General features: G+C 35.4%; 1 protein-coding gene and 1 pseudogene across 2 annotated transcripts; one reads left to right on the top strand and one right to left on the bottom strand.

Annotated features, from left to right (window-relative positions):
• Positions 1-36,233: 36,233 nt before the first annotated feature.
• Positions 36,234-118,527, bottom strand: CHD1 (chromodomain helicase DNA binding protein 1). Of its 2 annotated transcripts, XM_045847810.1 has the most exons (37): positions 116,527-118,527; positions 114,290-114,487; positions 94,442-94,643; positions 93,366-93,488; positions 91,476-91,537; positions 89,234-89,383; positions 88,825-89,093; positions 87,006-87,231; positions 85,207-85,307; positions 84,837-85,015; positions 83,611-83,738; positions 82,638-82,854; positions 81,873-81,962; positions 80,420-80,610; positions 79,619-79,807; positions 75,508-75,670; positions 74,189-74,341; positions 71,735-71,806; positions 71,245-71,394; positions 68,987-69,135; positions 68,523-68,619; positions 68,276-68,371; positions 66,069-66,245; positions 62,660-62,820; positions 61,283-61,324; positions 60,065-60,195; positions 58,970-59,108; positions 58,613-58,763; positions 57,550-57,672; positions 56,410-56,535; positions 55,645-55,917; positions 55,143-55,283; positions 49,160-49,338; positions 42,025-42,121; positions 41,085-41,136; positions 40,333-40,543; positions 36,234-39,027 (listed from the first exon to the last, which is right to left on the bottom strand). In XM_045847810.1, exons 2-37 carry the CDS (start codon positions 114,340-114,342, stop codon positions 38,682-38,684), a joined length of 5,409 nt encoding a protein of 1,802 aa, XP_045703766.1. In that variant the 5' UTR covers positions 114,343-114,487; positions 116,527-118,527; the 3' UTR covers positions 36,234-38,681. The 2 variants fall into 2 exon arrangements, with proteins under 2 accessions (XP_045703766.1, XP_045703767.1); XM_045847811.1 differs by lacking the exon at positions 55,645-55,917 and having other exon boundaries at positions 116,527-118,522.
• LOC123825052 lies at positions 95,812-95,938 on the top strand (annotated as a pseudogene).
• Positions 118,528-138,166: the final 19,639 nt, after the last annotated feature.

The following is a 138,166-nucleotide window of genomic DNA, read 5'->3' as shown; positions in this document are numbered from 1 at the left end:
CAACCATGTACCTGAGATGGAGGGCTCCGTGCTCACTTGGGGGAACTAGCGAGCCCGTGAGCACTTCTGAGAACTACATTTGCATTTATGCCCCTGTGTACATTCTCAAATTTAGGGCCGGGTCAAAGTTCTGTAGCCACCTGACTTTAAACATATCCAGGAGGGATGAACACTCTGTCATGGCTCCTTGGAGAACGGGTAAGACCACATGCAAAGTTGCATAACAGGGGCCTCCTGCCAGTCTCCTCACTGCAGCCACCCCAGGAATCTCAGTGTAAACTCCTTAACATCCCTACAAAGAGAGTAACCCTGACTTGTGAGCAACCATTGCACCAGACAGAACTTCATGGATTAAGGGTGGGTTGAGGACAGGAAGAACTCTGAAGAAAAGCTGCTACCAGTGAAATTATCATTGGAGTGTTCTGGTCGTGTATTATACACCTCAGCAAAGAGGAAAGAGATCCAGCTTTGGGAAAGGACACTCTGAAATGCTTATATAGATTGGGTCGCGTGTAAAAAAGGTTTGGAAACAGGGCCTCTAGTGCTCACATTATAATCTTAACTCTTATCCAGAGATCCCCTGCTTGTTCACAGTAGGCCATTATAACATTCCTAGCGTGTCGGAATTGCTTACAGCAGAAGATGGAGAAAGAGAGCCTACCATGGTGACCGACAGGCTCGGATTTGCTCAACTAAGCAAAATCATCCCTCTGTGATCTTGGGATTTTTCCAGTGTAAGAAGAGAGAGGAGACGAGTTGTGAGAAATTGTCACCGACACACAATAAAAACAGTAAAATGGAATGAAAATTAGTGTACAGAAAGATTTTGAAAAAAACTAAAAAGATAGCAGAAACGGGAAAGAGAAAGAGAAGTAAAAGGTGAAGGAGAAATGTCTGAAGAAAGTTGTATACACCTAATAAACACATGGAATAGAGACATAAAAATGCAGGCAGTGCTTGAGGTATTTATGGAGACAAGCAGTGGCATGGAGGAATCAGATTATTCTTTGGTTCTCCACAGAAACGGAACCAACAGAAGAATATAGATATAACCACACACACACACACACACACACACACACACACACATTGTGGTCACAAGTCAGTTTACAGTTGTTTATATGAAAAAATACAAATTGATAAATAATACAAGAATAAACTGTTTCACATACTCACAACTGTAAACCCACTTTTGCCAACCTGTGTGCATGTTATTTTTTTTTCACGCTCCATAAACCTGAGACTGAACAAAAGTGAGCCAAAGCCTGTAACAAAACTTGTCAGAGGCCACTGGTCTAGGTTCCAAAGACTGGAGGTCCAAGAAGCAGGAGCTATGTGAGGACAGAAGATAGATGTCCTTCCTCATTTTTGTTCTGTTCAAGCCCCCAGGGGAATCGATACTAATCTGTTCCAGAAAGACTCACCTAGAAATAGCATTTACCAGCTATCCAGGCATCTCTTAGCCCAGTCAACTTGACACCTAACTTAACCATCACATTCTCCTTTTATATATTTTCTTTTAAAAAAGTTATTATACATCCCTCAGGCATTGAAGGGGCAATAATTGGTTAGGACTTTTTGGTCACATCAAATCCAATTTCATCAAATCAACTACCTCAACAAAAAGCAGGAAAGGGGAGACTGACTGGAAAGTCACAGAGGTATCTCATAGAACCAAAGGGCAGAAGTGGAGCTGGGCCCACAAGGCTAGAAACAGAGTCTGGCAAATTGATAGAGTCTCACCCTGCTTCTACCTGTGCAAGCACTCTCTTCTCTCTCACTTTGCAGGCTGATTTCTCTATCTCACAAGTACTCTAGCTGGATTATGATCACCTCACACATTCACCTACAGCAAGTTCACATTTCTGGTGGGGCTGGGAGGATTTCTTTGGCCAAGTTTAGGCCAGATAAGGGATCACACAAAATGGGCAGTAGGTGTCTTTCTCACTTCCCCACAGGCTTTAGTGAAGCTTTGGCTCTTTGGAGCTCTTGCATATTAATTGCTCTCTGAGAGGCCCAGCATTACCATCCTACCTGACCCCCCTCACTTTCTACTCCCAAATCCTGCTTTATTTGTTTCTTCACTATCTTACATTTCATGTTTATGTGTTTATTGTCTGTCTCCCTTCCTGGGATGCAAACTCCATAAGAACAGAGACTTACTATTTACTGTTTTGTCCCAGAGAAGACAATGGTGCCACTATGTATCAGTAGAATATTTGAGGAAGGAAGGAAGGAGGGGGGGAGGGGGGAGGGGAGGGAGGGGGGTTGAAGTTAGGGATGTCTAAGTAGTTGAACAAGGATTAGAAGAAATAAAGACATAAATGACCCCGAATAGCTGCTGCAATTTTGAGAAACAAGAGTAAAGTAGGAAGGATCACAATACCCAACACTAAACTATACTACAAGGCCACTGTAATCAAAACAGCCTGGTACTGGCATAAAAACAGGCACATAGACCAATGGAACAGAACAGAGAGCCCAGAAATAAACCCAAGTACCTATGGTCAATTAATATTTGACAAAGGAGGCAGCAACATAAAATGGAGTAAAAATAGCCTCTTCAACAAATGGTGTTGGGAGAACTGGACAGCCACGTGCAAAAAAATGAAACTTGAGCACCAACTTACACCATATACAAAAATAAATTCAAGGTGGATAAAAGACTTAAATATAAAACGTGACACCATTGAAGTCCTAGAGGAGAACGTAGGTAGGAAAATCTCAGATATTTCACGAAGAAACTTTTTTACTGACTTGTCCCCTAGAGCAAGGGACATAAAGGAAAGAATAAACAAATGGGAACTCATCAAAATTAAAAGCTTCTGCACAGCTAAAGAAAACAGTATCAAAATTAAAAGAGAACCAACTGTATGGGAAAACATATTTGCCAATGATACCTCAGACAAGGGTTTAATCTCCAAAATATATAAAGAACTTACACAACTGCATTCTAAGAAGACAAGGAATCCAATTAAAAAATGGGCAAAGGACTTGAACTGACACTTCTCCAAGGAGGACATACAGAAAATCCAAAGACACATGAAATGATGCTCAGTATTGCTAGCTATCAGAGAGATGCAAATTAAAACCACAATGAGATACCACTTCACACCAGTCAGAATGGCCATCATAAACGAAGCAACAAACAACAAGTGGTGGAGAGGTTGTGGAGAAAAGGGGGGACCCTAGTGCACTGTTGGTGGGACTGCAGACTGGTACAACCACTATGGAAAGCAGTATGGAACTTCCTCAGAAAACTAAAAATGGATCTGCCTTTTGACCCTGCAGTTCCACTGCTGGGACTATCCTAAGAACACTAAAACACCAATCCAAAAGAACCTATGCATCCCAATGTTCATAGCAGCACAATTTACAATAGCTAGATGCTGGAAGCAACCTAGATGCCCATCAGTAAATGAATGGATCAAAAAACTATGGTACATTTGCACAATGGAATTTTATGCAGCAGAAAGAAAGAAGGAGCTCCTACCCTTTGCAACAGCGTGGATGGAGCTGGAAAACATTATGCTAAGCGAAACAAGCCAAACAGTGAAAGACAAATACCATATGATCTCACCTTTAACAGGAACCTAAACAACAAAACAAAAAAACAAGCAAAATATAACCAAAGACACTGAAATAGAGGACTGGCTGACAGTGACCACAGGGGAGAGTAGAGGGAATTTCAGGGGACATTGGGAAGGGTTCACGTGTACAAACTTAAAGGACACATGGACAAAAACTAGGGGGAGGGTGGTAATGCTAGGGAAGTGGGGAGGATTGGGAGGGGGGGCTGGATTGGGAGTAAAAGGGAGAAAACTGTATTTGAACAATGATTAAAATAAAATTAAAAAAATAATAATAAAAAAAGAAAGAAAGAATGAGGGAGTCAAGAATTAGCTGACAGGTGTGATTATTAGAATCAGGAAGACTTTCAGCTTAGGATAAAATCTCTTTTCTGACACATCTATTAACACTATCAAGATAGATGCTGTGTGAAAGGGAACCTATTAATTCTAGAACTAGACTGATTTGTGTCCAACTGAGTGGAAGCAAAGGGATCTAATATTTGTTGATCTTCTACCATGTCCTAGACATAATGCAAGCACCTTGCAAACTCTATGAGATTTGAGGAAACTGAGCAGAGAGATCGAGTAATTAGACTATGATCACCAAGCAGTGAGGGTTGGAGCTTACATACAGGGGTGTCCAACATTTTGGTGTCTCTGGACCACACTGGAAGAAGAGTTGTCTTGGCCACACATTAAATACATTGTGACACATAATCACAAAAAAACAATCTCATAAAGTTTTCAGTACATTTATGATTTTGTGTTGGGCCACATTCATGGCCACCCTGAGCCTTATGAGGCCTGCAGGCTGCAGGCTGGACATTCCTGTGAGTTAAAAATCTAGACTCACTGGGGCTGTAAATCCATGCGTGCCATGTGAAATCATGCTCAAGCTCAGCAAGGTTTTACTATTGCTATACGATTTCTATTAAATTATAGTAACTCCTTAAAAGAAAATGCTAAGAAAGTCTGGATAAAGAGCCCTATTAAATACTTTCTTTTATGAATAAGTAAATACTACAAGTTACCATTTTACTTGTTTACTAACAGGCCTTTAAAATATTTGAGACTATTATCTTAAGAAGATAAACAGCACATCTATAATCTTACCTATCAAATTTTTATATCTAAACTCAGTTTAGATATAAAAATAAACTTCATTATCCTTCTCTGAGTCAATGGGGTAAAAAATTAATGAGTATTTAGTCTGTTATATGTGTAAATACCTATATAAACACACATGTGTATATATGACAATAAAACCTTATGTAAGTTTTAACATAACTAATCACCTGCCAAATACATGTTGACATTTGTCAGCTTATTGGAACCACATTCTTGTGCAATCATAGGATAAAATTATGAACTCAATTTATAAAATAACTCATTGTGATTGAACAGGGATTTCCATGAGTAGGAAAATTGGACTGAGTGTAATGTGAAAGGGAAGAGGTATTCATTTAACAACCATTTACTGAGCACCTACTAAGAATAAAACACTGTTGAATGTCAGAGTTTCAAAGCTGAATAGTCATATTTCCTTACCTAGAGGAATTTATAGTCTAGCAATAAGGAATGTTATGTTTAACCCTCAGAGCTCAACTTGGAAAGGAAATGCTTTTAAATAGTTTAATATGGGTTTCATGTATCAAGCATAATTCATTTCTTTAATGTCTATCCACAATTTCCATAAGGCAAAGTACTTTCCCTCTCATGGTTCTGTGGATTGGTAGTGCTTAGCTGGAAGTTTCCTCCTTGGGATCTCTCATGCAGTGGTGGTTGGAGGTCATCTGGGAATGCAGTGATCTGAAGGTTTCATTGGGCTGGACATCTAAGATGGCTCACTCAAATGGCTGACAGTCAATGGCAACTGCTGGGAGGCCAGCTACGGCTGTGAACCAGAGCATCAGCATGTGGCTGTGCATGTGACCCTGACTTGGACTTCTCCTGCTTGGAACAACCGCTCAGAGGGGAGGCGTATCAAAAGTAAGCATAGTGCAAAAGCAGTTTCTTAATATCTAGGGTAGATAATTAATCAAACTCAATTAAGGGCTGCACCAGTAACTAGCACAGCATCACTCTGACTGCTTTTATAGTCAAAGCAGCCACGGGGTTCATTCAAATATAAGAAAATAGAGAAACTCTATCTCTTGTTGAGCGAGTATCAAGTGTGGAGGGACTCCACCCCACCCCCCACCAGGTTGAGAATACGTCTACCAAGACATGATCTGCTTGGGTGGGAAAGGTGGCCTATCTCTCATAGGAGAAGGACAAGGAACCTGTTCTTCCATGGGTTTTTAGGGTTTTTATTGGGTTTATTTGCATAGGAATACAGGGTGTATAAGTATAAAGCTCAGCAATCATTGTCAGGCAGTAATGATCAAACAATAGATAACATTCAAAGAACTATGAAGGCTTATTTAGAGTCAGGGTCAGATAGCTAAAGGGACATAAAACTTTGGGGAACAAACTAATTTCATGCTTGGACCCTTATATTTAAATTGAGGGTATTAGCAAAGCAAGTTTCACCAGATTTTATACATTCTTTCTTAGATCTGATTGCCCCAGGGAACCCACCCAACACAGGGCCACACCCACCTCCAGCATTGTTTCAAGCTTAAGTCAGGCAGGTGAAGTAAGGCAGCCAGGAGATTAGGAGACTTCTTGCAGACAGAATGAGGACTCAGGCTATGTCAAAGCCAAGGGGTCAGGGTCTACCCCCTTTTTCTGTAGCCCCCCAAGTCCTTCCCTGAGGGCCCCTTTGTGACCATGCCTGTCTTAGGTCATCCCTCCTTTGAAGAATCTTACCCGTCATTGGCTAACTGGTCAGGCTCATGGCCAAGCAGGATGAAGTAAAGGGGGTAGAGGCAGTGCCCCTGCCAAGGAAATAGGCTTTGTCTCCTTAGTGGCTTATGATCCCAAGGTCTCTCACTCAGCCTTAGCCCTGGGGGGTTATAGCTTCTGAAACCAGGCAGGGCAGTTCCCAAGAGTCAGGATCACATTGCAGAAGATTGTAGGGAGCTGTTTCATGTGGTATGGAAATGTAGCTCAGCTCCCATATGGAAAACCAGTGGGAAGCAAGTTGGCACACAGGACCATGTCCACAGAGAGGTTTTCCTGTGGGGAATCAGGCCTGCATTGTACCTAGGCTTCTATGAGACTTGCTTTTGCTAAAACTCCCTCACCCTGAATTGAGGCAGCAAGTGCTTACTGTAGCTTCCTAAAGTCTGTGCTAAACCTCCCAGGTATGAAGTGTGACCAGTTCAGCCACTTTTCCCCTTGGTCTGAAACATCCTTCTCTTTGAAGTTTTTAGCAACATTCTTTCCTTCATTATCTATAAAAGGTAATCACCTGCAGCAAACCTGTGCATAGTAAATGAGGACCATCCTCAATGTAATGTACCCAAAAAAGCAATAAAAGTCTGTCCAGGCAGGGGCCAGGGCTGTTTCTCTCTAGTGTCCATGCTGTCCCTTTTTCTCCACAGAACGTCTGTTGTCCATGTGTATTTGTTCACTAACAACCACAACACATGGATCCTGCAGGCCAGGATCTTCATCAGAAGATAATGTGGAATTACAGTTATCTTTAGATATCTTTGAAAAACACCATCTGTCACAGATAGAAAAGTCATTGTTTTGAGCAATGTTTCATTTCAAATTATTTTAACCTACTACTAAATGCAGTAAATCATCACCTGTCTTGCAAACAAGGTTATCCTATCTATACTTTCCTAAGGGAAAGGAGGAAATACCTTAGTTGAGGAAAGAACTGCCCTCAGATGGTTAGTCAGGTACTAGTTCAGGTCCAACAGGTACACCACACACCCACATCCCACATAGCACAGAAACAAGGTTTCAATACCCAGGACAAGATAATAAATTCAAACACAGTCTTCAGTGATAATTAATCTAAATGCTTATCTTAGAGTACATTATCCTTTCAGCTCTCCATCAGTTCAACAGAAATTAATTTATTGAAATCATCTATTTGATATTGTTAAGTGTACAAAAGCTCATAATTCAGAAATGTCTTCCTAAAATTTACAACTGATGCCAAAGGGCAGAAAATATTGTCTCTTCTTCAAGATTAGCTTCAGTAGTATTTGATGATGTGTCCCCTGTTATTGAGTGAGCTGGTTTTTGGGCTTTTTTTCCCCAAATGGCAACCAAAATAAATTGCTCAAAATAAGAATTAACTTTGAGTAGGCTGTCTTTTAATCTGCATTAATTCTTTTTTTATTGATTGATTTTAGAGAGAGAGAACATGGGAAAGAGAGAGAGAAACATCAATTTGTTGTTTCATTATTCACACATTCGTTGGTTGTTTCTTGTATGTGCCCTGACTAGAGATTGAACCCACAAGTGGGCCAGGGCTAATCTGCTCTAATTCAGAAATAGGTTCATGCATCTCTTGTTTGCCCTGCCATAGAGAAGATCATTGTAAACATTTCATCATTTTCCCCTAGTGCTCCACAAAAAAGAGCATTATTAAGTAGGCTTGGAAACATCAAAATATTCCTCGATGCTTAAAACTCTCTGGTTCTCTGTATATTTTAGTCTTCTTAAAAAGACAATTTAGTTAAGTGGGGTTTAGGAAATTCCAGGTGGTAAATATATAAGTTCTGGCATGTCAGGAAGAGAGAAAAGTATATAAGAAGGATGCATTTTTTTCCCAACAAGAACTTCTTCCTGCCTCACCTTTTGGTACAATGGAGAGCAGGGCTCTCTTCAGCTCACGTTGTGCATGAGCAAAGACTCAGTCCCCTTTCCCAGCTCCTACCCTCAGTGTCAGTCTGGCTAAGTTCATCAGGAGGGACAGTCCTGATGGCTCCCAAGCTTTCTCAGTGATGAGATTAAAAAGGAAGGTGCAGGAGGCAGGCTTGCTGGAGGGCACTCTGAATCGATTGTGAACAGGGGTCGTGTGTGTTGGTCGATAAATTCTGCAAGTAGGCTCAGGTGGCTCAAGGAAGAAGGTTACTTTCTTTGGGCTACCTTTGACCTCAATTTAAGTGATTTATTTAAAGTGGGAATAATGTAGTTTTAACATGACCTTACTGTAAATTGAACAAGCCAATTGTCAATGCCATAATCACCAACTATGAAGCACATATTTTACAGGAAAGAGATGCATTTAGATTTCATAAAATAATTTGATAAAGATCAAGGTGGTGGATATGTGGGAATAAATTTCAGAAACAAAGATAAATGATTTGTTTTTAAAGGAATAAATGGATTAGTGTTCCAAACACTTTGTTTCATTAATCAAGTTGGCAGCAGCATCAACAAGCTCAATTGTTAGCAGCTGATTATCTGATTAAAATGGAACACTATGCCCAAATAGGTAGAGAGTGTGGACTCTCTAAATTTTGTAAATTTTATAAAATTTAAAAATACTCTCAATGCATTCTTTGCTATGTCATTCTGGGTCACACTAATTTTTTTGTGAGAAAAAGGCTCAAGGATTTACTTCTTCTTTACAGACTATACATCTCTTATTCTCTTGAAACACTTCATCTCTGAAGTTTACTGAACTGTAATGGTCAATTTAAAAAACCAAATGACCTTGTTCATGCTGCTAAACATGAACTCCTTACATTCATATGGTGTTATATTGTCCATGCATTTTGTTGTGGCATTTCCAAATATCTCTAGGTAGCTAAAAATGTTCAGGATAAACAGTGAAATCACTGAGTGAAAATTGGATTCAACATGGCCAAATTTCAGAGGAGAAAGGAGTGTTCTTTTCACTCCACCCACGGAATGTGAAAATGATAGAGTGTCATTGACTAACCATCCAACTATTTCTCCAAGGACAGGCAGGTAATGTTTCAGGTGGGTGCAGATGGGTATCTAGGACATTCAAGCTCCAAGCCCTGGGTCTCCAACCCCTCTTGGCAATACACTTGCGTGACTCAAGGGTGTGGCAGTCTGGTTTATCTAGTCCCCAATCACCAGGAGCTCTCGCTCACCTTATCTGTAATGCATATAACAAAGTGACTTCCCCATCAACACTTCTGCCATCTCTTTCTCATGAAATAGTTTGTAAGAAATTCTCCTGCTGACACCTTACTCAGCACGGCACTGTATCCTGTGTAGATTAATATCAAGTTTGTCCCAAGATTATTCATCTGGCAAATTCAACTATCTAAAAACAGAGCCAAGAGTAAATAGTAAGATAAAAAGTCATCTGAGCCACTGAAGGAAACTTACAGAAGAATAAGTGCACAAAAACTCATGCATTTTACTAATAGGAGAATCTCTCTGGCCATAACTCGAGGCTTATTTACTCCTATTTTTGATCAATTATTACATGCTAATTAACCTTTTTTAATTCAACCAACAACTATACAGAGGGAAGAAAGAAGACTGATAGAAGCAGGCCTGCTGGCAATAATAAAAAATAAACCTGAAAACTGCTGTGGATGCAGGAGCGAGAACTTTGAAACATACATAGAATAAAAGATGCAGCATTCTACATTAGAGTCGGGAGCAAGCGGGCTGAGGCATCTTGGGCTCTGGCTAGGCCACCACTGATGTTCATTACAGTGGAACCGAGTCCCCAAGAATAAGGCTAAATTATATTTTGAATCCACCAAACAAAACCTCAGAGTATGTATTGGCCATTATATTAGTTTTCCAATAAAAACAGCTGAAATAAAGGATTTCATTCATTCTTTTATTAATAGACATGGAGTGTTTACCATATGCTAAGCTCTACTCCTATTCCCTGTCTTTTGTTTTTAATTTCAAGTAACTGAGGCCTGGAAGGTAAGCTATTTACTCATTCTGAATAACAGTCTCAGAGTTATTCCTAGATTAGGCCTGGCCATAAAGATGGCGTGTAACCGACCAGTGTCCTGCCCTCTGCAGGTTTGCTGCAGCCCCAGATTACTCTCATGAAGTATCTGACTGAAGGGGATGATGAGTCACCGCCCTGTAAAGCCTGTTGCCTCATTAACCAGGAGAAATATGGTGGCAATAATAGACAGTAGAACCTGGGGATGTGTTTCTCTTTGTTCTTAATACAAGGAGTAATACCGTCTCTTGTTTAAGTTCAGTGCCCTGTGAATCATATAGTTTATCACCATTCCTATCCTGCCTTGGTACCAGAAAGTTCAAAGCTAAGATTGTGTGATCCACTTCTCATAAGTTAGGGCATAAATAGATCACTAAATACTAAGACGCTGAGAGATTAGTTATCATGTGTTTTCCTTTCCCATCATGTGAACCCAAGCCGCACCCACGCCATCACATGATCTCACAGATCTCGAGAGAGTGAGCTTGTGTAGGGGGCTTTCCTCTCTCAAGGGCAGTGTTCTTCATGTGTATCTTTTAATCTACAAAAAGTTTTTTTGGAAAACAAGAAAATATATAGCAATCCATAAATAATTAATAAAATTAACTAGAAAATTCACTTCTATGTATATCCTTAGTTCCTAGTAGGGTCAAATATACCAGACATAGACATAGATACAACTATAGATTGAGGTACATAAAGATAGGTATAGGTGTAAACATAGAGATATGAACTAAAATTCAAGTGATTTTTAAAGTGGCTATTGGATTCTTGAAGACATTAAGTCATTCTGTGGTGCAAGGGCAGGAAATCACTGCAAGATGCAAGGGCAGGAAATCACTGCAGCGGCTTCAAGCTTCCAGGTGACTTCCTTCCTCTTGCCTTCTGAGGGTGGGTCCCACCTCCTGATGGAGCAGTCTGAGGTGCCTACACATGTTGGGGCAGCAGTGATCATACAGCCTTCACCCTGTGTCACCTAATAAGAATTAACTACCATTTGGTGAATGGCCTTAGTTGTCCATTTTATTTGGTTAATAGCACAGTCAGCTGCATGAGAATAAATAATCCAAAGCTCCAAAAATCCTAAGAACTCAGGAATTGCTTTTCCACAACTGTTTCAATGAAGCATGCTGTGAATAGTTTCTTGAATTATTGAAAATCATGGGATTTCTGGCTTAACTGGCTGAGTAAACTTAAATGAGTCCTATACTTGCAAAGCATGGTACTCCTCTCTTCCTGGTCTGATATTATACCCCTGAGTTTGGCTCTGAACAATTCAGAAGGTGGAGGAGGCATTATCAGCTCAGACAATACTAATCCCACTACCAGGCACAAATGGCAAAGGAAATACCTTTTAACCCCTTATTCATTTTTAAATAAGCCCAAAAATGAGAACAGAAATAAAACAAAAAATCAGATTTTGATGACTCCAAAATAAATCTGTATTCCCTAAAACCCATGTAAATCAGACATGAGTAGGGGAATGGTCATCAGACTGAAGAAACATGCAATGCAGGTAATGGTGAAGGGAGATATGGTGGGAAGCAAGTCAGTCTGCCCTGTGGTACTTTTGAAAGGCTCAGAAATGGGAGAATCTGGTGCCAAGAAAGGTCTGGGAAATTCTGGCAAGTGAACACAGGAAATTGTATGTGAAGCAGTAAGATCCCACATCTCCACTCAAAAACCAGGCCAAAGGAAAACTGAAAGATACTAACATTGGGTGAGACCAATAACAAAAAAAGACAACTGAACACTCTACTACTCTACAGTGAAGCTGTTTACTCAGTCAGTAAAACCCACTATGCACAGAGAGAGAGAAAGAAAGAGATAGCAAATGGGGACAATTCAGGAAGGATATCCTCAGATGTACATCCACAGTCAAGGAATTGGATTCCATTTTTTTAAATTGTAAGAACAAATAAGGAGCTCTGGGCAATTTTTAAAAAGCAGGATTAAAGACATCACTTGGAAAATTGGAAAATAAGTCTAGGAAATGTCCAAGAAGGTACATTAGAAAAACAATGTGATGGACAATGAAAAAGAAAAGTTTCGATGTGTTTTGAGCATCCATCCTGTATGTAAATATTGACCCTTAGGAAGTCCAGAAAACTTGAAATGAAAACAAACAAAAAAAACCCCACCCATTTGGAAAAAAAGAGATTTTAAGAATGCCAAACAAATGAAAAAATGAGACAATGAATTCCTGTGGGAGTAGGGCAGGAAGGTTGTACAAGAGAAGTCAGTGTGCTCTACTTGGTCCAATGAAGAGAAATGTTTGAATATACTAGCGGAAATATATAAATTTAACTAAGTCTTGTGATCATACCATACTGGAAAAAAGAGGTGGAGGAAGGATGTAAGAGAGCACAGATCATCTGCTATTATAAAAATTTAATAAAAAATGCTTACAATTGGTGAATTAAGAGAAAGTAATAAATATATAGATGTGTAGAAGGAAATAACACAGGAACAAAAGCTAAATGTTTAAAGTGGGTGCTTTCCAGAGTAAGATTTGGGTGTGAGAGGGTCATGGGAACTGTGTGTGGACTTTTTTCCCCTAAACCTTTTGGTAATTAAAAAAAAACTTAAACCCGGAGCAAGATTACTGTCAAAAATTAAAAATATGATTCAAACATCTGCACAAACATCTGAGCTCACAAAAATAATTAAAATGTTTGTTGGTCACTTATAGATATAGGTACGATGGGGAACTCAAGAGTTTAAAATTTGAGCTTCAGTTATAGTAAAAGGCTTAGTGGTTAATGCATGTAGAAAGCTGCTGTTCTAGGAACTCTAATGCATGACCTGACCTGACCTGACCTGACTCCAGGAGGACTGCAAGAAATCAAGATAGTATCTGGGCTATTGCACTCTATGAGAGAACATCTGGATGCACATAAAGAATAGCTAGTCAGCAGATGAAGGAATGCTAGGAAGATCACCAGACTGCAACTTTTATCTGATTAATCTCTTCCTCTGAGCTCTAAACCCTCTCCCTACCCCTTCTCCTCCTTACAAAAGGTTAGCATGAGATGAGATGTTAAGGTGGTTTTTAGGGTACATAACCTACCATCGTCTCAGATCACCAGCCATCTGAATAAAGCACCAACAAAGATTCACTCCTTGTCTCCACTTACTGGTTCTAGTAGTGACAGGGAACACAAATGCTTACATTTCCAGTTTCAAATAGTCTGATAAAACAGCCTAGGGGATTTCTGGGGTGACAGTGAAATTTAAAGTAACACATGTCAAAATCTAGATTTGGCTACAAGTGGGTTAGTAAAACTCTTCCACCAACTTTTATGTTTTCAGGTTGTTAAAAGGTCTACTTCTCTGAAACACAGCACAAAACTTTTAAATGCTGAAGTAAATGCTTCGGGACAATGTTTTTCAAACTGTTTTCCTCAAACCCTGGGTGGCTCCTGAGTCTGTTTGGCAATTAAAACATTCTTAAAGCTTACAACTATTTGCATATAGTTAATAAATTTGAAATGTAAGAGTAATGACAATTTTTGCTAAAATCTCATTATGGAGACTTCTAGTCAAGATGGTGGCATAGGCAGACACGACTCACCTCATTGCACAACCACATCAAAATTGCAACTCGAATATAGAACAACCATCACTCAGAACTGTCAGAAATTGAGTTAAGTGAAAGTCTGGCAACTACAAAGTTAAAGAAACCACATCCATCCAGACTGGTAGGAGGGGTGTATATGCAAAATGGGATGGTCCCTCACCCATGTGAGGAGGATTGAAATTTGGGAGGGATATCTCATGAGCAAGGAGTCTCAGCCCCACACCAGGGCCCCTAGCCCAAGTTTCCAGTGCCAGAAAGATAAGTCCCCACAAGTTCTAGCTGCAAAAAAGCAGGGATTGAGTCAGTGGAAGAAACTTCTGGAGCCCCAAGCAGTTCCTCTTAAAGAACCCAAACATAGACTCACCTACTCACTTGCTCCCTCTGAGCTCCAGCACTGGGGTAGCAGCTTGAGAGGCACCAGTGGCATAAAGGGAAGAAATGAAGTGTCTGGCATTAAGGAGAGCAGAAGCTATTGTCCCTTTTCTAAAGCCTCCTTCCAAAGAGCTGGTAAGCTGGTGCCATATCTGAGACTATCATCAACATGGCTAAAACTGTATGACCTGTCTTGGAGATCCCCAGAGACTCTGCCCCACCCAACTATGGACCCACCCAAGATGCTTTTCCATATTAATGGCTGGTCTTGGCTCATGCTTTACAACTTCCTAAATCCTCTCAAACAAGGAACAGCTGGCCTCAGTGAGCCACAGACTAGGCCCTAGCAGCAGCCAGCCTAGAGTTATAGCTTGGCTTCGCCTAAGAATCTCTAAGCCCAGCACAAGTAGCAGCCATCTCAGATTGCTTTTATACCCCAGGCAGTGTGGCCCCAGGGAAAACACAGATGAGGGCTGACCTTGGCCTGTACCACCTGGGAAACCCCAGGGCCAGCTCACCCAGTGAACAGCTACAGACCATGTCCGACCACCACCACCCTGCCCTCGCACAGCTGATCCTCTGTAGATATCAGAGGTTAGTGGTAAGTGCTCACAGTCAATCCTTGCAGCTGACGGCCCTGAGCAAACCCCTTCCACTGATCTGCCAACAGCAACCAAGTCTCAACTACAAGAGGAGAGTGTACTCAGTCCACACAAAGGGTGAACCTTGAGTACCCAGCTTGGGTGACAGGGGAGGCTATGCCACTGGAACCTATAGGACACCTACTACATTAGGGCATACCACCAAGACATGGAGTCAAAGCAGCCCTATCTAATACATAGAAACAAACAGGGAGACTGCCAAAATGATAGACAATGAAATGTGATCCAAATGAAAGAACAGATTAAAACTCAAGAAAAAGAGCTAAATGAAATGGAGATAAACATCTATCAGATGCAGAGTTCAAAACACTGTTTATAAGGATGCTCAAGGAACTTAGTGAGGACCTCAGCAGTATAAAAATGATTCAGTCAGAAATGAAGGATACACTAATTGAGATAAAAAACAATTTATAGGGAAACAATAGTAGAGTGGTGAAGCTGGGAATCCAATCAATGATTTGGAACATAAAGAAGCAAAAAAAAAAAAACACAAAACAAAACAAAAAAAAAACCCCAACACCCCCCCCAAAAAAAAACAACCAATCAGAACAACAAGAATTAAAAATAATCAAAAGAATGAGGATAGTATAAACAGCCTCTGGGACTACTTCAAGAGGCCCAACATTAGTATCATAGGGCTGCCAGAGGGAGGAGAGAAAGAGCAAGAAATAGGAAATCCATTTGAAAATATAATGAAAGAAAACTTCCCTTATTTGGTGAAGGAAATAGATATGCAAGTCCAGGAAGCACAAAGAGTCCCAAACAAGATGGATACAAAGAGGCTCAGTCCAAGACACATCATAATTAAAATCCCAAAGTTTAAAATAAAGAGTGAATATTAAAAACAGCAAGAAAAAAGAAGTTAGTTACCTACAAGGCCATTTCCATAAGACTGTCATATGATTTCTCAAAAGAAACTTCGCAGGCTAGAAGGCATTGGCAAGAAATACTCAAAGTCATGACAAGCAGGAAACTATAGCCAAGAATGCTCTACCCAGCAAAGCTATCATTTAGATCAAAGGGCAGATAAGGAGCTCCCCAGACAAGAACAAACTTAAGGAGTTTATCATCACAAAACCATTATTATATGAAATGTTAAAAGGACTTAAGAAAAAGAAGATCAAAACTATGAATAAAATGGCAAAAAATATATATCTGTCAACAATTGAGTTTTAAAAAGAAACTAAGCCAACAAGAACAGAGAGAGAATCATGGATACAAAGAGTATTTTGATGGTTGCCAAATAGGAGGTGTTTTAGGGAATGGGTGAAGCGGTGAGGTATTTAAGATGTACAAATATGTAGTTACACAATAATACAGTATAGAAAATGGAGGAGACAAAGAACTTTTATGTATGACCTATGGAAATGAACAATGGTGGGAGGATTGCCTGAGGGAATGGGGGATGCTGAGTGGAGGGAGGCCAAGGGGGAAAATCAAGACAACTGTAATAGCATAATGAATAAAATATAATTTTCTAAAAATCTCATTATGTTCTAAATATTTCTAAGCTTTTAGAAATTTTTGGACTCTATTGATCAGAAACTCTTGCTTAACATTCAACTCACCTCAAGCATTACCTCTTTGCTCATAGTGTTTTCATTAGTTAATATTACCATTTAATTTGGTAAATTTTCATTTTTCATTGTTAACATTCTAATAAAAAATCCATAGCTTATGATTCATTAAAGACTAAAAGAAGTGATGAAAATAATAATGGAAATATTGTGACTCAGAATAAAAGAGGAAATATAAATAGGGAGCAGGACTCCAATATGAACATAGAAAAGCTGGAGCAAGGAAATCTAAACCTGTAATGATTTTGCACATACAGCCAATAAAGACAAGTGTGATTAAGTACAATGATGGAAATAAGATAAATGAACTTTATTGGAAAATTGATCCCCTGCCACAAGTCCCAGAGTATCATCTGTTAAAAGACTCATGGGTTTTATGGCAGCATAGAACCTTACACGATTTCATGCATAGTGACTGTTCTTATAAAAATCAATCAACTTTATAAAATTATGCAAAATAATGCTATTTGCTTACTTTTTCCTGCAAGCAGATAAATAACTACAGACTGATATTTATTCATATGTATATACTTGCTACCCTTTATAGATGTGAAATCTTTAAAACATAAAAAGGTCAATGATATACAATATATGGGAGAGGAAGGTATCCAAATTGGAAAGGAGGAAGTAAAGCTGTCATTATTTGCAGATAACTTGATAGTGTACATAAAAAACCTTATGGACTCCACTAAAAAATTACTCAACCTAATAGGGGAATTTGGTAAAGCAGTGGGATACAAAGTCAGTATTCAGAAATCAAAGGCATTTTTGTACAGCAACAATGAAATATCAGAAAAATAAATCAGGAAAAAAATCCCATTTGCTATAGCAACAAGAAAAATAAAGTACTTAGGAATAAACCTAACCAAGGAGGTAAAAGACCTGTACTCAGAAAACTACAGAACTCCCAAGAAAGAAATTAAGGAAGACACAAATAAATGAAAGCATATACCATGTTCATGGATTGGAAAAATTAACATCATCAAAATGTCCATACTACCCAAAGCAATTTATAAATTCAATGCAATCCCTATTAAAATAACAATGACATATTTCATAGATATAGAACAAACATTTCAAAAATTTATATGGAACCATAACCCCAAATAGCTGTAGAAATTTTGAGAAAGAAGAACAAAGTAGGAGGGATCACCATACCTGACATCAAACTATATTACAAGGCCACTGTAATCAAAACAGTCTGGTACTGGCATAAGAACAGACACATAGATCAATGGAACAGGACACAGAGTCCAGAAATAAACCCAAGACTCTATGATCAATTAATATGTGACAGAGGGGCAGAAGCATAAAATGGAGTAAAAATAGCCTCTTCAACAAGTGGTGTTGGGAAATCTGGACAGCCACATTAAAAAAAATGAAACTTAACCACCAACTTACACCGTATACAAAAATAAATTCAAAATGAACAAAAGACTTAAACATAAGTTGTGATTCCATAAAAGTTCTGGAGAACATAGGCAGGGAAATCTCAGATATTCCATGGAGTAATATTTTCACCAATATGTCCCCTAGAGCAGGGGAGCATAAAAGAAAGAATAAACAAATGGAACTTCATCAAAATAAAAAGTCCAGCTTCTGCACTGCTAAAGAAATTTATTCATCAAAATTAAAAGGGAGCCAACCACACGGGAAAATATATTTGCCAATAATATGTTGGACAGGGGTTTGATATCCAAAATATATAAAGAACTGACACGACTCCACTCTAGGAAGACAAACAACCCAACTGTAAAATGGGCAAAGGATCTGAACACACACCTTCCCGAGGAAGACAAACAGAGGGCCCAGAGACATATTGAAAGATGCTCAGCATCACTAGCCATCAGAGAGATGCAAATTAAAAACACAGTGAGATACCACTTCACACCACTGATTATGGCCATTATTAACAAATCAACAAACAAGTGTTGGAGAGGTTGTGGAGAAAAGGGAAACCCAGTGCACTGTTGGTGGAAATGCAGACTGGTGCGGCCACTGTGGAAAACAGTATGGAATTTCCTCAGAAAACTAAAAATTCAACTGTCTTTTGATGTGGCAATTCCACTGCTGGTACTATATCCTAAGAACACTGTAACCCCAATCAATAAGAACCCATGCATGCCAATGTTCATAGCAACACAATTAATTTACAATAGCCAAGTGCTGGAAGCAACCTAAGTGCCCATTAGTAAATGAGTGGGTCAAACAACTATGGTACATTTACAAAATGGAATACTATGCAGCAGAAAGAAAGAAGGAGCTCCTACCCTTTGTGACAGCATGGAAGGGCCTGGACAACATGATGCTAAGTGATAACCTGGAGAGGATGTATGGAAAGGTGGTGGATGAGGCATCAAGTGGTCCCACATTTGTGTGTGGATAACCAGGAGGAACAACTGGGGAGAGAGATAGGCCATGCAACCCAGGGTTCCATGGCAGGATATAAAGCCTCAAAACCTCTGGAGGTAAAAACCTGTGGGGTTGTGGGGCAGAAGAAACTCCCAGCCTCACAGAAGAATTTGTTAGAGAGACCCACAGGGTCCTAAAATGTATACAAGTGCACACACCTGGGATTCGGAACCAGAAGGGCCCAATTTGCTTGTGAGTAGCAGGGGAAGTGACTAAAAGCTGGGTGAGAGATGAGCAAGTGGCATTATTCCCTCTCTGACCTCTCCCCAAAAGACAGCGCTACAACGCAATGATGTGGATTGCCCCGCCCTGGTGTATACCTAAGGCTCCACTCCTTACAACATAACATACGTGCAGAGACATAAAATATGGCCCTAATGAAAGAACAGATCAAAGCTCCAAAAATAGAACTAAGTGTGAAGAGATAGCCAACCTATCAGATGCAGAGTTCAAAACACTGGTAATCAGGATGCTCACAGAAATGGCTGAGTATGGTCACATAATAGAGGAAAAAGTGAAGCTATGAAAAGTGACATAAAGGAAAATGTACAGGGAACCAACAGTGAAAGGAAGGAAACTGGGACTCAAATCAATAGTTTGGACCAGAAGGAAGAAATACACATTCAGCCAGAACAGAATGAGAAAAAAAGAATTCAAAAAAGTGAAGGGAGGCTTAAGAACCTCTGGGACAACTTTCATCGTTCCAACACTCAAATCATAGGGGTGCCAGAAGAGGAGGAAGAGAAATAAATGAAAAATTTATTTGAAAACATAATGGAGAACTTCCCCAGTCTGGCAAAGGAAATAGACTTCTAGGAAGTTCAGGAAGCACAGAGAGTCCCAAAGAAGTTGGATCCAGGGAAGCATACACTAAGGCACATCATAATTACATTAGCCAAGATTAAATAAAGATAAGGAGAGGATTTTAAAAGCAGCAAGAGAAAAAAAGACAGTTACCTACAAAGGAGTTCCCATAAGACTATCAGTTGATTTCTTAAAAGAAGCATTACAGGCAAGAAAGGGATGGACAGAAATTTTCAGTCATCAAAAGCAAGGACCTATAACCTAGATTACTTATCCAGCCAAGCTATCATTTAGGGCAGATAAAGTGCTTCTCAGATAAGGTCATGTTAAAGGAATTCATTATCACCAAGTCCTTATTATTTATGAAGTGTTAAAGGCACTCAACTAAGAAGAAGATGATGATCAAAACTATGAACAGTAAAATGACAACAAACTCACAACTATCAACAACCAACCCCTCCAAAACAAAACAAAACAAAACCCAAAACAAACAAACAAACAAAACGAACTAAGCGAACAAGTAGGACAGGAACAGAATCACAGAAATGGAGATCACATGGAGGGTTGTCAGGGGGTTGGGGGAATGAGGTGAATGGGGGAAAAGATACAGGGAGTAAGAAGCATAAATGGTAGGTACAAAATAGACAGGGGGAGGTTAAGAATAGTATGGGAAATGGAGAAGCCAAAGAACTTAAATGTATGATCCATGGACATGAACTAAGGAGGGGGGGCGGGTATGTGGGTGGCAGGGTGGGTTCAGGGCAGAGAGGAAAAAAGGGGGGGAAATGAGACAACTCTAATAGCATAATCAATAACATACACTTTTAAAATATTTGCAGAACTTGTCAAAAAGTAATGGCTTTTCTGTATTTTATTTAATGGATAGATTTATACTGCCCTCTGGTGGTTATAATGATTGAAACATATCCCATGCAGATTTTGACATGTGGTATCTTGGAAACACAGGAATTCCTATTTCTTTTTGTCACACCGAATAAAAAGCAACATGTTATAGAGATGACTACATCTCACATATTTTCATGAGTTTTATGAAATAATTTTCAAAATTAGGATTTTACAATGGTCCAAAAAATCAGCTTGATCAACTTTTAATAATTACTATTTGGCATTGACCAAGCAAAAAGCTTTTGCTTTTCAGAGACATCTAGACAGTACTAAAGAATCGAGAAAAATAACTGGAAGCTTTGTCAGTGGAATGCAAAGTGGGCCTGTAGGTGTTGTCAGAGCAATGGTGAAGGCGTCCCTTTGTATGTCTCACCATAGTGTCCTCTCTCCTTTCCCATCTCTGCCCACAGTGAGGCCATGCCCTGATGCTGTCCATAACTAGGTGATGCAGACACCAGCCCGCAGTGTCTGCATCATTATGGATGAAATGAGGCATTCACACAGATTACTGAGTCCAGTGGAGGAAAAGGGACAGCATGGCTTTTCTCTCAAGGGTAGCAAAAGCCTTGGCCCTTGCTATGACCGGCCTTTATTGGGTTTCTCAGCACATTACATGATGGTCCTCATTTACTATGCACAGGTTCACTTTAGGTGGTTATCTTTTACAGAAAACAAAGGAGCCAATGCTGCTAATCACATCACAGAAGAGGGATATTTGCAAAAAGCAAAAGTGGTTGAACCGGTTAACCACTCATCCTTGGATGGTTTAGCATGAATTTTAGGAAGTTACTTTGCAGTAATTGTCCTCGATTCAGGGCAAAGGAGTTTTTTATCAAGAGCAAGACTCAAAGTGGCTTAGGCACATTGCAGGCCTGATTCCCCAAGGGAGAACCTATTCGTGGGCGTGGGTCCTATGCATCTCTGAGTGGGAGCTGAGTCCATGCCATGCAGAATGGTCTCCTACAACTAGGATGTTTATTATGTGGAAAGCATAACATAGTAGAAAGAGCAAAGGATAATGCAATTTGAAAGAACTATATCTGAATCTTATCCCTACCCATCACTAGCTGTGATCCTGGGAGAATTAACTTCTCGTGTTTAGTTTTGACAACAGTAAAATGGTGAAAACAATGGCCTCACAGGTGCCATGTAAAACTGTAAAAACACATAGGCAAGGTGCTCAGTAATAGCAATCACCTGTGATTCTATTTTCTAGAGTTGAAAGCTAAGCAGGTTTGTTCACTCCGAGGATACAGAAGATAGTCACAGGGAATCACTTGTTGGAGTATCTTGCTCATTTTTATTTATTTAATCACAACAATACCATCACATGTATCTTCCAAAATGCTTTTTCCCATTCTCTGAAACATTTCCCTTTTTCATCTTTTTAAAACTTACCCTCTCTTCTCCCACAATCACATGAGCCAATGACTTAAAATCTATGTATGTGTGTATTCTCTCTATACACATATGTTATATATAATATATTCTCTACGTACAATGTTTCTCTGGAAAACCCTAATTCAATCACAAAGAACAAGCTTGGCCATAGAAGTCTACCCTGTGATGAGAGCAGGTTTAATCGAGAAGATAAGGGCAGTGGCTCAGACTTATTCTGCAGATGATTACCAGAGAACCTCCTTTCATGTTGCTGTTCACCATCAGTATGTATTCCTTGGAAAACTATTTTATTAAGGTCCTCTCCCACTTTTTTTTGGTCAGATTTTTGTTGTTTTTGAGTTCATTTATTTTGGATATTCACCCTTTATTGAAGAATCACTTGTAAATATCTTCTCCCATTTAGTTGGTTGCCTTTTTAATTTTGTTGGTTTTCTTTTGCTGTGGAGAAGCTTTTTAGTTTGATGTTCCTTTTCCTTTTGGGATCAAGTTTACAAAAAAAAAAATCCTCTGAGATCAAGGACTGTAAGTTCAGGGCCTATGGTTTCATGTATGTATTTTATTGTTTCAGGTCTTATATTCAAGTCTTTAAGCCTTTTAGTGTTAAATTTTGTATATGGTGTTGGACAGCAGTCTAGTCTTACTCTTTGCAGAGACCCTCAAACTTACTTACAGCCAGCTGTGTCTGCTGGAGTAGAGATTTGCCAACAAGACTAAAACATTTGCTTCTATCTATTACTATTTATTATGTCATCAATCCAAATAAATACAATTAATATTAACTACATTAAATTAAAATACCAATCTCTTATTTTTTCTATTAATATTGACATTTTATAGCTTCAGTGGCTAGAATTAGAATAGTAAAAATATTGTGTTGGCCAGTAAATCTATAGACACATTTTTCATTTTCATCAATAACTTTATTATTTGGATATTTTGAATATGCTGGCGATCTCCTGCATTGGTTACATTGATTGTTCTCAGTTAATATCTCCATTTGATCGCTATCAACTTCAACTGGTCTACCTGTGGAGCATCATCCAGTGAGAATCTCCAGCCTGAAACTCTACAAACCACTTTTGACACATTTGCTCATTCACTGCATTACAACAGGTTGCTAAAAACTAAACAGTTTGAGGTGACAACCAGATGAAAATGTCCAATGAGCCTCTAAAAACAGCACTCTGGAGTTTTTGGAGTCTTTTTATTTTTTTAATTTTTAGTGTTCAAGTACAGTTGTCTGCATTTACCGCCCACTTCTCTCCCCCTACCCCAGCCATCCCCACCTCCTGATTCCACCCTCCCCTTGGTTTTGTCCATGTGTTCTTTATAGTAGTTCCTGAAAACCCTTCCCCCTTCCCCTCCATTACTCCATCCCACCTCCCCTCTAGTTACTGTCAGATTGTTCTTAATTTCAGTGTCTCTGGTTCTATTTTGCTTGTTTGTTTTGTTGATTAGGTTCCATTTAAGGGTGAGACCATATGGTGTTTGTCTCTCACTGCCTGGCTTATTTCACTTAGCACAGTGCTCTCCAGATCCATCCAAAGGGTACGAGCTCCTTCCTTCTTTCTGCTGCATAGAATTCCATTGTGGAAATGTATCATAGTTTTTTCATTCATTCATTTACTAATGGGCACTTAGGTTACTTTCAGCACTTGGCTATTATAAATTGTGCTGCTATAAACATTGGGGTGCGTAGGTTCTTTTGGATTGGCGTTTCAGGGCTCTTAGGATATAATCCCAGCAGTGGAATTGCCAGGTCTTGACAATGGAACCACCTCCTGAAACATAAAGCCTAAAGCTGCGAAAGTCAATGGGATTACAAAGGGAGACTATGTGAAAAGAAAAAGAACTTGATGCATTTTTTAAGGATTTCAAACAGAGAAAGAGGTCTAATATAAGGCAGGTAAAACATCCACTATGTGGCAGACACTACTGTTTGCCTCTCAGTGGCATTTTTCCTCTTTCACTCCTGCTTTCTAAGTCCCAGTTTAGTCCACTGTGCATCACTTCACTCAGGAAACGGTGAGCTACTACTGCAGCTCTAGGGCAAACCCTCATTGACCTACCCCAGTCACTGTGCCATAAACTGGTTCAGCCACAGGCACATACACATGCGTATATACAAATACACAATTCTAGCCAATAAATTATGGGGGGAAATAATGCCGTGGAGGCTTTTGGGAAAGGTGTCTTTCCCAAAAACATACCTTCTTGCTGCTAGAGAAAAACACATGAAAAGACAAGCTCCCAGCCTTCTGCTCTCATTCTTCACACTGCAGCAGCCACCCTGCAGCGATGAAGGGAAACTTGTTCACAGATGGCAGAGGTGGAAGCAGAAGGAATCAAGTTCTTGATTATGTCATTGAATTGTTGATTAACTACCTTAGAGACAAAGTACTTCAGGACTATGGGAGATAAGTTCTCTGAGGTGTTTAAATAAGTTGAGTAAGGTTTTCTGTTACTCCACTTGCAACCAGAAGTGCAAATTAATGCATAAAACACCACCAGCAGCTTAATGTCAAGGAGAGCGAGAATCAACAGTGTCAAATTTCCTGATAATTCAAGAAAAAGTCATGGTCTAAAACCAAACTAAAAGTGAAAAAAAAAGCTTTAATTTTGTTTAGCATGCACATGCTATATTTGATGCATGCAGCTTAAAAGAGTATTTAATCATACTGGTATGAGTGAGAAATATTGTATTGCAATATTAGTCAGGGTTAAATCATAGAACTAAGAGATAAATAGATGACGGATGGATGGATGGATGGATGGATGGACAGATGACAGGCAAACAAAGTAAAGGGTTTTGACCATATTGATTGTGGAAGTTGGTTAAATAGTCTCTGAAAAACTTCACATCTGCTACGGAAGCGTGAAATCCATGTGGCGGACAGTTGGGAAAGGAAGATGGATGTTATATGAGGAAGAGCAAGAACAATCCCAAACTCACAAGAACAGACTGACAAATGTGTACATTCTTATTACCTCTCACCTCAACGTAATGAGTGTCCTAGAGGATCTGGGACCCTTCGTCCTGCCCAGGTGTCAGAGATGCTGACTCCAGGGGAAACAGGGATGGTGTGGGCTGGGCCACTACCTCACACCAGAAGGTGAGCCAGGAAATGAGCGACAAGATGGATATTGCACAAATGGCTGCTTTTTCACTTCTGCCCTCCGAATCCCCCACAGATGTCTCCCCTGTGGCTCACCCTAACTGGCAACATAGTAGAAAATGAATTCTGCAGAATGTAATACAGCATAGCCAAGTTGACACATTACAAAGTCACCATAGCTTTCATGTCTCTTATGAAAGAAATTAAGTCTCTATTATATATACTTTTTTGTAATCTAATAGGTCTTTGGAGAGAACAAATAAATACATGCATCCTTACAAAGCCTTTTAATAACATGTTTTGTAAAATACATGCACCTGCTCAGACATCCTACTATTTCAATCAGAAGTTATAAATACGAGAACTTATAAATAAGATGTTATAAGAGTACAATGCACCGCACTGTACCCTTACATTGATGAAGACGTAGACAGTGAGAAATGCACATTCTGAAAGCAGTTGCTTTTACAGGCTTATACTTCTTGTTATGATGATAAGAGACTTCTACCAAAAGGTCATCCTCTAGTCTCAATTTTGCCCAAATTTACTGAGGATTATTGTTCCCACACAAACGATTTATGCTCATAATTGAGAGGCATGAAGGAACAAAATTATGTGAAAAGAATTTTTAACATCTGAAAAACCTATTTTGCCAAATGTCTTCCTATGTTATAACTGAATCAAAGACTCACCAGGAAAAAAAATCATAGATACATTCAAAGCTATATATATAATAAAGCCAAAATTAAGGAACATGTGCTTACTACTGACTTCACCAAAAATTAACCTCTATCCACTTGGGCAGGTCAATTTAATTCTTTATGCCTCGATTTTCTTATCTACTAAGTGAAATAAATGAAGCAAATTCTAAGGTTAATTTCTGACCCTGATTCTATATAATACAACCCCTAAATATGTCCATGTATTTAGCTCCAAAATACTTAAGGAATATAGAATAAACCAATTTAAAATGTAAAAATACTTCTGCTAATTGCTTTGACACTGGCATAAACACACTGTAAACATCATTACAACAGAGGCATTAACTATTTTATACTGATTTGCATAAACCAAAAACTTAAATCCAGACAGAGAAATTCTGCATCAAATATATCACACATTTCTCCTTATACATTTTTAATTTGTACAAATTAGAAGTCTTAAGGCCCAAATAGACAGTGTACAAAGAAAAAAAAATTCACCTAAATATACATAAATGTTCATATCAGCTTTGAGAACAGCAAAGAGGGTAGATTTGCCCCACTGCATAGCAAGACTCTTATGATATAGTAATAAAGGGGTCAGACTAGTGGACAACTGAAATCAAATAGCACAAATTTAGATGCAAATACATAAGTATAGACAGGAATTTGATACATGTCAAGCCTATATTCTTACCTAAAACAGTAAACAAAATAGCTTCCAAATGAATCAACAACTTAAATGTGAAATCTAAAATTGTAAAAAAAAATTGAATAGAAGATAATGTGATTAAGGTGCAGATAAAGGACTTACCCAGAATCCAAAAGTGCAAAACCATAAGGCAAGGAAAAGAATGGATTTGTCATTAAGAATTTTTGTTCAATAAAAGGTACCATAAAAGAGTTAATTATAGATAATAAATAGGAAGGGTATACTTATATTTTAAACCAAGGTAATAATTTTCCAGCATCCCAAAGAAACAATTAATAATCTACAAGAAAAAGGGAAAAACAATAGAAAAATGGACAAACTATATGAATAGGCAGTTCACAGAAAAACAACTCAGACGAATAGGAGATACATGAAGAGATGCTTGAACTCATCACTGATACAGAGAAATGCAAATAAAAATGAGAATTTTAAAAATAACATATGCAAAGATGCTCAATATTATGTCATTAGGGAATTGCAAGTTAAAATAACAGTGAGATACCACTGCACACCTGCTAGAATAACCAAAATTCAAACACTGACACCGCCAAATGCTGGAGAGGATACAGAGCAACAGAAACTCTCGTTCATTGTTGGTGGGAGTGGTGCAGCTACTTTGGAAGATAGTTTGACAGTTTCTTACAAAACTGAACATACTATTACCATACAATCTCTTTATCCCAATGAGTTGAAAACTTATGAAAACAAAAACCTGCACATTAATTTTGTATAAATGTTTCATTCATAACTACCCAAACTTGGAAGCAACAAGGATGTCCTTTGTTTGGTACATGAAGAGGCAAGTAAACTGTTACATTTGATCAATGGGTTATTCTTCAGAGCTAAAAAGAAATTGGCTATCAAGCCATGAAAAGATATGGAGAAAACATAAATGCATAACTAAGTGAATGAAGGCTACATATTGTATGATTTCAATTGTATGGCACTTTGGAAACAGCAAAACTATGGAGACACTAAAAGGATTAGTGGTTTCCAGGGGCTGGGGTATGAGAGAGGAATGAATAGGCAGAGCATAGAGATATTTTAGGGCAATGAAACTATTCTGTATGATATTATAAAGGTGGATATGTGTCATTATACATTTGTCTAAGCCCGTAACATACATAATGCCAAGAGTGAACTCTAATGTAAGCTATGTACTTGGAGTGATAATGATGGGTCAATGTAGGTTCATTGATTATAATAAATGTAGCATTCTGGGGAGGAATTCTGGTAGTCCGGGAGGCTGTGGATATGTAGAAGTAGGAAGGATATCAGAAATATCTGAACCGTCTACTCAGTTTTGATTGAAACTAACAGTGCAATGCCTACACAAACTCTTTTAGAAAATAGAGGTAAGGGATGTACTTCTCAACTTATTTTATAAAGTCAGTACTATCCTTATAGTTAAACAGAAAAAGTTGCAAATAAAACAACAAAACTACAGGCTAATATTACCATGAACATAGATGCAAAATCCCAAAATCTTAGCAGATAGAATCCTTAACAGTATGTGTAGAGGGTAATACACCTTGATAAAATAGAGTTTATCCAAGGAAACCAAGGTTGGATTAGAATTTTAAAATCAATGTAATTCATATTAATTATAAACACAACATATCTCAAAAGATTTTTTATGATAAAATTCCTCCACAAACCAAGAACAGAAGGTAAATTACTAAGCGTGATAAGTCATTTATAAAAAAGTCTGTCCCTAAGATCACACTTAACAGAGAAAGATGCTTTGACCCTGAGATAATTTTAAGACAAGAATGTCCAGTCACCTCCTCCTTCATATCAATATTGTGCTGATAATCCTACCTAATGAAAGCAAGAACAAAAAGTATATAGATTAGAAAGATGGAATTTAAGCTGTTTTTATTTGCAAACATGATCATGTATACAGAAAAACTTAGAGAAATTAACCCCTGAAATCTATAATCGAGCTTAGCATGTTTGCAGGGTGCAAGGTCTACTCACAAAAATCAATAGTATATACACTAGGTTAAAATACATTAATAGACATAAACTATAATAGCATCTAAAGATATTAATTTTAACAAAATACATGGAAGTCCAACTCACTAAAAAGTTTGAAAATATTCAATACATAACTGGAGAGACAAACCATATTCATGGGTGAGAAGATTTAATATTTTTAAGATGCCAATCTGTCTCCAAATTTATCTACAGATACAAGACAATTTCAATATAAATCCTAAAAAGATTTTTGGGGGTAGAAATTTATAAGTGGACTCTAAATATGCAAAGGAATACAAAGGACCTAGAGTAGGCAAAACAATTTGGAAAATATACAAAGTTGGAGCACTTTCACTATCTGACTTCAAACATTACTATAAAGCTATAGTAATCAAGACCTTTTTATTTTGGCATAAAGATAGATGTATAAAATGACATCTATCAGAAATAGATGCAAACCTGATCAACTGATATTTTATAGAGGGGCCAGATAATTCAATGAGGATATCATCACTCTTCTCAATAAAGTATGCTGGAGACACTGGATATCCATAGAGGAAATAAACCCCAACTCTTACCTTATACCATAAGAAAAGTTAACTTGAAACAAGGAGCTAAACATGAGCCAAAACTGTAATTCTAGAAAAAAAAAAGGAAAATCTCTCAACTCCTCCCCCTTCCACTCTGGTTACTGTCAGTTTCTTCTTTATTTCAATGTTTCTGGTTATATTTTGCTTGCTTGTTTGTTTTGTTGATTAGGTTACACTTACAGGTGAGATCGTAAATGACACATGGACAAAGCCAAAGCGGGTAGGTTCTAGGGTGGGAGATGGGGATGGGTGGGGCAAAAATGGAGACAACTGTACTTGAACAACAATAAAATAAAACATAAAATAAAAAATATATAAAAAACAAAACTATTTTATTGTTTATGCTAAAAATAAAATAGGATAATCTTTGTGACTGTATGGCAGATGACGTTTTCTCAGATGGGATACAAAATGTATGAAATATTAAGGGGAGAAATTAGAAAATGGACTGCATAAAAATTTAACTTCTCTTTGAAAGTTACTGTTGAAAAATATAAGCCATTGGTTTGGATAAAATATTTATACATATTTGACAGAGGACTGGCATTTAGAACATATCAATGGAGGATAACAATAATGGAGGAAGCTGTGAATGTGTGGAGGCAAAGGGTTCATGGGAATCTCTGCAGCTTCTGAACCATTTTGTTGTAAAACTAAAACTGCTCTAAAAAATAAATTCCATTAAGAAATACAACAGAAAAATAACACTTCCAAATCCATAACAACAAACAATCCAGTTACAAAATGGGCAAAAGATTTGATAGCTACTTCACACAATACATATAAATGGCCAAGTTTATATTAAGTTAATAAAGTAAATCCATAATTAAACTGCAAATAATAGATGCAATGGAAATAAAACCATAATGTGACTGCATTACAACAATATAATAAAATTGCACTGGCAAGGATGCAAAACAACTGGAACTTTCATATATTTTAAAGTGGTATGGCTATTTTGTACACGAGTTTGGCAACTTCTTTAAAAGTTCAGTAGGTACTTACCATGTGACTGCAATTATTTTCCAAGGCATTTACCCAAGAAATAAAAACATATGCACAAAGAACTTGTAAAGGAATGTTCGCAGAGGTTTTATTCATATTAACTAAAAACTGGAAACCCAATGAGCAGTATATCCATACAGTGAAATAGCACACAGCAACAAAAAAAAAAAGAATGACATGAACTAATCTCAAAACACTATCTTGAGCAAAATAAGTCAGACAAAAAAGTGCATATTGTATGGTTTTATTAATTTACTTATAAACTCTAACTAGACCAGTTTAATCTGTAGTAATTTAAAGCAGATCAGTAAGTGGTTTCCTGGGAAGGGGCACAATGAAAACTTCTGGGATGTTGGAAACATTCTATACTATAATTATGTTGGTATATGCATTTCTCAAATCTCACCAAACTCTACACCAACAGTGCAATTTATTATATGTATATTACACCTTATTAAGTCCACTGAAAAAACCCCACCCATTTGAGAGTTTCCCTCTGAAGATGTAATTAACTGTAAAAGAACATCCCTCCTACCCTAACAAGAAAAAAGATGGTTAATCTAAATAATCATAATTTTTCTTGAAACTATTTAGAGAGCAGAGGTCATGGGGCAATCAAGTGAGCTGAATTCTGAAAAATGACAAAACTCTTCAAGAGAAGCTGATATACATGAACTAAATTCCATTATTTGACATAGTATGACAGGAAGAGAAAGTGCATAAAGCAGGTAAGAATAAATCAGTTAAATTTTAATAAATTCCTAAAGCTGAGTCTGGGCTGGTGCTGTAGTTTGCAAATGCAGTGAGAACACCAGGGTGCTACAAGAAATTTTACATTTTCAAGGCAAACATTTAATAATGTCCATTAGCCCAACACAACTTGACTACCAGCCTGAGATAGTTCAGTTTCATCATTAGATCCCACCATAGTCCAAACTGTTTTTTGATGGTTTCTTTGATTGAAAGAGAGAAAATCAATGTGGAGCAGGTAATGAGGGTGGCAGTCTCCAATCAGATTCTTTGATTTAAGAAGTTGTACAACAGGTGCGTGTATCCCATGAATAAGTACTCATGCTTATTTAAAGAATAAAAAGAAAATATGATTTTTCTTTCAGTTCTTAGAAAACTAATACTAAAAGGGAACTCCATTGATAAAAGGTCATCTACAAGAAAACCTACAGCTAATAACCAACCCAGTGGTGAAAGGCTGAATTCTTACCTCCCCTGACCAAAGACGGGAACAAAGCCAAGACGCCCACTCTTATCAACACACTAGAGGTCACAGAAGGTACATTACAGCAAGAAGACAAGGCGTAAAGGTTGTGAAGATATAAATAAAGCTTTTTTTTCTCAGAAGATATAATAATCTATGTAAAAAAACCCTCAAAGAATCTGGAACAAGCTATTAGTACTCTGAGTATGGCAAAGTCAAAAGAATAAAAATTAAATCTAAGTATCAGTGAACACTTAATAATTGAAATTAAAGTCATTTATAACATCAGAAAATATGAACTACTAAGGGGTAAATTTGACAGTAAATGTGCAAGATTTCTACATTAAAAAAACACAACACACTGATGAGAGAAATTAAAGACCTAAATAATGGAGATATATACTGTATACGTAAGTCAGAAGTCTCAATATTGTTAAATTGTCAATATTCTCCAAAAAGGTTATATATTCAATATAATTTCAATCAAAATCCCAGCAAACTTTTAGAAGAAATTGACAAGTTGATCCTAAAATGTACGAGGAAAAGCAAAGGAATTTAGGAGACCCAAACAATTTGGGAAAAAAACAAAATTTAGCCCTGGCCAATGTGGTTCACGTGATTGGAGCATTTATCTGATAGATGACATGTATCAACAATTCTATTTTATAAAATTGGAAAAAATTTGAACAGATACTTTACCAAAGATATAAGGATGGCAAATAAACATTAAAAATGTTGAATATTGTTAGTCAGTAGGAAAATGCAAATCAAGTTAATAATACACACCTATGCTCATATGGATACAGAGTAATAAGAACTTCCATCTGTAGTGGCTGGGAATGTAAAATGGTATATTTACTTTGAAAAATAGTTTGGTAGTCTTTATAAAGTAAAACACACTTTATCATACAACCCAGCAATCCTACTCCAAAGTACGCCAAAGAAAAATTTCAATGTCTACCCAGAGACCTGCACATAAATGTTTATAGCATCCTTATTCATAATAGCCCAAAGACAAAAAACTTAGTCGTTGAATGGAAAAACAAATTGTAGATATTCAATACAAAGAATACTACTCAGAAATAAAAAGAAGTGAACTACTGATAAATGCAAAAACATGGATGAATTTTAAAAACATTACACTAAGTAAAAAGCAGACTCAAAATCCTAAATTCTACACGATTCCATTCATATGACACTGCAAAAAAAGTAAAACACTAGGGTCAGATCAGTAGTTGCCCGGGCCTAGGCTGGAAATGTTTTACATCTTAAATAGGTTCGTATTTGCACCACAGAATGTAAAATTCATCATGCTGTATATCTAAAGATGAATTCACCTTATGTAAACATAACCTAAATTTCTTAAATGAGAAAAAATTACCAAGTACCAGTGAAAGGGGATTTTTTGCTGTTTCATTTAAAAACATTGGAAATGCAACATATTTCTCATGCATTATAATGTCTTTATAAGTTGGGTTCTTTACTTACAACTAGAAAAAGATTGTGTATCATGCTATTTAAAAATATATTCTCTTCCAAAGGATAAAAAAATAAAAGAACAAAAATGTTTTATATTTCCTATTATATAACATGCCTCTGAATTTTCAGACTCATCATAATTCCTAAGTAACCATAAATTACAGAAATCAATTTTTCATTTGTGTGTAAGTATAATGTATTACCTATAACAGTGGAATTGATCTATTATTCAAGTTTCAAATAAACATTATCTCTCAAATCATATTATTTGGGGCCTTTCTCTGCCAATTTTAATTCCTAGAAATGAGACTTAGGTGTTTCAACATTGCTCAAGTACCTCAGGTGATTCTTATTAGTCAAGTTTAAAAACTGGAAGACAGTAAACAAATTCTAGTAACAGATACTGATAAGGCATACAAAAGTTTTCAGTAATACTAACAAATCAGATATCAATGGCAAGACAAAAAAATCCAGTAATTAGACATAGCATTTCTGGGAAAGATACCAAAATAATGAAAACATACAGTTGGTATGAGGCCCTCAAGTTTTAGGTGCTAGGGATACAGGAAGTGAACAAAAAAAAAAGTTCTGCCCTAATGGAATTTACATTCTAGTAAGAATGCAGTCAGTGACAAATGGAAAAATAATAATAAAGATGTACTGATAAGTGTGCTAGAAGAAAAAACAAAGAATATAAAATAATAAGGGTGTGAATATTTCTAACCATTTCTGGTTTGGTGCTGCCCTTTTTAAACCAATTTTTACTCAAATAAACTCTTAAAGTTAATATGCCTCAGCTTATCTTTTAACAGTTCTGGTGTCAGAAGAGGAAACCAAAGATGACCTCCCACCATTGCCCCATGAGCAATTAGCGACCAAGCAAATGTACCTCCTGCTGGGTCACCTTGAGCTTGCTGTCTTTGGAAGTGGTTGGCAGGTAAGTCCCTCTCAAATCCAATACTCTAGCTTTGCGCTTTTACATTATGAGCTTTCAGACTTCATCTGAGCATTTCTTTTCCCCCCACAGGATCTGGAAACTGGCTGGGGTCAGACTGGGTCCAACTTAAGCTGAACTGCATCTTATGTGAGGCCCCCGTTGAAACAAAAATTTGTTTTAAAGCTAAACAAGTAGGTCAATTCTGTCCAAGATAATCTTTAATTACAGTGGCCATAGTAGGAGCCTTTTAACTTAGGTCTGTTAAGTAAGTAGGCCATTAAAATGAGGTGACTCCAATGCCATGGCTGCCTACATAAGCGAACCAAAATTTGAGCCTGTAAATGCTTCAAGGTTACACCTATGCACTAAGGACAAGCAGTCACAACAGCCACCTAGGCTTTAAGCTATTGGCAATCCATTTCCTTGCTTTGCTTCAGCCTTTCTCTATAATTATAAAGTTCCTCCTGGAGCTCCTGTTGGTGGAGCATGCCTAATCACTCTGATTTAGTGTTACCTAATTCAAATTGACTTTTGCCCATATAAACAAACAAAAAAAGGCACAAAGTTCTAATTTGGAGACCTGAGAAGGTATGAGCTGGAAGCATTCTTATAGAAGGAACGAAATGTAAAGATCCAGAAGCATTCCTTGGTGTATTCTAAGAGCAATGGGAGTAGCATGAAAGAGAACAGAAATTGCTAGGAGGGAAGTGCCATAGATGAGAGAGCGCTGAAATGTGAATACATTCATTTATCAAAGATTATGGGACACTGAAAAAAATTTTAAAGATCGGGTTGAGTCTGGTTTTACATGTTTTAGGATTAGATACCTATTAGATATCTAAATGGAGATGAATTCAGGGGACTGGTTGAAAACACTCCACAGGCATGGAAAAAGAAAAAACTACTAAAACTGTTGAGACAGAAGAAAGCAATTAAAAGTCACATGATAGCTATACCACAGAACTTCCAGAAATTAAAAATAGGTTAAGAGGCAAAATCTGTACAAGAAAGTAAAACCACACCTAGACTCACAAAGAACTACTACAGAACACCAAAGCAAAGATTTGAAGAGGGGGAAAAAAAAAAAGAGGGGGAAAAAAAAAAAGAGCAATGAAAGTTCAATTCCACAGCTCATTCTACACATGTGAAACCTAATAGCAGTAGCCTAAAACAATGAAATTACAATGCAACTCACATTTCTGTCAGATAAAACATGTATATCAACAATGCAACCAATATCCTTAGCTTTTAATAGAATCATGAGCTGGGTTTTTTTTTTGTTTCTGAGATGCTTACACCTCTTTAATATACAGTGGGACATAGAATTAAAAGAATCTCATTCATTTGGGAGTTTGAACAGCCAATCCTGTTTCAAATAAAGGTTTGGGTGTTTGTTTCTTTTTTAAACTAAAGGACAAGGTGATGGTCTTTTAGGACAGAAAGTAAGGTACAAGAAGCCTCACAGGACAATTTGCATAATACTTGGGAAAGTCTGGAAAGTTATTTTTTTTAGTTCTACTATACCAAGTGATCATTCTTTCATTCTCTAACATAGCTACTATTTCTTATCCCTGCATCTTTATATAGAATCCAAAGATTTTTCTGTAATAAAATCAAGCTAATTAGATTCTAAAAAAATCATATAAAGCACTCTACAAAGCCACTATAATCATTGTCTAAAAACATAATTCCAATTGAGTTTTAAGTATTTAAAATATGATGCCTTAAGAATTTTAACATAATTTTGACATTTTCTCAAGATATTTTTGTTGTATTATTGCCTAGTAAGCCTCCATTTAAGCATTCAATAGCTTTGTTTGTATTTTTAAATTGAGTCTTGAATTTAAGTAACCTGTTTGATACAGGTATCTATATTAATATGCTTAAATATATCAATTCAGAAATACTTTAAATTATATTTTGCATTATTTGCTAATTACTCAAAGTTTTAACAATTAAACCACACTGCCAGCTCATTTGTTTCAGATGAAATATAAAAAAAAAATCATAAAAAATTAGTTGCTTTTCCCTCTCCTCCACAAAACTGTCAGTTATAAAGCTAAAATATTTATGGACCAAAAGATCATTTCCTAATCAGAAATAGTCATGGTGCGGAGAACAGTTATGTCATTTAACCCTAGTACACATTCTTGATAAATCTTAAGAAAATGAAATGTATAAATCAGCATACAATCTACACAATATTTTCATTAACTACAAAAAAATTACAAAAGGAAAATTATATGTAACTTACTATATTGTATACAGCTGTAAAAGTTCTAATTTTACTAAGTCACTCACTCTGAAAATAATGAACAAAGCATTCACACTCCAATTTTCCACAACTTTACACTCTGAATATTATTTTCTAATTAACCTAAGCAAAAATATTTTCTTTATAAGCAAACAGGCCACTGCTTTTAGTAAGAATCATTTATTGTATATTATGAAAGTGATGGGTTAATTGGTACAGTACTGTGCATAATCTCTCATCCTTGAAAAATTAAACACAAGTGGATAAAAATGCAAAGCAGTATGAGCATGTCAAAGACAAAATTTAGGCATACTTTATAATGTTCCCTGTTATATCTATGTACTAATGTTCTTCTCCATTGTGTTTTAATAAATTTATGGCTTATTCTTTTTCAATGTAATTGCTGACTTCTTACAAGTTATGAACATATTTTCCATCAATTAATGTTACATACAGTTTTAGATTTCATTCAACTCCACTAATAGTTGACTGAAATACTCAACTTAATGTAGAATTAAGAAAGTTAGAGTCCATTCCACTGCCTCAAAAAATTTAATACTGTTCTTTTACGAAATCTGCACAATAGGATATAATGCAATGTCTTAGCTACAAAGTGATAAATTAAAAATGCCAACCCTGATTTGTTTTAATAAAAAGCATTACATTTATTTTTCTTCAGTGCTATCTTATGGAATAAAATCATTTATAGTAAATGTAGTAAAAAGTAAAAAGGTTAAAAAATGTGTACTGGCACTAAATTGTTTTATCACTTTTATATTTAATTATAAATAAGATATTTAAAAATTGAATTATTCCGGTTATCTGATATATCAAGAAAAAACTGATCATTATTCTTCAGGGTAACTATATAAAAGAGAAATCATTGCTAGAAAAAAGAAAAAAAAAAAAGAAAGCCCTGTTTTGTATCCATAGTGTAAATTTTAGACCCAAATGAATAAAAAAATATTAAAAAATACATCTATGAACAAACTTCTATAGTTTGCTCCCACAGCTAAATCAATAGGGACACATTTAAAAATATTAGAATATAGCAATATATTTGTCAAAGTTAAGATTCAAATTTGTTACATCACAGCACACATCCAAGAATGAACGTATGCTACGAGTCCAAAATTCCCACTGAATATAACAAAATAAAAATCTGCGAATAAATATAAGGCATTCTAAAATATCAGCAGAAAACCAGAGTCTAACAAAAATTTCAATGATCTAAACTTTACTCTATAGATTCATATAGTCTTCAAAATAGATTTAGTTGTAGTGCTACACATTAATTATATTCAACTGCTTATCAAAATATCCTTTTTTTTCTGGTAGCTAAATGTTACTACTTAAAAAAAAAAGTTAAGTGCTTGAGGGAATAAAAATGCAGCAGAAAATTACAGGAGCCCACATATCCTTTTTCTTAAATTTAATTTGTCATATATAAGGTTTTTATATACAATCAGTGTGCATTGTAACAGTTTATATTAAAAGTCAATCAAGTTTACCTAAAATGTTACCTGGCTGCATAGCACATTTGACATTATTGCCCACATGAAAAGGGAAAACAAATGGATTTACAATAACTTTTGGCCGTTTTGGATTCTGAAAGTGTTCATACACCTACCCTTTTAAACCAAATGCATCTGAAAATAATGTTTCCAGAGCATGCAGTTTAAATCTTACATTATTATCTCAGTATGTTCTTACTACAAATACAATATTGACCAAAAAACAAAAAGAAAAAGGAAAGAAATAACATGTATTTAATAAAATAGTCAATATAAAATGAGGACTAATGGAATTAAGTGGCCCCTTTCCCCATTTTTTACATTCTAAACAATGATTCCATCACGACAAATCATTAAAAAGTGTTATTACACTGATTTTTTTTAAACAATAAGAAGGCCTGAGTTGGTAGGGAAAGGAACAGTCAAAAAAAGCCTGAGAAAGGGAAGGAAGGAAAGCTCATTTAATCTATTTACAATAATTTACAGTCAATTCTTTTTGTGTATGTAAAAAGGCATAATAATAGATCACAAACAGGAAGTTCCTGGCTATTTTACAGATATAAGTACAGAATTTAAATATTCAAGCTTGTGATGAAAAGCGGCAAGGTGGTCGCAGTGTACAATGTAAACAAGTAGCTTTGGAAAGTGAACAAAATCCTTGAGTGTTTTTTCTTTATTAAGAAAAGAACTCTCTTTCATTCCTTCCTGAAACATGATCACAGGTCAGAGTAAAGTTCATATACAAACATAATTTAAATGGAGGTCAGTCTAAAATCACTGACTTAAAAACAGTTTTATCCAGCCTACATGGAAGGGCAGTGTTGAGGTCCCTGTAATAGTAAACATTTTCAATTTCTTTAAAAAAGAAAAAAAAAAGTACTACAATTATTTGTAGTACAGTGCAGCATAATCCTTAAATATAAAAATATTTTCTCTTCTGTTGGGATAATAGACCTTGCATCCTGGAAAGAAGTAACAATACTGCTACTGATAGAAGATCTGTTTATATCTTTCAAGTCATGTAAGGCAATTACTGTGTTGGTTTATGATATATGGCTAAAAGAAAAGTCCAGAAAGACAACACATCAGTTTTTGTTATGTTTTCCGATTACTCCAGGTATGCTCAGGTGTACTTTTGTGTTCAATTGAGTGTTCAAATGGAGATCTGGAGCCATAAGGAGACCTCTGATCTAGTGGTGATCTAGGCCCACTACTGGAAGGTCTGTGGTCCATTTGCCAATCTGAGTGATACCTATAATCCCTGGAAGATTTATGATGTGTATATTCAGAACTTGACCGATGATCTGAATGAGAGCGATGATCTGAATGAGAGCGATGATCTGAATGAGATCTATCTTTTAAACTTCCTTCCAAATTTGACCTGTGATCTCTACTCCTGTGATCATCCAGTTTTCTGTGTTTCTCTCTATCACTGTAATATCTAACAAAAGAGAAAATAAGAATTTTAAATTAATAATGCAAATTAAATGTCTCCAAATAAATCTTATTAAAAATAAAACAAAAATACTTTAAAGCATACTTTTAATTGTATACAAGATCAGTGTTTCATTATAGAACTTTATAAGTAAGCTTAAAAATCACTGGAAATACCTCTGCATGAATTTGATTCATAAAACAGCAGTGAACTATATAGACACCTCAGATAGCATCTAATTTTACATGCTCATTTTATATTGGTTGCTACTTTTTATGTTACGCATCATTTGTATTAATGCATCTTAATTATCTGGAAGCTGGAATTAAGATAACTTACAACTATCTAGAACAGACTTGAAATCAGAGCCTTGTTATGAGTCTCTAGCAGGACAAACTAGCTTTCTAAAAGGCAGTCTAGGATGCAGCAGTTTGCTAAAAAATAATTACAGCAGTTTAAGGAAAAGTCATCTTTAAAATGTTTCTCTTTTTCAAATAAAGTACATTGAAATATCTACTACTACAAATGTTTTTTTTTATTTTGTGCCCTTCTCTAATTTTAAGAGCAATGCCATATTTGATATATTTATAGTATGACAGTGCTTCTCACAGAGAAAATATTGTAGTGAGTACAATTAAAATACAAAGAAAATATTTCAATTTCTTTATTTCTCATCTTTACTTTTATTCATTTGTATTTTGCTTATGGTGACAATCATTAACTAGTGAAAATATTCCTTTATCAATAAATGAATAAATAGTGTTATACTGTATTAGATTCAGGTTGTTTAGTGTTTAAAAGCTTAAAAAACAAAACCCAATACAATAAACAAATAAAACATCCTGATTTCAGGACCATCCCAGATGCTGTGATTAAATTTAACTGCAATAAGATGTTTTCAGATAAATTTCCACCCCGCCCCCGTTTTTTTAATTGAATGGAATAAAGAATTTCCTCTATCAAATTTCATCCATATTCCATCAAGCTTTTATTTTATCCTATTTTATTTTGAAGAGTTTTTCAGTTAATCTTCTCCAAAAGTAACAATGAATCCCATGACATAGTTATAGAACTCCCTACACTTTCATCTCTTACTGTACTTTGACCTTAAATTTATAATTTAAAAAACAGTTCTTAATAAGAATGTACTAGAATTCATATTTTTCTTATTTATAAATAAACCTTATTCTCATACAAGGCTTGCTTGATTACTTTATGTTTGAAGAGGCCAAAACGGTCAAATATAGTAAATAAAATAAAAATGAGAAAGACATGAATAAACAAAATTTAAAAACTGATTGTCAAATTTACCTGCTGTCTTGCTTGTAGTGATCCCAGTCACGATGATCTTTGCCATTACTGAAAGAGGAATAGGGTCTTTTCCTGGAGTCACTCTTTTTGTAAGAATCTCCCTGATGTCGGTCTTTATGATGATCATGATACTGAGATAAGTGTCTATCAGAAGAATAACTGTCCCTGCTGCTATCATCATGATTTGTATTCTCTTTTAATCTTTCCACCTCTGTTAGATTAAAAAAAAAAATCCAGCTTTTGTTTATGACTTCCAAAAAGTACATGGTAAAAAAAAGTAACTTTGCAGCTAGATTACAAGGACTCATGTTTTAACTGCATCTAAAGAAAATCATTTCCTAAATATAGGTAGTTAAAGCATTTAGAAATAGCCTATTAAAGTAGTACCAAGACTTACAAAAGGGTTACTTTATTCTGAAATGTGAAAAATCACAACTGAAATATATGAGGTCTATTTCCTTCTCAGACAGACAATTTCTGTCTAGTTTTTGTGATTCTTATACAGAAAAAATACATTATTGCATTCTAAATTCATTTTTTAAATTTATCATCATTTTAACAATTTATCATTTCAACAATTATTTTGTAATTTTTAGAAATCGGTAAAAGGTGATTTATGGAAAGGTTAATAATAAGAAAAAAATTATTATTTAAGATAATAGACTCATCATGCAGGTATTATCTAAAACAAACACCCAAAAGGAAAACAATTTTTAAATTTACGTTCCAAAACAATAATAAGATTGACTTACCTTGATTTCTAATCACTTGAGCATTCAAGTTGCTGTTCTGGTCATTATTTTGCTAAAATACATGCAAATATGTAAGAATCTTGTAAATGGCGTCAAAACCATTACAAAACAGGAAAAAAAAACACCCTAAAAAAAATCTCAAGGCTGAAAGAAGTCCTTATATAAGATATTAGAACATATAAATGCAGCATTTGCAGATATCTTTTTTAAAACCTAAAGTATTTGTCTTATGACTTATTAAAATAATTTTAGATTTAACAGAAAAGCTGCAAACTAGTACCCAAGAGTTACCATATGCCTTTCTTCCAGTTTCTCCTAATGTTAGTATATTATATAACTATGGTGTAATGATCAAAACTGGTAAGTAGTTAACATTGGCACAACACTCTTAACTGAACAATACATTTCATTCAGATTTCACATTTTCCCACTAAGATTATTTTTCTGCTCTGGGATTCAATCTGGAACTCCATTTAACACTTAGTTTTCATATCTAACTTCCTTCAATGTGGGACAGCTCCTCAGTTTTTTCTTGTCTTCCATTACCTCAACATTTCTAGAGTACTAGACAGTTTTTGTATAGAATACCTCTCAACTGTTTGACATTTTCTTGTAATTTTCTTGAGATTATGCAACCCACACAACTCATGTACCTTTTCTGAGGACATTCTATCAGGTGGCTCATGATATTGATATTACACTGGTGATATTAACCAGTGTAATACTGATTGCTTATTTACAGTGGTGTAGGGGAGGTTCCTTTTCTAAGTTATGGTTTTTCTTTGTAATTAATAAACGTCTTGGAGTAGATAACTTTTAGACTGCTAATATCTTGTTTCTAATTCAGTAACTCTTTTACATTTATTCATTCAATTCTTTTCTAAGGAAAAATGTCTGTTTTAGTAACATAAATAAGAAAAAAAATGATGTGTTAATTTACCTGAGATTCCTGCCGTTTTTTAATAGCATGCTTATATAACTTATGCAATTTTCTTGCATCAAATTCAGTAAACTTAGATACGAAAATCCACAGGTTTCTAGACGAAGAAAAGGCAAATTAGTCTGGTGGGAAATATCTGCTTTTTTTGTAATTCCCTCTACAGAAACAAAAATATACACAAACTTTACCCTCTATAGAATAAAGTCTAAGAAGATTATTTCTAGTGTTTTTTTAAAAAACTTCATATATGGGTATAACTCTAAATGAAACTAAACATTAGGTTTTCCAAGTCCTTTCATTTTTATACTTTTTCGAGTGAAAAGTAGTAATCAACCCTAATTTGAAACCAGATATGTAAATTTACACATCAGGAAGGGACTCATAATATGATTCAGATTAGTTATAAAAGGAACAAGTTACATTAGTAGTCTGAATAAATATAGCATTAGTAATATAAGCTTGTGAAAAAAAGAGTCCTAAATAATACATTAAGAAACAATTGTCATTTTATAATTTTGATGTAATGGTCCTGAGAATAACATGAACAGACACTATGAACCATGGACATCATGGTATCTTTAGGCCTCTCTTCCCACCCCAAGGCAAGAATTAGTAACTGATCATAGTACTCTATCATGATAAACTCAGGTATGAGTGTTTCGCAACACACCTTCATCAGTGAGATGCCACTCAGGTGCCACTCATAATCAGCGACACCTGAGTTGAAGTTTATCCGTTACTACTGAAGTAGTAATGATTTCACATATTCACAATTTTTTCTCAAATGTTTTTCAGTCGGTATTTTAAAATATGATTTTGAATCTTGCTTATATAAATAGGGTAGAGAAATTACTAATTAACCAATGATGGAGTTTGGCATATTACCCAATATAAACATTTTTAATGAGTCAATTTTAAGAAATGAAAAAAGAAAAATCCTCTTTGTATGAATAACAGCTACCCAGAAAAAGCCATCCTTCAATGACATTGATGGAAGGGAGAAGGTCTGAGAAAGCAAAAACCCTTATCTGGAAAATTACATTCTATTTTATGGGAAGAGATTACATAAAAGCACTTACTTTAGAGACTTCTAAATAGCTGACACAGATTTCAAATATCAAGCACCTATTGCTTATGACTACAAAGCACACATTAAGTTATAAGTTAAAGCCTGGAATGAGATACTATTGATAATAGGTGCTTTATACAGTTTTTATATTTTCAAAGCTCTTTTCTATTTTTTTTTTAAAGATTTTATTTATTTATTTTTAGAGAGGGAAGGGAGGGAGATAGAGAGAGAGAGAAAAACATCAATGTGCGGTTGCTGGGGGTCATGGCCTGCAACCCAGGCATGTACCCTGACTGGGAATCGAACCTGGGACACTTTGGTTCCCAGCCCGTGCTCAATCCACTGAGCTACGCCAGCCAGGAGGGCTCTTTTCTATTTTTTAATCCACAAAAAACCTTCAGGTAGGCATAGTAAATATGGCACCCATTTTTAAAAATGAACAAGCAAATGAAGTAATGAGGCTAAATGACTTACCTAAATTCATATAGCTAAGTAAAGCTAGAACACAGGGCTTCTAATTCACTTTCCACTAAGATAAGTAATTCCCAACCTTTTGATTTTGACATCAACATGTAGGAATGGCTGCTGGCTAGTAAATTACTAAAAAATTGCTAGGTGTCAGTAAATTTTAAAATGTGTAAGCCTGTGAGTTATGTATTAACCACAAAATTATCCCAGCACATGTGCATATAGAGGTGAGTAATTATTCTAGAAGAATTCGTGTCAGTGTTCTTATGTCAGTTGTGGCTTTTTCAGTGTGTTCTCTGTTTCATTAATTATATAAATTATCATTAGTATAATAAACTTATTTTATGAAGGTTTACTTCAATGCAGCATATACTGATACTTATCCTTCATCAATATTTTTGTCTCTAATTTTATAAAAACAAGACTAAAATTGCATTGCAAATTAAAGAGCAGTCACCCATACGCTCATATTTAATGGACACATATATGCATAATACTCTCACAATTTCCTTCTATAGTGATACTTCATAGTCTGTGAAGTTGGAGTACTGATATAAATTACAGTACATTAGGCATAGAATCTAATATTATCAGGCTTTTTAAAACTAATGGAACACTTTAACAATACATACGCAGAGATTTTCTTAATTTTTTTCAGTATCATAAGTTTTCAAACATACATCAAAGATAAAAGAATTGTACAATGGTCACCCACATACCTACCACCTAGATTTTAGTATTAACATTTTAATATGTTAGCTTCATGACATATCATTTCATACATTCACCCCTCTGTCAATCCATTTGATTTCTGTTTGCATTTCAAAGAAAAATTCAGGTATTAGTATTTTTCCCTCTAAGTACTTTAGCATATGTATCATTAGTTGATACCTGTTTACTTTCTTTTAAAGACAAAATATACATAAAATAAAATGTACAATTTTTAAGTTTACACTTGCTGAGTTTTGCTAATTAATACACTGTATAGTCCCAAAACATACCAAGAAAGTTCTGTTTTGCTTTTTCACAGTCTAATAAGTTCTTTACTAATGGAGAGTTTTAACAGACAATGGATAATAAATGGCCCCCAAAATTGAGAAGCACTCTCTAGACTCCATTACCCCATATAATTCATTATCAATGAAGTCAGGGTAAATAAAAACTAAGGGGGGAAAAACAAAGACAAGTTGCCCAGCTGGATAAAAAGAAGGATCAAACCTTTGGAGGTAAAGGCGAACATGAAGAAATAAATCTCCCGGGTACTCATCTCTTTTGTTTTAGCGGTTTTCTCTCCTCACTCCCCTTCTAATAAACTAAATCCAAAATAGCATTATATTTGTACTAGTCACAATATAATTTCACCAAGATGTTTATTTCTTATCTTTCTACCTAAGTAAAATAGATTTTCTTTGTACAACTTCGAAAATATAAACTCTAAGTTCTAAAAAAGTGGTAGATAGTACACAATGAAATAGTTCCAGATAGAAACCAAGCTCTTTTAAACTAAAAATACAAAAGACATTTAATATAATCCTTAAATTAACTAAATTTAGCTTTAAAAATAATTCACTGCATTGCCTTTATTTTCCTAATTTTATCAAAGATAAGTGGCAATCAAGACATGTTTGGGAGCCACTGACAGAGAAAATTTCACTTTGGATTCTGAATATAAAAAGATTCTCATCAAAGCCTAATGCATACAAGGTCTGTCCAGAAGGTATCCAGCCATGTAATATGAAAAATAAAGACATTTATTGAAAAGATACAAGATACAAGAAACATAGTACACAGGACAAGGACACCTCAGTCTCCTTTAAAGTAGGTACCTTGGGACCTCACACAGTTCTCCCAATCATCATCAGCTGCTGTGTCATGTTTTCCTGAATCTCACCGATGGTCTGAAATCTCTTCCCTTTCAAAGATGATTTTACTTTTGGAAAAAGCCAGAAATCAAAGGGCACCAAATCTGAGCTGCAGAGGGGCTGAGTAACAGGGGTGATTTGATGTTCTGCCAAAAAACTGCACAACAGTGACACACGAGCAGGTGCATTGTCATAATAAAGCTGCCAATCACCAGCTGCCCATAGCTGCAGCCCTCTGAATCATCAAAATAGTTTTTGTGGGAGACTTCCGGCAAGATGGACGCACCGTACCTCCACGCACAACCAAGATTGGAACAACAACAATTTAGAGGCAGAATAACACTCAGAGCTGACAGAAAATTGATCTGAATGGAAGTCGGACAGCCAAGAAGTTGAAATAGACCTGTTTATCTAGACCGGTAGGAGGGGCGGAGACAAACAGCAGGGTATGGGTTGCGGAGCGGTGCAGAGAACAGGGAGAACTGGGCGCATAAGGCAACTGGGGGCACATAAGGCAACTGGGAGCGCATAAAGCATCTGGGGCGCGCGAGATTGCAGCAGGTGGACCCTGAGTGAGTACTCAAGCAGGAGCCGGCAGACCCAGTGAGGCAGTGATTGTGGAGCAGGGCAGGGTGCACAACCAAGGATCCCAGGAAAGGGACTGAGATCCCACGGAGAACAGAGCTACTGCCATCGTTCCCTTTCGACCCCGCCCTCACATACAACATCACAATCTAGCAACTGGGGTGCCCAGCCCTGGCGAACACCTAAGGCTCCGCCCCTCACCGTAGCAGGAGGAACCAGACCAAAAGAGAGAGAGAGAGAGAGAGAGGGAGGGAGAGGGAGAGGGAGGGAGAGGGAGGGAGAGAGGGCTCAAACAGAAAAACAAATCAGTGCCCCAGAACTCATCCTTTTGAGCGACCAAGAGATAGCTAACCTATCAGATGCACAGTTCAAAACACTGGTGATCAGGAAGCTCACAGAATTGGTTGATTTTGGTCATAAATTAGATGAACAAATGCAGGTTACCATAAAAGAAATGAGGGAAAATGCACAGGGAACCAATAGTGATGGGAAGGAAACTGGGACTCAAAACAGTAGAGTGGACCAGAAGGAAGAAAGAAACAACAAAACAGGAAAGAATGGAGAAGTAAGAATTCAAAAAAAATGAGGAGAAGCTTGGGAACCTCCAGGACATCTTTAAACGTTCCAACATCCGAATTATAAGGGTGCCAGAAGGGGAAGAGGTAGAGCAACAGATTGAAAATGTATTTGAACAAATAATAAAGGAGAACTTCCCCATTTTGACAAAGGAAATAGACTTCCAGGAGGAAGGACCCTTCCTCCTTCCGGGAGGCTCAGAGAGTCCCAGAGGAGTTGGACCCAGGAAGAAACACACCAAGGCACATCATCATTACATTAGCCAAGGTAAGAATGAAGGAGAGAATACTAGAAGCAGCAAGAGATAGGGGGACAGTGACCTGCAGGGGAGTTCCTGTCAGATTGTCAGCTGATTTTTCGAAAGAGACCTTGCAGGCAAGAAGGGGATGGAAAGAAGTATTCCAAGTCATGAAAGACAAGGACCTATATCCCAGACTACTCTATCCAGCAAAGCTATCATTTGGAATGGAAGGACAGATGGAGTGCTTCTCAGATAAGGTTGGGTTAGGGGAGTTCATCATCACCAAACCCTTATTTTGTGAAGTGTTGAAGCGACTTATCTAAGAAAAGAAGATAAAAAAAAACAAAAAACATGTATAGTAAAAGGACAGCAAACTCACAATTATTAACAACCACATCTAAAGCAAAACCAAAAGAAACTAAGCAAACAACTAGAACAGGAACAGAACCACAGAAGTGGAGATCACATGGAGGGTTAGCAACAGGGGAGTGGGAGGAGGAGAGAGGGGGAAAAGGTGCAGAGAATAAGTAGCATAGATTGTAGGTAGGAAATAGACAGGGGGAGGGTAAGAACAGTATGAGAAATGTAGAAGCTGAAGAACTTACAAGTATGACACATGGGCATGAACTAAAGTGGGGGAAGTGGGTGGGAGAGAGTGTACAGGGTGGAGGGGAGTGAAGGGGGAAAATGGGACAACTGTAATAGCATAATCCATAAAATACATATTTAAAAAAAAGTTTTTGTGGAGAAATGTTCAAGCTTAACATAAAATTTGATGCAGATCTGTTTCTCTTCACTCAGTCATTTTGAATGTGACAGCCACACAGTACACATGTTCATTCAATAGTACATACCACTTCCAATGACTAGTACAGTGAAGGCATTATTGTTTATACATGCACATTAGTCTACTCTCCTTGTCTGCCCGGTTACATAGATGCCACGCAAACCATTCTCATTATAATAACAATGGCTGGGCTTTTTCTTTCTGGACAGACCTCATATAACTAAACTTTACTGTATTCTTGTTCTCTGGCTTTAAGCTTTCGGAAACATCAAATGACTTGAAAGGACTTGAAAAGGATGAAATAACTGTTTTATGGTATTTAAGGAAAGTGTTAAAATCTCCAGTCAGTATATATATTCCAACCAAAAATAAAAAACTAAGCCAGAATATATGAATGTAGTACTTTAGGATTATTCTCCCCCATTCCTCATAATATATCTTATCATTATCATTTAGTAAGTAGAAAATATGTAGTGCCTTAAAATTTATAAAGGGCTTCAAATACAGATGTCATTTCACAGATGTTAATACCAGGGAGCTCAGAGATACTGGTAACTGTTCAAGGCCACAAAGCCCAAAACTAGCCAAGATGAGGACTGAGCGCATCTTCTAAGGCCAATTCTAGTGAATATTTGGTGGCATTATAGGCACACGACTTCAGGCTATTATTACTGTCCATGCATGGTTTTAGTTTCTTTAGACATAATAGCATAGTTTCACTTGCTTCCAAAAGCCTAGTGACCATGACCAACTTCCTGTCTCCTCTCTCTAAAAGGAGTCCTAGTTGAATTTAAGGAGAAAGGAAACAAGTGCAAAATTTTTTTTAAAGTTTAGATTAATCATAATCACTCCTCTAGAAATGTTATTATAGTTTTTTGTTTTGATGTGTAGCTGCACTGCATATAGCAAAGAAATCAGCAGACTAATAAATTGATATCAGGGACTGGTTTGTGTTCATTTTATTTTTTTCCCAAACTTGTGTAATAGTTTGGTTTAATACTCATCTGGATCTGGTCATCATTAAGTGATTTGTACAGTATTACAGCAGTTTAGTTACAATTTTAATATCAACTGTGTTGCTACTGCTTCTACAATAAGGGGGAAAATAAAATTGTGCATTTTACATTGCTTGAGGATATTAATTTTTACAAGGCTTCATACTCATACTCCAAAGATGAATTGCTAAATATATATAATAATAAATGTGTTTGGCACACTAATCTCTAAAGATATTACTGGGAATAATTCGGTGAATTGATGATTTAAAGAAATAAAACAATATGAATTTTAATGAAACAATTTTCATTATCTCTTATTTAAAGGCAGAGATACCAACTGTGATTATTATGATGCATAATTAAGTAATCGCTCATAAATAAAAAAGCTTTAAAGAAAAAATAATAAAAACAATCCTCTATCTTCAAGTTACCTCTCTAAACATAACTGTTATTAAGTTTCAAAAGTAGAAAAATAAATTGAAATATATGAGACAAGTAGATGGCTACATAACCACAAATTGAACAGTTCCTGAAAAGTATATTACTTACTTTCTCCACTGTTTGATTTGTTCAGGATTTGTATACTCTTTCAGACATTCCGTGATATGGTCTCCAATTTTTATTAAACACTGTCTAGTATGCTCTAGTTGTTCTCTTTCTGAAAGGCCTTTCTCAGGCCTATCAAGTTGTTTCAAAGCTGCTTTGACAGGCCTCATTCTTTCTTTACACTGTAAAAGAGAAAAATAACATAAATGCATGTATCAAAAACACAAACTCAACAAAGATCTTTCAATGATCTTTACATGAGTAAATATAGCATTGTTTGATGTTAAAATAAACATTAAATCTCACCTCACAGGTCTTAAATACCCTCTCAGATTCTCTTTAGAAAGTAGGGCTTTCATTAAAATTTAAAATCAGTCTTTGTGTAAGTAAACACTTTGGATTTCACTTACCTTCTATAAAAATGGTACTTCTTACAGTGTAACACATCATTCTAAGCAGTCTTAAACACAGAATGTTAAAATACAATAAAATACATCAGAATATAACTTAATGTTCTATTAACAGAATAAAATATAAAAAATAAGGAGCTTTATAAAATAAACTGGCAAAGCTTAATAAAAATAGCTACAAGTATAAATTGTCTGTCTTCTAAACCTTTGGGACCAAACAAAGTAGCTAATGATGAATTTTGTTACTTCCATATTTTGATGGTCATTGAGTTGGGGGTGGTCGACAGAAACCAACCTTTTCCTTGGCCTACATATCACGGGCATGCTGACAAAGGGACAATATACTAAAAACTGTATGATTCAGCTAAACTCTAATCTCTGTAATAAAAACCTATACCAAAACCAAACAAAAAATATTACTAAGAAAAGGAAGTTATAGATGTTTTATTTACATATATAAATGTAAAACAATATAATAATTATATCCACTAGTAGCAAGTTGGGTTATTTAAGGAATGTAAGGATGAATTAACTACAGACAACATATTTAGTTGATCCAACACCATTCATTTTATAAAAGAAAGCCTCACATCGCTGCTGTTCAGGGCCATTCTTACAAAAATTCAACGTGCATATATGTGTTAATTTGTTTCTGAGTGCTTTATTGTTTTATTGATCTATTTGTCTAAATCATGTTGGAAGTTTTCCATCTTTTCTCAAGAATAATTTAAATAACACTGGAATTTTATATTTCTTAGTTAAAATTAGGACTCAGCAAGATCTGATGCCTTTTTTAAAAAAGAAAATCTTTATTATCCTCTCTAATTTTTAGCATTATTCATACCTGTTCTATACATTTCTTGTTTCTTGCTCAATGTTTGTAGTTTATAATCTACTAAAAAATTATTTATTTGATATATGTAAGTTCAATGTACAGTATGTTCTAGGCATTGTTCTAGACTCAGAAGAACAATAAAAGAAGGAAATAATCAGGATCAGAGCAGAAATAAATGACACAGAAACTAAAAAAACAATTCAGAAGATCAATGAATGCAGGAGCTGCTTTTGTGGAAAAAAAATAAATAAAAAATAAAATAAAATAAACAAAACTAACAAACCTTTAACCAGACTCATTAAGAAAAAAAAAAAAGAGGACCCAAATAAATGAAATCAGAAATGAAAGGGGACCTGGCTGGTGTAGCTCAGTGGATTGAACGCGGGCTGTGAACCAAAGCATTGCAGGTTGGATTCCCAGCCAGGGCACATGCCTGGGATGCAGGCCACGGCCCCCCAGCAAACGCACATTGATGTTTCTCTCTGTCTCTCTTTCTCCCTCCCTTCCCTCTCTGAAAGTAAATAAATAAAATCTTAAAAAAAAAAAAAGAAATGAAAGGGGAGAAGTAACAATGGATACCATAAAAATACAAAGTATTGTTAAGAAATTACTATGAACAACTATATGCCAAGAAATTGGACAACCTGAGCAAAATGGATAAATTTCTAGAAACATACCATCTTCCTTCCAAAACTGAATCAGGAAGAAGCAAAAAACTTGAATAAACCAATAACAACTAGTATAATTGAAGCAGTAATCAAAAAAATCCCAGTACACAAAAGCCCTGGAGCAGATGGCTTCATAGGCTAATTTTACCAATCATTCAAAGAAGAACTAACACTTATCCTTCTCAAACTATTCCAAAATATTCAAGAAGAGAGAATATTCCAAACTCTTTTTACGAGGCCACTACTATCCTAATTCTAAACCTAGGTTAAGACACAACAAAGACAGGAAATTACAGGCCAGTATCTCTGATGAACACAGATGCTAAAATCCTCAACAAAATATTAGCAAATCAGATCCAGCAATACATCAAAAAGGTCATATACCATGATCAAGTGGAATTTATTCCAGGGATGCAAGGATGCTAGAATATCTGCAAATCAATAAACGTGATAGATCACATAAACAAAATGAAAGACAAAAATCACATAATTGTCTTAATAGATGCACAAAAGCATTTGATAAAATCCAGCATCCATTTATGATAAAAACACTCAGCAAAGTGCGAATAGAGGGAGCATACCTCAACATAATAAAGTCCATATACAAGAAACCTATTGTCAACATCATACTCAATAGGCAAAAACTAAAAGCATTTCCCTTAAGGTCAGGAATAAGACAGGGGTGTCCACTGTTCACTATTCTTATTCAACATAGTACTGGAAGTCCTAGCCATAGTGATCAGACAAGAACAAATAAAAGGCATCCAAACTGGAAAAGGGGAAATAAAGCTATTATTATTCACAGATGGCATGCTAAATACACAGAAAACCCTATAGGCTCCACCAAAAATCTACTATATCTAATAAATGATTTCGACAAAGTAGCAGGATACAAAGTCAATATTTATAAATCAATGGCATTTTTATATTTCAAAAATGAACTATCAAAAAAACTAAGAAAATAATCCCATTTACTACTGCAACAACAACAACAACAACAAAACAAAGTACCTAGAAATAAATGTAACTAAGGAGGTAAAAGACCTGAACTTGGAAAACTAAAGGACACTGAAGTAAGAAATTGAGGAAGATGCAATTAAGTGGAAGTGAATACAAATAGTGTTCATGGACTAGAAGAATTACTATATTCGGCCATGTAAAATGTGCAATCACATTTTTGAGAGGATTATACATGGGATTATTATACCCCATTGTATGTAATCATTATACCCATGTATAATGAGCATCCTTATTTTTCACTCAAAGATTTAGGCAAAAGAGTGTGTATTATACATGGCAAAATACGGTAATGTCATTAAAATGCCCATGCTGCCCAAAGCAATCCATAGCTGCAATGCAATTCCTATTAAGATACCAACAGTGTATTTCACAGATCTAGAACAAATATTCCAAAAATTTATGTGGAACAAAAAAATGACACAGAATAGCCTCAGCAATCTTGGGAAAGAAGAACAAAGTTGGAGGGATCACAATATCTGATATCAAACTATACTAACAAGGCCACTGTAATCAAAACAGCCTGGTACTGGCATAATATCAGACACATAGACCAATGGAACAGAACAGAGAGCCCAGAAATAAACCCATGTCTTTATCGCCAATTAATATTTGATAAAGAAGGCAAGGACACACAATGGAGTAAAGATAAGTCTCTTTAATAAATGGTGTTGGGAGAACTGGACTGGCACATGCAAAAAAATGAAACTAGACCACCAACTAATACCATATACCAGAATAAACTCAAAATGGATAAAAGACTTAAATACAACTCATGATATCATAAAAATCCTAGAGGAAAACATAGGCAGTAAAATTCTGGATATCTCACATAGCAATATTTTACCCATATATCTCCCAGGGCAGGGGAAATAAAGGAAAAAATAAACAAATGGGACTATATCAAATTAACAAACTTCTGCACAACTAAAGAAACCACCATCAAAATGAAAAGGGAACTGACTGTATGGGAGAACATATTTGCTTACAATTTATCCGACAAGGCTTTAATATATAAAACGCATAAAGAACTTGTATGAGTCAACAGCAGGAAGACAAATAACCCAGTTAAAAAATGCGCAAAGGAACTGAATAGAAACTTCTCCAAGGAGGACATAAAGACAGCCCAGAGACATATGAAAAAATGCTCAATATCACTAGCCATCAGAGATGCAAATTAAAACCACAATGAGATAACAACTCACATCTATCAGAATGGCCATCATTAATAAATCAACAAACAACAGGTGCTGGTGAGGTTGTGGAGAAAAGTATACTGTTGGTGGGAATGCAGACTGGTGCAGGCACTGTGGAAGATGTTATAGAATTTCCTCAAAAAACTAAAAATGGTACTGCCTTTTGACCCAGTGATTCCACTGCTGGGAATACACCCTAAGAATCCTGAAACACCAATTCAAAAGAAATGAGGCACCCCCATAGTCATAGCAGTGCTATTTACATAGCCAAGATTTGGAAACAGCCTAGTTGCCCATCACTACATGAGTCTATACAAAAACTGGTACATCTATACAGTGGAATACTACACAGCAGAGGGAAAGAAGGAATTCCTACTTTTTGTAATACCATGGATGGAACTGGAGACTAATATGCTAAGTGAAATAAACCATTCAGCAAAAGACAATATCATATAATCTCATTTATAAGAGGAATCTAATAACCAAAATAAACTAATGGCAAGAGAACTAGAGACATAGAATCAGGCAACACACTGACAACTAGCAGTAAGAATGTTGGGGGGAGGTGGGGATGATTGAAGGTGAAGGTAGATTAGTCAAAGAACACATATGAAGGGACTATGGACAAGGACAATGGTGAAAGGACTGATTATGAAGTGGGGGGCACTCTGGGTTGAGGTGCCAAAAGGGGGAAATGTGGGACAACTATGATAGCATAAACAATAAAAAAAATTTTTTAAAGAGCAGTAAATAAAAGAGACCCTGCCTTTAAGGAACCTGCACTCTAGTAGAAAAGCACCAATAAATAAATAAGACATAATGTGTTAGATGATGACAACTATAATAAATATATGACTATATATTTAACATAATATATATTAATAACTACAATATATGAAATACATAGTAACCACAAATCAAAAATCTACAGGAGCTATACAAGACATAAAGAGAAAGGAATCCAACCACAACAATACAGAAAGTCATCAATATACAAGAAAAAACAGCAAGAGAGTAAGAAGGGAACAGAGAACTACAAAAACAATCCAAAACAATAAAATGACAGTAACTATACCTATCAATAATTACTTTAAATGTAAATGAATTAAATGCTCCAATCAAAAGATGGATAAAGATGTGTTGCATATATGCAATGGAATATTACTAAACCATAAAAAAGAATGAAATTTACCACTCGAAACAACATGGATGGACGTAAGGGATGCTAAGCTAGGTGAAATAGGTTGGACAGAGAAGGACAAATGCCGTATGATTTAATTTACATGTGAAATCTAAAAACAAAATAAACCAACAAGATAAACACAAATTCACTGACACAGAGAACAAACTGACGGTTGCCAGGTGGGTGTGGGGCTGGGGGACTTACTGAGAGGATCACGTTGTAAGTTACATAAATACCTAATCACTATGCTGTACTATGCTATACACCTGAAACTAATATAATGTTGAATGTAAATGGTAATTTAAAAATAAAAGTTTAAAATAAATTAATAAACCCACTGGGAAAAGACAAGATACAGTCTCCCTTACTTTGATGAAAAGCACTGTTATACAGGTTCAGAAACTGAAAGTTTGAAATTCTACAAATTCTACAGAGGGAGGAAAAAAGTTCACTCTAAGTAGTCCCTAAATGCTTCTCCTTCAAGTTTTTAATTTATTAAGAAGTTTTTCCAAATTGATTCTAAACTTAAGATACCTTTCAAATATACTGCTTTTATCAACCTGAATTGCAGTACCAGCAAATTCAAATAAATTTCTAAATTAAGAGCTCCAAAAAATAAAATTGCAATTTAAATGTTAGAATTATTACAAATAACCAGAAAGCCTACTACTACTTACAATGCTGAATGTTTTCTGATCCAGCTCTTCTGATTCTTCAGATATGGGAACTGGTTCACCACTTGCAGTGATATGAACTAGAGCATCTGACACTGAAGACTTCTTGGACTTTTCCTTGCTATCAGACTTAGATTCGCTTAACTGAAGAAAAATTGAAAATAAAACAAAAACAAAAACCCAACAATAACAAAGGCAAAATGATCAACACTTCCAGAAAACAATTTCTCTATTATGGTCTATAGTTGTTTATTCACATTTAATTATTCTTATCTATTTTATTTTTTCTGATTTTATTTGGAGAAGCCAAAAATAAAGCTACTCTGTTATGTCACCCTACAGGTATTTTAAAAAGAATTTAAACCTATTTTTCTCTTCTACAAGATACCCACATGTTTTTAACTCAGTTACTAACACTAATTTGGGCTGATAGGCAATTTATTCTCCTAAAATGTAAACAAGCTGAGTGCTTAACTTTCTAAAGTTTACATTATGATTTGCATACCTTTTCTTCCTTTATGTCTTTTTCTTTCTGCATAGCTTCTATAGCTTCTTTTATTTTGTTTTCTCTTTTTTCTTTAAAATCTTTTTCTTTTATATCTTTCTTATCCTCTTTTTCTTTTATCTCCCTTTTAAGTTCTCTTTTATTTTCCTTTTCTTTTGCTTCCCTCTTTTCTTCCGGTTCCTTCTTTATACAAACATCTGGCTCAGGTTTTTCTTCACTGTCTCTTTCTGTTTTAATTTTTTTATTTGGATGTTTCACAGAAGTGATCTCATCCTGGAAAGTGCAAGTATGGCCAATGTATTACTAACCAAATCTTTACAAAAATTATTTTTTTTGCATGACTATCAATTGCATGTATGTGGATTCTGAAATAACCAGAATCCCATTAATAATGATACATGCAATGTCTTCTTAAAACAACTAATGTAAGCCAGTCCCATTCAAAATTCAAAATAAAATTAAAGGAGACAGAACCTCATTCAAATGGCAAATGTTTGAAAAGGAAGGACCTTTGCCCTCTCTCTCTAGTTTAGTATATTATAATACAATATAATATTGTATTAGATGAGTAGAATACTGTTCTATAAATGAGACTACATAGTAAACTATATAAAAAAAAAAAAAGAAAAGAAAAAGAAAAAGAAAAAACCCTCAGAACCAAAAGTAAAATTCCAGGCTTTAGGTCAAATTTCAAATGTAAAATATATCAAAACACGCCATGTTGTTTTTTATATAGTAGGTTGCTTTTCTGAAACACATTCTTACCTTATCATCTTCATCTGACTTTTCTGAGGGCAGGGGAGAAGAATCGCTCTTTATTTCCTCTTTCACTTTTATAGACTTCATTGCTTTATTCTTCTTGGCTCTAGCTTTTCTCCTCTTTGAACCTCCCTAAAAATAATTATTTTTATTCTAATCAACTCCATAAATTCCATTTATAAAAAAACTTCTTAAATTTTTAATCAAAAAAGCCTACGGAAACATATTTTTACCCAATCCTTGTATACCAAGCTCGGAGAGTCAATGAAAGTCATATAGCTTAACAAAAAGGAATTAAGAGAAAAGTAGAACTAGAGAGAGATAGGAGGGTTTTTCACTCTCCTAAGGTATTATCCTCATCTAAAATTAATGCTACCAGAGACAGCATTAGAAATAATTTTCAATGGTACATAAGTAGTTATGACATTGTGGTCATAGGTAAACTTGTAAAGATTGCTGTAGTTTCCAATCACCTCTCTTTTAGTGTCTTTTTCCTACTTTTGGAGTCTCCTCATACATAAATTCACTGATCTTTAATGATGTTCCTTAGGCTTTCCAATGTCTCCAAGTAACACAGTAATGGAGGCCTAACCTCTCAAAAAGCACTCTATTCTAAACAAGTTGCACTACTTCCTCTCCAAATACTAGCAACCACCCCCCAGCAAAACCTAATCTCACTTCTGAAAGACATGACTCATCAGTGTTAACATGAATGCTGAGAAAATTTAAGGCAAAAGTACTACCACATTTAAATAAAGATACTAAATTACAAGAAAATATACTTATAAGTGCATATTAACCAAGATGTCTAGTGTGATTTTTAACTGGTGTGCTGCAATAATTTTTAAAACATTCAATACCTGACTGTTTAGTCAGGAGCACTGACCTCTTTTCCCTTAGAATGTCAAATAAAAAAATGACAACAGCCAACAAAATAGCCATCTGGTGTGAATGATTCTTAAGTATACCTATTATGTTTTGTCAGATCAGCAAAAAGTATATGTTTTTGGTGTGCCACAGAATTTTAGTAGTTTGTGTGTGCCATGAGATGAAAAAGGTTGAAAATTGCTGGTCTCGGGTAATCAGTAAACTAGACTTATCTTACTGAAAAGTAAACTGCTCTTAAGTATCTGAATTTTAACTTACTGCACCAGAAAGTCGCTGAGCTTCTTTCCTTGCAAGATCTTTACTAAGTAATTTGATGAGGTAGTCTGCACGTGTCTGCAACTGTTTTGCTTGTGGTTTTTTATCAGGATCATCAGGGAGAATCTAAAAGGCAATTTTTTTTCAGGTTGTTTTTAATTAATAACATGAAAAATTTAAAAGCTAAAAACTGTTCACTCATTTTTAAAAAAATATATAATTCACTAACAAATCATAAATTCTTTAAATTTATCGATTTAAAATGTGAAGTACATTTTAAAAAATTATCTAGGTCAGATCTGGTTTCCCTAGAAAGAATCCTAAATAAATACATAAGAAAAAAAAAATCCCTCTATCTGAAATAAGCACACACAGTGTAAAGTTAGAAATTTCTTTCAATGTCCAATAGTATATTTAGCATCCAGTGTTATTAAACATTATGGTATTCTTATAAAAGTATATTTCCTATAAAGTATATAAAACTTCCAAGAATATAAAATATCATCTATCTAGAAGATAATCTACAACAGGCATTGTGGGAAAAATTTTACAGTGGGAATCTAAACTATACAGTGTTGCTTTATAGTATCAAATGACAAAAATATTAGTATCTGAAGGTTCCCATTTGTTTGTGAAGTAAAAACATAAAATGGTAACTTAAATGATAAGAATAAGGTGATGCCTCTGTGTTTTCCATTCTAGGCAACGATTTTCACTAAAATAGTGACATCAAATCACCAAAAATCCTAAATATTGTTTGTTATTAAAAAATTATAAAGTATTTCAGAATCCTTTTATTGCCCTTGAATTAATTCAGTTAATAATGGAATAATTTACTTTTAATCTAAAGAAAAACAAACCTATGTCTTAGTAACAAAAATATAATTTCAGAGGTAAAGCAAAATCTCAGAGATCATTTTTATTCAATCCCTTCATGAAAACAGGTTGTAAAGAAGCCAAGATCACACAACTAGCTAGAACCTTGGTTTCTTGACTCATAGTTAATTTTAAAAGCAAAATTAAATTCAACATTAATGAGCAACAGAATCAATAAATATTTAAGTACCTTGTGCGTTAGACTGAGGTCAGGATCCATTTTAATCATTTCCCAGCTCCCATATCCGTATTCGTATATACCAATTAACAAATTGGAATCATCTTCTTTGCCCCAGTCTATATCAAAATGAGCTGCCTTTGTATGGCATGGGATAGTGTACCTAGCATTAAAGTTAATAACCAATGTCAAGTTTACAATTGCCTTATTAAAAAATAACTTTGAAAAACATAGTCATTCGAAAATTTTATGTTTAAAAACATTTGAGTCAAAGTAGCCAATGACATAAGAAACATTTTTAAACTGCAATCATACCCAAATTACTAAATAACGCGATAAATATTTTAACAATAGAAACCATCAACTCACTGCTTTCTTTCTTCTGGATCTGAAGGAATGGATTTGTGCAATGGTATTAATTCTTCTTCATGGGAGATGACTAGCTTGGCATTCACCTGCACTCCTGATATTCGGAATGTTGGACCCTTTACTTTTCCAAGTCTACCACCTTAATTTTTTTTAAAAAAGTAAAAAAAGTAAAATATATATAACTCTACAAAATAAAAAGGCAACATGTTATCAGTTATATAAATAAGTATTACTTATTTACCTATATTAGTATGATTTACATTATTGGGGGACTTGCCAGCAAACCTTAAATTTCACAAGATTTTTTAGTACATATTAGTGATTAAAATATAGCAGATGTGGATTCATAAAAAGTATTTTATGTATTTAAGTGTTTTATCAATTGCAGAAGATATATCGGTCTATTAATATGGCCAGCATTTAAATAAGATTTCTAGTATGATTTTATTTCAGTATATCTGATTACTAAATCTAAATATTTTTATTTAGTGGCCCTGGCCAGTGTGGCTCAGTTGGTTGGAGTGGCAACCCGTAAACTGAAAGGCTGCGGACGATGTATGCCTAGGTTGTGGGTTTGGGCCCCAGTTAGGGTGCGTGCAGAAGGCAATCAACTAATGTTTTTCTCTCACATCAATGCTTCTCTCCCCCCTCTCTCCCTTCCTTCTCCTCTCACTAAAATCAACGAACATGTCCTCAGGTGAGGATAAAAAAATAAAAATAAATTAAATAAATATTTTTATTTAGTGGATGAATTAAAAAATAAACATGATGAAGTAACTATGCCACAAACCAATATTACATGTGCATTCTTACAATATCTTTTCCCAGTCATATATGCTAAAAATATAGTACAACTAACAGTAATTCCGAACATCACTTTCCAGTTTGAATTAAACCAGGCAGGCAGATTCTGTGGCCTTCAATAATACAATTCTGTCCCCCATTTCCCATTACCCAGCAATGGCTTTGCTTTGTTTTGTAAAGTATCTTTTAAGACTGAATAGGTAATAAGATATAGTACCTGCATAACTCTGTAAAAGCATATTTTAAAACTGCCCTTTATTGCTCTTTAAATCACTCTCATTTTAACATTACCTGTCCGTTCTGTTCCTGAAGAATTATCCTTTAAAGCTTTAATGCAACCATTATGTACCAATTCTCCTAGTCGTCTGAGGTCTGTTTCTGACTTATCAACTAGTTCAGCATCTCGAGCAATTGCATCTAATCTGTAATAAAATAATACAATTTTCAGGTTAAATATGCAGACTAAGTTTCACTCCATCTCAAGTGCACAAATCACACTATTACATTCCCTGTCAATTCTAGTTCATAAAATTGGCACAAGATATATAAAAATCAGGAAGATTTGATGAGGAAACAATTCATCTACACATTCAAGAATAATAATAAAGTTAATCAGTTCATTACAGAGCAAATTGGTATACTCCAAGTTTGAAGAATTAATAATATATAATACTTCTATATTATAAAGATTGATAAATAACACTTCTATAAGAGCTTTTCATCACTGATGAGATCTTAAATTCAAAAGGACGTGGTTAAGTGTTATAATTATAAATGAAAAAGGTATTATAAAAGTTCTATATTTTATTACTATGAACTGAATAGACAGTATGAATAATTAATGTTTAAAATGTTTTTTTTGCATCAAAAAATAATTATGCAAGTCTTTCCTTGTATTGTATACAAGTCATCTAAAAATAAAACAGAAAATACCTTTATTTTAAGAGGGAGTTTTGGAGAGAAAAAATAGTTAAACCAATTTGAGTTTTTGTACTCTACATCCAGACAGTGGGTTTGCCATAACAAAGGACAAAGAATATCCAAATTACCAACAAATAAACCTGTCCTGGCAACTTGGATTTTAATAGTTTGTTTAAAAAGAAGCTGTATTTAGGGAAACTTAAGGAAACTTCCCTAGTAAGGGAAAATAAAACTGTCTTTAACATAGGTAGGTTATCAACTCAGTTTTTCTAAGTATAAATCCATTAGTTTATAAGTTTATGATAAAAACTAAGTAAAGCATTTGAAAAATACCTTAGATTTATAAAAATGCAAAGTATTTTATAGAAAGCTTCATTGGCAGATAAAATTTTAGAGACTAGAAAGAATTAAGGATGGTACAAAAACATTTTTCAAAACTATACTTGAATTTTGGTTGATACAGATGAACTTTGTAAATGCCTATTAAAAGCAAATTTAACAAAGTACCTAAACTGAGTGTTAATATAAATAAAGCTGACAAGCACATAAAACACACTGTAATTCTATAAGAATAACAGATGCATTTACCTTTCCAGAGGACCACCAAATTTCTTGTAACTCTTGATAAACCTAACAGAAAATAATTGTTTGATTTAAATGCAGGCTTCACTACCCATTATATATATGTACAAATATATAAAATAAGAAAAAAACTTGTTAGCATCCAAATTAATTCAAGGTATTGTTACTACCAAAAATGAATAAACTATGCTAGAAACCAAAGTGTTGAAACATTAACATATACCAAATAAAACAAGAAATATTTTAACACCCAGGATGATGTTTAGAAACCAATATAAATAAAACAATAGAAGCTAAATTTTATTTTAGAAATTACTTTATTATTTTCACAAGACAAAAAAAAAAGGTTTAAGACTACCACAGGAAGTGTCTCCAGAATTATCAATCATATTATACTTCCTAATATTCCAAGTGTTGATAAAATTTAACTAAAAATAGTTTAAATTCAGATATGTGATATTAAACCAACAATGGAAAATAAAGTTTACTTAAGAACAAAGCTACCCAAGTGGTTGATGGATGAGAGAAAATATCCAGGAAAAGTAGAAGTTGAAATGCCTCTTCAACTAAAGACAGAGAGTCCAGCAAATCAGGTGGTCAATAAAATAACCTTAATAAAATCTAACAACATATTTAATTTTCTGGTAGAAAGAATGAGGAAGAACTTTATTGGTCAGGTCTATGATGTAAAAGAAAAGAGTTACAATGGCTTAAAAGAAACAACAAACTCTCAAAATACAATAATGAACAACCTTTTTACAAATTTCATAACCAAATTATTACATAAACAAAAGTAAATGGTTATTGTATTTTTCATAAATACATCTGTATATAGAAATAAACATATTTTGAAAGAAAACAACAATTTATTTTATGTAGTCAATCTTACCTCAATTCCTACTTGGACATATCAGAAATACCCTTAACATGGTTACTTTCAAAAAAAACAAAGTACTTTGTAATTTAAAAACTAGAAAAATATGGAACTAAATTATTTCCATATTACCATATATTGCCATAAAAATAGTAATGTTGGGAGTCATATAACTGCAGTGAGAATTTTTATTAAGTAAGTCTAATGTACTAAAGTATACATTCATTACCAAAAAGGCCACTATTCTGAACCACATTAACAAAACCAAAAAAATTTAGCAGTCGAAATAGACTAATAATAAATAAATAAATAATATGCAAGGATTAGATGCCAAACACTTTTCCTCATAGTTATAATGAATATCCAAAAGCAGAACCCACCTAACCCCTAAATAATTATCATATATTAGTCTTCTCTAATACTTTATGTTTGAAAACTATGAGTTTTCTATTTTAGCTTCACCCTCTAATAAAAACAAGATGAAATAAAATGGTGTTATATCATCTTACCGCCGAATTTCTGCATCACTAAATCCTTTAATATTCTCTCGAGGGATAGTCCGTGGTCTTCCACGTTTCTTTGGCCTTTTCCTTTCTGAGACTGAATCACTATCAGACCCAGAGTATCTCCTACTTCTACTGCGCCTCCCTTCACTTCCATTGAAACTAACCTGAAATTCAAAATTAAAAATTTATTCAAGCTTAAAGTAAAGAAGGTCTCTATTATGAGCAAAGAAAATTATTAAAAAACCGAGAATTAACAAATCCAAATATTTTTATATGTCAAAAATACTCTATAAATAAAACTAAAGAGCCAATAAAACAGGAAAATATAGCATGTTAATAGTAATTAACCTTAATAAGCAAAGTGTTATTATAAATCAGCAGGAAAATATTCACTGCCCTTTTGTAAAGATACGAGAAAGCTTAATCAATCAAATAATACAAGCATAAAATTATACAAGCCCCACTGGTACATTTTTTAAAAATGAGAATTTAACAAAGAAATGCAATTCTATTATTAATCCATCAACTTGACCAACACCAACTAAGCAATAATAGTTAATACTAGTAATGTCACATAAAAATGAAAAGTAACACACTTCTGGTGGGTATTTAAACTGGGACTGAGGGCAATTTAGCAATATTATATCAAAAGCCTTGAAAATGATCATTATGCTGACCCAATAACAATACGCCCAGGCATTTTCCCCGAATCAGAACTGTGAAGTTACACTGGCCAATGAAGTTATTTATAATCACAGAATTAAAAAAAGAAATGAAAACAATCTAAATGTTTATCAAAGAGAGTAGACAAATAATATATACAATGGAAAGCTAAGAAGTCATTAAAAATTGTGCTGTAGAACAATTAACATTCATTATATACTATCAAAGGAAAGAAAGCAACTTCTGAATTAATACTTCATTTAAATTTGGCAAATTATATGTATTAAAAAATTGGAATTATGTAAAAATATTACTAGTGGTCATCTCTGGGTAGATAGATTATGTGCCATTTTTCTCCCTGTTCTCCTAAGTATCCATTTACTGGTATTCTAATTAGGTTGATCAGATATTTAAAAGAAAAAAATGCCAGTTGAAACCACATAAAAGCCTAGTAAAAACTACTAAAGATCCATTAGTTGTTTAAAAAATATACCAAATCCTATTTTCTGTAAGTCATTAGAATTTTTCCAAAATCTCAGTACATATTCTGAATACCTTTAATATGCTGAACACTTATTGAAAGTTTTAAGAATGCGCATTTAGTCCTTATTTGTTTTAACCTCCTTTCATTCTTTCACAAGATCTAATATAATGCTATGCTTCCCATCTACTGTAAAAGGAAATCACTACAGGGTTTGAAGAAATAAACTCAAACAAGAAACTGCATACATGGGCACTTTCAGGCCAAACACATTATTTGGCTCCATTTCTGAGTGGGATATAGAAAGTTGGTAGGTTGCACCTACCCGGACAACAAAATCATAATCTACAAAATCTAATTTAAAAATCATAACTTCCTTAAACACATCAAAACAGCAAGGCAATCTAGGTAGTCTCAAATATAAGGAAATACAGCAGCTTGTAAGAAGAGATGAGACTCAAACACTGCCACTTGTGAAGAGCATGAATGGTAGACAAGTACCATAAAAGCAGGCAATAGGAAGTTAGGTAAAATTCACTAAAGGCTGCACGTGGGCTACCATGAGAGCATAGAATCCCTGGGAACCAAAGATAAAGGCAGAACCTGCACTCAACCTGAAGTGCTTCTCCACAAACCTCCACTAGGTGCTCATGAGAAATATTGGAAGCAATGAGGGAACTCAGAGAAAACTTTACTTTGTGGTACAGCCCTGAACTAAGAGGACAGACACCTTTAAGAAGATAGGCAAGAAACCTTGCCAGATCCATTTCACCTACTAGACTGAAGGCACAGGAGAAGACCTAATATAGCTATAGGAAAACAAAAAACTCTACCCTTGGGATAAGAATAGCAGGACAAGGTCTAGAGTAAGGCAAGTCCCTATTACCTCAGACTCAAAAATTAAACAGGCACTAAAAACTCAGTAATCAAGACAACTAATATTATAATGCTATATTCTAAAAAACAAAAGTGAATGCAAAAAAAAAAATCCAGTGTTTTTTTTTTTCCTTTTTGCAGCAGGATCCAAAATAACTTGGCATGACACTGTTACCATTAATGTAAACATCTGGTATTTTGTTCGTTTCGGCCATAAAATATCAAATTTTTAAAAAACTGAAATCACACAAGGTATGCTCTCTGACTATGACAGAAGTAAGCTAGAAATTAATAGCAAAGATACCTGGAGAAATCTCCCAAATATTTGGAAATTAAACAACACACTTCTGGGGGGGAAATCCTACAGGTTAAAGAGGATACCACAAGGGAAATAAAAAAGTATTTTGAATGAACAAAAATAAAAACACAACAGATATCAAAATCTGGTGATTCAGAAATGCAGGACTTGGAAACTTGTAGCATTAAATGGTAATATTAGAAAAGGAAGACCTTGATTCAGTGGTCTAAGCTTGTAGCTTAAGACAAAAAAAAAAAGAGCAAATTAAAGCCAAAAAGAAGATAAAAAAGCAGAAAATTTAAAACAGAAAAATCAAAGAACCAAAAGGTAGTTCTTTGAAGAGATAAAATAAACCTCTAACCAGAATGAACAAGGAAAAATTTAGGTGGAGGGATTAAGCAGGAAAAAACAAAACAAAACAAACCCTACAGACAACAGTATGGTGAATACCAGAGGGAGACAGAGGGAAAGTGGGGTGGCGAGAAGTGGGAGAGGGGAAAGGTAAGACACACAGTGATGAAACTTGGGGTGGTGAACACACAATACAGCATACAGATGATGTGTTATAGAACTGCATACCTAAAACGTATAACTTTATTAACTTATATTACACCAAAAAGTAAAAAGTTTACAGAAAAAATAAAAAAAGGGAATCAATAAATATGCTATAGACACTAAAAGGATAACAAGGGGATACTATAACTTCATGTCCATAAACTTAACAAGTTAGATAAAATAGACCAATCTCTCGAAAGAAATAAACTACCAAGTTCACTCAAGAAATGAGTTACTCTGAATAGTTCATTTTTATAAAAGAAATTGAAGTTATAGTTAAAAATTCTTCTAACAAAGAAAACTCCAGACCTAGATGGTTTCCCTGGCAAATACTGGCAAACATTTAATGAAGAAATAATACTGATTCTACACAATTCTTTCCAAAAAAGAAGAGAAAGGAATACTGTTCAACTCAGTTATAAGGCAAACATTAGCAAACCAGGTGAAGCCATTACAAGAAAACTATGAAACAAAAAAGACGTCAGTCCAGACATACATAATATTACATTATAAAAATATCTTTTAAATTAAAAAGTCACCTGTTTAGCACAGTTTCTCATTCTTGGAAGCATATAAATTTCTTCGAGTTCTTTTTGTCTTTCTTCCTCTTCTAATCGTCTCCTTTGATCTTCTGGAATGATTTCTTCCCAGTTTTTTGAATTTCTTTCAGGTTCCAACTCAATGTCATCCTCATCCATGTTTGAAAAGTTGGCAACCTGATGAATTCCAGAATAGTAACAGAATAAGGATAAAAAAAACCAAACCCTTAAATTTTATTTTTCTTTTTTTAGGGGGGAGGAAATGGCATACCAGAATAAAACAATAAAACTGGAAGTCCCTCAGGATAGTGAGTATGACTACAGATTAAACCAAGTAGGAATGCTGAATGCTAAAATATCTAAGTTCACTTCTTTTCTTTTTTTTTAATTTTTTTTTTTTAGTTTTATTGTAATCATTGTTCAAATAGTTTTCTCCTTTTTACTCCCAATCCAGCCCCCTCTCCCACCTCTCCCCACACTTCTTTTCTTTATTAGGTCCAAGTACATCAAATCAAATGACTTCTAAGAATTCTCTTTTAGGAGTGATTCTCTTTTGTCATGCTATTAAATTATTACAAAAGAACTAGAGAAAGTAAACAGAACAACAAAGTAATTTATAGTAGCAACATACTAAATCATCTTCTGTAGGAATTAACCCACCAGTCCATTAATTACCAGCTGATATAGAACAATCCAATAATCTTATTTTTATAATAAAAATAGTACCTAAAGAGCTACTGACAAGCTACAGGAGTCCTGAGAACCCTAGATTTATTTAGTTTCCGTAAGCCCTAGTTTTTCACTTCTAAAAAAAGAGATAGTAATAGCACGCTAACTTTTTTGAGGATTAAAAAATGTATTTAAGGAACTAGGCAGTCTAGTATACAGGAAGCACTAATTTAAGCTAATTGCCAGTATCAATACATTAAAAATTATAGATAACTGGATGAAGACAAAAAAATGATGCTTATCCATCATAAGGAATGGGGCTCAAAACAGTGTTTACTCTCATATGTATTATTTAAAGCCAGCTGTGTGTGAGTATCGAACTACTGGTAATAAAATTAATCAATATTGCATAAATGTATACTCTAGTTAACTTGCTTTTTCCAAATTTTCAATTAGTCAAAATAAGAAAAGCTAACAGTATAACTTCATATAAAGAAAGAGTTAATTAGCCCTGGCTGGTGTGGCTCAGTGGGTTGAGCACAACTGCTCTGCAAAGTGAAGGGTCACTGGTTCATCTCCAGTCAGGGCACATACCTGGGTTGCAGGCCTGGTCCCCAACAGGGGCATATACAGGGGGCAACCGAGTGATGTTTCTCTCCCTTTTTTTCTCCCTACCCTCCCCTCTCTCTAAAATAAATAAATAAAATCTTAAAAAAAAAAAAAAGTTAATTAGACCATATCCAGAGCCAGTGCAAGTTTCAGAAACATTCATCTCTCACCACAATTACTGAAATAATGTTCAAACTTATCTCCCTTTTTAATTCTTTCTCCAATACAGTACATCTTCTACATTGTAGTGGAGTAATCTATTAAAATTACAAAAGTTTTTATTCACTGCTGTGTCCTTGCACAAGTGATCAATAAATTATTGAATGAACAAATGAGAGATTGAATTGATCCTTACAAACCTCGGCCCGTGGAAAGCAGCTAAGAATCCAAAGAAACCTGCTTCTCTATACTAAATAATTAGCATACAACTTAACTCTATGAGGTCAGCTGACTTAACATTATTGCTTTATGACTCATGGCAACCTTTTAGCCCTCACCAAATCTGGGGTATTTTTAAGTATGAATAGGAGCTTACTGCGAACTTTGACAGATTTACTTGAGTTTTCTTAGTTGTAATAATGCTTAGATTAATCTAACATCAAAACCGCTCCAGTAAAAATCAGATAAAAGACATCAATCAAAAAAATTTAAGGAAGGGATCACAGTCATTCTTTTACCCAAATATTTGAGGGCACACTACTTGCTGAGTACTGTTCTAGGTGCTAACTTAAGTAAATAATATCCTTCCCCACTCCATTAAAAGTTAACTATTCATAAATGATTTGATCCCTTTTAAATCGGTTTGCTACTGGTTTGTCAGAATAAGGAAAAATAATTTTATATATCACAGCAAATTTTAAGATAAAAACATTAATAAAAACAGCCCCTCTCAATTTACATTATAAAGAAAAATTTTAAAGAAAATTTACCTTGAACTGAGAAAGCAATTCATCTCCTACAGTTAAAGGGCCTGGTTCATTTTCATGAGTTTCAGCCCTCTTCAAGATTTCATCTATATCCATTTCCTATAATTAGAAAGAAATCTTTAAATATATTTTAATATATTTTAAAGGAAGTGTACTTTATACTTAAATATAGTTTAAATAGGTGATACATTTTGAGGCAAGGTTTTTGATTTTTTTGTTGTTGTTTTCTTGCTTTGTTTTGTTTTTTCACCTGGGGTTCTTGTTCTTCTCCTTCTGGTTCCTTAAAAAGTTCCTCAGCACCAAATTTTAAAATGGCAGATAACTCTTCTTTATTGAAAGGAGTAGAACTATAATCAAGAAAAACAATACCCACAGTTAAAAATTTAGCATTTAACATAGGACTTTTATTAATTATTGATATAGTCACCTTATACCAGTTATGAGACAGGGAGGTAAAGCATCAGCAGTGTACTTATTTTAAAAAGAAAAGAATGAGAGGCCTAAATGTTAAAGGGGTTTCACCCAAGATTACAAAACTAAAGTGGTAAAACTAGGTACTAAATGTATGTCTTTGACTACATATTAGTCCAGTGCTTTAAAAAATAAAAAATTACTGCTACATGAAATACAGTAGTTCAATGTTCTGCTTACAGTATGTAACATTTCCAAAAAATCAGTGAAGGATTCTAAACTGGTATTTTTTAAAGTAACTACCTTGAGGGGGCAGAACCTGTGTGTAGTACTGTCTTCCCAGTTGTGTCCATTCTTTGAATCACAAGATGATCTAAAACCATCTTCTTTTTGGCCCTTTCAAGAATATCCTCTTCCACTGATCCCTTTGTAACTAGACGATAAATATTTACCTGTAAAGATATGCATGATGAAACAAACTGAAATAAAGGATTTGTTTTGTAAACCTGAAGTGCCCAAATATTGGAATATATACCGAAGCTCATCCCACATAAAGTTTTCAACTAGTTAAAAGCAAAATGAAAGTTATCTATCTATCTATCTCAATGTGTTCAAAGCTAAGCTCCTTCAATTCAGAGATTTTTCTGAGGGTGTATGTCCTCCCTTCTTACATTTTGATTAGGTTTTATTTGCTTTTGCTTTCTTTACATTAAGAATGCTAGTAATTTTTAAATTATTTTTTAACTATGAAAAAAGGAAAAAAATGGTAAACTTATGACTACCTTAAACCAGTTTTCTCAATTCTGATATTTCATTATTCCACATAATCCAAAAATCTATAAACCAATCTCCAAGTTATGATAAGGTCATGTCACAGAACAAAGCTTTCCAAAATAGACGAAAACTGAAGTGCAGTAATTTTGTCCCATTTCTCAAAGTCAATGGTTCTATAACAAACATTACTGCCATACAGAGACATTTTGAAAATTCACGGGAATATTGTTAATGTTCACAATAATTAGGTGGACTTACCAGTACTTATAGTATAGAAACCAGAGATACTAGATATTCTGCATTATAGTGGACTTTGTGGCATAGTTGTGACCTTATTCAGATACTCTTCTCAGAGGTCTACCATGTAACTTCCTATAGTATCCTTCTTATAGGCTCTATTTTCTATCACCTACTAGGAAACGTGGTGGCCAAGGTCTTTAAATGGTATAAATGGAATGTAAGTCTATCTCTGTGTTGAGCATTTCAATATAGAAATACCTGTTTGGTGCACTGAATCATTATTCCACATCTCATCAATAACAAAGGAATATTTTGACTCTTCATATATATATTAGGCCCAGCTCACCTGTGAGAATATTGTATTTTCTCACTTTCTCCTCTTTTAAGTCTATAATTTGCCTTGGCATATTGTCATTCCCACTTCAAGTACCACTCTGTATAAAGAGTAAGTCTGTTATTATCTAATCTGATACCAGTTTTTATCCTCTCATGCACCAGTATACCCCTGCCTTTTCCTTCTTTTGTAGTTCTTCAGAAGAATGAATTCTACTCTTATTTTCTTACCTCTAAACTTATTCTTTATATCCTAGTATAGTCATATAGATTGAAATACCTGCAACTTGAAAAGAAGTCTTTTTCTCTTTTTAACTTAAATAACTATTAGGGCATTAGAACGACTTTTCAAATTACATGTATCCATTTCAAGATAGAAAAGAGGGCACTAAAAACAACTGTTATAAAAAGGGGTCATTTGCATTTTGTCTAATGAAGTTGAGTACTACTACTTTAAACAAGCTTTCATTTAGGGGTATGCAATATTATACCAGAATATAAAAATATTATAGGAAGAAGCATGACATATTCCTAGAAAGGCAGCTTTATGATAATTACCTGAATAAAAACATTTTTAGCTTCAAATCGAGGATATTTTTTAGTAAAAAATATGAATGTTTAATAATAAGGCATTAAAATGTGCTAAGCCTTTTTGTGATATTTATTTGTTCATATCACCTGCTTTGGTGAAATTTGTGAAATACTATATAGATGGAGGCAAGTGAGTTAAAATACAAGGACCAAGGTATCAAAACAGGGACAGTTTTTCTCAAGGCCTGTTACAACCGCCAAACTGTTGTACAAAAACTGTAAAATTAGAATGGCTTTTTTACATAGAAAATGTTATAGGCACAGGTATAAAATACAGGCTAACAAAGAGGTAGCAATGTACTAAGCAAAGTCTCTTTCAATCTTCTGAGTTAAAGTAGTTAAAATAAAACAATTAAATACAATAAAGACATTTTAAAATTTTAAACTGAATGAAAAACATCGTACCCCATAATTGTAAATAGAATACATTACCAAAAGAGAGTGCATGATTCTATGCAGGCATAGTTATCTCAGTTCTGTCAGACTTCCCAGGAGATTTTGGTAAATTTGAGTTCCTCATATAGCAATGACTGTGTTCCAAAGATCTTACCAAGTGGATAAATTAAGATCACAGGGATCATTAAAAGATTCTTAAAAAGTTAAATAAGGGGAATAAAAAATACCTGTTTCTTTTGCCCGATTCGATGAGCTCTAGCCTGTGCCTGAAGATCATTTTGTGGATTCCAATCAGAATCAAATATAACAACAGTGTCAGCGGAAGCTAAATTAATTCCTAGACCTCCAGCTCTTGTGGAAAGCAAAAAGCAGAAATCCTATAAGGAATTATAAATAGGCATGATTTTAAAGTCTCAAAATTATAACTATAAATAATCAAAATGAGATTTTAAAATTGACTTTTGAATTTAAAATATTTAACCAATAAAACCAAAAGGTAGTTTTAAAAAATACTAATAAAATATATACACCTCTATAAAATCAAATAAGAAGGCTCCAAAATACAGCTCTATACATGGGAATAATAAACATAAAATACAAAAAAATTTCTAATGAAAGTGGGCTAATTTACTTTGAAGCAAATGAACTGCTTTATGCTGAAACAGTATTGACTAAAATAATGACTAAAACAATTTATAATTTTAAAAGCATTCATACCTCTGATCCTTCTGCATTAAAATGATCTAGAGCTTGTTTCCTCAATTCCCCTTTTATTGATCCATCTAATCTCTAGAATAAAACACATTAAAATATCACATATAAAAACTTTAAAAGGGAATTAAAATAAATTATAAAATTAAGTATGTATAGAAATGCACAATTGCTTTTACTAAGACTGTCAGAGTAGAAGGTACTTTTTAGGCAGTAAAACAATGACCAGGTATTCTGTCTCTAGAGTTGGTGCTCTTAACTACTAGGACTGCTTTCTGAACTAGTAAATGGCACAGGCTGTCATTCTGCTGGAGACTCAATGTAAGAAATACATTTTAAAAATGCAAATTATTGAGCTCCATCCCAGATTGATGAAACTCTGAGGGAAAAAAACCCTCCAGTTAAAATTTGAGAATCACTGATTTGGAGGTTTTAAACAAATAGCCTGCATTTATGTTCATAGGTGCCTTGGGGAAGTGATTTGACTTTTTTCCTTGTTAGTTTCCTCCTCAATAAATTGACATAACAACAGTACTTACTTCATAGAATACAGAAGATTCAGTGAAGAGAATGTAGTAAAATACTTAGCACAGTGCCTGATATAGTGAATGCTTATTAACATTAGCAAATCAACACACGTCCAAAATAAAAATAAAATTTCAAATAGTATTCTTTCTTTTTTACTAAAAATTACAATTAGAAGAAACTGAAAAAAAAATAGTGGTATATCATCCCTGGTCAGGTGGCTCAGGTGGTTGAAATGTCATCCACATACCAAAAGGTTGAGCGGGTTTGATTCCCAGTTGGAGCACATACAGGAGGTGACTGATAGTGTGTCTCTCTCACATCTATGTATCTCTCACTCTCCCCACCCCCTTTATTCTCTCTCTAAAATCAATAAAACATACCTTGGTGATGATTTAAAAATGCACTAAAAATTAAAATAAAGAACAGTGTTATATCATTTTTTGAAGCATGACCTAAATGACAATATGGTTAAAAATGATTCTCTCTGGAAAAGTGTTGTATTAGGGACATAGAACAGTTGTTTACAAGCACTACTGTACTATATTTTTATTTGACCATGTATGTTTAATGGTTTAAAAACTAAGAGAGCTGTGGTAGGGATAGGGAAACAGAGGGTGATAGCTAAAGGGTACAGTTTGTTTTTGAGATGCTAAAAACGTTCTACAATGGACCGTGGTGATGGGTACATATATCTGTGAATACGTATATATTGAAAATCAATGAATTGTACAGTTTAAATGAATGAATTGTATGGAATAAAAATTTTATCTCAATAAAGCTATTTAAAAAATCAATGGCACTCTTTCTACTTTTACCCTTAAATGACTACATATTTCTCAATCATGTCCATATCGCCAACCATCTGTGTTTCATAGCACTTACCAGAATAGTAATGTGATATTTGTAATTACCTGCTGTAAACTCCAACAGAGCAGGGATTAAGTATGCTGAGTTTGATCATTCTAATTCTACTTTACTGCCTGAATTAAATACACACACTGTATTTTGCCATGTATAATGCACACCAATGTTTTTAGCCCAAACATACAGGGAGAAAAATAATCTTTCATTTTAATTTTTAAATTCAATTATCTATCTATCTATCCATCTATTTGTTTATTTATTATTTAGATACTTGGGATTTTTTTTACTATAAAGAATTTTAGCATTTATTTTTGAACCTATTATGGTACAAGAAATTTTATACAACAAATAATTACAAAACACAAGAAAAGATACAAGGTATCTTTTTCAGGCTCTACCCATCTATAATACACATCCTTATTTTTCCCCTCAAAAATTTGGGTAAAAAAAGTACTCATTTACACATAGCAAATATGGATTTACTCATTATACATAGCAAATACATAGTAATTCACTAGTTGCATATACTGGATTAAAATTATTACATACAAAGTACTGGAACTAACACCTGACTCTAACACTAAACACTCATTCGTATTTATTTTATGTTGAATGAATTTCAAAGTAAATATTGTATAGACAAAATATAAACCCATTTTGGTCTCTGGTACCCTCTTTAAAGTCATCTAGTTTTATTCAGCAAGCTATGCTTTAGAAAAACTCAGAACATAAATCTTCAAAATCTGCAACAGTCCTGGTAACATTCACAAGGACTTCTCTTTTCCTTCCTCAGACTAAAGTCTAATGCACAAGGCTGCTTCTTCAGATTTGAGCATAGAAGAGAAATACAGAATTAAAAGAAAATAAAAATTAAAAATTGCTTTGCTGCTAAATGTAAGGTCAAGAAGAAAAAGGGAGTAATGACAAATAGAATTTTTAAACATTTTCTTAAAAGTAGTCTACACAAAAATCTACTTCATTTAGAAAAAGATTTTCAAAGGTTTATAGAACATGCTGAGGAATTACGTGAAATGTAAATCAACAAAAATGGCAAAATGAAATGCTTACTTGAAAGGGGAATTGACGATATTTCAAATATTCTGCAAGTATATCTAACATCCGCACCATTTGAGAAAAAATAAGAACTCTATTGCCTCTTTCTCTTAGGCGAATTAACAGCTTGTCAAGAAGAATCAATTTTCCGCTACTACGGATTAAGTGCTAAGGAAACAATAAATTACAAATGTTATAATTATTAAAAGAACCAATCAAATGAAACAAATGCCCCACTTAACACTTTAGTTAAACAGAGATTTTAAATTTTCATAATGTAAAAAGTTTTTTTCAGTTTACTAATTTTTCTAGGACCTTTATCATTTTGTTCTATGCTTTAAGCTAAAATTTTCCTTGCCTTTTAGCACCTAGGTTTTTGTTGTAGTTTCAGGAGGGGGAAAAAAAAGACATGGTCTTACTCTATTTGGTATTTATTACACTATTTCTCCAAAAATCTAAGCTGAGTCCTAGCCAGGTGGCTCAGCTGATTGGAGCATCGTCCCATGCACCAAAAGGTTGCTGTTCGATACTGGGTCGGGACGTGTACAGGAGGCAACCAATAAATGTTCCTCTCTTGTACTGATGTTTCTTTCTCTCTGTCAAATCAATAAAAAAACATATCCTTTTAAAAGAGTAAAAAAATGTATTCTAATTTATACACAGGGAACTTCATGATCCTAGCACTTCAAAGCACTACTGCGGCTGGATGGCAACTGCACTTTGCTCACACTTCTGATTTTTCTTCCAGAAGTGAGAGGAAGGGTGAGATCTGAAGTCAAGATAGCTTTCTTAAGACTGTGTACAATATAAAAAGAGCTGAAAATTGTACATAGTCTTTCATGTAATCTACTGGTATATGTTTTGTAGACTGTTCAACGACTGGGTTTCTTCTTCCTGCAACTTATGAAATACAAAACTGGTGTTTTATACCTGTACGTTGTTTTAAAACCTATTAAAATTGTCATCTGACCTTTTTCCCATTAATTTATATCATAAATTTTTTAAATCTTGAGAAAAAAAAAAGCTTTAAGACTACTATTTGCCATTTTACAAATTCAGCATAATTGCTATTAGTGAATATTTTCACAATAAAAAATACAAGATTTTTGCTAGATAAATTACAACAGCCCATATTTAGATTCATTTTTAGAAAAATAATCAAAATGAATAAGTTTTAATTTTAAAGGATTTTGATAAGGACTAAATGGTAAAAATTACCATTACTTAGATATACCATTAAAGAGAACTTCTAACCAATATATTAAAGTCATTTTCAGTTATAACTAAAACAAACATTTCTAGAATTTTGTTTTACCCAAATTTAAAATTCTTACTTGTAAGGCCTCCTGTTTATTATAGAATTCATTATTGTCTGGTGGTTTAATGAGGTAGCAGTGATTACAACATTTCTTTAGCTCCATCATAATGTTCAAAAAGCCTGAGGTACTGCCCTTGGAACCTTTGCTGAGGGCTTTATAATTCCTGGTTAATATCCATCTGTTTAAAAAAATTATGAAAATAGTGCTTAGAAGAGAACAATTACTAGGATAAACTCTAAAACTACACACACACACACACACACACACATACAATCAGGCACCAAAGCAAAATTGTACCACTATGAAGTTCACAATGTTGTATTATAGACCAAATATTGTTTACAAGACTGACAAACCTAGTTCGTAAAACTAACAGTAACTTGTTATTGGAACATAATTAATGATAAAGGCTTAATGTAACATAGTGAGTAGAGTGTATTAATCCTTTTCCCAAAAATTTACTTTAAAAACGGTCAACTGTATTACCTATCTTAACCTTCTTATAAGTTTTACTCTATCAGGAAGCTAATACACAGACCTAAAGGAATCCTCATGAAGATAGCTGGTTTAGCCACACTGATTTCTCTTAAACCACAATTACACAATACATACACAAGTTATAGAAAAATTATGGGTGATTATCTAATTACTCTAAATTATATAACACATTTCTTCTTGCCATGATCCACTTTGTTTTCTACCATCTTTTACTTTTTTCCTTTTTACAGCGTTAGTCTACCACATAACTTAAAATACTTATGAGGCAAGACCCAAAAAAACCTAAATTATCTTGTGGAGGGCCTACGATACAGGCTTTCTTCATCAGGTGAGTGTTCTAGGATCCTATCTGTATTGGTGGTGTACCAGCTGGCGTTGTTGTGAGAGGATGCTTTTGGCTTCAGTGAATTTTTCCTGAAGACTCAATGAGTTTGCCCATTTCAGGAGGAGAGCACACCTCCCAATGTTGTGCTGAGTGTTCAGCAGTTTTTGACCAAAAATGGCATGACCCCCATGCCCTATATTCCTTATTCACCCAATGTTGCACTGAGCAACTTGTTTTTGTTTCTCCAGATGAAAAAAGTGCTCAAAGGGAAATGCTTTGTAGGTTGAAAAGACAAAATAAGGGACTTCCAGCCAAGATGGAGGCATAGGTAGACACACCGTGCCTCCTCACACAAGCAAAATAAGGACAACAATTTACAAACAAAATAACCAGAACTAACAGAAAATTGAACTGTATGGAAGTCCAACAACCAAGGAGTTAAGACACATTCACCCAGACTGGTAGGAGGGGCAGAGTCAGGTGGCTGGGCAGAGAGGGGTCATGACAAAAAAAAGTGGTGGCACCGGGTGCACAAGGCAGCAGCTAACAAATCCCAGGCACACAAGACAGCAACGGCAGACCCAGCAAGGTGGCCAACTGTGAAGTGGGACATGGCATGCAAGGCAGCTGCCTGGCGGGGCAGTCCCACATTCGAGCTCGCACAGATAAACCAGGAGAAACTGGGGAGCAAGACAGACCTCGCAACCCAGGGTCCCAACTTGGGGAAATAAAGCCTTAAAACACCTGTGGGGGTTGAGGGGCTGGAAGAGACTCCCAGCATCACAGGAGAGTTCGTTGGAGAGACCCATAGGGTCCTAGAACGTGCACAAGCCCACCCACACAGGAATCAGCACAGGAAAGGCCCAGTTTGCTGGGGGGAAGCGGTGGAAGGGACTGAAATCCAGCAGAGAGCAGAACAAGCGTCCCTCTCGGGACTGTTCCCTCTCAGACCCCTGCGCTACATATAGCATCACAACCCAGCAACCGGGTTGCCCTGTCCTGGTGAACACCTAAAGCTCCACCCCTCATATGTAACAGGTGCAACAAGAGAAAGAAAAAAAAATGACCCAAATGGAAGATCAGATCAAAGCTCCAGATCAAATACAACTAAGCAAAAAAGAAATAGCCAACCTATCAGATGCAGAGTTCAAAGCAATGGTGATCCGGATACTCACAGAATTGGTTGAATTTGGTCTCAAATTAGATGAAAAAATGAAGGCTATGCTAAGTGAAATGAAGGAAAATGCACAGGGAACCAATAGTGATGGGAAGAAAACTGGGACTCAAATCAATGGAATGGTCCAGAAGGAAGAAAGAAACAACCAAACAGAAAGAAATAAAGAAATGAGAATTCAAAAAAATGAGGAGAGGCTTAGGAACCTCCAGGACATCTTTAAACGTTCCACCATCTCAACTACAGGGGTACCAGAAGGGGAAGAGGAAGAGCAACAAGTGGAAAAGTTATTTGAACAAATAATAAAGGAGAACTTCCCCAATCTGGCAAAGGAAATAGACTTCCAAAAAGTCCAGGAAGCTCAGAGAATCCCAAAGAAGTTGGACCCAAGGAGGAACACACCAAGGCATATCATAATTACATTACCCAAGATTAAAATTAAGGCAAGAACCCTAGAAGCAGCACGAGAAAAGGGGACAGAAATTTTCCATAATAAACAAAAAAGTCATGTGATAAAGGAGTTCTCATCAGACTATCAGCTGATTTCTCAAAAGAGACCTCACAGGCAAGAACAGGCTGGAAAGAAGTATTCCAAGTCATGAAAGGCAAGGACCTACATCCAAGATTGCTCTGTCAGGCAAACCTTTCATTTAGAATGAAAGGGCAGATAAAGTGCTTCTCAGATAAAGTCAAGTTAAAGGAGTTCATCATCACCAAGCCCTTATTATATGAGATGTTAAAGGGACTTATCTAAGAAAAAGAAGATAAAAAATGTGTATAGTAAAATGACAGCAAACTCACAGTTACTAACAACCACACATAAAAGAAAAAGAAACTAAGAAAACAACTAGAACAGGAACAGAACCACAGAAATGGAGATCACATGGAGGGTTAGCAACAGGGGAGTGGGAGGAGGGAAGAGGAAGAAAAGGTACAGAGAATAAGTAGCATAGATGGTAGGTAGAAAAGAGACAGGGGGAGGGCAAGAATAGTATGGGAAATGTAGAAGCTGAAGAACTTATGACACATGGACATGTACTAAAGCGGGGGAAGTGGGTGGGAGAGGGTATGCAGGGTGGAGGGGAATGAAGAGGGGGTAATGGGACAACTGTAATAGCATCTATATATATATAGATAAATATTTATATATATAAATATATATCAAATATATATAAAAGGCAAAATAAAAAATGGCAGAAGCACTAAAAGGGCCTCAAAATCGATGAGTTCAAAAACTGTTTTGAGCAGTGAAAAAACATCTTGCTAGGTGCATTCCATCAAATGGAATGTACTATAAAGATGAATGATGTTTAAGCATGTAAGAATAAACACACAGTTTTTTAATAAATGAATTCTAGGGATTTTTTGGGTCCCTCCTCATATCTCTGATTTACTTCAAAATGATAGCAGGTGGAGGAAGTGGAGGTAGCTACAGATTTAAAAAGACTGGCTACAAGTTGGAAAAAACTGAGTGATGAGACTTTATTATATAACCTTTCTGTTTATGTTTGAAATTTTCCATAATAAACAAAAAAGTCATGTGATAAATTTATTTTTTAAATGTATAGTACTTATAGATTTTACTATGAAATATGTTTCTGAGAATTCAAATTTATGTAGCAATACATTTTCTACAATTAAATGTTTAAATAGCTGTTAGGAGAAAGTTTGTTTTTTTGGTTCATTAGTATATAGATCTGACATGCATAATCGATACAAAAGGATTAATATTAATATCAAAAAACAGGCCTAAAATTATTTTCTAACTTTCTCTTTCAGGCCTCTACTCTACCTGCCAATTACATAATTATTATAATTACATAATAATGCCTTAGTACCATGGAAATCCTCACACTCAAAAGGAACCCTGTATAAAATGACAGTATGAAACAGAGAAAAGCAATTGATAATATATTAGAATGTGAATTTAGTCTTACATCATCCATGATAGGTGATGCCATTAGACATGCCGTTAAATCTCTCTCTGCCCCAATATGCCACCAAATAAACCTATTCTAAAATTCAAAAATTGTTACCCTATTGGGTGGATAGGGACACCTCAATGTGACAAGTACAGGGAGGTTCTTTAGAATTAAACGTTCAGATGATGTGCTTAGTTTACATCTTACTTGTAATACTGTTTCTGTAAAGCACTCATTTCCATTCTTAAAATCTGCTCAACCTTGGCAGGAAGCGATTTTTCCACATCTTTTTTAACTCTGCGTAACAGAAACGGCTCAAGTTCCTTGTGGAGGCTTGCATAACCATATTCTCTACCTTTGCCATGTTCTTCTTCAAAATCTTCCCAGGAAGAAAACCTTACAAATTTAAGAAAATGGAAGAATCACAAAAAAAGTCAAATTGCATTATGAGATTTTTTCAGGGTATTCATATGTAAACAAAAAATAGATTTTTAGGAAAAAATCAGCTAAACCTAAGTCACTTTTAATAACTATATAAATATAAAACATAAGGAGTTGTTCATAAAAATTATGATTCTGCCTGAGTTAAATAAAGAAGTATTTTTCAAATATGGGAGTAATTATCACTAAAATACTTCTCCAATGATATAAACTTAAAGTTCTGAAACTGCAGAAAGAGTGTGTATGGGACTAAAACAAGTTATTTATATACATCAAGTCTAATTTTCCTCATTTAGATAGTGGGATTACCAGCAAGTAATCAGTTTTGAGTTTTTTAAGAAAGCTATACTTTGAACATGGGCAAAACCAATTTTTATTATAAATGGGCTCAAGCTTATTTATTTGCAAAATAAAAAGATTAAAACAGCACTACAAATATAAGCTAATAATCTGTGGTCCAATGTTTTAGGACAATAAAACCACTTCCTGACCTTATTACATACACGAGTTATTTCCTGCTAAACTTAGCATGAAAACATTAAAATTCTATATCCCAATTTATCTTACTTTTCGGGCATAATGAAATGAAGCAAAGACCAGAGCTCTTTGAGGGAGTTTTGTAGAGGAGTTCCAGTGATAAGGAGACGGTGATTGGACTTAAAGTCTATTAAAGTTTTATACAGAAGGGAGTCATCATTCTTTAATCGATGTGCTTCATCTACACCTATAAATGCCCAATTTAGACCTCCAAGGAATGCCTTAAAATGAACAGAAGAACATAGTTAATATTTTGAAAGAAAAACTGAATTGAAACTCACACTTCCCATTTGAACTGAATTCAAATTATTAAAATGAAGCAAACTAAGAACAATCAATTTTCAAATAAAAATTGTATCATTTCAAGATTAACTGGAATCCTCAAATCAAGTATGTCAACATGCAAAATAAAGTTCTATCCATGACCGCTTTAGCTATGAGAAAACAAAGCATAATATTGCAAAAATTTTTATTATCTTAGAGATTGAAAATAAAGGATAAAAAACAATAATATCACTTAAAAACTGTAGAAGAGACATGGCCAGGTGACTCAGCTTGTTGGAGCATCATCCCACACACCAAAAGGTTGCAATCCCCAATAGGGGCACATATGGGAGGCAGCTGATCAATGTCTCTCTGTCTGTCTCTCTTGTTCCCTCTCTAAAATCAGTAAGACATATCCACATATCCTCAGGTGAGGATAAAAAAACAAACAAACACAACACAGAACTCTATTTAAACAAATAATAAATAAAAATAAAAATTTTACAAGAGATTTTTAACTGAAGTTCAGTAAAAGCTTCTCTATTATTATCAATTTAGAGAAAATATAAATTTGGAATAGTGTCTCACTCCAAGTAAAATATAATTCACTGTATGGTTTCTATGAATTACAGATTTCTCATATATAAACACGAGTCTTGGACTTAAAACAGAGACAGGCCTGATTCTGCTGCCTAATAGTTGTATGGCTTTATGTAAGTTCATTAACCTTTTGGAAACTTGATTTTCCTTTCTAACAAAGTAGAGATAGTAATATCTTGTGAAGTAAATAAAAATTACTTAAAATATTAACTATAAAAGAATAAGACAATAGCTATAAAAACATTTAGCACAGTGCTACACACAATGATAGTTCAATCCTGTTAACTAGCTACCTTCTCCTTTTAAATAGACACTACCCCAAACTAGTTTCATGAGAGTTAGGAGTTGGCAAACTTTTAGGTAAAGAGCCAGATGATAAATATTTTAGGCTTTGGGGACAAATGTATGGTCTCTGTTGTATAGTCTTTGGTTTGTTTTTATAACCTTTTAAAATGTAAATATCCATCTCAGTTCAAGGGTCATAAAAAAAAAATAATCCAAACTTGACCCACAGGCTATGTAGTTTGCTGACCCTTGATTTAAGGTTTCTCATCCTATCCACAACACATTGTAAAGGAAACACCAATATCTACCAAACACAAACACAGGTAATACGCACCTTATCCTTCAATAAAATTTCATAAGTTGTTAACAGTATATTAAATTTTAACCGTTTGGTCTGGGGATGCATCCATTCATGAGTTCTTATCTATCAAAAAATTTTAAAGATAATTTTAAGACACACATTTTAAAAAGCATACTTTTACCTGAATATGGTAAATTTAAAGTATACTTTTACTTTGAATATCCACTCAAAACATACATAAAATTATGTATATATTTTACATAATAAAAGTTTAAATTATTCTTTATACAGTCCAACAAGCTATGTTGACAATGTAAATACCACACTGTTATCAAAATCTATAAAATAAAGCAGACATGTCTTTAATACTATACACTTCTCACTGAAAGAAGTTAACAAAATACTACTGATTAACTCATTTAATTACATTTATGGATGAAATATGATATCTGAGGTTTGCATCACAATAATTAGGAGGAAAATAAAACCTAGAGATACAGATGAAACAAAATTAGCAATGAGTTCAAATTGTGAAGCTGGAGACAGGAACATGAGGGTTTACTATACTCTTGTGTCTGCTTTCGTGTACATTTGGAACTTTCCAGAAGAAAGAAAACATAATCTATAAAGTAACACTAAAGCAAAAATTAATTCTTAATTACAGCCAATAAAAAATGCATGGAACACTTACTTTTTGGCAAGTTCTATATTAGAAATTAAAACTATAAAGACGGGTAAAATACTTGTCTTCAAAGAAAAGTATGCCTAGATTTCTAAATTTGTGGAGAAAACACTTACCATGTTTCTGCTGTTAATGTCACCTAAATAAACCACAGCATTCATTTGAGAAGCCCAGGTCTGAATTTCCCTTTGCCAGGAAGTTAGAGTGGAGAGTGGTACTACTAACAGAAAAGGCCCATATAATTGATGTTCATGAAATAAGTAGTTCAGAAATGAGATCGTCTGTATTGTTTTTCCAAGGCCCATTTCATCAGCAAGTATGCAACTATTTCCTCTACAAAGTTAAAAACAAAGATCATGTATGCAACAAAGATTCAAATTTACAGAAAAATGTTTTTACATAACCCGTTACATGTTTATACAAATAGTTAAATAAAACTAATCTGATACCTGTTACATACAATATACCACTTTTATTAGCTATATAATAAATGTAAGAACTCAATAGTTTAAGAGAAGTAGAAGGAATTTACCATTTAGGTCACAGAAATTTAAAAAACTGACAATATTTTTTAATTAATCAATTATGTAGCCAAGTACTCAATCCATTAGCAAATGATGGAGTTCAAATATGCTAAGGAAAGAGTAAATAGAAAGACAATATAGCAGGAAAAACTATAGATGTGGTAAAGTTTTGAAAAAATTGCACCCGAGTTACCTTATGTTGCCAATAATCAAGCAGGACATAGGAGAGAAGGGGAAAAATGGAAGGCGAAATGAGTATCAGAAATAACTGGGATAAAAAGAAATAGTCCAGGACTAGTGTGGGATAGGAATGTGTATATATTCTCAGTTTAAGTTCAATAAAAACTTATTTAAGTACTCTGACAATTGAACAACTTAAACTCAAAACTGTACTGTTTTTTCTTCTTAGTATGTAATAAGTATTGTTTATATACAAGAAAATTCAAAGACCTGCATATAAATACTAAAAGGTTTTATCTTTTATGTTAGTGGAAATCTTTTCCAACTCCTACAATTGTAAAATGCTTACCCTCTCAAATTAAATAATGATTCAAAATATACTTACTTGCACCAAGAGTGAGCAAGCCAATTTAAACCATTCAGTTGATAATCTCTTAATTCTAAACCCTCATGTCCTCCAATATAGGATGGCTGCTTTTTCAGGGCTACAAATCTTGGCCTTTGTTTTAATACCTTTAGTAGAAATAAGTGTTCATATTATTAAATGTAAGAAATTATATCAAAGGATGAAAAATCTTTAAATTTGAAATAACATCTCAAATCATCAAGCTCAGGAATTCCATGAGTCAAAATATATCTCAGGATTCAGTCAAAAGAAAGACTTTTTTGTTACTATAACAATAATATAAAGTGATATATTTTGTCATCCTCTTGAATAAAAAAATTAAAGAGATAATTAAATTCTTGCTGAAATATTTGGGTCTCGTTTATTTCATAAACAAAAACTATGTCACTCATTCACTTTAACCATTGCTCTAACCCTGACCTAGAAATAAACCACAAAATTGGCCTACCCTTCCATTTGATTTCTGATTTCTAAATTATATAAATTTAATTCAATCATGTAATAAGAAAACAAATTCTAGCCCTGGCCAGTCTGGCTCAGTCGATTGGGAGTCATCCTGCAAACTGAAAGGTCGCAGGTTCAATTCCCAGTTAGAACACATGCCTGGGTTGCGGGTTTGGTCCCCAGTTGGGGCACATGCTAGAGGGAGCTGACTGATGTTTCTCTCTCACATCGATGTTTCTCTCCCTCTCTTCCTCCCTCCCTTTTCCTCTCTCTAGAATCAATAAAAGAAAAAAGGTGCTTAAAAAAAAAAAAAAGAAAACAAATTCTAGTGGCACTAGACCCCAAAATTATCATTAAAAATAACTTGTAATACAAAAGCTCTTTTATTAGGATACCTTTTTATAGGTACGTGTTTCTTTTCCTTTCCTACCTTCAAAGAATGTATTTGCTACCTTCTAAACTAATCACATACATCCACTTTCCAAGGGATTGTCTCTAATTGGCCCCTCTAGCTTACTACAACTATCACCACCAATTTAACACCTTTTGGAAACAGGTTTACTTACCAAAGCTAAAATACAGTGCCACATCTAAGATCACACAGGAATTATAGGAACATCATTTCCTGTAAGATCTACCAACCAAGAAGTTCTCTTCCTTAGCCTATCTGAAATCGGGATCCAGCTTTCCTGGGCTTGTAATATTTATGATGCATAAATACATTATGTCAACAGTAATTAAAAATGTCAAACAATACTCACTTTGCAATCTTTAAAAGGAGTGGTTTTTGATTGATTCCTGCTAAAATACTCATCTATACGTGCTTGAAACTTTTTGGAAATGAGAGCACCATCCTCCCAGCTGCACTCTGAGTATGGAAGGCCCTGCCATTTACAGTAATAGTCAGGATAACCAGCTGCTGACTTTTGATTGGAATGAGCTGTGAGACAAATCAGATATTTACATTAAATCTTATCCAATGAATAATTCTTGGTAAAAACTACAAGTAAAAATTAGTCATCTGCTTTATAATACTCTAATATATAGTAAAAGCAATCTACTGTGTTTAATGTGTAAGCAGTAAATTTAAGATTTTTTTCAGATGTTTAATTAGAATCACTTATTACTAACCAATTATTCGCTCCACTATTTGATACTGTTTATGTAGGTCATCTGTAAGTTCTTGCTGGCAATTATAATATTCCACATCTTCTGGAGAAGCATTTTTCAACCTGAAAAATTGTTAAATCCAGGAACAGACTTCAGAATTTCTCCTAAATAATCCCCTTCCTTCCAAAAACTATTAGTAGCATGAAATCTCCCACTCTGCCACTTATCTCATGAGCCAGGTTAAACAATAAAGAAACTGAAAGAGAAATAAAATATGATTAATTTTTAATTTAAAAAATTTAGTACTTCCAGCCAAGATGGAAGTGCAGGTAGATATGCTCTGCTTCCTCACACAAGCACGAGGAGGACAACAAAAAAGTAAAAGCAAAAAAAATAACCAGAACTCACAGAAAATCAAACTGTATGGAAGTCTGACAACCATGGAGTTAAAGAACTAAGAGATGAGAAGACAGACAACCTACCAGGTGCAGAGTTCAAAACACTGGTAATCAGGATGCTCACAGAAATGGTTGAGTACAGACACAAAAAAGAAGAAGTGGTGAAGGCTATGCAAAGTGAAATGAAGAAAAATATAGAGGGAACCAACAGGGAAGGAATCCGGGACTCAAATCAATGACTTGGAGCTGAAGGAAGAAGTAAACATCCAATCGCAACAAAATGAAAGAACGAGAATTCAAAAAAATGAGGAGGGGCTTAGGAACTTCTGGGACAAGTTTCAATGTTCCAACATTTGATCATAGGGGTACCAGGAGAAGAGGAAGAGCAAGAAATTGAAGTTATTTGAACAAATAATGAAGGAAAACTTCCCCAATCTGGTGAAGGAAACAGAATTCCTTCTCAGAGAGTCCCAAAGAAATTGGACCCAAGGAGGTACACACCAAGACACACCATAATTACATTATCCAAGATTAAAGATATCAGGAGAGTATCTTAAAAGCAGCAAGAGAAAAGGAAACAGTTACCTACAAAGGAGTTCCCTTAAGACTATCAGCTGATTTCTCAAAATAGACCTTACAGGCAAGAACGGGCTAGAAAGAAGTATTCCAAGTCACAAAAGGCCAGGACCTACATCCAAGATTACTCTATCCAGCAAAGCTTTCAAGAATGGAAGGGCAGATAAAATGCTTCCCAGATAAGGTCAAGTTAAAAGAGCTCACCATCACCAAGCCCTTATTATATGAAATGCTAAAGGGACTTATCTAAGAAATAGAAGATGATCAACAATATGAACAGTAAAATGACAACAAACTCCCAACTATCAACAACTGAACCTAAAAAACAAAAAAAACTAAGCAAACAACTAGAACAGGAGCAGAGTCACAGAAATGGAGATCACATGAGGGTTATCAATGGTGAGGAGGAAGGGGATGAATGGGTGAAAAGGTACAGAGAATAAGCATAAATGGTGGGTACAAAATAAACAGGGAAGTTAAGAGTAGTACAGGAAACAGAGAAGACAACTCATGTACAACCCATGCACATGAACTAGGTGGGGCAGGAATGCTGGTGAGAGGTAGGGTAGAGGGAGGAGCGGGATAAAGGGGAGAAAAAATGGGACAATTGTAATAGCATAATCAATAAAACATACTTTAATGATATATGAGACATTCTAGGTGACTGTTATCAAGGATTTAGGTATGGGTATTCCTAGGAACTCTTAGTTTGAAATGCAATACAAATAAGTCCATAAATAAGTTATGTTAGGTTTTCATTTGACTCTTGACAATGTATTCCTTATTAATAAAATCCTTAGTAATAATGTTTGATCTATAAAAATATTAACTATAAAACATATTTACCATCTTTTTGTTTCCTGATCTTTTTTCTTATAATTATCCAATTTTTTCATTCCTCTAACATTCTGCTGCTTAAGGGTTTCTTCTGTCTCCCAAGTATTGTGAATATGGGACCATCCTTTCCATTTAATTAAATACTGGATTTCTCCTGGTTCTTTGTTTTTTTCAAATCCTGCATTTGGGTCACCATCTGCTTCAACTGCATAGATGGTTGTAGTAGCACCAGTAGCTGAAAAAGAAAGCACGTACACTCCCTGTAATTCTGTTATGGGAACACTACCATTCAACTAACAAATTGAAGAATATGAATAGAAAAATATATGTCCTCTTAAGTAAGTAAAGTATCAGGGCATAGATATTGATGTTAAGTTATAATACACATATATAATAAAAATTCAAAATTATAGAACAGAAAAAGTATCTACTTTAATCCTCTCAGTTTTAAAATTAGAATAATCATGTTCAAAATACAGTAGTACATCTAAAAGCATACAGCAATTTACAATAACTATTGAATGATTAGAAACTAATATAATTTAAAATTTTTAAAAACTGCATATCTCAAATTACTATGTCAAATATCTGTACCCCCACGTTCACTGCGGCAATTATTCTGAACAGCCAAGACATGGAAAAAACCTAAGTGTCCATTAACAGATGAACAGATAAAGAAGTCTGATACACACACACACACACACAAGTATTATTCAGCCATTTAAAAAAAGAAGGAAATCCTGCCACTGTTACAACGTGGATGGAATTTGAGGGCCTTATGCTGAGTGAAATAGATCAAACAAAAAGGACAAATACTGTATGATCTCATATATAAAATTTTAAAAAAACTTATGGAAAAATAAATCAAATTTATAATTACCAGAAGCAGGGGGAATACGATGAATGTGGTGAAAAGGTTCAAAATCGATAAATAAGTACTAGAGATGTAATATACAACATGATGACTCTAGTTAACACTGTTGAATGGTGTATTTGCAAGTTATTACAGAGTAGATTCTAAAAGTCTTCATGACAAGATAAATTTTTTTTTAATTTACTGTATCTATGAGATAATTGATATTACCTAAACTTCTTGTGGTAATCATTTTGCAATACATGTCCCTTTAAACTCATGCAATGCTGTATGTCAACTATACCTCAATAATACAGAAAGGGGAAAAATGCATGTCAAGGCAACTAAAAATAACCAACATATTTGCGATAAAACAAAAATACATTTTGAGAAAGAAACAAAGCATTTGTGAAATTGAAAGTATGAATCTAAATAATTATTATTTAGGCATAGTAACAGAAAAACTAAGTACATGGGTTAAAAACTTTCTAATTATCTGTAATATACGAACTAAGGTCAAATGGATATTTGTTGAGAAAAAAATATTCAAGCTAAGCAAAGTATATTTCACAGCAAATAAGTATAGCAGAAGAAAATCTACCCTCTTGGCTTTCAAATTGAAAATCTTTAAGAAGTACTTTATTTAATCTATTATTATTATTATTACAGGTTTTTAATTACTTTTAGAGAGAGGGGAAGGGAGGGAGAAAGAAAAGGAGAGAAACATCCATCAGTTGCTTCTGGCATGCCCCCAACCAGGAACCTGGCCCAAAACTCATGCGTGTGCCCTGACTGGGAATTGAACCAGTGACCTTTAGGTTCACAGCTGGTGGTCAACCCACTGAGCAACACCAGCCACAGCTAATCTAGTATATTATTATTGAAACCATGAAACAATAAATGTTTTCCTAAAAGGCAAAAGATTTATATGATCTGAAGAGAAACCAGAGTATACAATAAATTTTTTTTAAATACCTCCTTTTCTCCCAATCCGACAATCCATAAACCGTTCAATTGTTTCAAATTCCTCTTCCTCGGGTTGAGGAACATCCTCTCCACAGACTTCAAGTAGGTCGTCAGAATCTGTTTTCATTTCTTCATCTTCCTTATAGCTCACATTGACAGTTGCTTGACGACGAGAACTTCTTTTATCATTATCATAGTCTTCATCATAATCCTCCTCAGATGAATCAATCTGTCTCTTTTTTTGTCCAAGAATCTTCTTTCCATTTTTTGACTTAGATCTAGGGTAGACCAGGGGGAGAGAGGTGTTTTTTACATAAACATTGGCATAAAACCATAAATGAGAAACTGTATACAAAAAGAATGAATACCTCCTATAGCCAACAGTTTTCAGCATAAACCAAGAACATACTATACTTACCTATTTTGAGGTTTTCTACTTTTAACTTTGTTTTTTGGCTCATAATCAGATTCTGTTTCATCACAACTGCTTTTATCTCTTTCTTCTTCAGATTCAGAATCTGAACCACTCTGAGATGGAGATCCTGATCCAGACATTTGCCAATCCTCACTATACATAAAACATATAACTTGTGATTATTTATACTTACATCATATAGTAAACTTTATCTCTAATAAAATGCAATTAAAAATTGCCTTCTACTTAACAATAAAAATATTGTTGCTTTCATGCATACTAAAAACATTTAAATGTCTGTAAAAAAAAGAAAAATGCTAGAAAATATGTGACACAGATTTCTCCCTATAACTCCAGAGTTTTGTTAATCATTTAGTTTATACCGAGTGAATGGCAAACATGTAAAAGTTATTTTGACTATCATTATGGAGAAAACATAGTATGATCATTTAAAGAGCATAATTGTATGATAATTATACTTGCCCTCTCAAAACAAAACATAAAAAAGATTCAAATCTCTTTCAATTTTCTGGAGATAGTAATTTTAAAAACATACTTCAAAACTGATTTTTTAAAAAGTACATGTTCATGAAGAAATTAAAACAGAGATTAAAAAGTATTTTTTTTAAGATTTCATTTATTTATTTTTTTTATTTTTAGGGAGGGAAGGAAGGGAGGTAGAGATAGAGAGAGAGAGAGAGAGAGAGAAACATCAATGTGCGGTTGCTGGGGGTTATGGCCTGCAACCCAGGAATGTACCCTGGCTGGGAATTGAACCTGGGACACTTTGGTTCCCAGCCCACGCTCAATCCACTGAGCTACGCCAGCCAGGGCTTAAAAAGTATTTTTAAAAAATCAATCCATCTGAACATTCAATTATCTTTATTACTATTTTTAGTCTATTTCATTTCAATCAACATGTACAGACAAAATATTGGATGATATAACATTCTGCCATAATACAGACACCAAATGAAAGATACACAGTAAGTTCTTATACATATGCACTATGTCTGTTTCGTGGTCACTGATTCTACTCCATTGCTCTGCATCTCTTGCATCAATGACTATGTTAACAATTACATAAACAAGTATATATGATAAAATCTGGTTTGTATCAAAAACACAACAGAGAAACAAGTTCTTTTTTATCTTGAAATCTTTTCAGAGTTTACACATGAAGATTAGCAAGAGACAGAATATATGAAAAACTCCCCATTTTATATGTTTATAATATTATGATTTTTATATCCAAGAAAGTCTATTTATCATCCCCATTACTTGCTTTTTAAAATATTCTTTGCTTGCACCCAAGATGAGTTTAGAAATTACTAATTCAGGGGAAAAGTTGCATTAACTGATGAGACACAGTAGTTGAAAACACACTTAGTAAACTGGAAGACAGATCTGAGAAAATTAGATTATAGCATAGCAATAAAGGCACAGAAAACATGACAACAGGATTCCTGGAGGATGGGATAGATGATCCAACTGATATGTACAACATATATGATCCAAGACAAATATAACATTTATATCTATAGTACCAGACTTACAAAAAAATGTCCAGAGATACAATGACTAAATTTTCAGAAACTAAAAAAAAGATACAAGTCTTCATATTAAAGATGCATAAGATCAAGTGCATAAAGTGGAATAACAAACTCAAAGCTAGATGCACCAAAGTGAAAGCATGAAATATCAAAGAAAACCGAAAAATAAGAGACAGTAGAAAAATGTTTTGGAAAAAATGAAAGAAAAAACTCAGACAATCTAGGTATCTCAACTGAGAATCTGAGGTACTCTTAACATTTTCTAGGTCAAGTTCTTTAGGATATTAGTGTTGAGTTCCTAAATGAGTTCTACAGAGTAAGTAAATTTCATGTGCAGATGAATAGTAAGGATAACTATTACCATAAATTAGCAGAATCACTCAAAACCCATCATTAGCTGATCCCTTACACCTTTATACCCAAGGTGAGATTTTCTGACATTATGAATAAGCATATCTCTGAATTTTAAAAATACATAAGGGAGAGAGGTTATAGTAGATAAACAAGTGACACAAAAGCTTTAAGTCATCACAGAAAGATACGAATTAATGGTTTAAATTAACCTAATAAAATGTCATGAACAAAAAAATTATATAAATACACTTGACAACAATTTCTAAAAGAAAGAAATACAGAATCATAAGGATTTTCCTAATATGAGAGTAAGTAATCAGTTGAATAAAATGACATACTCTTTATGCTTTTTCCTTTTGACCTCACTCGTGTCATCAGAATCTTCACTGCTAGAAGAATCCTGTAGAAAAAATACATAAACAAAGTTAATGTTATTAATGATTGCAATTTAATCATCACACACATTTTTGCTGGTCATACTATTTAAAGTTCACCTTACTAATAACAGTAACTGTAAACCTATTTTTCCCCATGTTGTTGTTCTTTATACTCTTAGTGCATAAGTGATTAGTAACATTTTTACTTGAATTTATAATATAACCACTGAAATTAGGTATATATCACAATGTCAGCATTTTGTACAAAACTTGAAAACCTATCATCTCTGTTACATACAAAGGAGCTCCCAAAAAACTGCAGGCTGATTTCTCAACAGAGTCTTGAAACCCAAAAGAGAGGAAACTGAAGAAGTTCATCACCACCACACCTGTATTACAAGAAATGTTAAAGGAACTTCTTTAAGAAAAAAAAAAAAGAGATAAAAAGTTTAAATAAAATGGTAATCACTAAATATCAATAGCTGCTTTAAATGGAAATGGATTGATTGCTCCAATCAAAAGACATAGGACAGCTCTACAGAGACAAAAATAAGATCCTTACATATGCTGCCTACCAGAGACCCACTTCAGGTCAAGACACTCACACAGACTGAATGTAAACAGATGGAAAAGATATTCCATGCAAATGGAAATGAAAAAAAAAAAAAAGGCTGGGATAGCAGTACTTGCAACAAACAAAGTAGACTTTAAAAATAAAGGCTATAAAAAGAGACAAAAAAGAACATTTCATATACGATAGCCAAGGTATGGAACCAACCTAAGTATTCATCAATAAACAATTGGATAAAGAAGATGAGGGACATATGAAAAACAGAATATTAACCATAAAAAAGAATGAAATCTTACCATTTGCAACAACATGGATGGACCTAGAGAGTATTGTGCTAAATAAATCAGACAGAGAAAGACAAATATATAATTCCACTTACTATGTGGAACCTAAAAAAATACCAAAATACATGAATAATAAAAACAGAAATAAACTCATACATACAAAGAACAAACTGACAGTTGTCAGATGGGAGCAAGGTTAGAGGGCTGGGAGAAAAAGGTGAAGGAATTAATAAGTACCAAGTAGCAATTACAAAACAGTCATGAGGTTGAAAAGTACAGCAAAGGGAATACAGTCAATAATATTATAATAACAATGTATGGTGCCAGGTGGGTACTAAACTTATCAGGGGGACCACTTTGTAAGTTATATAAATGTCTAACCATTATGCTGTACACCTGATACTAATATAATATGGAAAGTCAAGTGTAATTGGAAAAAAAATCGATTAAGTTTGAAAACCATTATTATTGCCTAGTATGGCCTCAAAAAAAATCATACTCTCAAAATTTTACTATTTTTCTTTCCTATTAGGCAGGTTTTGAAACAGTTCTTAAAACACACATGCATATGTGCTCACATCTACACAGGAACTATACTGTTCACAGCTGCTGCCTATTCTTTTAAAAATGTTGAGAATTCTGTTAATATTCTGTACAAATAAGACTTAAAGAGTATATTATTTCTTCATTCATGTATGTGTACACACATATACATATGTCTTTGTATATGTGCATTTTTCCAGAATTCACATTTAGGTTATTTCCAGTTTTGCTTTGATGAGCAAATGCACATAAACTTCCATTAATTTAGATTAATCCCTAAAAGTACAATTATTAGATAAAATATGTCTGTGCTTCAAGATTCTTGACATAATCAAATTTATCTTGTATCCTTTCAAACCTCATGTTTCTAATAAGTTCATAACTATCTACTTACTTCAATGACTGGGCATCATACCTACTTTTAAAATAGTAGCTTTCATAATGACAACTCACCTCTTCTGATCCACTATTAGATGAAGCTTGATGTTGTTGTTGCTGCTGCTGCTGCTGTTGCTGCTGCTTCTTGAGCATTGCAGATCTCTGAACAGCCAGAATACTAGGGCTAGATTTCCAAAACTGTAATAGAAATATGAACAAGTGAAGGATAAAGTTTTGCAAAAACTGAAAAGAGGTTTTTTTTTATTGAAAAGCAGTATCAACATTTTGACTGCCTCCAAATAATAAATTAAGACAATCTTCCTTAGATTATATGTAATATTAGTGCAATATAATTAAAATGTTGAGCTTTACTTATATATAAAAAATTTATGCAAGCTTCATAGATAATATTAATCAACATATTCTTTGGTGTTACAAATACAACTTTCAAAAACAAAGTGATAATTAATGAGACACCAGTGTTACTCAAAGTGGTTTCCTATTCTTTTTAACTGGTGTGAGGTGAACACAAAGAACTTAATCAGAATGCAAATCAACTACATTACTAAGCAGCTTTTTTTCTTATAGCAATATTTTCTCAATGAAGAAAGTTATGCATTGACTTATATTCTGGTGCAAGCATCCTATGACTGGTACACTGGTCTAAGCATCTTAAGATTGGTACTCTAAGTAACACTACTTTATGCTATCATGAGGTGTAGACAAGTTTTATTAAATCTTGTAGTAGCTTTGACAAACCAAATGTCCCTTAGCCTATTCTACCAAGTAAGTGTCTTCAAGGAAGCAGTCTTCTACTACTAGCAATAAAGTGTCTCCTTGAAGATCCTGAAAGTAGAGATCAGACACTGTAGGATTAACAAAAAGATCTCACAAAGCCTTGACACTGAATATTTATTAAACTCAGTTTTCACCTCAGAAAGAGGTTGAAAAGATCTTGTGTGTGTTTATTTTGTACTTGCTGTTTCATAGTTACAGATTCTGAGCCAATTATTCCACAGATATTTAACCACAACTGAGAATCACTGAAAGTAAATTTTCATGTATAAAATTAATGTTTTCTAAACATTCTATTAAGAGTGCTGTAAGTCAATGTCATAAATCTACCTTTCATTGGATACTTTATTTATTACCTCAGCTCCATCAACTTTTGGTGTTTTTGCTTGAACTTTGTTCTCTCGGGATGTGTCTGACTCAGACTCTGACTGACTGCCCGATTCAGATCCAGAGTCGGAGTCACTGCTACCTGACTGGCTACTGCTCCCATCACTAGTGCTTCCAGAACTTGAACCAGATCCAGAGCCTGAAGCAGACCCAGAATCATCATCCGACTGGCTGCAATTTAAAAGGAAACACATTTCAAACAAAATTCATTAGGAAATTAATCTTTCTTAAAAAGTTAGCTGAAAACCCCAAATCACTAAACTTTATTTCATATTTCAAGTTTCTATAGCCAAACAAATAGAAAAAGGAATTAATGGTAATCTATAGTAGTAACTGACAGGGTTAATAGATTTTGTAGTTTGGGCCAAAAGATAAGCAATCAGATCATAATCGTTTTACAAGATAATGAGCGTATTCTATTAAGTACAGAATCCTGGGCTAAAAACTTGGAAAGTTTAAGTCAAGGGATATCCTTAAAAGGCTAGTTAGCTATAGTAAAAATAGATGTGGGAAAAAAAGTTAAAAAATGTGTTGAAAATTCTCATAGTAACAGGTAGAAAAGAAACTTGTAATTTCTACTCATTTTCAAGTTTGTATCTACAGTTTATCATTCCAGGGAAGTGTGATTTATTATAATTAGGCTATGATAAAATACAATGTACTAAAAAATAAAACCAGTAATTGCTTCTCTAAGAAAACCATTGACGCTGTCATGATTCCATAGTAATACATCTGAAATAATAGTAAATTCTCACAATCTTGCCTTTCCTAACACACATGTGAAAGCAATTTACGGTTAACTGAGAAACTATCATTTTCCCAATTACTAATTTTCAGTCAGGGGAAGCCTAGATCTGGTTCTGAACTGTATCTGAACAGTTGACTGTGTAGATTACTATTATTCCCAAGGCTATTTGTTCACATGGTGCTCACATCTGAACTGTTGAAAACCAGGGACTAAAATTTTCGATACACATGGTAGGCAGCTTTTTATGTGATTTCATCTGGCTTTATGAGAAACAATAGGTAACGCAGTTTAGCTACAGAAAAACTCATTCTGCAAGTCTTCTGCTGTAGTTTTCAGAAAAACCACCAGGTGGAGGTATTACTCTATGAAAACAGACTTCAATATTAAAAGCAATTCCTTTCTAAAAGTTTTTCCTCCTGTTTAAAAGCAAGGAATAGTTTCTACATGGAAACACAGACATAAAAGTTTGCAAGACTTTTGATTCCAAAAGTGAGATATAAACTAAAATGCAAACAAATACGCTTAAATGCAAATATATACATATTTTAAAAAACCTAGTGGAATATTTTTCTTCATAGAAATAGTAAACACATCGCTTCTCGGCCTTTTGGCTAAGATCAAGTGTAGTATCTGTTCTTATAAGAAATAGCAAACAAAAATTTGCTTCCCAAAAAGGACTATGATATAAAAATTATTTTTGCCACAATTTCTACCCACTGGCCATAATGGTTCTGAGGTCCAAAAACAGCATAGTGCCCTTTCATTAAATAAACAAACAATAACAAAAATTTTTCCATATTTTACTTGGGTCCCTTGAGGGAAATTTCAGCACGAGTACTAGAGAATGTATTTTTCCTTATACACAATTTCATTTCTCCTTTAACCTGACAGATAAAGAGATATCTACTTATTCAATAAACTTAACTAAGAACTACCACATTGGGTACTAAAAAGATTGAGAAGACAGTCCTTACTATCATGTCAACCAATAAATACCATTATGTGCTATATTGATAATATATTGATATATTGATAATGGATCCAGGTGTATGGGGAGCACTGAAGACACAGCCAAATTTGGTACAGTAATAGTGAAACATTTAGAAGAAGGCAAAGTTGAACTAATCCTTTAGGAAAGAGTAACTAGGCAGAGGTGTATCACTTTAACTGCTTATAAGCTTCTTGTGGGTCCTGTTTATTTTTTTGCAGAGTCTCTACCACAGTAACTTCTACAGGTGGCTACTCAACAAATACGTGAAAAGTAGATAGATGAATGAGTAAGTGAACATGGGGGCAATCATGGATCTATCTTCCTAATTACACCTTGATTAGCCATTTAATATGGACAACTAGTCAAAATTCCTTGTTAGCAGGTATAGTTCTGGCTGGAGATGAAGGCAAACAGCCTGAACCTAGGCTACTCTAACGGTACAGGTTTATTACAGAATGTCTTTACCTTAGATATTAGAAGTATAAAGTATTTATTCTATTTAGTTCTTAGTAGAAATGAGAACAAGGAATATCAAATATGTAGTCATAGAATGATCTCCAGGATCCAGTTAGAACCCCGCCCCCCCCAACAAAAGTGTTTATAGTTAGCTTCTTTTGTATAAGGGAAAAACATTCATACATATTTGGTTATACTTAAAAAACAACAACACAAGAATGGTAGCATAAACCAACAATTAAGTTAAAAATGACTACCTACAGAAGGAGGGAGGGAAGGGAATAGAAAGAACATGGACTGAAATAAGTAATGAGCTTTTGAATCATGTCAATGTTTTACATAATTCATTTTTTTAAATTACTAAAAATTGAAAGAAAACTATATACAGGTTGGGGGGGTAAAGATCTATATTCAAACAAAATTTTGTACTAAAAGTCTTTTCCTAATAAAGTAATTATATTTCAGCCCATGTTGCAAATGCTCTTTCTAGAATAAAAGTCTGATCATGGTGTAACTTTCTTTTATAAATCTAAAATGTTTCTGTAACAAAGTTCAAACACCCATGAAGGCACTCAGGAATTCGTCTCGGACAGTTTCCTACTTAAAGCCTTAGTTCTAGCAGTGGCAAACTACTTATAATTCTCTGAGAGCAAGTTTCTTTTTCCACTTCTTGCTTTTGCAAAATTATTTCTCTCTCCCCAGCCCACTATATAATTTCTACCTGAGCCTCACTTCACAGGTACTTCTCCAATAAATATATCCTGACTCCATTCTCAACCCAACATTAAATCAGGTATCCTTTAGCACTCCCTAAATATCCTATCCATACTGCTATCTACACATACTACATGGTGAAAACACCATGTAATAATCACTGTAATTTTGTTTTCTTTTGCTTTATTGGTATCCCTACACCTTTGATATTCTATCACGTTTCTAAAGCACTGGAATTTCACTTGTTGCCCTTTGTATACTGAGCACTAAAGAACTCCATATGTTTGATGGGTATGTGGATATATACAAAAAGAAACAAAAGATATATGAGTTCTGTCCAGAAGGTATCCAGTCACATAATATGAAAAATAGAGACATTTATTGAAGAAGGTACAACATACAAGAAACATTGTATGTAGGACAATAATTCCTCAGTTCCCTTCAAAGTAGGCACCTTGGGACCTCTCACAGTTCTCCCAATCGCCATCAGCTGGCCTATTGTATTTTCCTGAATTTAACTGGTGGTCTGAAATCTCTTCCCTTTCAAAGGTGATTTTAGTTTTGGGAAAAGCCAGAAGTTGCAGGATGCCAAATCTGGGCTGTAAGGGGGCTAAGTCACCTAGGTGATTTGACGCCCTACAACTTCTGGCTTTTCCCAAAACTAAAATCATCTTTGAATAGGAAAAGGTTTCAGACTGTCGATGAGATTCAGGGAAATACAACAAGGCAGCTGACAGTGATTCCAACATTGGATTTTGCAGTGTATTAGAAGAGATACTGGGAGAACTGTGTGAGATCCCAAGGTGCCTACTTGAAGGGAACTGGAGGCATCATTGTCCTATGTACACTGTTTTTTTGGATCGTGTATCTTCTTCAATAAATGTCTCTATTTTTCGTATTACATGGCTGGATACTGTGTGTGTGTGTATGTGTGTACAGAGAAAGAGGTGCCTAATTCAGCATGCCATCTTCTTTTCTTTAATAACAGAAATTCCAATATTATGGTCACTCAGTATAAAAGTGTATAGCACAAACTCCCTGCAACTAAGTGTGGCTATTAGCTTAAGTTCTGACAAATAAGATACAAGCAGAAAAAGCTGTACTTCCCAGAAGACTGTTCAATGGGGGCTAAGTTAAAAGGTAGTCCCTTTTTTTTTGCTCTTCTGATTTGCCTTCGGAGTTTGCAACTAACGGGGAAAAAGCTGAAAAAAGCACTCAAAATTTATGTCTGCACAGGTTCTTACAGAGGCCAATACTTTCCCCCCAATATTCCCGTGGTTATTATAAGCCATTGTTCTTAATGGTTTAAGTGACCAGAAAAAAAATTAACATTCTGTTCAATAAAACATATAATCCATTTTTAAATTGTTTTTTAAAGTTAAATTTTCAGGTACTTTATGATGCAGCTATCGTCATGAGTTCCATATAACTAAAATGTTACAATTCTTTATCTATAGATTAGATTAGAGAAATGCTTCTCAAACTTTAGCCAACATCAAAATTACCATCCTTCTCCATTTTTTAAATTGAATATGCCTGGGCTCCATTCTATACCTGTGAAGGCAGCAGCCCTATGGCTGATCTTGAGAGTTTTAATGGCTTACTTTTGTTCTTAGGATAAAATGACTAAAATCTGATCTCTGTCTACCTCTCCAATTTCATCTTAAAGCCACTCCTCTATCTCTATTCTGCACCCTAGCTTGACTTCTTTAGCTATTGAGTTTGCCATACGTTCTTACTTCATGCCTTGGTGTGAAACAGGTCCCCATATCTGGAAAGCTTGTTAATCCCCACCCCACCTCTTCTCCTCATACTCCTATTCTATTCATCCTTCACTTCTTGAATCGAGCTTTTCCTAGACTTCCGCTCCCAGACTATGTAAGACACCTAGCAGGATGTCTGGCACTTAGTATGAACACAAGGGTGTTTTATTTAACAACTGTATCCCTACTTTCTAGCACTTTATTGGACAGACTCAGAAAATACAAGTATACATGATTTGTGAATTAATAAATGGTTAGTACTACCTCCTTTCTGCTTTTGTTTATTTATAAACATAAGCATAAGTCCTTCATATAAACGTTCTTGTTCTTCCTGGTTTCTCTGCCTCTCTATTTTTGTTCTTTTGTGTTTTCCCCCCCTCAAAGTCATCTAATTTTGAATATTGGGGTGGGGGAAGCAGTGCTGAGAAGCTTCTTTTAAAGAAACAGCAAGCTGGAAACACTGGGTCTACTTACCACATACAGTACCACAGGACTGTCTATTAGTAAGTAGCACTGGTTCCTTTAAATGAGGTCCATGATCTCCAATTCACCTGTTCTCCCCCACCTCCCCCTACCCCCAAGGTCTTATACCTGGACAGCTTCATTCAATTATGTTATCTGCTTGGCCCTTATGGCCCTTTCCCTCATTTATATACCAGTTAAGACAAAATTTAAAATAGCTCTTCACAGCCTTCAAAATATTTTCATACTCTATTCCATTTTATCCTCACAACAACAAAAATGTCTTTGTAGGCATACATGCAGAGTTTTTCTAGACCCTCTGTAGAAAAGGCAACCCTCCCAGGGTCCCAGCTTTAAGGACACATAATTCTGTAATCAAATACTTAATTCCAACCCCAACCCCAATCTCCTGTCATGAGGGCCTACATTCCTCCAAATATCCCCTGTGCTATCATGTTTGTTCAGATCTCACTGCTCTGACTTTGAGATCTCTTTTGTTCTTGGCATGTGAAAGCTTTCCCTCAAGTTTAGCCATGCACCTACTTTTTCCCCCCTTTGCTCTGTTTTACTTAGCATTTTCACATGTTTATATGTAGCAAGGAGTCTATATTAGTTCAGCCCAGAATATAGCAGAATAGCAATCTCTGTTTTCTGTACCCAACTCACCTTTGAGGAAAAAAAAAAAAAAACCACACACACACACACAGAAAACAAAAAAACATTAAGACCTGTACTGGATACATGAGAATGATGTATTCTCAATATATAAAGATTCTTCTATATTACAAGTATTCTTTGTCTTATTTGTCACAGGAATTGGAAACTAGTCTGCAATAGAACATAAAGGAAGAATGAATAACCTTCTAAGAAAATGGTAGCAATGGGCAGGTGCTTTCCTTACCAGCAGATCGCCAACAGAAAAAAACTGGCCCTGATTAATCTTGGAATAGATAAAAAGTAGTCAAGAAAATGATATTGGGGTGGGTATAAAAGTACTGAAGAGAAATGAAAAGAACATCTCAAAACAGTAGTACTAAAAGACTGCATATTTAAACATATGTATATTAGACTACCTGTTATATCAATAATTTCTCATTTTACTTCTTTTAAATAATGTATCAATTTACTTTTGTCCCTAGAAAGATTTTTTTTTCCAGTTTATGCCATTTCCAGAATACTTTCTTATTTTTTAAAATAAGTACATGGATTAAGACTGGGAAGGAGAGGAAGGAATGCTATAGCATACATTAGTAGAAGGTAAACTGATTTTCCACAGAAATATAATAGAAAACCAGTGCTGTGTGCCTGACAAATATACTCGCTAATACATACACAATCAAAGAACTGTATTTACTATTCTAAAGCACAAGAGAATTTATACTATACTAAATTCTCGTTTAATGCCTTGCTCCCTTCTCCCCCTTAACTACTAAAGTGTCAATGACATTAAAAAGGACTTCTTGGGGGAGTTTTAGAAAGATTTAAAACAAATTTTACTGCTGACACTATTACAGATATCCCCCATGTCCCCCCTCCTTTTCCCTCTTCCACCAAGCACCGCCCCCCACTCCTGTCTTCACCATTTTATTGTCTGTATCCATGGGCTTTGCATATATGTTCCTCAGCTAATTTCTTCCAGTCCCCCCCACATGGACTCCCTCCCAAGAATACTTTTTAATAAGACACTTGTAAAGAAAATTCAGAGCTCACTTGATGGTGTTCTGAAGTTCAACCTGGACTTATTTCCTCCTAGCATTCTAGCCCTTTCTTGTCATTGTAATTATATTTATACTGATACAACCATGAGTCTCAGGTTTCTGCCACATGGAAATAATAAACATACTTAAGGATTACTGTGAAGATTAAAAGATGTAAAGTATACTGTCTGAAATACAGGCGTTCAACATCAATACCTATTAGAAAACTTTTTTTAAACATTTTTTTTCATGAGTTCAAGATCAGAATCATTATATCAAATTTTGGCTTAAGTGTTTTTGGACTACCTTAAATATAAATACATAAAATGTTTATGAATAAAACCTACAGAGCCCTGGCCAGGTGACCCGGTTGAAGCATCACCCCATACACTATAAGGCTGTGGGTTTGATTTCCTGTCAGAGAATATACCTAGGTTGCAGGTTCAATCCCTAGTCAGGGAGCATATGGGAGGCAACTGATCAATGTTTCTCTCTCTCTCTTCCTCTCTAAAATCAATAAAAGCATATCCTTGGGTAAGGATTAAAAACAAAACCCTATAAATATACTAAAATTTCAAAACAAATTTTAGTAAAAAAAATAAAGATATGGTAATTACTACCTGGTGCTCTATGCCAGACATTGGGTTTCCCTTAATTCTTTCATTTTCATACAATAAACACACAAACAGAAGCCCACAGAAGGCAAAGTGAGGAAAACAAATACCAATACCATAAGTGTACAAATTATGAGTACATGTGAAGAACTGAAAGAAAATTCAGAAAAATGTAAGTCCCTAAGTTTTAGTATGACAGGATTAATTTATTTTGAAATAAGATTCCTTTATGCTTGTACTATATATATATGTTGTCTACTTGCCCTTCCCCACTCATCCAGTATCCATCGTTTGCTTTTTATTGATATATAACTGTCCCTTAGGTTTTCAGTGGCATCCATCCATTCAGCTGTAGATTTCCCAGAATCTCTTTTAACTAGGTATAGCCATGTTAACAGAATTTGGCCAATGAGAGATGGCTGGAAGTGATGTGGAATTTCAACGTGATAGCCTTCAAAATGAAGTGGCTTGCCTTAAATCCTCCACATTCCCATATTCTTCCTACTACTGGAGCAAATAGAAGCCATATGTTAAAGATAACGAAGCTGTCCCACTAGCCAGAGTACCTGGATAACCTCATGTATTACAGCTCACTTCCCTGAAATTGAAAACTGTATTTGAGCCCAAGTGTTTTGAGATCTCTAATATACAGGGTGGGGAAAAATCAGATTTACAGTTGTAGGGAAAATAATACAGCAATCAATGAGCAATAATACAAGAATAAACTATTTTACATTCTTACGATTGTAAATCTACTTTTGCCCCACCCTATATATAGAACCTTGATTCTCCAATACACTATGTTCCTATAATAAAAATTTTTGAAAGAACAAGTTTTGTACATATATTATTTGAATTCACTTGCTCATCTCTCCAACTAAACAAGTACTATGCAAAAATTTCTAGTAGGAACAAAATGCAGTGGCAAAAGTAAAACTTCTGAGAATTAATGATATAAAAATGGATCAATTACTGATTGATAAAGTGGAGTTGAGGGATACAAGCAAAGCTTTAGAAGCAAAGCTTTATGGAAAGAGTGATTTTAGAGCTCGGTATTGGTAGTGTAGCCCATAGTTTTCCCTCTGGAGAACATTCCTCTCAGAAGCAACTGATAAAACTTCCTACTCTTTACTAAAATATATCAAACCCTTTGTTTAACCTTCTCCAATTTCTCCAGGCACAGGTCACTGTTCCATCCCATGTGCTCATAATATTTTGTTGATGCTATTAATAATTCCCTCATAATATTACAATTATTTTTATATCAGTATCTCTCCTCTTACTACACCCTGGAATTCATTAAATTAGGGCCTTTATTTTTGTTATTTTTATAGACCATAATCCACTTTAACAAAACTAGAAAAATAATATGGAAATTAATAAGCAATAAGTAAATAATTACAATTTAAAAAAGTGAATTAGTGGCCAAAGGCAGTGGCTTTCACATTTTTTGGACTATGACTTATATAATGTACATTTTTAGATTATGATGCAGTATACATGGTTGTGTGAATATGCAAACCTAATGAAAGTTTAATGAAACAATACTCCACAAGAACAGTGTATTTTCTTTCCTTTTTTAAAATCCTCACCCAAGGACACTTTTTTTTTCATTGCTTTTATAGAGAGAGGAAGGGAGTGAGAGAAACATAGGTGTGAGAGAGAAACATCCAATGGTTGCCTCCCCTATGTGCTGGGACAACGATCACATGCATCTAGACCTTGGATTGCACATGTCCAGACTGGGGATCCAATCTGCAATCTTGGTATGTGCACCCTAATAGGAAATCGATCAAACCCATACATAACCTTTGATTATGGGATGACGCTCCAACCAACTGAACCACACCAGCCAGAGCAAGAAATGTATTTTCTATTCTAGTCTACCTTATTTGTTTCAATTAAAAAAATCTGATCATGATCCTCTAATGTATTACAACTCACTATTTAAAATATATTAGCCTAGACCAAATCATTTAGAAAATGAGAAGGGTTCAGTTAGCTAGATGATGACCTAGATCAGACCTAGATCAGATATATTTAAAATTATATTAAAATTTGTTATACACTTTATCATTAACTACAAACCATAAAATAACTATTAAAGACTTGAGAAAAATCCAGAAAGTATCTACCTGTATGGTTCTGAAAACCAGTTAGTGTCACTGCTTTTTAGGGACTGAAAAACAAATATAACAGTTTCTTTCAGTATTATAAATTACCAATCTGAGATAAAAATTCTATTACAAAGTAAACTTTTTTTTTAAAGATTTTATTTATTTATTTTCAGAGAGGGAAGGGAGGGAGAGAGAGAGAGAGAGAGAGAGAGAGAGAGAGAGAGAGAGAGAGAGAGAGAGAAATCATCAATGTGCGGTTGCTAGGGGCCATGGCCTGCAACCCAGGCATGTGCCCTGGCTGGGAATCGAACCTGCGACACTTTGGTTCGCAGCTCGTGCTCAATCCACTGAGCTACGCCAGCCAGGGTCAAAGTAAACTTTCTTAAAGTACAGTATAATTCTATCATCTTAAAGTCTCTAATTAAATAAATGAGAATAAAATTGCTACAAATATATACTAAAAGGGGTAGGTAACATTTAGCATGACTGTTTAAGATTTAGTCATGTTACTCCCAAGTAAAGGCAGTAAATTCAAAAGTTTCTGTAGTAAGCATTCAAAATAAGATGTGAAACAAGGGCTATATGCATATATACTTGAAAGTCACTGATAATAGTTCCACAAAATACATTAAATTTGTTATACTATCAATGACAAGATAAATCTCAAATTATATAATTTATAATTACAACACGTAGGTAAAACTTGATAATGTTAATTTTTCTTCATTGGTATTACCTATCACATGGATGTCTAATACATGTACAAATTATATGATGTTTCAAAATAATCTTTAAAATAATTGAGTAGGAGGGGTTAGTAGTAGGTAGACTTTAGAAATTAAACTAGATTGGCCATGAGATGAAATATGCTATGTTAAAGCTAGATAATATGTACATGAGGGTTCCTTTTACTGTTGTCACGACTTTTGCACACGCCTGAAATTATCTACAGTCTTAACGAGGCACAAATAAAATAAATGTCTACATTTAAAAATTCAATTTTAAAGAGACTCATTAATTTGCTTTGAAAATATTTATATGCTTTTAAAATTAATGAATACTGTCACAACACCCCGCCCCACAAAATTCCCAGTACTATGTGCTTTACTTTCTAACAAAATTATCACAGCCTGCACATACCCTTGGGAGTGTGCTGCACATAAGAACAACCTCCATGCTGATTAGTGTGGCTTGGTTGGGCATCATCAGTCGCCAGTTCAATACCTGGTCAGGGCACATGCCTGGGTGGCAGGTTTGGTCCTGGCTGGGGCACCATATGAGAGGCAACCAATCAATGTTTCTCCTCACATTGATTCTTTTCTTCCTCTTTCTCCCTCCTTTTCCCTCTCTCTAAAAATAAGCAAAATCTAAAAACTAAACAAAAACCTCCCTCCATGCCTGGCCAAATGGCTGTTGATGGAACATCACCCCGTACACCAAAAGGTTTGCAGGTTCAATCCCTGGTCAGGGCACACACCTAGGTTGAGGGTTTGATCCCAGGTCAGGGCACATTTGGGAGGCAACAAATCAATGTTACTCATTAACATTCATGTTTCCCTTTCCTCCGCACCCCCCACATCCTCCCTCCCCTCTAAAATCAATAAACATACCCTAAGGGTGATTAAAAACAAAACAAAACTCCCACTACTGAGTCACATAGCAAAATAAGTTAATCAGTGTAGTATAGTATGACTGGAATAAGCTACTGAATGCTAGGCTAATCCTTCTGCATAAAATAGATGCTAAAACTGGAATAAAGAGAAGATCACATGTATTTTTAGTACTCAAGTACAGCTAGTTATAATTCTTCTTATAAAATTTCCTTTCCTATCAAACTTTTATTTATGTAATACAAAATTTAGTCACATAACTGGGAATACTGCAGTAGTTGCATCACATGGCAATAATCATATTATAATCTACCTCAAGGAAAAAACAAGAATAGTCTTCTTGAGGGAATTTAGACTGTAACTCCACTTCACCAATGGCATCATTCCTTTATGTAAAAGCTCTTCAGAGTGATATTTATTGCCTTCTAACATCATTTTTCCTGAGTATAAAAATTACTTTTTGCCTAAGCCTGTCAAAAGACCTCACCTTATAAAAGCTTGATTGCCAGGACTTTTAATACACACAATATTTAAGATTACCAGGGTTTTAAATGCTCTCTAAAATAATTTTTGTAAGACTTCATCCTGATATTGGGCTTGATGCAGAAATTAACCATCTGTCTTATGATCAAACTTCTCTGTCTCCTACATTTGAACTGCTGCAGACTGTATCTCTCTGTACCATATCCACCTGATGCTAAAAATAATTAAGGCTTAGGTCTCTTTCTTGATTATAAATTAGTAACAAGAATCTCAAATTTTAGCATTTCAAGGATAATCTACCATGTAGTACTATAGTTGCTCAATCATCTAAATCAGCAATTTCTAACCAGTGTGCCCCAAGAATTTTTAAAACCTGCAACACTAGACTATTTAGTCAGGGAAACTGACCTCTTTTCCCTTAGGTTGTCAAATTAGAAAATGACAACAGCCAACACAATAGCTGTCCAAGATAAATGCGTGAAAAATACCCTATTTTTTTTTTGGTCAGATCAGCAAAACATGTATTTTTTGATGTGCCACAGATTTTTAGTAATTAGTTTATGCGTACCATGAGATGAAAAAGGTTGAGAATTACTATCTAAATTAAATAACTATTTGAGGACACAGGATTGTATTTATGAAAGCAGCAACAGGAGAGATGTAAAACAGTTATTGTGAATGGTTTACATTAAGAAAAGAGCTCCCCACTATTTGTGTGCCTTATGCCTCAACTCTTGAGACACTGCTGATAGTGGATCCCAGAAGCCAGTACTGTTTAGCCAAACTTTGAGTGTCTTCTGTATTTTAATCTCAATAATAATTAGATCTCACTTAATTTATGCACACTAAAGAAACTTTTGAATGCAGTTTAACATTTATTTAAAGTTGACTTTTTGAGTAAGCAGTCACCTTACATTATAGTGGCATAATACACTCTTAAATATAAACAGTCATGTTCTTAGTTCTTCAGTAGAAGAACTTGATTCTGGAACAATAGATCCTCAAGTCTCTCCCTAAAACCAGTGCTTCTGAGCAGTCCATTCACACGGGTAATACACTCCTGTTGGTCTCTCTCAATACATGTAGCATTTACTCAGCTACGCTTTCTTTTCCTTCTTTCCCCACCTGGGAGTAAAATATACAAAAACTTCAGCATAACACTGAATAAACCTCAGGGAAAAGAACCACAAAGGTAGGATGTCTAACACATTCTCTTTAAAGAAGTACAGGGAACCTGTACTTCTTTACTGGGGGACTAAGGCCTCTGTAAAAACCTTCCTCTTCATCAATCTTCTAAATACATACCACTTGTTCTTCCTTTCTTTACAAACTATTGTTTCTCATCATTTTTTAAGATTACAAAAGTTAAGAGCTCAATAAAAAACTTCCCATACATAGCTCATTACATTACTCCAGTAATGAGCCCAATCTGATTTTCTTTCACCTCACCTGCATACTATACGGCCCCATAAATCTGAATATCCTTTCTTGATTGTATATTTAAACCAGCTACTCCATTATCACCTCTAGCTCATAATAATCTTTCTTCAAGTTAATTTATAATTCTAAAGTAAGGCGAGATACTGAATGATTCCAGGTGATAGCTTAATATACATGCACAAGAATTTAGTATGCATGCAAATTTCATGGGAATCTTGTTAAAATGAAAACTCTGATTCAGTAGACCTGGTACACACAGGGGAACTTTTAGGGTAAATGGATCTTTCTATACAGTACTGGGGTGAAGGATAAATGATTCTATGTATTTGTCAAAACCCATAAAACTATGTTTCACAGAATAAATGCAATACACGCAAGTTAAAAAAAAAATCAATCCATGTTACTGAGGATCCCAGGATGGAAGAATGCAAGTGATTAACATATGAATCTAACTTCCTTATGTATTTATGATACATAAATACATAATGAAAGGGGAAATAGGGAAGAATGAAGATAACCTGAGTAACTTGGGAAAACAGTTTTTTGACTAGAAACTGTAAGTCTAACTATAACAACAGCAACTGTACACTGTACATAAACATTATATTCTAGTTGGTAAATTCTTGCAGTATTGCCTAAAAATTCTGAAATTGCTTTACTTGTGTACTGAGGTTGAAATGCACAGATGGTGAGAGCCAGCTTTCCTTCCGTTGGAGATGGGTGTTATAAAAGAGCAAGAAAGAAAGGTTAGGATGAATCTTGTAGGGCAGGATTAGAATTGGAGACATCTGCACAAACTCATGTTTACCTTATACAGATAGATGGACAGATACAGAAACAACTACAGATCTGTAGATACACATGGTTCAGTGTAGATACCTATTATTACCTAGCTGTCTGCTTTATCTGCTCAAAGGGCCCAGAAGCAGTGATACCTGAATAGCAACAAACATAACCAGCACTCAAATCTTGGTTTCTAATACTCTTTTCTCCAACAAAAGGAATCAGTGTTTTCTGGAGAAATGGTTGATTCTAGGGCAAAAGGATACTAGTAAAAAGACATCAGAAGCCAACTCGAAAAAGAGCTCCCAATGGGCAAGCCTAGAACAATGTGAACAACAAAATAAACAATTTACTGGATTACAACCCAAAGTATAAAATATATAACAAAGTCCAATGGGCAAGCCTAGAACAATGTGAACAACAAAATAAACAATTTACTGGATTACAACCCAAAGTATAAAATATATAACAAAGTAAAAAACATATACATAAGTCCATGCTTATATAAATAAATGACTGAATAAATGGGGAAGAAATGACTTCTGTATAGAAGAGTTCCACTTAACGTATGTAGATATTCCCTCACAACAGATGTTAATTCTCACTCCTACCCCCACCCACTTGAGAGTAGGCTAAACAGAGTGACATGCTTCAGAAAAGGAATACAGTATGGAAAAAATCTGGCACATACTAACTTAGCTAAGTAATGAAAGTTAACATTATCAGTAATGCCATGTAGATATTATGCTCCCCATACAATGTGACTAGAAGAGCACTTTTTCTCTGTGATACTCTTTCTAAAAACTGAGAACCCTAGCTTATCCTAGTAAGAACATTAGACAAATATCCAAATTAGAAGACATACTACAGGATACCTGGCCAGTACTTCTCAATACTGATCAGGAAGTCAGAGAAGACTTAGAAACTCTCGCAGACCAGAGGACACTGGGGAGAGTTGACAATTAAATACAACATGGTACTTTGGATTAAATCCTGGAACAGTAAAGAGCAAATCAATGGAAAAACCAATGAATCCCAAGTAAAGTCTAGAATTTAGTTAACGGGTTTTTTAAGAAAAATTTTAAATATGACTATAAATTAGGTTTCCCCTCTGGCAAATGGGAATCATCAATACTGCAACATAACAGGAGTTTTGTGAAGGTGAAATGTAAGAAATTCATGTAATGCACAGTGTACTACATGTGTTATGCCTGCCTCAAAGTAAGAACTCAGTAATTACTGGTTGCCATTATTACTGTTTCTTGAGAAAAGATATATACCCACCCTCTTGCAGGCATGGCCTATGATACATTTTTTATGGGGTTCCCAGAAAATAAAAAGCATGTATAATAATAGCATCAGTAACAATAAAAGAAAATGTGGCAAGGTGCTTAATGACTCCAGGCAAAGAGCTTCACATATATGTATATAAATTTAATATGAAAAGAAATCACTTGGGAATCCATTGAAAAAGATTCTGATCTGGTTAGTCTGAAGTGGGGCCCAAGGTTGTATATTTTAAACAAGCTCCTAGGTGATACCAATGCTGCTAGTCCAAGGACAACTGGAGCTGCAACTATTGTATTTCCATATGTTTTTAAATTTTCCATAAAAAAATGTAAAACAAAATGTTTTCTCCATCTATTCTTTATCTTTTGACCACAAGGAAATACCCTTATTTTTAAACACAGAACTGTACCAGATGTAACCCACCAGTGATCAAGATCTTAAATAAGCAACCACTTAGGCAACATTAAAATGAGACAAATACATGTTAATGTTTGTCCATATTATCTCATGCCTATGGAGACAAAATGTCTTTGAGAGTCAAGTCATATACAATTTTCTTATCCATACCAATTAAAAGTCTGAATACCCTACAGACCCAGACTAACCACAATCCTAGGAAATTCTGTGGAATTTTTAATTTAGTAAATTCTGAGCAAGAGTAACCTATTACTTAAGCTCCTGCTTAATTGTTTGAGTTCTGAAAGCCTAAGAAATGATCTTAGAAGATGATCTTAGATTCAGGAGCATACAAAGATATTTGAAGAAATAAAAAATTAACATGAAGAGATGCAGAAAGCACACACTCAACTGAGAAATAGAAATTAACAAAACATGAGATAAAATTTCCTGTGGCAATTAACTTTCCTGCAGTTAACATCACAGGAAATTTTAAAAACTAGTTTTCTTGTATCAATGATTTCTAGCCATTCTACCTTTGGATTTCACATTTTCCTATCTTCCTCAAAATATTTCTTAGCACAAGTTTTTGAAATTTAAGAATGAACATTTTTTTTTTTACTCTGAGGTAACTGCAAAGCAAGCTCAGGAAACATTTTAATTGGCACTGCACCTTTAAAAATTGTTCAAATTCATTTAGTGAAAGAAACAGATTCTGACGGCAAGAAATCTTTTTAGCATGTGTATACACAAATGTAGCATTTCCAAAATTGGTGTACCATAGTAATATTCAACATAAAACTGTGTATCACAGAGCAAATATAATACATCCAAGTTTGAAATAGTTAGATGGCGAAAAATGTATCCTGTGTTCAATTTAACTTTGACTTGGTTTTCCTTAAACTTAACATGTCATTTAGACTGTTGGGCTTCTCAAAACCATTAAAAGTCTTAAGACTGAATTTCTATAAAGGAGATTTTCATTTAGAACATTTCCATTGATCCACTTCCTACTAACTGCCTACACTAAACTACTTTAAAAGTTGAGATCTAAAGATTCTCAAAGCCTAAAACATAATTAAAATATTTTATATAAGCCAAGGAAATGTAAGTGCAATACAGCACACCTCTAAGTAAATATAAAATTTACACACACATATTTAAAAATCATATAAATATATTAAATTAAGCATTGTTAATACTATAAAAATTTGTAATGAAATCAAATGAAAAGAATTCTAAGAATCAGGTCAATGAATCTCAATTACCAGCTATATATTAATTCTAAATGACTAAGAACATTATCACACATCACCAACAAGCTCTCTCTCTATAAGAACTTTTAAGAATAAAATATATAATTATAGTGATTCAAACAAATTCTCAAATTTACATGGACAAACTTACATTATTGAAAATTTAATCTACAGGCAAACAGAGTTTTTTTCTGAGTATTAAGCATATGTATCAATCATTCAAAAATCAGCAAAATGTGACTATATCTATTTCTGGTCTTTACCCATAAACCTACTTCTGAAGTATACCATCATTCAAGTTAACTTAAAAATTTAAAAAATATCTAACTAGGATTAGAAAAACTTGGTTGCAAATAACATATATCCACACAGGTTGAAACTGATGCTTTCAAATCTTCCAATAGTATCTTTAGAAAACCTGAGCTCAATGATATAATAAACTTTGTGCTGAGCTGAAACTGATGTACAGGTGCATCCTGACCCAATTTCTTAGTAAATAACTTTCTAAACTGACAGTTATAGCATGGCCAAAGAGACAATTTCCTGCATGTATTCTTCCTTTCTGTTAATGGTTAGAGAACTTTCTATGTGGAAAAAAATCACAATATTTTTTAGTAGAAAGCTAATTATACCAACCTCAAATGCTGAATGGCCTTTCTTAATTCTAATTCATTTCACAAATTTCCACAAAGAAAAAAAGAAAATCTGAAGCAAAAATACATTAAAAATTCTAGCCAATAAAAAGCAAATTTACAATGTATACACATTTTCCAAACAGAATATATTTCTTCATTTATCACTCTATATTAATATTCATAGTTAGGGTAACTTCTGTTTTTTGCAAGAAAATCCCTGTATCTATAAAGTTCACCTCCTCATTTTGTAAAAACTAGATACGATCTCCCTTCTCTGTACTGCCTTGTTATGAAAGCTTGGGCAATGGTGGAGACTGTGCTGGGGGGGGGGGCGGGGGTAGAACCTGAGGGTTAGTAACAATGACAGCAAAGGAAAAGGATAGCAGAACAGCAGTAAGGAAGAAAATGAAAGTAGAAGCAGGTCTTCCTTCTGATAAACACCAAGGCAGTTTTAAGAACTAGATCACATTTCTCAGGATATAAAACTTGTATGGGTGAAATAATGACTCAGAATAACTGGGGAATATGGTTTGTAGTTATTTAAAATAAGTATGCATTGTGAAAGATTAACTAAATTGATTTGTGGGTTTTTTTTTTTTTACCTATACTATCAAATTTCACTTACTACCGTGCTTCCTTTTGCTTTAGATATGGCAGAATATATAAAAAATTACTCGAACAGATCAGAATATAACAGATCTCTTGCTCACAAGAATCCCATTCTATTTTGTGGGCAGCATGGTTCCTATGCTTCCTCTAGATATTTTTACCTATTAACTATCTCACTGCTCACTGAGTAAGACAATGTGGACAATGTGATTTTCCTACTCACTGACTACAGTCAATATACCTGCAGAGACTGAATCAAAGCTGAGATTCAGGTCTTGTAAGTTAGCCTCTCAATTCTGATGATTCTAGTCTAACTGTTGTCTAAAACATTATTATACTTTGTAAATTAAGTGGTAAGATGAAACTTCAAAATCACTCAGTAATGAAATCCTTCAGAAAACTAGATAGATGGTACAAAGATGGGGTCAACTCAGGTTTTGTAACTTCTGAAACCTGTACTTGTTTAACTAAACCATGCTGCTTTCCATAACTGCTCCTTTTTCACTACATTTTTATTATCCAGTCTGCCTGTAAAAGCTGATAAATTAAAGAATAGCCAGCATGACCAGAAGCTTGGGAAAAATCCCAAGCCTCTAACACACACAAACTGCCTCATTGTCTATCCAACATTTTTTCTGAAATTCTCCTAACTACCAAAACTTTTCCATTTCTTGTCCATCACTATAGTTAATGTTTCAGTTATGTAGTATCCTATGTTACATAAAATATGCCAATTATAAAAGCAAATATTGAAATATAAAAGCAAAAAATTATTAGGAACTGCTTTAAGCCCTTTATGTGTAGCATCTCAATCCTTAACTTTAAATAATATAAATACTGTATTCCCCATTTTATAAGTGCAAAAATCAAAGCCTCAAAAGTTAAGTAATTTGCCCTTATTCACACAGCTAATAAGTAGAAGTGGGATAAGTAATCAGGCATTCTGATTCCAATGTCCATATTCCCGATCTCCACATGATAGGTGTATAACTACATGGATTTTATTAGTAATGTGCAGATAACCCAAACTCTGAGGTCCACAAAAAAATTTAAGGACTTCGTACTTCAAAAGATTTCTTATATGTTAAAATAGCTTACATAAACTGCATCTTCTTTGCAAAGACATTGCATAAGAACCTTTAACTAGTATATGTAATTAAAACTCAAATGTGAAAGTGCCGGTGGGGGGCAGGGTGGGGGGGGTTCCTGCTGTAATACTTTTAACAAATGTCCAGATCAGCAATGTCTAAAGTAACTTTCTGCAGTGATAGAAATGTTTTCTGTCTGTACTGTCCGTTGTGGTAACCACTAGCCACAAGTGACTACTTAGCACTGGAAATGTGTCTAGTGTGAATGAGTAACTAAACTTTGAATATTTTGTAATTTTAATTTATATTGGACAGTACAGGTAGAGAAGACATAAGTCCCAGAAAAAAGGTGAGTATAGACATTCTTACTGCTTTCATCTGGAGAGACAATTTTAATGTCTCCTTTTTTACTTGCTCTAGCTCTATTAGTCCAAACATTATAAACATCCAAAGAGACTTAAGATAATTTTCTACAAATTCTGCTTTGTGTATCTAAAAGGAAAAAAATAATTAAAATCTATATGAGTAATAAAGTTTTATATATTAGAAACTATTTACTTTTTGGATAGCTAAGAGAATCTGAAAATTCTGTCACCTATCAGGAAAACTAAAAGAATCACAACATTTTCAATTCTCTTCATAAATACTTGATAGTAAGTGCTTACCTTGATTCTCCACTACTGTTTCTAACACTTTCTTCATCACTGTGTCCATTCATTGTAAATATCAACAAGTTTTGAAATGAAATACAAATCTTCCCAGTTTGCAAGATGAATATAAATACTGACTCCTCCTTGAATATCAAAGATTCAGATGAATTTTCTTCAACATTAACAGGTTTCCTGGGACCCTTTTTGATTCACCTAAAATATATATATATAAAAAGAAAGTAAGAAAATTTCCTGAGAAAAAAATTAAAAAGTCTACAAAGCACTTAAACAAATCTATCTAAGCCACTAGATCAGAGGGCATAAGGAAGAGGTAGAGGTCTTTACTCAAAACACCTAGGCTTCTATTAACTACATTCCTGACTTACTATAATTTAGCATACCACTGCTTATTTCTGATAGAAGAAATTAAAATATTTGTGGAGTGATAAAACTTTTAGTCTAATTGCAACTGTAGAGCAATATATATGTAATAGATAACTAAAGCAAAGTGGTGGTATGTAACATATACATATACCCCAAGAATAGAAAATGGAGTCTTATTAAATACCTGGTCAAACAAATACCGGGGGGAAAGGTTACCCTTAATAGAGCAGTAATACCTATCATCAGGAACTTCATATACTTGAGTTTGAGTGAGGGAAAATTCTGAAAATGCTCACATAAAACCAGAATAAAAGTGTATCATATAATCTCAAAATGTATGGGTCAAAAGAAATTATGTTCTTTCCCAAGTAAACCGACAGTGAAGTGAAAAAAAAATATTTACTCAGTTTGGACTTGCAGAGATTCCTTTAAAAAAAAAGGTAATAAAATATATACTATGATTTGGGGCAAAAGAATCGTGGCTCAAGACACAGCATTTCTACCTTTCAAGATATCAGCACAACACTGGAGAGTCACCTACAAGCCATCCACGAATAAACAAAGGAGATCTCTGGCAGGGGAGGGAGAGGAAGAAGCGGGGGAAGGAGACGTCAGATCCTTCCCCAGCCAGAAAGTACCGAGACAGCCGACTGAGAGCGGAGCTGTCCTTCGACCTCAGCAAAGACAATTCACTCCTACGATGATTTCCACTCCACAAAAAAAAAGGGGGGGGGGTAGAATAAACCGTTGCCAACTCAATCTAGTTCAAGAAAACTCTGCATCTAGATCAAGATTTTCATTCTCCAAAGACTACAGTCCAGTACACTTTGCAAGAACTGGTTATCCAAAAAGTAACTATTCCCTGCAACATTGACTCCTGATGTTAACTATTCATCCTAACTAGTCAAAGAGCTTTACTACTAAAGTGTTAAAAATCTAGGTACTCTAACAAACTGCCTCTTTCCCGCTAAGTCCCTCTTCGTAGGGAAAGTTCACTCCTCTTTTCGTTCCTTCCTTTTCACCTTCCTTTCGCCCCTCAAAATGGCTTTCTCTGTACAATGTAACTTCCTTTTTCCCCTCATCTTCCTTCTCCGAGTAAGTCCTCTTTCCGAGACCCTTTTCACAACCACAAGTTCTAAAGATGCAAGCACATGCACCTCTCTCCGGCCTTTCAAGTGTCTTAACAATGACTCTTCCCTAAATCGTTAAACCTCTACAATCTCTTCGGTGTCCGGTCTTTTAACAGTTGCTTTGATTCCGCTAAGTTTTCGACCCAGTACTCGAAAGGAGAATGAAAACCCTCCCTCATCTCTCCACCGCAACTCCGCCGCTATCAGCCTCTCACCCTAACCGAACCACCCCACCCCGCCCCCGCCCGCGGGCCTCCGAAAGCCTCCATCCCAGTCCCGGAGTCCCTCTTCCCGCCTCAAACTTCTCGCAGACCCGCCCCGCGCCCTCCCAGGCTCGCTTGGGCCACCGCCCCCTCCCCCTCCCCGCCGCTCCCCACGTGCAGGGAGCCCGGGTAGCTGTGGGACAGACGTACCAACCAAATGCTCAATGCTTGAGCCTCGCGGCTTTCCCCTCGCGGCCCCGACAAGCCCTTGCCGAGGAGGCCCGAGATCAACCGCCAAGCTGCCTGCCCGTCCGGCCCGAAGATGCGCTTCGCGGCGCCGGCCTGCGCTCGCCACAAACACGCCCCCTGCGCGCCGAGCCCGTCCGCCACTGCCGTCCGCTGCTGAGCCGCCCTGGCCTTCGCCCGGAGTCCAGCCGCTCGGCCGCCGCCCGGCCACCGCGCCGCCTCCACCCTCCGCCCGGCCGGTTCCCGTCTCCCCGCCACATCCTGACCCGCCCGCCGCCCCCTTTCTTACCGGTTAGCGTGCAGGATTCGCGGGGCGGAGGAAGCCGACTCGGATCGGCGGCCTCTCCTGCGCCCGGCCCGCGGTCTCTTCAGCCTAGAGAGTCCTCACGCTCCGGGTGCCTCGGGGTTAGCAGGAGTCCGTGAAGGGGAGGGGGAAGGGGAAGGACGCAGAAGGGAAGGGGAAGCCCCGACCGGCGGCACCAAGCGCGATCCCCTAAGGAGCTGATCCAACAATCAATTCATTATTGAAGCACCAACGGAGAGGGCAGCAAGATCGAGAAGTAATCAGCCGTCGTCGTCGCCCCAGCGGCCACGCGCGCGCTCCCGGTCCCGCCGCTTATCGGCTCCCAGCAGCCGCCATGACGCCGAGAGAACGAGCGCAACCGTCTCGGTCGTAGCCGCCTCTACCGCCACAGCCACCGAGGTCGCGGTCGCCTCCGCCTCCCGCGCGACGTAAGCTCCTCGGCTCACTCCCCTTCCCCACTCAGCGCGAGGCTGGCTGGCGGGCGAGCGAGCGGGCGCGAGCACGCCGAACCCCTCCAACTAGAACGCGGGCGGTGGGAGGGGTAGGTTTGTGGAGTTGTTGGGCGTAGGAAGAAAACGATTGGTTCCGAGAACAGGCGGCGTGAGAGTGCGCGCACGCGCGCTAGTGGGAGCGCGCACGCCCTCTGCGCGGAGGCCGACGGACTCTGACCAAGGCTCTGGGCCGCCGATTCTTGCTTGGGCACCCTCCCTTAGCGGCTCTGAGTTGAGTTCCGGGAAGTGGGAGCTGCAGGCTCGCTCCGTGCGGGTATGGACATTATTCAGGACGGTTGCGCAAGGATCACGAGGCTGAGAGACTGAGAAGGGACGGGGCTATAGGGAGGTGCGGAGATGCTGAAGAATAAGATGGGGTACGGGTAGCCGCGGAAAGGGCACACTGGATTAGTTGGAGGGGCCGAGGGAGGTCCTGTCGCCCAGACCTCGCCCGGGTCTGAGTGCCGGCAGGAGGGGGTGGGGAGGGGCCTGCTGCGTCACACCAGGCAGCCTGGGAACTGAACTGTTGGGCAATTGTGGTCACCTACCGCCTCTTACGCACAGGTGACAAGTAACTGAGGCTCCCTCGTGGGCTTAATGCCCCCGCGTGGGCGGGGCAGAAAATAGAGACCTACTTGTTGACATCCTGTGCCGCTTTTTGATTCAATTGCGGGCAGCTCCAGCCTGGTTCAGGAACAAAACAAAACAGAAAAAAAAACTTTTACAACCTTTCTAGGTTCCTTCCCTGGAGGGCGGGGTGGAGCCTGCAGTGCAGAATCGCAACAAAAAAGCAATTCGAAGGACGTTAGTAACTGTCTCAGTTTAAGGGGCTGCAATTTAGTTGAGCTTCTTTCATAACTGAGGCCTCAGACACAGTCCTTTAGAAGTGTCAAAGGAAACACTGTCTTTTCAAGACATGGCGATGTCCTGCTTCACTCCTTTTGAAAGCATTTTTTAATTAAAAATCTCTCACACTTCATTATTTTTTTGATCCACATAATCTTGAATCACTCGAAATTTTTGAAACTTTCTAATCTCATTTTTCAGGTATTTGATTTGATGTAAAGGCCCACCTTCTAAGTCAGTTGAGTTTGAATGTGGTAACTGCATTCCAAAGTAATTCTTTCAGCATGTGAGAAATAGTCAAGTTTTCTAAAAATTTGGTTCAAAGCTTTCAAAAAAGACCTCAAAACATAATTCCAAATATGTGTTATGTGCAAGGGTATCTTCACCTTGGGGCATAGGGAAAAGCAAACAGGTACACATGGTCTACTAAAAAAAATGTATGTCTGTGATCAACAAATAATGCAACAAAATGAAAAACTACTATACTTTGCAAAATGATCTGTACTCAGCCTCTTTTTTTTTTCTTTCCTTTTCCCCAAGTTATCAGCTATACTGCTGGGTTGTGAGGAATAACTCCATCCCTGAAGTCCCTAAAAGTAGGAACAAACTGCTGATTTTTAGTATTATGTTTTTAAAATGTGATAAAGGTGCCTAATGATAGAGACTTCCTGAACCTCCTACTGATTTCTTTCTAGGGTTACTGGTAAGTGAAAAAAAAAAAACCCAGAAAAGCAATAACCATGGCAGATAAAGAAATTTATAATCAGAAGTATTAATCAGATAAAGTCTTCAAATAAAACTATGCTCCCTTGTGATCATTGCTGTATGGACATAATCTGTATGTTTTCTGAAAGCACATGTCAAACCTTTTTAAACTACTGATTTACCATATCAATGTGATATGTTACATAAATACATATGTGATATGTTTGGAGGTTTATATATCTGGTAAAATGCTAATATAATTTGAGTCCACAGAACTTTATTTATTTATTTTTATTAAATTTATTGGGGTGACATTGGCATGGAATTTTATAATGACTGTTGAGAATGTGGAGAAATACAAGGTAAGTGAAAAATTGGAACAATTTTTTTTTTCAATTTGTTATCTGTACAGTTAAATCCTCAATTTCACTTAGTTTGAATAAATTGACCTTATCTCAACCTATTGGTACTAAAACAATAGGAAAATTCTTGCTAATCTCAACACATGACTTGTAAAACTCCCTGAAAATTAACATCAATCAGGAGGTCTTTATTACTATCTGATTTTCTACTTGAGAAATTTTATATTCTTTAAAAAAATTACTTTGATAAAACCTAGGACAGAAGTTTGTGGGTCTTTAATTCTGGTACGCTCTACTAGGACTAGTTACCAATAGATAAGCACCCTTAGATGGAAATATGTAATAAAGACCATGATAAGTGTGGTTTTCTGTTAATTTTTGGATACCAAGATAGGATTTTAATTCCATAATTATGTTCTTGTGGCCTAGAGGATTTTGCATATAGAAAGTGATAAGTCAATCAGTATTAAAATACTCTAGAATCTCATCTTACATCATCCCCCAGGTCCTTGCCAAACAAAAGGGCTTCCAAATATGATACTTAAGTTTACAAAGTCACACCCTGGTTGGCGTAGCTCAGTGGATTGAGCGTGGGCTGCGAACCAAAGTGTCACAGGTTCGATTCCCAGTCAGGGCACATGCCTGGGTTGCAGGCCATGACCCCCAGCAACCGTACATTGATGTTTCTCTCTCTTTCTTCCTCCCTTCCCTCTCTAAAAATAAAATCTTTAAAAAAAAGTTTACAAAGTCCTCTACAAATAGAAACTACAAAGTTCCAAGTCACCTTATAGTGAAAATTTACTGTACATTGTTTCCTTAATCATAAAATTTGTAGAAGAAACTGAGAAGCTCTTGTTCTTAGTGTTGGCCAGGGGACAAGAGATAGTCATCTCGGAAATCTTTTCCTAACTACATATGCCTGACACTTCCATTTCTGCCCTCTTCTGATATGTAGAATTCTAGGTCCTAGGTATTGTTGGGAAAAATTTCCTAGATTGTTCTGATAACCACCAACAGTTCATCTGCCTTGTTTATAGACACTGTATTTGTGCATTTGTAGTAATGTATGCATGGATCACCATAAGTTAATTAAGAGACACTGTAAAAAATGTAATAGACGTTTAAGCGGATACAGAAAGTGTGCACAAAGAGCAAGAAGAAAGCTAACCTCAAAATATCAAATAAGTACATCAGTGCTATTATCATTCCTCCTTTAGATCCCTTATTTATTGTCCATTTTACTTCATCTATGTTGTCTTCAGCTTTTTTCTTAATCTCCACTATTTGGTTTAAATAGGCCTTATTTTCTCTACATCTTTCTTTCCAGTTCACCCTGTAGGCTTCCTTCAGACTTGAAATCTTCTGAAATCAGTCCCCTGCTTTAAATACATATATTTCAATATGCCACATATATTTGCATACATAATATTGTAATTACTTAGTCTTTTCACAGTTTGACTCCAGCATCTCCTCCCATTATTCCCAGCACACTTGGCACTTGAACCACACATTTCTTCAGGTCATTGGAAAGATCCCTCTCATTTAAATGTATATAGTCCATCTATCTTATGAATCAGTCTCTTGCAGTTTTGTTTAAATCTTCAAGAACTGTTGAGTGCTATGACATAATTGTAGTGACACTCAATGAGACATGTCAGACAGCTTTATCAGCTCGCTTTTAGCACATCAAATTATGTATTCTGTAAATGCACTATATCATTGTAATAAAACATTTGTTTTTATACATCATGAGCTCCTTGACCACAGACTCTGTGTCCTCAGTGCACCATATTGACATTCATTTAATAAATTGTATACTAGATATTCTGCTGGGGCAGGGGATTATAATAGAGCAAAAACAGGCATTTTCAATAGCTAAAATCTAGTTAAGGAAACAATCACACTACAAAATTCCAACCAAAAAAAAAAAATAAAATGGTATGAAGGAGCATGTAGTGCTGTGAGAATTTATAATGTAGAACCCTAGTCAGAAAGGCCTCCCCAAAGGAAGTGACGTGATTTGAGAACTGAAGAACTGGTAAGAATTAGGTAAAAGGGAAATGAAGAGATTTGACAAAAATTCTGGAGCCAGAGAAATGATGTCAGCTTACATCCTACTTTGTCTTGAGTCTTCCTTTTGAGTCTTCCTTTTTTACTTTAAGAGGTGTCCTTGTTTAAATGATAAATTACTTCATCACCATATCTATGGTACTAGTGGAAGAGAGCACTGAAGGAGATGAAGCTGCATAGGGGCTAGGCCATTCAGGCCCAAAAGCCAGGAGAAAGACATAGATTTTTTTCCTTGGAACTAGGGGAAACATTTGAAGGACTTGGAATTGGGCGATGATGATGGAATTTGCAAATTGAAGAATTTACTCTAGCTATAAATTCCAAGAAAGGTTTAGAGGCACATCAAAGTAGATAAAATATTCTTAAATAAATTAAGAGGCTTAAAGATTAGAAATAGCTAAGATTAAGTTAGAATTATGGAAGTAGAAATTGTAGCTAAGGAAGGAAATAATCTACAGTATTTGTTGGATTCAGGTTTAGGACAAGGGAAGCTGTATGTATAATGGACTGGTACAGAGCTCAATGATGACACCCACTTGAGTTATATATAGTAAGTTTGGAGATGGGTAGGTGTGGAGACATAAATTTAATCTAGGACTTTACTGAAGTTTTGGATTGAACTCGAACTGAGAAGGAAAACTAGACTGAAAAAAAATACTTTAGTGTGTAGGGAGAAGTTATAAAGTCTTGAGTATACATACGAGTACATGAAGTAGACTTGTAAGACAGCCTAGAAGTGCGCAGTAAAGAACTTTGAATTAATTTTTGGCTAGGTAGAGGAAGATGAGCTGGAGAAAAAGTTGAGATCTTAGAATGGTGTATAATAGAGGAAAAAGGCATAAATGCTTCAGGGAAGGCATTGTGAGTAGTGACCTATGTTGTTGAGAAGTCACATAAAATAAGGTCTGAGGATTATCCACTGGATTTAGTACCAAGGTGGTCATTGGTTACCTTAACAAAAACTATTCTGCTGGAATAATAGATCCACCAGATTGAAATGGAATGTGATAAAGAAATGAAATCAGTGAGTTTAAATTTCTCTTTCATATGGTTTAACTTTGACTTGAGAAAGAATATGAATCTTTTTGTGGAGAGGGGGCAGTGAAAGACAAAGTATTTCCAAAAAATGGGAAATGCCCTTTTGAGAGAGGTTGAATATGTTAGAAGAGAGGAGTTAGCTATAAAAGTTGGCTGGAAGGATTAACACCTTAATTATCAAAAAATGGAATACATTAATATTTTCAAAGTCTGATTCTGGAAAAAAATTTCAATCAGGAACTGAACAGCAGGTAACCACTGTTTATAGTTATTGGTTATAGGTAAGGTGATAAACTAATTGATGTGATTGAGCATGTCTGTGAGCCTTCTAATCCCCAAATAATATACAATGCCTCATACTCTACTGTTTGAGAAGCCATTGATTAAAATCTATTATAAAGCATATATTCCTGAGAAGGATAATGTGTTAAAGTAGTCTCAATTGTGCCAAAATTTAGAATTACCTGAGGAGCTTTACAATTAAAATGCTCCTCAAGAGATTCTATTCCATTGTTCTGAGGTGAGACCTTGGCATATTCATTCTTTAAAAATTTCCCTTTTTAAAAGATGATTCTAATGTGCCATTAGTATTGAAAAACTATGGACATCATCATATTAGCACTGCATTGACATTTAGTTTAGATGAAGTGTGGAGAGGCAAGGACACTTAATTTGGAAAATAGTGGTTATTAATGGGGTAGGTACAAGATTTTGTCCCACAGGGAATACTTGACAAGATCTGGATCAATTTTGGTTGTCACCATGGAGAGAGGATGTGTGCTGTTGATATGTAGTGGGTAGAGGCCAAGGATACTGCTAAAAATCCTACAATGCACTGGGCAATCCCCTACAACAAAGGATTATCTGGCCCCAAATGACAATAGTGCCATTCTACTATCAAGAATGGCAAGCTGGGTAGTGTTTTTTGGTGAAATTCTAGTGGATGGGGGTTGTGATTTGATAAGGTTGCTAATGAGTGAGGATCTGTTCTACCTAACTACTTAGCCTAAACTCAGCCTTGCTTAAACCAGCAACAAAATAACCAATGTATTTGCAGAACTAAGAAATGTGACTATTATGAGTAGTCTACATTATTTTTCTTGTTTTAAAGAAAATTGTAGTGCAACTAAAATTAATTGCTGGTGGGTATGTAAATTGTTTATGGCAACTTTGGAAAATTGATAGTCAGTATCCATTATTGCTGAATTTAGGCCTATCCAATAATTCAGCAGTTTCTCTCCTCTAAGTGTATGTCTAAGAAATGAATGCAAGCATCTGCTAAATCTTGTTCCATGTGAATGTTAATGGCAGTTCGATTCATCATGGCTTCAAACTGGAACCAAAAAAAGTATATTCATACAATGGAATACTACCCAACAATGAAAAAAAGTAAACTGCTATACACTGAGTTAGGGTTTTAGAGAACTTGTTAGCTAAGTATAAAAACTGTGAAGTGCATTGGTTTACTACATGTGGAGTTCTGAAAAGTACATTACAAAAAAAAATTCTTAACAAAGTTCTCAGATGAAAAGTAGATTGGAACAGATTTGGCAACTTGTGCCAAATGTGGCAAATTCAACATTATAGGAAAACAATTTGTGTTTTGTCTGAGACTACCTAACCACATCAAGAAATTACTCAAGGGGCTGATTGAATTACAACAATTAAAAGGAAAAGTTTGCCACCTTGTTTTAAATGACTTTATACATTGAATTCTAGAAAGTGAAATTTTAGGAATAGGAATTGGAATCTTGGGCAGGAGTAAATGGTATAAAGGAACTTCTATTCCTCAGCAATCTCCACAGTATTTTCCACTACCTATCCCCTTCTATACCTCACAAAAGTGTGATGATCCTTCACATTGTCTATCAATAGCTTCAAGGATTGGAATGCACTGTCTCTAGGAATGTTACTAAATGGCAAACTGCAGGCTGCCATGCCCACTTTTTCTCTTGTTTGCTCTGAGGCTAAAGCAGAGAACAATGAGGATGGGTTGAGTCCCAGCTGTTGCTAAGAAACTGAAGTCCAGAAGAATTGACAACTTAAGGAGAAACCTGACCCAATAAGGTCTTTTAGCATTAGCTAAATACAAAAGAAATCTCCCTAAAAGAAAACTGGTAGGCAATCCTCCATGTAGAGCAGTTGCATACCATAAAACCCCAAAGTAGACTCAGACCACAGACTGTCTCAACCCCTCAAGCACTTCTCATTACTGAGTACAAAAGAATCTGCATCAGCCAGAAGAGGGTACCCTTGCCCCAAATGAAAAACCTTAGTGTCCCTTGTCAGGAGGGCCCTAGAGGACTGTAAAAGAATCACAAGTGGGCACAGCCAGAAGTGGGTCAATTAACTCATACCTTGAAAGATTTCCAGGCTTATTATTTACTATCCCACTTCTGTTCAATACAATGTATACTTTAGTTGAGCTAGTTAAATTTATATTTAGTCCAGATTGCAGTATTAATTCTAGTATTTTTTAGGTGTGTTTGTGTGCCTATCAGGGTAGGTACATGAAAAACTGTTAAAGATAGGCAACGACTTTTGTCATTTGGAGTTGACATTCTGGTTTGGGGGAGGGAGAGAAGAAAGATGAATAAGGAAGTAAGGTTACAAATTGGGATAGGTTTTGTAAAGGAAAGAGGATAATGTCAGAGTGTAAAGAGCAGTAAATGAAAAGAGCACTAGGGTGGTCAGAGACAGCTGCTTTGAACTGCAACTGAAAAAATGAGGCTGAGCCTATTGTAGCAGGAACAATGGGGAGAACAGGAAGGAAAAGAAGTGCAAAGACCCTAAGGTAAGAGAGAGTTTGTTGCTTGTGATGAGCTGAAGTAAGAATAGCACCCAAGCACAGTCAGAGAGAAATTGAGTTGATGTTAGATTGAAGAGACAATTAACTCCTGTGATCCAGAGTTGTGTGGGCTATGGAAAGCATTTAGGGTTTAACTCCAAATACAAAAGGATGCCATTTAAAATTTTTACACCAAAGAGTAGCATAATCTGGTTTACTTGTCCAAGATTGTTCTATCTGCTCTATAGGAAAAGGCTAGTAGTAGGAAGGTGAAAGGGACTCTCCATTCAGAAAGGTATTCTAATATATAATGGTTGTTAGGGTTATAGAAGTGGTTTTGGAGATGTAGAGATGGAATCAACATAAATTTGGGGTGTAAAAGTAACATTTGTGTTGAAGTCCTCTATACTACACAGTACCTAAATATGTTAATACATAGCAAGGTTATTATTTGGAAATGTGGAGATAAAAATCAAAGAGATAGAAGTATTGGGAGTGGAGAGAGGAATACTGTATATCATTTTTAAAATAAAAATTGTGCATGTGTGTAAGCTTTTCTGTGAAAAGGTTAGAGAGGTGTGTGGTGGTAGGTGGAGGAAGTCAAAGGTTTTTTTTTTAAGTAGAAAATACTAATAAGCAGAGAATGAAAATTTGATGATATGTAGTAGACAAATGGTATAATTGAACAACAAAAATATTGAAAAGAGAAAACAGGTGTCAGGAGTTAGAAGTGCCTACAACAGGAAAAAATGACACTTTCAATTTTACAGTAAAGCAGGCTGAGAGGATGAGTACAGATGCAGAGAGGTTTGAATATTTGTTGGACTAAAAATGAAGTAAATTCTCTCTGATGGTTTCTGTATTTGCAATGACTTATGGAGTGGTATCATCTACTGAAAATGGGTAGAGTGAAGGAGTTTAAGAAACAGAAAAAATGACATTTTTACCTCAGAGAACATAAGTCTGAACTTCCTAGGGAAGCATGGTAGAATAGCCAGGTTGGCTTGACTGCTCATTTGCAGTCTGTGGTTGTGAATTTTAAGAGAAATCAGTGGACTAATTACATTGTTAACATTGCTTGGGTCTCTGCCCAAAGAACCAAATAATTGTGTTTAAGCAGGTTTGGGATTTTGTTGTAATTAAAAAGTAATGTGCGGGGTGCTCAATGGCCTGACTGGAGGTCTCTGAGAGGCTGAACACTGATTGCCAAAGTAAAGTGAGCTGGATGGGTAGGAGGTGATAGACTGAATAGGATATTCAAAATTGGTATTTCACAGGTAGTACCATTATCAGTGCTTAAATAGTTCAGGGTTAGTCCAAGGTGTGAAATGAGGTTGACTCTTTGGAGGTGATGAAGTTAAAAGAATTAAGTTTTTTCCAGTTCCATTTATAAGGAGCTTGGAAGTCTCACTCAGTAGTCACAGACTGAAAAAGATCCAGAAGAGAGGAGAGGATGCAGAATAAACCTCTGCCCTCAAGACTGGAGAGAAAGGCATATACAGGGAATCACAGTTTACCTGAGTGGAAACAAGCAGAAACCACTGTGGGAACCAGTCCAGAGTAAGAAAATCTAAACTGGAAATGATGAATTGCTGGAGGTTTAGTACAAACAGAGTTAAAAAGTCAGAGGACCAAATTAAAGAAGGGGGGGTACAATATTAGATTTACCTCCTGGAGTTCAGCTAGGTTCCCACAGTAAATATCTGACAAAAAAAATCCCCTGTTTTTCTATCAGGAGGAGGGGAAATGGGACTATTTTGAAATATGTCAGAGCACTCTGTCCTTCCAAACAAGGCCTGCCTTCAGGGAAACCTAGTTAACCAAAGCCTAACCTGCTGGGATATTATCAGACTTTAACTGACCTAGGGGAAAGGAAATAACCAACTCCAGTTTGCTCTAGTCAACCTGTCCTACCTAAGGGGACAGAAAAAACTGAGAAGCATTTGTGACACCCAGAGACACAGGTTCACTAAATGACCAAAACCTAATCATAGGACTAGAATGCTTGCTTCCTTTGGCACCTCACTGCCACATCACAAAAGGCTTATTTACAGCAGTTCCTTTTACCCAGTGTAACATATCTAGCTATCAAGAAAAAAAATTACTAGGCATACCAAAAAAAAAAATAGTTTGAAGAGATAGAACAAGCATCAGAACTGAACATGGCTAAAATATTGGAATTATCAAGCTGGAATTTAAAACAACCATGATTAATATACTAAGAGCTCTGTTAGATAAAGTAGATAGCCTGTAAGAACAGATGAGTAATGTAAACAGATGGAAATCCTAAGAACCAAAATGAAATGCTAGAGATTAAAAAAAAACACAATAACAGAAAAGAATTAAGAGACTTCTATTGGATGGGTCATCTACATCTATTTTGAAAGTCATTGACAATAACTGTGTATAGTTATTTCCCTTGTAAAGGGAAAATATGATAGTAAACCAGGACTAATATAGGCAATAAACAAGAAAGTGACTAGAAATGTATGGCTACAGAGGACTGACCAGTGGGCAAACTGATGACATTAGCTTCAAAGGAACTTATGCTCTTGAAGATGAAGAGGATGTAGGCCCCAGATCCTTGCCCAAAGATTCATAATATAGGAGCAAAGAAAGTCTCCGCTTGAATATAGTTAACCCATTATCAGTTTAAGACCACCTAAACTCAGTTAATGCAAAGAATATAGGTCTTAATATGATCAGGACACATTGTATTCAACAACTGTTTCGAACATCAGCATATCATGCCATTTGTCTTAGGTGTTTGAGATACTGCAATCAACAACAAAATAGTCCCTGCATTTTTAGAATTTATACTCCTGTGAGGGGAGCCAAAAATAAACCTATTATATTAACCTATTATATGAGTGCTATGAAGGCAAAAAGAAAAAAAAATATATATATATGGAGAGAGAGAGAGGAATGGAGTGTGATGGGGATGGTATTTTAAACAGGGTCACAGAGAGCTTCTTTAATAAGGTAATAGACATGGGAGCCTACAACTGAATAAAGAGAAGAAGAGAGACTTGCTAATATTTGGCAGGGTGTAAGGGCATTTGTGTAGAAGGAAGAACAAGGACAAATGGCCTAAGGCCAGAGTATGCTTATGTTTTTGGAACAGCAGGAAAACTAATGGACTTTAGTAGAATGAGCACTTGCTAATATTTATTTATTTCATACTAATTTTTGTATTGAAGTAAGAATATTTTAGCTAGAAACTTCTCCACCTCATTTCATATTTTAAATTCTCCATTAGATCTTAATTTTTAAACCTGAAATTTGATGTACTTGGAGACTTGGTACAAGTGTTATATGTAGGCATAAATGCTTTATTTTAAAATGACTTTGATTTTATGATTTCTTAATATTATGTATTATTGTGGATCACCTATTTTTTCTCCTCTGACTAGTTAGTAAAACTTTAAATAGAGAAATGTAAGTAAAAGTTACATGAAACTATTTCATAAATGTCACTAAGAACACTTACAGAAGATATGGTGGGCAAGCCTACATGATTCATCTGAAATCAAAGACAAGACAAGGCAAGACAGATAATAGATGTATTTGAAGGGAAGGGAAAATAAGTTCAAGAACTTTGTCAAAGTTTGATGTCTTAAGGGTCTCCATCATTAAATTAATATATAATTTCAAATGATACAGTAATAAAACTAATTGGACATTTTCAAAACTGTTTAAACAAACTTTTATGTTTTGAAAGACTTTATATTGGTTAATTTATTTTTTAGAAAGAGGGGAAGGGAGGGAGAAAGAGAGGGAGAGAAACATGGATCAGTTTCCTCTCATTTGCCCTCAAATGGGAACCTGGCCCACAACCCAGGCTTGTGCCCTCCCTGGGAATTGAACTGGGAATCTTTTAGTTTGCAGGCCAGCATTCAGTCCACTGAGACTTGCCAATCAGGGCTAAACAAACTTATTTTTAAAAAACTGTGTAAGACAGAAAGTCATCTAGTATAATTACTGGTACTACGTGGAAGAAAGTGGTAGTAGTATCCTGCCTATTTTTCATACTTTCATTTCTCTTCTATTACCCCCTTCCCCAAATCCATTCCCAACATAGAAACCAGAGGTATCTTTAAAAACATATAATAAATGGTATTGCTCCACTGTTTAACACCCTTTTATGGAAAAATCCATCCTATTTTCTATAGTCTTCCAAGGGCTTGCATAATCACACTTCAGTCTAGCGCTCTAAAGTCTTACCTTCCATTTTGTTCCCCTACTCAGTGTGTTTCACTTAGCCGCCTTTTTTGTCTGTCCTCAGCCAGCCAATTTCCTTTCCACTTGTAAGCTTTTGCCCTGGTGGTTTCTGGCCCTGGAATGCATCTCTTCAGCTTTCTTATACAGCCAATTTGTCATCCTTCAGGTCTCAGACCAGATGTCACTCCCTCAGAGAGGCCTTCCTCAGTTACTTTTTCTAGTTACATTATTTATTTTCTTCACAATAATGATTATGATTTATAGTTGCTCCATTTCACTTATGTTACTTGTCTACTATCTTTTCCCCTGCTAGAAAATAACCTCCCTCCTAAGCAGCTATGATAAAAGATTTGGGAAATTTAAGCATATGTTAAAAGTAAATTGTGTGGGATTTTTTAAAATACAATTGTAAATTACAAGTAAAGCATAAAAATTCTACAGAAAGGGAATAAAATGATAGTATCCTATTGCCATCTTTTCCACGGTCATCATGAAGTTAACACTGTTACTGATTTGAATAAATATAGTGATATAATTCTATGAAGTAGTAAGGGTGCAAGTGGTATGTGCTGAGTGTCCATAGTGGAAGTTGACATTATTGATCCAACATCCGTTCTACCTTTCCTCCATAGTACCCATGTAGTCCGGCTTTAGAGGTCAGCCTGATTAATTTTAATTGATTAGTGTAAACCAATCCCTTTGATACTCATAAATTTATGGATGGGCAGGTCTAAGCCAAATTTTTGTTATTCTCTAAGCCGGGGGTCCCCAACACCCTGTTAAGAACTGGGCCTCACGACAGGAGGTGAGCAGTGGCAAAGCTTCATCTATATTTACAGTTGCTGCCCATAGCTCACATTACCACCTGAGCTCCACTTCCTGTCAGATCAGCAGCTGCATTAGATTTTGATAGGAGCATGAATGCTACTGTGAACTGCATAGGCGAGGGATCTAGATTGCGAACTCCTTATGAGAATTTAATGCCTCATGACCTGAGACAGTCATGCTAGTGCTGGAGAGTGGCTGCAAATACAGATTATCATTAGCAGAGAGGTTTGACTGCACAGAGACCATAATTAATCAAATGCTTGCAGACTCATATCAAAACCCTATCAGTGAGTGTCAAGTGACAATTAAGCTGCATCTGGTGGTAGACTTTATAGTGGCAAGTGAGTCGATGTACTTCAATTGTACAGCTGCCTCTGGTGGCAGACTTTAAGTCAGAATCTGACACTTATTTTAGTCTGCATGTGGCCCACCTGTTATTTTATTTACCACTTCTGTCTGTGCCTCTTTCCCACACTGCACACTTGTCTCAGGCACAGTTCTGGTAAGCCCACATGCTAACCCTGGCCAAAGTGACTAAAAATTCAATGTTGCTGGAGAGCTTTTTTGAAAAAGGTGAAAGAACCAATGACACTAAGACTGCCAACAATTCTAACAGCAGAAGGCTCTAAGACTGCTAACAGAAAGAGAGCTTCATATGAAAGAAGATACCTACTTAAGTCCTACTTAAATTATGGGTTCATTCCAAAAGGTGATTCACATTCTTCAAGCCTGCTTTGTATATGTCGCACCTGGCTACCCAATGAAGCCATGAAAAACTTCAAAACTATTTCACTGCATAGAAACCAAGCACCCTGTGTTAAAAGACAAGCCTTTGGAAATTTTCAAAAGACAAGAAACATGAACATGAAGAATGCAAACAGTTACTGAAGGCCACCACTTCATCAAATGTGTCTACACTGAGAGCATCATTCTTAGTGGCTAACCACATTGCTAAAGCTAAGAAGCTCTTTACTATTGGTGAAAATATGATCCTGCCTGCCGCTAAGGACATTTGTCATGAACTTTTAGGAGAGGCTGCAGTTCAAAAGGTGTCACATGTTCCTCTTTCAGCTAGCATGAATTACTAGATGAATTACTGAAATGGCAGAGGATATTGAGGCACAATTGTTAGGATTAGTGAATTACCATGGTACACAATCCAGGTTGACAAGTCTACCAATACTGACAACAAGGAACCAATACTTGTTTTTGTGCGATATATTTTTCAGGAGGATATGCATGAGGATATATCATGTGCACCTTTCTTGCCAACCAACACCACAGCAGCACTATTCAAGTCTTTGAATGATTACATATCAGGAAAACTGGTCATTTTGTGTCAGTATATGCATAGACACAGCAGCTTCCATGACTGGACGACTTTCTGGTTTTACTACTCAGATCAAAGAGGTCACTTCTGAATGTGAGTCTATTGCTGGCTATCTGAAAAATGTTACCTGAATTTAACAATGTTTTGCAGGATTTGATTAAAGTTATTAACCACATTAAAGTACATGACCTTAACTCACATCTCATGCAGCTCTGTGAGGAGATAGACACAGAGTACATGTCTTCTCTCATACACAGAAGTGAGATGGCTCTCTAAAGGTAGATCACTGGCCTAGAGGTTATGAGAGCCACTCCAGAGATATCTTTTAGAAAAACAGTCACCATTGGCAGCACATTTCAGTGACACAGAATCGGTTGCAAAACTTGCTTACTTGGGTGACAAATCAACCTGTTCTAAGAACTCAATCTGTTATCTCAGAGGGAATCACAACTGAGTTCAGGTTGGCAGATAAAGTAGCTGTATTCAAAACCAAACGAATTATGGGGGTGATGAGTGAATATTGGGATTTTTGACATGTTTCAAATATTAGCATAGATTTTGAAAGGGACTGAGGCAGGGCCTTCTTTCTCCCAACTGGTGCACGATCACATATCTCACCTTTTAAAAGGGTTTGAGCATTACTGCCCAACACAAAAGACCCCCAAACTGGGAAGGAATGGGTCCGTGGCCCATTTGTCAATAAGCCAGGTGAATCAACTTTGTCCGTGCTAGAAAGTGGCTTTTTGCTATGCCAGCTTTTAATAAGAAAGGTGCAGCCTCTGCAGGCTTTGAGTGTTCAGAGGAGTCTCAGGAGCCAGAATCTTTGGGGACTTACATACAGCTGTCCCCATCCCCTGTGTCAGGGTCCCGAATTTTCCAACAAGTTACCCAGGGTTTTGATTGTTTGGGTTTTTTGTTGTTTCTATTTTTATCCTCACAAGAGGACATTTTTTTTTCATAGTTTTTAGAGAGAGAAGAAGGGAGAGAGAGAAACACCAATTTGAGAGAGAGGCATCGATTGGTTGCCTCTTCTACATGCCCAGACCAAGACCAGTGCCCAGACTGGGGTCGGTGGCATCTGGACCAGGGATCACACAGGTCTATATCCCAACTGAGGATCAAACCTGCAATGTAGGTATGTTCCCTGACCTGGAATTGAACCTGCAACCTTTCAGTTATGGGATGATGCTCCATACCAGCCAGGGCATGGGCTTCAATTATTTTGAAGCTTCTTGATTATGTTCTGAGTTTGGTGCTCAAATTTTTATTCTGCACCGGCCCCCCACTACACACACACACACACACACACACGCACACACACACACACACAGAGCATAAGTGTTTCTTTGGAAGCTACTAAAGAAGCCATCTGGAATACACAGTGAGTTTTCATATGTTAACTGCTTACAGGTTTTCATTAACCTTCTGTAGGCTGCAATGCAACTTAATAATAGCTTGTATCTATTGTTTATACATATATACAGCTTTTGAACTGCCTGCATTTTTGCCCCAGCCAGGAAATTCCTCTGCATCAGAATACTCTCCCAAATCACAAATGGTGAAATTTTTAGTAACCAGGTCACCTCAGTCTACCAGGGACTGTCCATTGATTGAATACCACATGCAGTGAGAGGTTCATTGACAGTTCTGGTTAATGAGACCTTTCTGATCTAGTTCCCCAACCCCATCTTACCACCTGCTTTCTCAGACTACTACTGTTACCAACTGTGTTACTGTTCTGAGACATAGAAGATGACAATATTAGGAGTACAAGAAGTCTTTTGGAAAAAAGATAAAAGAGGAGAAAGCAAGATTGGCAAGGAAAAGCTTCAGATGTGATAAAGATCTGATAATAGCTCAGCCAACACAATGTGGAACACTAAAGCAAATACTGACATCAGGGAAATGCTACATTGTGCAGAAATGGCTAGGCCCTTCCATCTCCATGCTCTCAGTCATTTCCTACCAGGGAACAGGTCACCTCAACTGGAATGCTATGACAGAGCTTGAAAAATGCTACAGATGGAGGCAGTTAGCTTAATAACACTCATTGCAGCCTAATGGGCAAGTTCTACCTTAAAGGGATGTCTAAGTAGTGTACTTTCTTACTGATCCTGCCTGAGAAGGCTCAGGGCTTGCCAGTATCTAGTAACAGGAAAACTTGATCAGGGAGGTGGGGAGGAAGCCTGAAACATGAGGGGCTGGTTGGAAGCTGCTGAAGAAGCAATTAGAACACTAGATTTCCACAACTCCTTATCACTAGGCAAAGGCCAACTGCAACTGGAGTTTTATAGGAATATAGCCAGTGGTTGCTTTCTTGCTGCAACATGGAGTTGAGCAACTAGTATTTTACTACCTGGCCCTATACAGAAAAGTTTGCTGACTCCTGATCTGTGCTCTTAAGGTTATTTACATCTTTGTATTTCTAAGCTACAACTACCATAAAATGGTACTCTGTTGCATATCTCTTCCCAACTCAGCACTCAGAGGAATCACTTTGGTAACTTGAAATTGGCTATGATGGGAGAATTTTTACCACAGAAATCAGCAAATATTAGAATTTGGGCCTTTTTTAAGAGCTGCTGCTTGTTAAAGATTTACCAGCAGCATTTACTACTACATGGTAGGTGTTGTGACCAGAATTGTGTCTACCCAAAATTTATACATTGATGTCTTAACCCCCATTACCTAAGAATGTGACTGCATTTGGAAATAGAGTCTTCAAAGATGAAGTTAAAATGAGGTCATTAGAGTGAGTCCTAATGGAATTGACTGGTGGCATTATAAGAAGAAATTAGGAACAGTAGGGTATAGAAGGAAGACCATGTGACGACTTGGGGGAAGACAGCCATTGACAATCCAAGGAAAGAGAGAAACTTCAGAAGAAAATCATGCTGACACCTTGATCTTGGGCTTTCAGCATCACAGAACCCTGAGGAACTAAATTTCTTACTGTCTAAGGCACCCAGTCTGTGGTACATTGTTATGGCAGCTCTAGAAAACTAATATAGTAAGTGACCCAAGAAAGTATCAAAGTTCTACAGAAGTAAATTTATTAAAAAGACTTTTATCCCTGCCTGGTGTGGCTCAGTGGATTGAGTGCCAGCCTGCGAACCAAAGGGTCACCAGTTTGATTCCCAGTCTAGGGCACATGCCTGGGTTGAAGGCCAAGTCCCTAGTTGAGGGTGCACAAGGGGCAACCACACATGGATGTTTCTCTCCCTCTCTTTCTCCCTCCCTTCCCCTTTCTAAAAAAGAAATAAATAAAATTTTCTAAGAAATAAAAAGACTTTTAAAGACCTTTGATCTAGTGACTCTTTTTGCCTACCTGCATTTTCATGACACTTAATAAGCCTATTGTTTATTCCAGGTACCGAGTATGCCTTTATGACCTGTCCCCCAAGGAACATAAATACTCAATATACTATTGTTAGTATTATACTAGTACTAGAATATGTATTTGAGCAGACTATCAGCAAAGCATCTTTATTACTCCTTTAGGCAAAATTTGACTTTAAATCCTTACTTTATTTTTTAAATTGAAGTAATTTAGGGAAGATAATATTGTTTTGCAATCTAGATTAATATAGAAACTGGTCAGAAATATGTTTTTCAAATGTAGGTAGACTTGCATTCAGTTAATAAATACAGTCACCTACCCACATGTATTTTTTTCTGTAATTTTGGTACCTGAATTTGAGGACAGTAAAAAAAAAGATTTCTTTTTTGGTTTTTCAAATATGCACAACATATATTTTAAAAATCTGCTAGTATGAAAAAGAAGCAATTCCCAAGACATATACCATTTATTAAGAAACATGTTAAGTGTGTAGGTGATTTTGAGTAGTTTTATAGATAGAATAAACTGTATGTATAGTAAGAGGCATGTACCTCCTGTGGACATTATGAAGCTGTTTAACAATTCCCAATTTTTAATGGATTTATTTTTTAGCAGTTATGCTATCTTTAAACAAAACCTCATTTAGAATCTTATGAATTGGGGGACTCCCATTTAAAATGGAAGCATAGGTAGATACAATTTGCCTCCTTGCACAACCAAAAGAAGAACAACAACAAATTTAAAAACAAAACATAACCAGAACTGACAAAATTGACTGTATGGGAGTCTAACAACCAAGGAGTTAGAGAAGAAACATTCATCCAGACCAGTAGGAGGGGCGGAGATGGGCAGCCGGGGTGGAGAGGGCTTGTGGCAAGGTGGTGGCTAGAGGAGCAGGTGGTCCCACATTTGTGTGCAGATAAACTGGGAGGAACAACTGGAAAGTGAGACAGACCACACAACCCAGGGTTCCAATGCAGGGAAATAAAGCCTCAAAAGCTCTGGCTGAAAAATCCTGTGGGGGTTGAGGTGGCAGAATAAACTCCCAGCCTTACAGGAGAGTTCATTAGGAAGGCCCACAGGGTCCTAGAAAGTACAGAAAACCACCCACCCAGGAATCAGCACCAGAAGGGCCCAATTTGCTTGTGGGTAGCAGAGGAAATCAGTGAAAGTCAGCCAAGAGCTGAGCAAGAGGCACTGTTCCCTCTCAGACCCCTCCCCTACAGACAGTACCACAATGCAGCAACATGGGTTGCCCTGCCCTGGCGAATACCTAAGGCTCTGCTGCTTACTATGTAGCAGGTGCACCAAGACAATATATATACACAAAACAAAGCTCCAGAAAAAATGCAAGTAAGTGATAAAAAGATAGCCAACCTATCAGATGCAGAGTTCAAAATACTGATAATCAGGATGCTCACAGAAATGGTTGAGTATGGTAAAAAAATAGACGAAAAAGGGAAGGCTATGAATAGTGAAATAAAAGAAAATATACAGGGAACCAACAGTGAAAGGAAGGAAACTGGGACTCAAATCAACGGTTTGGACCAGAAGGAGGAAATAAACATTCAAGCAGAACAGAATGAAGAATCAAGAATTGAAAAAATGAGGAGAGGCTTAGGAATCTCTAGGACAACTTTAAAATGAATCATAGGTTTTTGATATGTTCTATGATTCAGTCCAATATCCGAATCATAGGGGTGCCAGAAGAAGAAGAGGAAGAGCAAGAAATTGAAAACTTATTTGAAAAAATAATGAAGGAGAACTTCCCCAAGTTCTCCTTGCTGTGAGCCTTCCTGGCAAAGGAAATAGACTTCCAGGAAGCCCAAGGAGTCCCAAACAAGTTAGACCCAAAGAGGAACACACTAAGGCACATCATCGTTAAGTTACCCAAGATTAAAGATAAAGAGAGACTCTTAAAAGCAGCAAGAGGAAAGGAGAGAGTTACCTACAAAGGAGTTCCCGTAAGACTATCAGTTGATTTCTGAAAAGAAACCTTACAGGTAAGAAGGGGCTGGAAAGAAGTATTCAAAGTCATGAAAGGCAAGGACTTACATCCAAGATTACTCTATCCAGCAAAGCTATCATTTAGAATGGAAGGGCAGATGTAGTGCTTCCAAGATAAGGTCAAGTTAAAGAAGTTCATCATCACCAAGTCCCTATTATATGAAATGTTAAAGGGACTTACCTAAGCAAAAGAAGAAGATCAAAACTATGAACAGTAAAATGACAACAAACTCACACAACTATCAACAACTGAACCTAGAAAACAAAAATGAGCTAAACAAACAAGTAGAACATGAAGAGATTCACAGAAATAGAGATCATATGGTGGGTTATCAGTGGGGAGGGGATGAGGGGAGAATGGGGAAAAGGTACAGGGAATAAAAAACATAATTGGTAGGTACAAAATAGACTGGGGGAGGTTAAGAATAGTATGGGAAATGGAGAAGCCAAAGAACTTAAATGTATGACCCATGTACGTGAACTAAGATGGGGGAATGATGGTGGAAGGACAGGTACAGGGCAGAGGGGAATAAAGGGGAGATATCATGGAAAAACTGTAATAGCATAATTAATAAATAAATTTTAAAAAATAGAATCTTAAGAAGTGAAGGAAGTAAAAGTAGAGATACCAGAGTTGAAATTAGGGAGGGATGCAGAGGGTCTTCTACTTAGCCACTCTTCCATCATCCCAGAAGTTTTGTAGGCTCCTCCAAGAATCCTGAGTTGCTGAAGAAATACAGGTAGGAAATTGTTATAGAGGAACAAGCACTGGGCAAGAATCTCAGAGCTTTGCTCCCAGTTTGTGATCTTAAGCTGGTCATTAACTCTCTCTAGTCTTTGGTTCCCAGTGGAGCTATAAGGCATAAATGATCTCTAAGGCATCTCCTAGCGCTAAAATTCTATGATTTCCCATTCTACCTGGTGACAAACCATTCCACATCTATCCAAAGAATACCAGAGATTTAATCTAAGCTCACGAGCAAGCCAGACTATGCCAAAAGGGAAATGATTCTTGACTCTGTAGTCTGCATTGTCTCTAACTCTGGAAGCATATGCCATTTCCCACATTAGCTAGATTAATCTCTAGTCAAAAATTGTTCCAACATTGCCCAGTTTATCTGGCATAGAGAAGGAATATTCATGTTGTAATTTGAATGCTCTGATTTCTGGTACATGGATATCAAATGAAACAGAAACCTGGCACATAGTAGGCATTCATTAAAGAGCTGTTGTCCCTTGTGACTGTGCTAAAAACCACTTGTATACTTTTAAATGGTGAATTTTGTGGTATGTGAGTTGTATCTCAATTTTATAAGAAGTTGAATAAATGAAATAGTTATATTTTGAATGTAGAAGTAAGGGAATCCATGTTGCAATTTTAAAATGCTGATTTATGATGCTCAGAACAAAACAACAACCAAAAAATGATAATAAAAACAATGAATATTTAAATCAAATACCTAATAACACCATTGGTTGTCAGGAGACAAAGATATTTGGGATACATCCTTGAACTTTGAGATTTTGGCAAGCATATATATTAACAGAAATTGCTGCTTTTTAGAAGCAAATAGTGACTCGATACCTCTGTTCCTTTAT

Source organism: Phyllostomus hastatus, unplaced genomic scaffold (genome assembly GCF_019186645.2).
Source record: "Phyllostomus hastatus isolate PE091 unplaced genomic scaffold, TTU_PhHast_1.1 phas_contig_58, whole genome shotgun sequence".
Lineage (NCBI taxonomy): Eukaryota > Metazoa > Chordata > Mammalia > Chiroptera > Phyllostomidae > Phyllostomus > Phyllostomus hastatus.
This window is presented reverse-complemented; position numbering and strand designations above follow the sequence as displayed.

Coding starts and splice junctions, on each gene's coding strand:
- CHD1 (XM_045847810.1), bottom strand. CDS start 114,342: ATGAATGGACACAGTGATGAAGAAAGTGTTAGAAACAGTAGTGGAGAA. Junction 55,918..56,409: donor AGTCAGATGAAGATGATAAG/GTAAGAATGTGT, acceptor TGCACTTTCCAG/GATGAGATCACTTCTGTGAA. Junction 55,284..55,644: donor AAGACATAAAGGAAGAAAAG/GTATGCAAATCA, acceptor ATTTTTCTTCAG/TTAAGCGAATCTAAGTCTGA.